Source organism: Micromys minutus (genome assembly GCF_963924665.1).
Source record: "Micromys minutus genome assembly, chromosome: 2".
NCBI classification, from domain to species: Eukaryota; Metazoa; Chordata; class Mammalia; order Rodentia; family Muridae; genus Micromys; species Micromys minutus.
The window spans coordinates 74869939-75013606 of record NC_137971.1 but is presented as its reverse complement, the minus strand read 5'-3'; the positions used below and the strand labels follow the sequence as shown (position 1 = coordinate 75013606).

General features: G+C 46.8%; 5 protein-coding genes across 7 annotated transcripts in view; 2 read left to right on the top strand and 3 right to left on the bottom strand.

The window, feature by feature from the left end:
- Positions 1 to 4289: 4289 nt before the first annotated feature.
- On the top strand, positions 4290 to 26280 carry SCNN1B (sodium channel epithelial 1 subunit beta; the record flags this gene model as incomplete). 2 transcript variants are annotated; one of them, XM_080912705.1, is made up of 12 exons in its annotated part: positions 4290 to 4600; positions 6800 to 7067; positions 9089 to 9279; positions 18915 to 19018; positions 20592 to 20755; positions 21065 to 21172; positions 22737 to 22854; positions 23778 to 23853; positions 23979 to 24036; positions 24805 to 24866; positions 25722 to 25797; positions 25900 to 26280. In XM_080912705.1, the coding sequence occupies 12 exons, from the start codon at positions 4290 to 4292 to the stop codon at positions 26278 to 26280; spliced, it is 1917 nt and encodes a 638-aa protein (XP_080768831.1). The 2 variants fall into 2 exon arrangements, with proteins under 2 accessions (XP_080768831.1, XP_080768832.1); XM_080912706.1 differs by lacking the exon at positions 21065 to 21172.
- Positions 26281 to 31544: 5264 nt separating this feature from the next.
- On the bottom strand, positions 31545 to 89343 carry COG7 (component of oligomeric golgi complex 7). 2 transcript variants are annotated; one of them, XM_080913292.1, is made up of 18 exons: positions 89092 to 89343; positions 85490 to 85638; positions 85142 to 85258; positions 79660 to 79828; positions 73901 to 73983; positions 72858 to 72980; positions 64781 to 64979; positions 60118 to 60245; positions 58588 to 58742; positions 53056 to 53172; positions 50836 to 50901; positions 47188 to 47374; positions 45848 to 45988; positions 39673 to 39756; positions 38659 to 38773; positions 38058 to 38093; positions 34169 to 34312; positions 31545 to 32098 (listed from the first exon to the last, which is right to left on the bottom strand). In XM_080913292.1, the coding sequence occupies exons 1-18, from the start codon at positions 89258 to 89260 to the stop codon at positions 31932 to 31934; spliced, it is 2349 nt and encodes a 782-aa protein (XP_080769418.1). In that variant the 5' UTR covers positions 89261 to 89343; the 3' UTR covers positions 31545 to 31931. The 2 variants fall into 2 exon arrangements, with proteins under 2 accessions (XP_080769418.1, XP_080769419.1); XM_080913293.1 differs by lacking the exon at positions 38058 to 38093.
- Positions 89344 to 91859: 2516 nt separating this feature from the next.
- LOC308416437 (eukaryotic translation initiation factor 5A-1-like) lies at positions 91860 to 92778 on the top strand. Its single transcript, XM_080911433.1, has one exon. The coding sequence runs from the start codon at positions 91884 to 91886 to the stop codon at positions 92346 to 92348; it is 465 nt and encodes a 154-aa protein (XP_080767559.1). The 5' UTR covers positions 91860 to 91883; the 3' UTR covers positions 92349 to 92778.
- A 3466-nt stretch (positions 92779 to 96244) lies between these two features.
- GGA2 (golgi associated, gamma adaptin ear containing, ARF binding protein 2) lies at positions 96245 to 125799 on the bottom strand. Its single transcript, XM_080912009.1, has 17 exons — positions 125622 to 125799; positions 116784 to 116868; positions 115709 to 115784; positions 113707 to 113805; positions 112591 to 112714; positions 109108 to 109208; positions 107945 to 108025; positions 107370 to 107507; positions 106168 to 106249; positions 105163 to 105288; positions 104493 to 104582; positions 104214 to 104242; positions 103801 to 103934; positions 101898 to 102055; positions 98717 to 98886; positions 97690 to 97800; positions 96245 to 97327 (listed from the first exon to the last, which is right to left on the bottom strand). Exons 1-17 carry the CDS (start codon positions 125719 to 125721, stop codon positions 97217 to 97219), a joined length of 1815 nt encoding a protein of 604 aa, XP_080768135.1. The 5' UTR covers positions 125722 to 125799; the 3' UTR covers positions 96245 to 97216.
- Positions 125800 to 137329: 11530 nt separating this feature from the next.
- EARS2 (glutamyl-tRNA synthetase 2, mitochondrial) overlaps positions 137330 to 143668 on the bottom strand; it is a gene marked incomplete at its 5' end in the record, with an annotated part of 29742 nt that continues 23403 nt past the window's right edge. The window contains 2 exons of the mRNA XM_080912854.1: positions 137330 to 139448; positions 140173 to 140308. Of these exons, the coding sequence (XP_080768980.1) occupies positions 139365 to 139448; positions 140173 to 140308 (220 nt within the window). The 3' untranslated portion in view covers positions 137330 to 139364. The remainder of the gene's footprint in view (positions 139449 to 140172; positions 140309 to 143668) is intronic.

Here is a 143668-nt window from a genome sequence, read left to right as displayed (position 1 = left end):
AAGTCACTCCTCCTGGTCCCTCCTCTTCACTCTATCCCTTGTCACTGCCCTTCCCAGCCACTGTGCTTTGTCACCATGCACAGCTGTACACTACATGCATGCAGTGCTCACCGGGAGCCAGGAGAGGGCATCATATTCCTGGGAACTGGGGTTACGGGTGCTTATGAGCCACCACATGGGTGCTGGAAACCAAAACCAGGTCTCCTGCAAAGCAGCAAGTGCTCTTAACTGCAGAGGCGGCTCTGCAACCCAGTTTACATTCTTCTTACGGATGAATAATGTTCCTTCACCCTTTTTTGGGGGGGGGTTGAAATTTTTTATTTACTTGTTTATATTGGTTTTGTTTTGAGGTACAGTCTTACTGAGTTGGCCTTGAATTTGCAATCTTTCTGCCTTAGCCTCTCAAATCCAGGGACTACAAGTATTTGCCACCATCACCGGCTACGACGTTTTCTTCATCTGTGGTTGGTTATCTGAGCTGACTCAGTGTTCTAGCTTACGTTCTGATTCATAAGGGTCTCTATAGATCTGTCATTCGAGTTCTCTGGCAGACATGGATGTTACAAGTGTCTTCTCCGTTCCCTTGTTCCTTCATTTTCTCAACAGGTGCCATTTTCAGGGGAGGGGCTATAGAGCTGAGGATGCCAAACACTAGGCAGGTGACCTGGTATTAAGCTGCATTTTCAAGCATTGATTGGTTGGTTGATGGAGATAGGGTCTTATTAAGTTTCCCAGGCTAGCCCTGAGCTGTGTAGCCCAGACCTGCCCTCAAGCTTGAGAACTTCCCCCTTCGGCCTCCTGGACAGCTGCGATTACAGATGTGACCCAGCACACCTGCCTCAGCAATGTCTTTTCAAAAGCAAAGACTGGGGGTGGAGAGTGCTCAGTTGGTAGGACACTTGCTGAACAAGAACCAGAGTTCAACCCCAAGAACCCACAAAAAAACCAGGTGCAGGGGTTCACACTTGTAATCCCAGCACCAGGAAGGCAGAGACTGGAGGTGCCTGGAACCAGAAAAGCCAGCCAGCCTTGCCTACTCAGAGAGAGCTCTAGGTCAGGGGGAGAGCCTGTCTCAAAGAAACAGGGTGGGTAGTGTCAGAGGAACGACACACACACACACACACACACACACTCGCACACATGCATACATGCATGCAATAAATAAATAAATAAATAAATAAATGTGACTTAAAATAAAAACAAATTCGGTGGCAGTGTGCTATCTGCATGCCTGACAATAATAATAATAGTAATAATGATGGTGACGATGATGATGGTGGTGGATGAGAATTCACAGCTCAATGACAAAACACTTGCCTAGCACGTCCTGACTTTGATCCCCAGATCCACTAATAGTATATTAACTAAACATAAGTTAAAAGTCAGGTATAGTGACATACACTGGAATCCCAGGACTACAGGTGGCTGAAGCAGAGGGATCAGGAGTTCAAGGCTATCCTCAGGTACATAGGGTACTCAAGGCCAGCAGGAACAACAAGGTTCTGTTTCAGAACTCACACACACACACACCCAAACCCGGTGAAAACACAATGTTGCTAATTCTAATTGAATACTATCTGACCTTACTGCTAAGCCCAAGGTCCTGCTGTGCCAGGAGATAACCCAGGATCAGAGCCCTTTGTTTCTTTCTGCCACAGCTCACTGGGAACTGTGTTGGTTTCTGTGAGGCCCTGAGGTTCTGGAGTGTTCCAGACAGACCTACCTCTGGGCACTCACCAGTCATGAGAGGAAGTGATGTCTGAAGCCGCTGCAAATGGTGGGAAACACTCAGGTTTTGACGCTCTTACAGTTGCTACTGTAATGGTTAGAAGAGGACTGGCCGGCTGAGGAACACTGGGGCTGGGGGGATGTTTGAACATTCACCTGATAACCGCGATGACTTGGGAGGCCATGGAATTTGATTCCCACAGAAAATGAAGGCCATTGAGATGACAGGGTCCCTCGTGCTCTGGTCCCATCCTGTTACGGAAGAGAGTGCCACTGTATGCAGACTGGGTGTGAACACACTTGGACGGTGCAGATGGGGACATCTGGCTGTTCCATGGAAAGCCTGGTGCAATGCTGGGCGTTGTTAAAGATTCCAAAGCTTCTGCCTTTCCCCTCCCCCACGGAGCTTGACCTGTGAATAACTATGACCCAGGGTAAAGAGAGAGGAACTCCCTCTGGTAGCCTGTTAACCTTTGTAAATGACAAACTCCGAATTTGGGTCAGCATGGGGTCAGCAGGTCCCTCACATCCAACCACAGCATCCCAGCAGGAAGCAGTCCTCACAACAAAGTGAATGCCATGCCGTTCAGATTCGGAATGCTCTGAGGAAGAGAGAGCCTCTGCTGCTGACCTTGGAGGTGGACTAAGCAGGGACAGGAGGAACCAAGGGCTGGGGAGACTTGTGCCAGGCGTAGTACCGTAAGTGCTCACATGCTCCTGTGTCTCTCTGGGAGACAGATCTAGGAAGGTCTGAGAGTCTCCCCTGACCCACAGCTACCAGCCGATGCTCTAAGCCTACCCAACCCCATCCCAACCTGACCTGCGGAGCTGCTGGAGCATTCTTTCCAAATCCAAGACTTAATGCTCGCACCTCCACTCTGTGTGTACAGTCAGCATTGGGTTTGTCCCTCCGGACCCAGTGATTAGCAAAATGAACAAGCTTCCTTGCCCTGATGGGAATTCCCAACCTACAGGCAAGTCACATACATAAACTAGGAGTGACAAACAGTCTCAGACTTTTGGTTTTTGAGAAGGGGTCTCATGTAGCCAAACTGGCTTTGCACTCACTATGTAGCTAGGAATGACCTTGATCCTTCTGCTGGGGTTGTAAGTGCGCATCACACACCAAATCTGTGTGCTGCTGAGTCTCAAACCCAGGGCTTTGTGCAAACTGGGCAAGCAACATTCCAGCCTAATTCTTTTCTTTTATTATTTATATCTTTTGTAGTGTTGGGGATGAGAGCTCAGGATCTCAATTCATATTCATTCATGCCCATATTTTCTTCTCTTTTCTTCTCTTCCTCTTCTCCTCCTCCTCCTCCTCCTTTTCTCCTTCTCCTCCTTCTTTTTTCCCTCTTCTTCTCCTTTTCTCATTCTCTGTCCCAACCCCCACTTTCTGGCTATGGACCCCCAAGCCTCCCACATGCTAGACAAGTGCTCCACCACAGCCCTAGACCCCAAACTCTTGCTTTTTAATGAGACAGGTCTCACTCTGTATCCCAAGGTGGCCTGGAATTCATGGCAAACTGCCTGCCTCAGCTTCCCAAATGATGAGATTACAGGCAGGCACCACCTTGTCTACTCAGAGACCTCATTTTTAGCTGCTGCCCTCTCGTGCCTCTAGGATCTCAGGGTACAGAGCCCCAGCCTCTGAACTGGTCCCATTCAGAAGGTCAGCTTTTCTGCTCTGGGGTAATTTGTCAGTGCTAGTCCACTGTGGGGTGTCAGAATGCCTCCAGCACCTGCCTCACTTAGGGAGGTCAAGCTCTGGAGTTTGCACATTTTTTAATAGTCTAGGCAATTCCATAAATTAGCTGTGACAGGGCTTGAGGTGGAAGTCAGTGACAGAGTATTTGTCTAGCATGCACGGGGCTCCAAATTCTGCTCCTCTAAGGGAGAGGATGGTGTGGGGGCTGGAGAGACAGCTCAGCAGGTAAGGAAGGCACTTGCTCCTGAACCTGATGACCTCAGTTCAATCTCAGACTCACATGGTGGAAGAAGAGAATGCAGTCCTGAAAGTTGTTCATACACGTGCATACACTGACACACGATAGATAGATAGATAGATAGATTGATTGATTGATTGATTGATAGATAAGAGACATAAGAGACATAGACAACAGATAAAAATTTTAAGTGATTATTTTAACGTTTTAATGAAATGGGAGATTTAAATATGTTAACATTTTATACAAGAAAAACCTGGGCTGAGAAATCTAGTAATTGGCCCATTATGCTGGGCAGTCCCTGGGGTCAAAAACTTTAGTATGGTGGTGATTGGCTATAATCCCAGAGGAGAGGAGAGGAAAGGGGAGGGGAGGGGAGGGGAGGGGAGAGAGCTTGTTTGATTTGCTTGTCATTGAGTCCAGAGACACTAGCTCAGTCACGCTATAGTCACCCATTAAGTGCTTTTCTGTTGGATGGACAGGCAGGTGGAAAGCAGACTACAGTGGGCAAAGGATGGAGGGAGAGAGGGCTGATCTCTGAGACCAGTCTCCAGGCCTATGACCTCCTCCACAGGGTCCTGTCTGATGGCGTCCCCTGTCCCAGCAGGTGCCACCATGCCAGTGAAGAAATACCTGCTGAAGTGCCTGCACCGGCTGCAGAAGGGCCCAGGCTACACCTACAAGGAGCTGCTGGTGTGGTACTGCAACAACACCAACACACACGGCCCCAAGCGCATCATCTGCGAGGGGCCCAAGAAGAAGGCCATGTGGTTCCTGCTCACGCTGCTCTTCGCCTGCCTGGTGTGCTGGCAGTGGGGCGTCTTCATCCAGACCTACCTGAGCTGGGAGGTCAGCGTCTCTCTCTCCATGGGCTTCAAGACCATGAACTTCCCAGCGGTCACGGTCTGCAATTCCAGCCCCTTCCAGTAGGTGGTCCCCGAACAAAGCTGGCTCTTCTCTCCCCTCTTCCGCCTCCCCTCCCCCCGCAACACAATCCTTCTGTTCCGGTCCTTTTTTCTTCCCTTCGTTTCTTTACCTTCTTGCTTTCGTTATTTTCAGCATGTAAGGATTTCAAAGTCCTAAGCTTCCTGGACTTAAAGAAAGCAACAATATGGCTACCTCTGTATAGTTTTGGACCGGAGGAGAGATCGACCTCGGTGCTGTGACTCGGCACTGTTCATCTTCTTTTTTAAAATATTGTATTTAATATCTACATATTCTATTCCTGTATATAAGGCATTTGGATAAAATCTATCCCTCATTGCCTCCCCTCCAGCCCATCCCTCCTTACCCCCCCCCCACCTCTTTTCCCTCCCAACTTCTCTGGAGCTCTAATGGGCCACTAGCACCGCACTAGCTTGCTAGCTCTCCCTCTCCCCCTCCCCCTCTTCCCCTCTCCTTCCCACTCTCCCCCTTTCCCCCTTTCCCTCTCCCCCTTTCCCCCTTTCCTTCTCCCCCTTTCCCCCTTTCCCTCTCTCCCTTTCCCCCTCTCCCTCTCTCCTCTCCCCCTCTCCCTCTCCCCCCTCCCTCCCCTTTTCCCCTCTCCCTCCCACTCTCCCCCTCTCCCCCTCTCCCCTTCTCCCTTTCCTCCTCTCCCTCTCTCTCACACACACACACATGCTTTGGGGAACAGGTGTAATTCTCACATGTACAGCCCTTCCAAAGACAAGCATTCCTATAGCAACCCCAGTTCACTGGTGAGAAAATACAGGTTCAGGAGGTGAACACACCTGTTCAGCCATACGGGGTGAGAAACCTAGAATTTGTCCCTACAATTCTAACTGGTCTAACTTCAGAAGGGCCTCTTTGTAACTGTCCTTCTATGCTACCTTTTCCTCATACAGTGGGAAGGCTTCCCGGTGCAAAGACAAAGAGACCCTATCTAATCCGGGTTGAGGACAGGCCAGTGGCCAGTCAGTAAAACTGTCTCCAGTCATGAGTGGAAGTTAGCCAGGAGGGACGGAGGTGCCACTCAAGTTGTGAACATAGTGTGTGTAAAAGGCCTGGGGTAAAACAGCCTGACAAATTCAGGTGCTGAGTGACAGAGATGCTCTTGTCCAAAGGAAAGTCCTAGAAGGCAGTTCATACCTTGTGGTCACCTTCATGATCACCAAAAGTCCCTTTGGCTTTTGTATTTGTGTATGAGTTTATTCATGTGTGTGGTACATGTGTGTGCTGCATTGTGTGTGGTACATGTGTGTGGTACATGTGTGTGCTGCATTGTATGTGGTACATCTGTGTACTGCATTGTGTGCTGCATGTGTGTGGTACATGTGTGTGGTAATTGTGTGTGGTACATGTGGCTATTGCATGTGTGTGCTGCATGTATGTGACACAGGAAGCCCTTTCACAAAGGCTGGCCTCTCTGATCCTGACACATGTATCCCTGGCATGGTTAGTTCTCTCTCAGTCTTTTTACAGGGACTGGTCACACTTCCAACATGGAGCCCCTGGAGAAGAGAGAAAACAGAGAAGCCACACTCCCAGTCCCACCCCCTCTCCATCCTGAAATTGGTCCTGTCCTCAGGGCACAGACCTGCTCCTCCTCTCTCTTCCCTCTACTGAGAGGGGGCTTCTGGGAGGGTTTTCAAGTATGACTTCTCCACCAAACCTGAATTCCAATTTCAGCCCTGCCCTTTATCCCCTGGGCTCATCCAAGAAATCCAAGTGCCCTCCAAGAGTCAGTTGCTTTGTCGGCATGTGGGGGTGATGTCAGAATTGTGACAAGGGACAAAACAAAACGCCTGCCCCTCACATCCGACTCCTGACACGTGATCAACAGCTATTTCCTCACTACAATGGGTTTTCATGGCTGTCTTGGCCGCCATCACCTGGTATGCGGCAGACGCCGAATGGATGGTCTGACTGGACAATGGAGAGGCACGTGGACACGATGGGAGGGAGGCGGCATCTCAGTAGCACACAGGGTGTCACCCATGCTGGTGAGCACTCCTTCGCTAGGACACATCTCTGGCTCTTTAGGAAAGAACAAGGTAGGGTGTCACTAAGTTGCCCATGGGCTTGAACTTACTGGGACGCAGGTGCACATCACCAGGCCCTGCTTTGGTGGCAAGTTCTTTATCTGTTGGCTCCTTGCCCACCTGACCCAACCTCTCTCCACTTAGGTATTCCAAGGTCAAGCACTTGCTGAAGGACTTGGACGAGCTGATGGAAGCCGTCCTAGACAAGATTCTGGCTCCAGAGTCCAACCACACCAACACCACCAGTACCCTGAACTTTACCATCTGGAACCACACGCCCCTGGTCCTTATTGATGAGCGGAACCCTGACCACCCAGTGGTCCTCGACTTGTTTGGGGACAGCCACAACAGCAGCAACCCAGCCCCAGGAAGCACCTGTAATGCCCAGGGGTGCAAAGTGGCCATGAGGCTGGTAAGTTCCCCCAAGCACCTGCCAGGACATGCCGTGCAGAGAGCTGGATGGCAGTCTATTTTCATCGATAACCTAAGATTTGCTGAGGGACCCAGTGTCTGTTTTATACATCTGCGAAGGTAGTGCGGGGTGTGGGTGTGTTTGCATGTATACCTGTTGGAGGTGGGTCAGAGGACAATCTCGGATGTCATTTCTCTTTAGGCAAAGCTGGTTGACCAACAAGCCCAAGGGATCTGCCTGTTTCCACCTCCCCAGCTTTGAGATGACAGTTTGTCCTGGAATTTTAATTATTTTTAGATTTATTTTATGTGTACTCGTGTTGCCAGTTGTGTGTGTATGCACCCCGGGTGTGCTTGGTGCCTTACGGAGGTCTGAAGAGGGCATTGGGTCCCCTGAAACTGGAGATATGGATAGTTGTGAGCTGCCATGTGGGGCTGAGAATCAAACTTGGATCCTCTGGAAGAGCAAGTGCCCTTAACCGCTGAGCCATCTCTCAACCCTCGCCTGGATTTTTTTTTTTTTTTTTTTTTTTTATGTGAGTTCTGAGGATCCAGCTCAGTTTCTCAGATTGTGTTATAAGCATTTAACCAACTGGACTACTCCATGAGCCTGGGAAGCACTTTTTAAAATGTGGGACTAGCTGGTGTGTTAGCCAAGACTCTTGGATAAGAGTGACCCAGCTTAAACTAGTTTATGCAAAGCAGAGAGCCACTGACGCACAAAGTGGAGACGTCCAGAAGTCATCTGGGATCAGGCACAGGTGGATCCAGGTGCTCGGGTGCCTTTGTGAGGACTAAGGTCCCTCTGCCTCAGCTCAGGACATGCTCTCTCCTGATGACATTTTAGCATTCTCTCCCCCACAGTCCCTCTCTCTCTCACGAGATCACAGCGAGCTACACACAGGACAGCCTCCAATGATTGGCCAGTCCTGGACCATGTGTTCTAGAGCTGGCAGCGATGTCATGTTCACAAGGACCTTAGTGGGGATGGGGCGGGGGAGGCACAGAGTCAGAGCCCATCTGGTCTGAGGTCCCCCAGAGCTCTGTCCTTACCATGGATACTTTCCAGGCTAGGCGTCATCCTGGAGACCCCGAGGATGTAGTTCAGGGGCTGGCCCTAGAGGCCTACACTATCCACAGCTACCCTGGTTACTCTGAGGGTCAGCTTCAGACGGGGCACGAATGGGATGTGCAGCCTCCCCAAGGGGTAAGTGTCTGCCTGGCATTGGCACGTGGTCACAGCCTCCAAAACCTGCCTCATTCCCACTCAAACCAGCAGATTGCCTGCTGCCTAGAAGCAATGTCACACTTAGGGTGAGGTCATGGGTTACCTATCTGAAAATTCAGCCCAAGCCTGTCTATTCACTACCTCTTGGGGTAAGCTCTGTGTCCGTGTGTGTCCCTGTGTGTGCCCACGTGGCCCTGTATGCCTGAGTGTATGTCTGTGTGCACGTGTCTGTGTGTTCCTGTATGTGTGTGTCTGTGTATGTACTCATAAGCATTTGAATGTGTCTACGTGTATGTACCCATGTGTGTTTGTGACTGTGCCTGTATGTGTTTGTGCATCTGAATGTGTGAGCTTGTGTGTCCATGTGTTTGTACCCATGTGTGTTTGGATATATGTATATATGTGTGTGTTTACCCATGTGTGTCTGAGTGTGAATTTTTTTTCTGTGTCTTTCTATGCCTTATAATGTATATATGTGTCTATATATGTGGCTCTGTATGTTTGTGTATCTGTGTATCTCTGTATGTGTAATGTGTTTGTGTATGTGTCAGAAAGGAGCTATGTATCTGTACATGTGTCCTGTGTTTACACTGAAGAGTTCTAATGGGGGCTATGTATGACTAGCCTTGAGTTGTTTGAGGTGCTGTCCCTGAGCATGCATGAGCTAGGATTCTAACACATTTCCCACCACCAGGGTGAAGCCATGGGGCAGATAAAACAGTGCTGCCATTCCTTCCTGGGTTCCTCGGGGCAGTGGCCTCCGTGTCTTCAGGAACCTCTCTTCCATTTCACAGTGCAGTGTCAATGGGACCGTGTGTACCTTCCGGAACTTCACCAGTGCCACCCAGGCCGTGACTGAGTGGTACATCCTGCAGGCGACCAACATCTTCTCACAAGTGCGTCCCCAGGACCTGGTGGGGATGGGCTATGCCCCCGATCGCATAATCCTAGCCTGCCTGTTTGGAACTGAGCCCTGCAGTCATCGGTGAGAACAACTCCTGTCCTCTGCCCTGACAGACAGAACGAATTAGCAGCCTGAGCCAGCAGGGCTCAGACCCACCCGGATCTAGAGCAGCTATCTAGAGCATACAGGCTGACCCGGATCTAGAGCAGCTATCTAGAGCATACAGGCTGATCTACGCCTTAGTGTCTTGTTGCAGCTTGCTGGAGGCATGTCTGAGACAGCTCAGGACACTTGAGGGAATCACTTTTGGAGAAGTCAGCACGAAAGACAGATGAGGAAGGAAGATAAGGACCTGCAAGGAACTGATGACTGTAGGTGAAGCCTGGGCAGACCTGATTCATGGAAAGACGTGCAGGAATCAAATCAGAGGGGCCAGGCCTTTTATAAAGTCTCCATCAGTCAGACTCGGCTGTTGGCCTCCCCAAGAACAGTAGCAGCCTTGGGCCATTAGCTTGCAGCTCCCAACAGCTGGGAGATAGGTGGTGGTGGTGGTGGTGGTGGTGGTGTGTGTGTGTGTGTGTGTGTGTGTGTGTGAGAGAGAGAGAGAGAGAGAGAGAGAGAGAGAGAGAGAGAGAGAGAGAGAGAGAGAGCGTGCACCTGGTGGGATATCTGGGTAGGCACTTGGCATTGCAGGGCTTTTGTTTTCTAAAACAGGACAAGCATTTACCCACCTTTCCCAATTGCTGTGATGGGCACATGTTAGCTCCACCCTTGCATGTAGAGCAAGGCTTATGGGCTCAAAGACTCCCTCTTCCCTACAATGCGTCTTCATGTTGAGAGTACAAAGCAAGTGGGACAGCGACCCAGAAAGTCTGGGCTACCTTCCCGCTTGTCCGCCGAGTCCTGCCTCTGTCACCTGGTCATGGCGACCTGTGCATCTCTTGGTCTGAGCTCCCTCACTTCAGTTCTCAGCTCTGCTGCTGAGCAAGGACTCCCTCCTAAGGACATAGGACATGCTTCCAGATTCATCTTGCAGGGACTGTAACCTTCCAAAGGGCTCAGTGAAGAATAGGCTGAGAGCTGCACTCTGTCCCCCCCTACACAGGTTTTGCAGGTGGTGTCAAGGAGTTGTCAGTCAAACCAAAGGTGATGGTTCAAGCCTGTAGTCTGAGCACTCAGGAGACAGAGAAAGGAGGACCAAGAATTCAGTTCCTGTCCTTTTATCAAGTCATTTGCAGTTGTCAGTCAGACAACACTTGCCATGGTAACGTCCTAGTGCCTATCTGAACATACCAGCACCACGGTCATCAGAAGGGAAGGCAACTAATATTGCCAATCACCGAATAGTGCTTCAGAACAGCCAACCTAAGCTTGTTTCTCTTAAGCTTGCCCTTGGGAACAGTATAAGACAACACCTTCATTTTCTTAGTCCGGCCTCTAGGTCTCAACAAGCTGAAGGCTGGACCCCTTTGGACTGTTGTCGTCAGACCAAGTGCAACACCTTCCATGGCGTATCCTGAACCTTGGCCTCAGCACTCACTTTAGTGTCTGAGGACTTAGCTTCCAGTGTCCAAGGACACACATCTGAACAAGGAGCTGGGATACTGCATACACCTGTACAAGGAGGAGGGTGACCATATACAGCAGAACAAGGAGACAGGTTATTACATACAGACAGACAGGAAGGCCTGGGTTATGGCATCAGATGGATCAAGGGGAGAGGTTTAGCTAATCTTGGTAGGATCAGTTTCTATAGAGGGGCTGTCTTCAGGCTTGCTCTTCAAGGGGAGAAAGCTATAGTGGACATTTTCTGCACATGACATCAATATTTGTACTTGGACCTAAGGAAGTCTTTCCCTCCCTCTGAGCTCACACAAGGAGGTTTTGTCACTCCCTTGGGTCTGAGGCACTGGAGTTCTGGGAAGGACCTGAGTTTGAATCCCTGGAACCCATGTAAAAAGCTAGGTCTGGTTGCATAAGTCTGTCACTCTAGCACTAGGGTCTTGCTGGCTCATAGCCTAACTCCAGGTTTACTGAGACCATTTCAAGGGAATATAGCAGAGAGCGAGAGGATACCCAACATCCTCCTCTGGCATCCTTCTGTGAGCAAGAATTAACACATGTGCACACACATGGGCACACATACACACATATAAACTACACACATACCCCACACATATACATGCAAACACATACCCCGTGCATATAAACCACACACACATACCACAACACACATACATACATGCACACACATACACACCAATACATAAACATACACCACATGTATAAACCACACACGCCATATATACATACACATGCACATAAAACACCACACACATACACACACACATACACTGCCATAAACCGCACATAGATATCTTTGACCCCCTGGCAGTGGTCCCTTTTCTTAGCATTCTGCCTCACAGTTGTAATCTGTCAAAACTAAGACAATGAGTGTGATATAGGCCAGGGCCATGGCACCTGCCTAGCTTGTAAAAGTGCTGGGCCAGAACCTAGCACAACAAAAGCAAATTGCAAAGAATGCAAACTAACGTGTCTCTAGGAAGGAAACAACGCTTTGTTCTGACTGCATCCGCCTTCCCACATGACATATTTCTGTCGAGGACTCCATCCAGGAGCACAGGTGGCATTGGACATGGATTATCCTTGGCAGGACAATTTCTCAAGCTTCTTTGTTGGGGGTGACCTTGAGTGCTTCAGAGCACTGGTTGGATGTCTTGTGGGAAGCCCTTGATGTGGGTGGACCTGTTTGATCTTAGCAGGGGTGATGGATTCAGGCATGCCTGCTGAGAGACCAGCTGACACCTTTAAGGAATCAGAGTTGGTGGCACATGGTGGCCAGGTCATAGCACTCATAACACCATCTTCCTTGCTTGGGTATTGCCTTCCCTTATGCTGGAAGTGAGCCTCGTGATGTGATGAGCTCACATGATGTGGGCAAGTGGGCAAGTAGACTCATGGGTGTTAGGAACATAAACTCAGGCCCTCATGCTTTGGCAGCTAGCACTCACCTACTGAGCCATTTTCCTTCCCCCTTCTCTTCTAAACATGTTGTACAGTCTGGTGTGGAACCCCTAAGCTCAAGTCTCTGGAGTATCTGTCACCACAGTGAGCAAGGGTGTTCCCGGATATCTCCCAGTCATTTCTGAAGGCTTGCTGGCCTCTACTTGCATTCAAGGCTCATGTCCCAGAAAAACGTTTATAAAGGGGACCCTCGTTCTGGAACTAGAGAGTATCAGAGATAGGCACGGCCTCACTGGGGAACAGGCATTACCAACAAATGAATAGTTGGCACAGATGACAACCTTCAGCCAGCAGGAGGGGACTGGCTACACCCTGGCAGCCTCCTGTTCCCTTCTGGGCTGCATCTACCCAAGACAGTCACTTGGGAACACTATGTCCTCGTGGCCTGGGGTGAGGTCTCTCCCTTCAGAGCAGGGCCTGGCTGCGGCCTGTTTGCTCTGCTCTCTGCCTGTGGTCTTAGCTATGACCCACACAGTAGACAAACACTGTGGTGCCTGCTCAAGCCTTTGCCAGTGCTGTGCCCCCAGCAGGATAAACCTTTTCCTTTCCCACCTACTAGACTCCACCACCTCTTCCTCATCCTTCATTAGTCTCCTCTCAGGCCTCACCTTGGCCCAGACACCTCCCCTGACCCACCCTAAACACCACCCTCCAGTCTATATCTCCAGTGTCCTTATCACATTATTTATTCAACAAATATTTACCAACTGTCTGTGTGCTGCTGAATTGTGTGCCAGGCCCTAGAAACAGAGGTGTGGACATTGCTAGCCAAGGGGCTTTTCACACCACAGTATGCTAGGCATCTTGCCCTCAGCTCAGACCTGGAAGGTAGCAGCTGCTACTATTGTCCTTGGGATGTCCTAACAGATGGGGAAAGTGATGCCCAGGGACACTAGGGACATCTTCAAGCTTCCCTGGGCTAGGAAAGGACAGAACCAGGAGTCAGGTAAGGGCAGACAGACTTCCCTGGGCCAGTGTTCTTGACCTCTGGCTGTTACAGAGCAAGGTCATGGTTCTCCTTGGGCTCAGGGTCCACAGAAGGAGCAGCAGATGGGTAAGAAGAAAAAGTGGGGTGATTTCCCAGTCTTGTGTTGAATTGAAGGTAATAAAGAAGTGGAAATCTGAGGGGGGAAGTCCATCCCTAACTCCTCACTATAGTCAGCTGAGCTCCATCATTTTGCTTGGGGCAGGGGTGGAGACTGAGGAGGTCTTGGAGGAAATGAAACTGAAGGAAAAGAAGAAACCAGCTATTTGATAGGCTGGTTAGAAAAGGTTCTAGACACAAGGATCAGCGGTCTGTGTTTGCAAACATCTGGAGCAGTGCTCAAGGGTAGTGAATGAGGGGGCGGAGCCCAGGTAAAGGAGCCTGTGAGCATCATGGACCTTCTGGAGGGTATGAGAAGGGTGTGCCTTGCCTAGCTCACGGATGGGGACAATGGCCCTGACACATCACAGCAGGATGGAAAGAACAACGGTGGGGACAGGGTTTCTGTGAGGACCCTGGTATAAGATGACTATTGAAGAGCAAAGGTAAAGACAGGGCTTCTGCAGGGACTCTAGTGTGAGATGGCTGTCGGGGGAACAAGGAAAGCAGAGTCCTGAGGAGCTTAGACCAGAGACTGAGCCTTAGGATAGAATAGGACAGGCTAGGGCTATTGAGATGATTCAACGGGTAAATGCTTGCCCCAAGCCTGATAATCTGAGTTCAAGTTCTAAGACCCACAAGGTGGAAGATAAAGACTTCTATAAGTTGTTCTGTGGCCTCTCCACGTATGCCTCTCCCCAGAAACAACAGCAACAACAATCATCATCATCATCATCATCAGTGTAATTTCTTTTTAAAGTGCATGGGTTAGAGCCACGTAGAGAGCAGAGGCGACACCAAGCTTGCCTGTGCTGTGGTGTAAGCTGCACTTAGCAGCCCTATGATGTTCTCCAGGCTGCTCCACCTCAGTGCCCACCTCTAGAAATGTTTGTAAAGCCAAGAAAATCCCATTATTACTCATCCTCCTTACTGTTTAGGACAACCAAAAACCCAGAGGTTCAGCAGCACAGCCCCATCCAATGTTATCCGGGAAAGTCAGGGGCACTTCCGTGTCCACTAGGGGCCGGGTCAGTCTACTTACATTCTAGGCTGAGGCAGAGGCTGAGGGGACTTTCTCATGAGAGAACAGGAGAATACACTTGGTTATCCCAGGATCAAGTGAGACAATGTCCTCAGGAACAGCATAGGCCTGGATCTGGAAACTGCTCAGTAAACATCATAGAATAGAAGGATTAAGAGTGGAACATCAGTTGAAATTTAAATGTCTCACATTTGGTGAACTGTTTATAATAAATATAAAAGAACAGTGTAGATACATAGGCAATTGCTGGTTTTGCTTGTGCGGGGGTGGTTCTTTTTGTTTTGAAAAATCACTTTACATTTTATTTATTTACTTACTTATGGCACGAGCCACATGAAGGTCAGGGAGCAACTCATGGAAGCCAGTTCTCTCTCCTCAGTGTGGGTCCTGGGGATTGAACTCAGGAGGTCAGGCTTGCGAGCAAGCACACTTCCTGGATAAGCCATCTCCAAATCCCTTGAAACTTTCAGTGCTACTTTTGAGGGACATGAGAAGGTCCACACTGTAAGGAAAAGATGACGGGGCACCAATGAAAGGAAAAGTCACTGAAAGATAAAGTCACGGGGCACCAATGTTGTGAAAAGATAACATCCCGGGTTTCGGCACCAATGTTAGGGGAAGGATGAAGAGAGTGGGGGGCATATGGCCCATGGAGGTGCAGCAAGGCCCGGGGGCAAGGGAGATGCCTCTGGGGCCTCCATGTTGGGAATCCCTTCCCCCTGAGGGACCAGCCACATGACGGTATAGTACAAAATAGAGTTTATTCAGGTCATGGGAGAGTTAAGAGGGTGGTAAGGGAGAGAGAGAGAGAGAGAGAGAGAGAGAGAGAGAGAGAGAGGGAGGGAGGGAGGGAGGGAGAGAGAGGGGGGGGGAGGGAGAGGGAGAGGGAGAGGGAGAGGGAGAGGGAGAGAGAGAGAGAGAGAGAGAGAGAGAGAGAGAGAGAGAGAGGGAGGGAAGTAGAGGAGTAGAGGCCAGCCATGAGCACGTGGAGGGAGAGGGGGGAAGGGAAGGGAAGAAGAGGGGTAGGAGTGGGAGAGCAAGGCTGCAAGAGCACAAGAGCAAGAGAGATAGGAGGGGTCAAGCAGCTCCTTTTATAGTGTCAGGTCACTGGGGCGGAGCATACCTGGCTACTGCTGGTTAATTGAGGGGTGGGGTATACCTAGCTGTTGCTAGGTAACTGAGGGGTGGGGTTTACAGAATCTCAACATTCCCCATTTTTGTTTAATTAAAAAAGAAAAATTAGAGGTGATGGTGGACCAGGAATAGGGTCATTATGATCTCTTGACTGCTTCACTCTTGTTTGGGGCGATGTTTCTAGAGAGTCCAGAAAAGTGAGGGTAGGGATGTTTGTCCAGTCTTAGAGTTGGCTGTTCCCTTGTTGTCCAGGGTCTGTGGAACCATCTGAGGATAGGTCAGAAGGAACAGGTCCAGTGGAAGCGTCTGTGTCTCCGAGAGAAGGCTGAAGCATCTGTAGGTTGCTTCTCTGGAGCTGTTCTAGATGTAATGAGCGCCTGGACTTTACAAGATGCTGGAACACACATATGTATGCATTATAGGTAGAGATTAAGTACATTTGGTTTGGAAGAAAGAAAAAAATTTTCAGGAGCAGTCCTAGTGCTGCCATTCCTCCCCTTTTCTTATCATAAAGAGGAGAAAAAAGGGAGGGGAAGGCTGATGGTAAAGGGTAATAGGGGCAGTGAGAGTCTCATTGGCTACTTCCTGCTGTCTTGGGGTGTCTTTAGGGTGCAGCTGGCTTTCACCATCGGGGTCCACTTGGAAAATGTTCACATAAGGCTCCTCTATGGACAGTGGCTGGTAATCCTGTAACAGGAACTAATTGATAGTTTGGTTTGAAAGTTTCTGTGTCTATCATTGAAATAGAGGATTGATAAGATTTGGAGCAAATTACTACAGAATGTGTCCCGATGTCTTAGAACAGTTTGCCATGTCATGAAGAGGGATAAAGGAAAAGTGTGGAGTCATGGCAACGTCAGAGTCAGGGCAGCTGAATGTTGATAGTACTTACTGGGGACCCTGGTTGATTTTTTACAGTAGAGCTTACCAACAACTTCTGTCTCCCACCTGGGAACTCATGGATCTTGTATGTGGAAAAAGAGCTGTAGGTGTCTCAAGCATCACTTTAAAAGGGTCCTGGTAGGGTCTAGTAATTGGATGACAACAGAAGAGTGTTTAGCAACAGACTTGGGGGTTTACCTCAGAAGCTGGTAAAGGAAACATGTTTGTGTTAGTGAGTTGACTGGATAGAAGAAGCAGAGGGGCTGCTGGCGAACATGGGTTCAGGCGAATGGGGGGGAGCAAAGGAAATAGAGGCTCCCAACTTAGCTAGAAGATCTCTTTTCCAATAAGGGGACAGGACATGTTGGCACTACCAAAAGGAATGCCTAAGAGGTACACCCCTAAAAATGTAACTAAGTGATGGGATCTGGTGAGGAAGGTAAGATGTCCAATAGGAAAATGGGAAGGAGAAGTGGGTCCCCAAAACTCCGTCAGGACCAAGTAAGTGGCCCCAGTGTCCAAGAGGAAGGAGATGGGCTGCTCACATACCATGATAGCTACCCGTGGCTTCCTGTTCGTGATGGCAGTGGTCAGGTCAAGGGAGCCTGGGCTCTTCAGTTGTCCATAGCCAAGCCTAGAAGGCTTGAGGGCTATTTGGGCGTGATGTCCCTCTGTCTTGCGTGACACAGGGCAATCGACAGCCCAGTGTTCCTCTGGATCATACTTAGGACATGGCCCCTTTGGCTTGTGAGGGCTGGAGCAAGCTTTCTCCCAATGACCTATTGACCACATCTGTAGCAGGGGCCCGGTGGTGTAGCAGTGGCTAGGGATGATCAGGAAGCCTTTGCCGGCATATGGTATTTGTTTGTGAGCCTTTTTACCTTTCCCATGGTACACTTTAAAGGCCAGCACCAAGACTTCTGCCTGTGGAGTTAGGGTTCCCCTCTCTAGCTTTTAAAGTTAGTCTCTTATGTTGGAGTAGCTCTGGGAAAAGAAATAGGTCACTATAAGTTGTTTACCTTCTGGGTTTTCAGGGTCTAAGTTAGTGTCTATCTGTTTGATGTATCTCGTCTGCATGCATTTTTTCTGCTCCCAAACTCACCAGCTTTCCTCAGGAAGTAAATTATTAGTGAGAATCATATGTAAAGCATGGAACATCAGACTATAAGATTGCGGCGCAGAAGAGGACAAGATAGGGAGGTAAGGGGCATCAGCAGCGGTGCTTGAGGCCGGGTGGCATGTCCACATCCACATGTGAGCCTGGCTGTGGAGGGGAGAGTTTTGAAAAGCTTATAATAGCATGAGAGAGGATGGCTCATTGGCTGGGTCGAGAGCTGTGGTATCATCTGCCTTATGCTAAAAGGCGGTGGGTGGGGTTACAAGAAGAACACAGAGAAGGATTAGAGCAGAGATAGATAAATGCCTACACACAGGGAACCTCTTTCCATTTACTAGATCATTGGCAGTATGAGTGAAAGTCTCATAAAATTAATGAGTCTAGGGTGCCATTTTGAGTCATTATCTAGTGGATACTGAGTCCAAACATTGTTGCAGAGGTGTATCAATTTAGATGTCTTTAGCTGAGGTGTCAGTGTTAGAGATTTGAAATTTTCCAGGAGACATCCCAGTGGGGAGTCTGGTGACACATTTTGAGACATTGAGTTGTCCATTGGGAAGGTACAGGGAGGGGCTACTGAGCTATCTCAAACCAGCGTCCCATTGGATAAAACTCGGTAGGAAAGTTTTGCCTATGCACAGGGGTCTCAAGTTGTCACTTGGACTCCTGGTGGCTTCGCCAGATCCCAGATCTGGCAGAGAGTGCCCTTGCCAGGCCTGGTCTTCAGCTGAGTGAACCGGCTGCTAGAACCCTGGGGTAAGGGATAAACTGAAGGGCATGCCCGAAGGGACCTTCTCAATGGTCAATGTCTGTCTCAAAACTGTGGCTATAGAGAATTAACCCTCTTTGCCCACAAAGGCTGGCCAGGCCTCGTTTGGGAAATCGGGGATTCTCTCTGCCAACTGGATTGATAATCTCTACCAATTTGCCAATGTTTGTGCAGGAGCCTTAGCCATGATCTGGTATCAAGAAAAGTGAAAGCATGTGTCATATGGTTTATCTATCCCAGCGGCCTACAAGGTGGGAGCTATAGTCATGAAAAGAAGGAAAAATTTTTAGATGTACATTTGAAACCCACATTTGAAATCTAGAGGAATCCCACCCTTTAGAATAGGTAAGTGAGCTGTAGGCAGATGTACTTATCTGGGTGGAAGTCTTATTTGATCCATTGGAGGTAGATCTGATTGGGTTTCCTGTAGCTTTTAAGTTTATAAAAGAGATAACAACATGAGTTAACAATATAAACATTTTAAAGATGAACTTAGCTCTGACATAGCCTCTCTCTTCCGCCCCCTCTCTGAAGTGTATAAAAGGCAGAAATTGCCCACTCCCTCTTCAGAAGAGCAGGACAGTGTGCTGGAGGCGCCTTCTTTACAGAAGATCCCACCCTCCTGCCTTCCCTGTTTCCTTAGGAACTTCACACCTATCTTCTACCCCGATTATGGCAATTGCTACATCTTCAACTGGGGCATGACAGAGAAGGCCCTTCCTTCTGCCAACCCTGGGACTGAATTTGGTGAGTTTAAGTCTCTTGACAAAGAGATCTATGAGGTGTGACCCTCTGACATCAGGTATGAGACTGAGGGTTAGCCTAGAGACTCAGTACCAAGACTCTGGGCCACTGCTGAACCTCCACTGTAAACCTGGAGAGACCTTTATGGGTCCTCAGCTATGTGCTAAGAGAAGCCTAGTGGGTCTCTCAGCCAAGAACCCTGGAGTGGAGGCTGGCTTCTTCCACAGGAGGTGGACTAAAAGGTAGGAGGTGGGACTAGCCTCCCTCCTGCTTCCTCTCTGAAGTGGATGACCAGCAGCAGCTGCTTGTCCCTTATTCACCAGGGCAGGACAGACGCCCATTCCACTGTGCTGCTCTCTAGAGGAAGGTTGTTGAGAAGCTGGCTGCTGGGGTATATACTCCTGTAATCCCAACACTTGGGTAGATGAAGTAAGATGATCACAAGTTCAAGACCAGCCTAAGCTGCAAAGTGAAACCTTGGAGAGACAGACATACACCCAAACATCCACATGAGGGAGTCTCACAGTCTCAGCTGTGACACTCCTAGCCATCAAAAGGCAGGATGGTCTTCCTTGATTATCTGGACCACTGGCCAAGAGGGGCCCACTGAGCTGACCACCTTCATCCAGCCCTTGCTAGTGAAAACTGTCAACAAACTGCTGGGCCATTCACTTGAGAGACACAGTGGGCCTGGTTAGAACTCCAGCAAACCCATTTCCTCCCAGTGTGACCTGAGAGAGGTCTCTTACCTCCTTGTGTATCAGCTTGCTTACCTGTAAAATAAGGATGATGATAGTACCTCATGGGTTTTTGTGAGCATCCAATACGACATTTTATAATAAAGCACTTTATAGTCAGATATACTGCCAATAGCCTGTGATCTCAGCGATCCAGAGGCGGAGGCAGGAAGATCACCTATTTGAGGCAAGCCTGGGCTACCTAGCCAGATCCCATCTTAAATAAATAAGTACCTCTCTAGCACATAGTATGTAACAAGTGCCCAGTGCGTGATGACTCAGATTGTTTCAGACAGAGATGTCAACCCACGATCCTAAGTTCAGGGTTAAGTATAAGGGAGCAAGTCTTTGTTTCTAAACCAGGAAGCCCGGTGGGGAAAAGAAGTCTGAACATAAGACTGAGGTGAGGCAGACACTGGAATGTTCCAGAGTTAGGAGAGGACACATAGAAGGCTCTGAGGCTTTGAACAACCAGGAGCTGCTGGAGAAAATGATACTGGCTGCAGCCTTAAGAAAGAGTGGAGTATTCCAGAAGGACGGAGAGGGCGAAAAGAGCATTCCAGAGCAAGGGGGAAAGTGTCTTCAGAAGCACAGCAGGAAGGAGCAACACCACTGGCTGGGGAGGATGAAGTCATACGTCATGTGGGCTGGGAAGGGAAGGGCAGTGTGAGTGGGCAGGTCCTGCTGTGCAGATGAGAGACTACAGGTGGGGCACACAAGCCCAGGAGGAAGTTCTTGAGAACGCCGTGGCTGAATAAGGCTTGAACACTTGGGTGATGACCTCCCTTCCACCCGCAGTAGATACAAGCTCAATAACCCTTGCTGTCCTTCCTCAACAGGTCTCAAGTTGATCCTGGACATCGGTCAGGAGGACTATGTCCCCTTCCTTGCGTCCACAGCTGGGGCTAGGCTAATGCTCCATGAGCAGAGGACTTACCCCTTCATTAGAGAAGAGGGCATCTATGCCATGGCGGGAACTGAGACATCTATTGGGGTGCTGGTGGTAAAGACAGGGCCCCCAGGGTAGCTTGGGGGTGGGGGGGCTGAGGGGAGAAGCCCCCCTGTCCAGGCTGCCCTCCCATGTCCTGGAATAGTATTCGTGACACCATCCCACCCTTGCTCTGTGCAAACCTCAGTACCTGGCAAGATGCTGGGTGCTGACCTCTCTGGTGCCTTCCAGAACTTGCAACTCCCCAGCCCTTTGCAGCATCCAATTGGTCCCATGGGGATATATATATATATATATATATATATATGCACACACACACAGAAGGGGCTACCAGGGGTCTCCATGAGCCACCTCTCTCCACAGGACAAGCTGCAGCGCAAGGGGGAGCCCTACAGTCCCTGCACCATGAACGGCTCCGACGTTGCCATTCAGAACCTCTACAGTGACTACAACACGACCTATTCCATCCAGGTGGGAAGGCTGTGCAGGGCCTGGTGACCATGGGACCCTGCTCCCTTTACCTATGAGAACCAGACTGGCTCTGCCAAATCTTGTCTTTCTTATCTACTTATTTGAGACAAGGTTTCCCTTTGGAGCCCAGGCTGACCTGAAATTCGAAATACTCTTTCCTCTGTCTTTTCAGTAGGGGGATTACAGGCATGCGGCACCAGGTAAACATGGCTGCATTTTTATAACTAGTGCGTGGGACCATGGTGCTGCAAAGGCAAGGGCTCTGGGTTCTCACTCTTCCATCCTGTTGGCAAGTGTCCCTGAGGAGGGGAAACACCCAGGATGGAACTCTCATTGTGTGTGAGATTCAGAGTTGATGGTTTGCATGCTTTTCCTCATTTGATCTCTTGAGTCCCTCCTCTGTGATAGTCAGTTGGCCATGTAATTTACATGTGCTATATCTTCAAGGTGCCCCTGAGATGCGCATGGCTCTTGTGTAGGAGGAAGGAAAACTAGGTTTCACAGACCCCGTGAACTGAATGTGCTTCAGGCACAAGGTAGGGGATGACACCTGTGTTCCAGATGGCAGACTGAGGTCTGTGTGAACCACTCACCCAAGCCTTTCTAACTCATAGCTCCTCTGGCCCCCACTCTGTCTCCTCCTGACCACACCTCTGAACGGGCTAGTCAGTAGTGACCTCAGTGGTCCCTTGGGAAGAAGAGGTCAGATGTATTGGCCTGGAGGAGATGGGGACAGGAGAGGAGGAAAGGAGCAGGCAGAGGCAAGAGGAGCAGGCATGGGCTGGAGCAGGAGGCCATCGTAGTCAACACTTGGGACATGTGCAGGAGGGAAGGAGTAATAACTGCTTACCAAGTGCCTGACGCTGTCCTGAGTCCTCCGACCTTGGAAGGCAGGTGTGACTAGTATTCTGTTTCTCCATGAGTAAACTGAGGCTCACAAGTTAATCATTTGCTTCAGGACAGATTGCTGGTCCATGAGTGGGCTGGAACCAGATCAGAATGACCTGAACCTCACAGACATTGGGGCTTTGAAGGTGTCCTCACTACATATCAGTTCTCAGGGCAGGGGACTCTTGTGTCCCGGCTACCCCAGTTCCCCTCAGCTCTGATCCATTAAAGGTCACCCCTCTGCCTCCTTTGGGCATCTCACCCCTACCCCCTGCCGTAAGAAAGCAGATCTGAGCCAGCTTGCTTGTGATCTCTGCAGGTTTCTGTGCACTGACCTCAGAAGGGTGCTGACATGTCACTGGCTGAGCTGTTATCTCACTTATTAGAGGCAGGCCACCCCTGCCCATGCCATCTACAGGACCCAGCATTGGATGAAGAGACTGGGGTTGCTGGGATCTGGCCTGAGTCCCTGTTCAGAGCCCACGAAGCTGCCGCGGGGTCCCTTGTGTGAGAACAACTGTGGTTGGCCAGCAGAGCCTGTAGCTGCAGCTGTCTGCAGGCCACGCCTCCTAGTCCCCAGCTCTCTGTCCTGGCTGTAACTTCTCTGGGCTCCTTCTCCCTGGTCCTGGAGTGGGACCATCCCACCATATGTGAGACCATTGTTCTGCATCCGCAGGCCTGTCTTCATTCCTGCTTCCAAGACCACATGATTCATAACTGCAGCTGTGGCCACTACCTGTACCCTCTGCCTGCTGGAGAAAAATACTGCAACAACAGAGACTTCCCAGACTGGGGTGAGTACAGCACAGGAAGACCGACAACAGTGAGGGGAAAGCCCCAAGCCAAGGGGGCCTCTCCTCAGTCCACAAGTCCTCCCCCAGGCTCTCTTCACAAAGGACCTTCTTTCTCCTCATCTTGATTCTGTGAAGTACATGCTTGAGACAGGTGGGTATGGGCATGACCTATGTGTGCCATGTACACCCCTGTACACAGAATGGGGATGCTGGATGGTGTGCAGTGTGTATCTTCAGATACACATAGGAAAGGTATGGCTGTGTCTCCATGTGCCCCAGCAGTACCTGTGTGTGCTCATAAGGCGCCTTGCTTCCAGTGTGTACATGTGTGCACATACACAAAACCATGAATCCATCCTCAGCATGTGTATCCACGCATGATGGGAACTGGGCTGGAAGGGAACACTGAAGAAGCTGCCATTGTGATGGTGGCTTCATCACAGGACAAATTCGAAATGGGTTTCCACGGAGATGGAGCCTGAGACTGAGGGTCCCGGGGGTAGAAGTCAGTCCAGAAATACACTTAGTAGCCATAGGTCCTACCACCAATATAATATACAAATGAAGAAAACATGTATTTATTTGCTTTGTTGGTTGGTTGGTTGGTTGGTTGGTTGGTTGGTTGGTTGATTGGTTGATTAGTTGGTTGGTTTTAGTCACTTATACTTCTATACATGAAGCCATCTTCTGGGCTAGGATGAGGAGGGACAAAGGAGAAGACTCTAATCTACTGAGCTGTATCTAGGATGTTTAGGGACAGCACCCAACTGGACTGTAGCAAGACGGCCAGGGGAGGGTGGGGTATGGAGCAATGTTAGATTGAGTCTCCCTTGGGTGATCTAGGAGGAAAGCTCCCTGGGGGAGGAAGGACCCCCGGGAGCAGCCCTTCTGGCTCTTGATCACCCCCTCTCTCTCCCATGAAGCCTATTGCTACCTAAACCTACAGATGAGTGTGACCCAGAGAGAGACCTGCCTCAGCATGTGCAAGGAGTCCTGCAAGTGAGTGTGTCCCAGTGGGGTTTCAGGGTGCTGTCGAGGAGGGCACAGGGTGATGGGGGTCTGTGGGTGCTGGCAAGGAGGACACTGAGCTATGGGGACAGCAACAGGGCTGGCTTCTCTTCCAGTGACACCCAGTATAAGATGACCATCTCCATGGCTGACTGGCCATCTGAGGCGTCTGAGGTGAGATGTTGGAAGGTCTATCTACTGTCCTCCTAGCTTTGGGTTGAGAAATAGTCTGGAACTTTAAAGAGGGTCTTCTCTCTCGCTGCTCTATCTTTCTTTACCCATCTACTTCATCGATCCCTCCCCCCTTCCCACCCAACCAATACTATCCCAGACACCATTCCAGGGACAGGCTTAGTCTTCCCTTTATCAATCCACAGCCCGGTCAGTGAGGGACAACATATACATAGAAATAAGATCATTTCAAGGTCTAGGAAGTGAGGGACAGAAACAATGGGAGCAAACTGCAAGGGAAAGCATTTCAGAAAGCACATCAGGGAAGGCCAGAGGCAGAGCTGGCCCAGGCAGGGCAGGGAGGATTCTGGGAAGAAGGAACAGCAAGTCCTCTGGCTAGAGAAGGGAATGAGCCTGAGACATTACCTGACTGGGACAAGAGAGCTGAGCCCTCCTCCCTCTGAGCACAGCCAGGTTTTCTGTGAGTGCCCTGTGCTTTCAACTCAAGGCTCCGGCTTCTGGAAGGTAGAGGCTACTTACCGCCCTGGCCCAGCACAGCAGGGGTTATGTCACATGCATGCATGCGTGCGTGTGTGTTTGTGTGTGTGTGTGGTATATGTGGTGTTTTGTGTGTGTGTGTGTGTGTGTGTGTGGTATATGTGGTGTTTTGTGTGTGTGTGTGTGTGTGTGTGTGTGTGTGTGTGTATCCACACACACACACGCACACACTTGCACATGTCCTGGTCTCTCAGCTGCCTTCTTGGGTTCTAGGATTGGATCTTACATGTTCTGTCTCAAGAGCGGGACCAGAGCTCCAATATCACCCTGAGCAGGTGAGGCTGCAGAGTGGCCAGGGCTATCAAAGGCAGAAAAGGGAGGAACCAGTGCCCTGGGCAGGGTTTGCACAGGGAGCAATTGCCCAAATTGCTTTTGCTGTTCAAACCCAGTGCAAGACTAGAGGAGGAAGGGGGAAGGGGTACGAGGGAAAGAAAGACACTGGAGGGCTCAGTGTCTTACAGATGGGCCCCCTTTCCATGTGTTACATCCCTCTGTCACCCCAGTCTTCCAGTCTTAAAAAAAACTATTTTGTGTGTATCATGTATGTATGTAGGTACACCATGCCACGGTGTGCGTGTGAAAGTCAGACGACAATTTTGTGGTGTCAGCTCTCTCCTTCCATCTTTATGTGGGGCCCTGAGATTGACCCAGGCTACCAGGCTCACATGCCAATACTTTACATGCTGAGCTGTCTTCCCCAACTCCCAGCCTTCCGTTTTACCCCATCCACCCATCTTCCCTCCATCCAGTCAACACAAACACTCTGAGTGCAGAAAAGGCAAGGGCTATACCACCAGAACCTCAAGCTGAGATGCAAAATGGTTACCCCAGGCCCAGAGAGTGGCTGCAGAGTGACTTCTGGGACTATCTCAGGCCAGAAAGCCCTTTAGGAAAATGAAGAGACCCACAGGACAGCCGCTGAACACAGAAGCCCTTTATGGCTCTGAGGCCCAGAGCAAGTGGGAAGGGCAATAATTCCAGGCCTGGGTTGAATCTCCCCACTCCTGGGAGCAACTCAGACGGAGGTGGGCAAGGTGCCATGCAGTGCCCTACCCATGGGGCACATGCACACACCCAACCTTGGAGGGGTAACAGCCCGTGGTCCCAGCCTACCTTGCTGCCTCCTGCAGGAAGGGTGTGGTCAAGCTCAATATCTACTTCCAAGAGTTCAACTACCGTACCATCGAGGAATCGCCAGCCAACAATGTAAGTGTGGGTGTGCCTGTCCTGTGGATCCCTGAGACCCTAGCTGGGGATTATGACCCCAGTACTGGGCAGGACTGGGCCCTCATCTCCCTGTTTCTACAGATTGTGTGGCTGCTCTCTAACCTGGGGGGCCAGTTTGGCTTCTGGATGGGGGGCTCAGTGCTGTGCCTCATCGAGTTTGGGGAGATCATTATCGACTTCATTTGGATCACCATCATCAAGCTGGTGGCCTCCTGCAAAGGCCTGCGCAGGCGGCGGCCACTGGCACCCTACACTGGCCCGCCGCCCACTGTGGCTGAGCTGGTGGAGGCCCACACCAACTTCGGCTTTCAGCCTGACACAACCAGCTGCAGGTCCAATGCTGAGGTCTACCCTGACCAACAGACTCTGCCCATTCCGGGCACTCCACCCCCCAACTATGACTCCCTGAGGCTGCAGCCGCTGGATACCATGGAGTCAGACAGTGAGGTGGAGGCCATCTAGATCCGTATCCCCACTAGTGAACTCAAGAGAAGTTACATTGCCAGTGCCTCATTTTATTAGGCCTTGTCCAAAGAGCCAGGGGCACAGGTGCCCAAGCCAGAGCCCATGTCCCTCTGGTCAGCCCCAGCCTGAGGGGCGCATAGATGCTGGTGCCATAATACTGAACTTGTATCCTCTTCTGGTTCTTGCCCACCCTACCCAGTCTCTGCTCTCTGTTGACCTAGCCGGCAGGTTCCAGCGACCCCTTGAGTCCCTCTCCTGGTGATAGGCCACTTCCCTGTCTGTTACCACCTCAGTCTCCCAGAATCAGTGACCCTGTCCTAGTTGGCACTGGCTGAGCTCTGTTAAGAGTTGGGGGTGCGCAGATCATAGGGAGGGAGCATCAGGTAAGAAGGCTTGACAGGGGACCACATGCTTTGTTTAGAAAATAAAGAGAGAAAACACTGGATGGAGGTTTGTTCTTTATCCCACTAGGTAGCCAGGGTGCCCTAGAGCACGTCTAGGGCGTAAGATGGGCGAGCGTGCTGCCTTGGGAGCCAAGTGTGTTCAGGCAGGCCAGAAATCCTACACTAGCTTGGGAATCGTGCACTTCCTCCCATGTTGTTCTCAAAGTGTTGGCTCAAGGTCCTAAACTGACTTCAGCAAAACCAGGCATAGGGATGGAGGGCATACGCCTGTAATCCCAGGCAGGAAGATTCAAGTTCAAGGCCAGCTTATAGCTCACAGTGAGACTGTCACAGGAAACCAAACCACACAAACAAATAAATGTCCTCAAGGACCCCCAAATAATTAACTTTAAGTTTCTGGGGGCCTCTTAAAGCCTGCTCCAGTGCTGACATGCATTGGTCCCTGACTGGGTCATGTGCCTATCTCTGAGCCAACCAGCATGGTCAGTGATAAACTGGATAAGCTGCTCAGATTGGCAGACCCAATGCTATCTGCCCAGACCTGAAGCCACCACAGCACCCAGCAAACCAGAGTCTGATGGAGTGTGGACTAGTGCCTAGGGCTGCCAGACAAAATTCAGGTCCCTTACTTAAACCAATTTCAGGAAGACAGCAAATTGGTTTTGTAGTATAATTTCACCCACGCAATAGTTGGGATATACACAAGCCATTTGTTTCTCTCCCATTCAAACTTAAGTGAAAGGTTATAGGTCCAGAGAACCATGGACCCAGCTCAGAGCAGGAGTGGGGTTGTTGAGTCATACTCAGCCCTGGAAATCTTGTCTCAAGAGCGGTAGGCATGGGACCACTGCATCCCGACTGAGGCCTGCACCTCCACCTTTGCACTCCCTTCCCTCTTAAAGGTCAGGTCCAGCACCACCTGTAATTTTTCCAGAGGCAAACAAGGTAGCTCCATCACCAGCCAATGCCAACGATGTACCTACCCTCTCCCCAGAGATCCCTATCCACTTCCCTAAAGGTTTAAGTAGTCTTGATCCCCCAATTAAAAGAGCTGTCTCACTGAAGCCTTGCCTCCCGAGAGTCTGTTCTGAGGTCTCATCACCTCCGGCTGTTCCCACTTCCATTTCCCTCTCAAGCCATAGGTTGAAGTCTTGGGCATCATGCTGTTACTAGTCGGGGAGTAGAGTGGAAATGACAAATGGCCCAGACCCTTTGTTATCCAACTACCAAAGCAAATGAACAAAAAGATCCAGAATATACTCTGCTGTGGAGGTGTATCAACTGGGCAGTAAATAGGATTAGTTATCGGAGTAGACATTACCAGCTTTATTAATTTACGTGTGTGTGTGTGTGTGTGTGTGTGTGTGTGTGTGTGTGTGTGCTATAGTCACAGTGAGGACTCTAGTGGAAGTCAGAGGATAATTTGCAGCATTAAGTTCTCTCCTTCCACCATGTGGTTTGCAGCAGGCATCTTTGCCTCCTGAGTCACCTCGGGAACAGGAACTACATTAGTGACTTCATCAGGGAAAGTCTCACCATGTGATGTTTCTGCCATGTTACGACATATGAATACTGACACTTTGTTGGGATTTACCAACCTCCAGAACCTTGAGCTAAATAAATTATTAGGATTTGGGGGGTGTGTTTTATGTGTATGTTTTGACTGTATGTATGTCTGTGTACCATGTATATGTAGTACCCTCAGAGGCTAAAGAGGGCATCAGTTAGTTCCTTCTGGAACTAGAGGCGTGGACAGCTGTGAGACACAGTAAGTGATTTGGAGGAGTGTCCAGTGTTTGAACTGCTGAGCCATCTCTGCAGGCCTTGTTTGTTTTTTGAGATAGGTTCTCATATGGCCCAGGCTGTGAGTGGGGCTGAAAAACAGCAACTAGCTGTCCTGGGAGAACCCAGGGAGGGAGGGAACCCACTGCTCACAGACACTTTGGAGCCATCTGAAGGTGTGCGACAGGAACCAATGAACCACGTTGGAACTGGTTTGCTGTCCTCACTCTCAGGCTACAGTGAGGCTCAGGTTCCAAGACGATGGCTTCAATGGTCTCATCATTAAGGTAGCTCAGACCTGGCAAGCCCAGCCACCCATGGTCTAGAAGAGTATTGTGCCATTCCTACCAGGGACCCAATGAGCCTTTTTAGCACTAGGGGCAGGTTAGTCACACTCAAGTCACCCAAGACAATCCATGATTTCTGCTTCATCTCCAAAAGGGAAGCTAGGTTAGCATGCTGGAGACTGAACAAACAATGAACATGAACTTGCCACATGTCATTGTCCCCACTGTCCCTCAATGGCTCTTCAGGTGGTCTAAGTGAGAGTTGGGAACCATCATGGGACCCTAGAATCTGGCATAAAGATGCAGAGACTCTCCCAAGGTCACACATCTGAGAGAGAGGTAGAAAAGTCTTGATTCCGGCCCCGGGCTGTTCTTCAAAAGTCTGATCCATCTCATGGACCTCAGTCACCACAAGTGACTGCAGTACTGTGACTTTCCAGCTCCCTCTCAGGTTTGACCCTGCCAAGGACAGTCTGTGATCAACCCATGAGAAACCAAAGTATTTCTCTTAGGGCAAGGTCACACCTGACACTGTTGTCCATGCCGGCCAAACTAGTTCCCAAGGTATCAGGACAGCCCCAGTGAGATGCTCGCCCTGGTGGCCTCATGGGTGTGACATACCACTCTAAAGGGCGGCACTGGTGAAAGCAGGCTGACCTGCTGGGATTAAGTGTCCCTACATTGTGAGCATGTGTCACCTAGGTTATGCACCTCCCACACGATGTACAGAGAAGGCAGCCTGGCTCTGGGTTAGGACTGTAGATACTATGATCACCAGACTTACTCTAAACTCCAACATGCCACAAGGCAGTTAGTTGATAGGCCTGGAAAGTCCCCAAACCTCTCTTGATCAGAGAGAATGGCCTGTACCTGCCATAGCTGTGGCGGGCTTCTATGAGACCCCAGCAAGCAGTAAAGCTGCACACTTGGGGTCTTGGGTGAGCTTAATTTTGATAAGCAGCCCTCTCAGAGGCACTGCTGCTGTTCCTACCTTCCTTGCCAAGAAACAGCCAGCAGAAGCCAGACATGGTTGTGTATACCCTAACCTAACACTTGGGAGTCTGAGGCTGGAGGATGATGAGAATGAGGCCAGCACTGGCTACAGAATGAAGGGAAGTCAGACTAGATGACTTCAGGGCTAGTCTGGCTAGTTACAAAGCAAGTTTGGATCAGCCTGGGCAACTTTTTAAGACATACCTCAAACTAAAATAAAAAGAGCTAGGACACAGCTCAGGGAGAATGCTTGCTATCATTCATGAGGCTGTGGTTAGATCCCCAGTGGTACATATAATAACAAACCAGCTTAGTTCAGGGTAGCCATTGGCTCGGCCAAGAGTATAAACCCTGGTTGTTTCCCTATCAGATTTGTCCTTTTGAGAACCCCTGAAGACAGTTTTGGTTGTCACCTTGTAGTGAGAATCTTGGATTTTTTTAAAAACACAGTTATATTATGTGAATATGTCTTTATTTTAATTCCAGGTGTGGGATAAGAGGCTGCTTCACAGCAGGTGATTATGATTTAGCTCTTGCACTAGCAGGAACATGGTTTTTGCCAGCTGCAAAGAGTTTAATTCTGGGGACTCTGAAGAGGGCTTGGTCTGCCTGCTGCTGCATTTGCTGTGGCAGGATTGCTGTTTGGTGATATTCGGACTATGAAGATTGACGCAACTAATGATCAGGATGTAGTCTAAGGAGGTCTACACTCCTTTTCCATTTAATCTTTCTTTCCAACCTAGTGCTGGGGGGTTAGAAGGGATTAAGGTGGAAGGGAGGTGGAGAAAAAGGAACCCAGTAAAATAGTGCAAAAAAAAAAAATTAGTACCAACATCCCTAGAGCTGTGCTTCTGGCAGCTAGTGAACAGAAGCCAGGCTCATGTAAAAAACAGTTTTTAGACCCAACAAAGTTATTAGACTCAAAATGTTGAAAGGACCAAGCTGAGAAATACTGAAGCAGGTCCTGTTGCCCCCCCCCCCAACACACACACACACTTTCCCAGCATCCCTTGCAGCTGGGAACATACCTTGTGACCAAGAAGTGGCTAATATGGCCTAGAAGTCAGCTGGGGTTGGTGGAGCACTGCCAATTGCCTGGTAGAACAGAGAGCCAAGTCTCTCCAACCTGTCCCATGGTTTCCTCCTGAGCATAGATATGACAGTCATACTGTCAAAGTCGCCTGCCCTGAGCACTGGCAAAGGTCCTTCTTCTGTCCAGGCCCTAAGTCAGCTCCTGGAGTCCCCACCCTCTAACTTCTCATGACTGAAAAATTAATTCCTCTCGGCCCAATGTTATCTTTTGTTACACATAAGGCAAACATAGCCTTGACAAGTACAGAGGCAACAGACCAAAAGGATAAAAAAGGAGATGAGATTTACAGCACCCTGTACACTAAAATAAAACAAAAAGGGCAACGTGAAGCCAGAGTTCTCACCACAGCTGTAAGATCCTGCATGATCTGGCTCCATTCCTAACTCAAATGGCTGCTGCCCTCTCCAGCCACACTGGCTGAATTTGGCCTCTGCACTTGCTCTGTTTCTTCCTGGTGGGACTTCCCTCTTGCTCCTTGCTGTAGACCTTCACCCCAGCCTCTGGTGCTCACCTCTGCCCCTCTGATAGCCTCTTCCTGTGCCTCAGCCTTCTGGTCTACCTGCTCACTATTCCTTCCTCCTGGCCTCCTTCATGACCCTACCCACCTCAGTGTTCTCAGGCCCTGCTCAGTGTGTGAGCACTCAGACATCTCCAGAGAAGAAGGACACACCCTTTTATTTCATGATGTTTATTAAGCCCACTTTTAAGATAAGGATATTTTTTAAAAATCATCTAAAAAATTATCTCTGATAAATAATACATTGCTTCTCATTTATTGTCTTTTTCTTGTAGAGACTGGGTAACACTCTAGTCCAGGATGACCTCAAATTCACAGTAATCCTCCTGCCCCTGTCTCCCAAGAGATTATATACATGTACCACACTATGCCTGGCTTATAACCTTTGTTTTTCAGTTCTCTCTCTCAATCACACACACACACACACACACACACACATACACACACACACACACACACACACACACACACACACACACACACACTGTCCCACCACTGGCAGATACTGAAAATGAATCTATTCTGAAAGACACCATTCCTGACTCTGTCCTGGAAACTCTTCTCGGAAGTGGTCAATAATTCACACCACGCATGGCGGCCACAGTGGCTGCAAGGCGGCGTGGCAGGCCTTTGCTGACCTGCCTATACTCCTCGGGCTTGGCCTTCAAGAGCGTTGCAATGTTCTGGAGGGTGCGTGATGGCTGCAGGCCCAGTGCGTCCATCACGTTGATCAGATAGTCTGTGGGTGAAGAGGAGACAGGCTCAGCTGTATAGTGCCTGGGGACCCCAAGGACTTCTCTAATGTTGGGTGGTCCCTTGCTCCTGCTACAGGCAGGCCTTCACTGGGGACTGTGGAGCCCTTCTCCAACAGGTTGAAACTGGACTGTCCATATGACCCAAGCTGTGGAATTGTAATTTAATGAAGAACCATTCAGCATTGGCTGCTTCCACTCGCCTATCCCTCGACCACCAGTGTAAAGGTAGCTGCCCTCCGACACATCCCATTCTCCAGTATGTTCCCCAGCATGTGGGGAAGCAAAGGGCCTGGGAACCACTAAGACTTCCCCTGGGAACCTCACCCTGAACACAAGGTCTCCTCTCCTCGGCTCACCCCTGACAACTGGTTCATGCAGGTTTAATAGCCCAAGCCTAAATCAAGTGGAACATGATGGTGAAGAGAGACCTAGCTGAGCATGGTGGTATAAACCTTTAGCACTCAAAAGGCAGAGGTAGGTGGAGCTCTGTGAGTTCAAGGACAGCCTACCCACAAAGTATTTTAGGTCAGTCAGGGCTACACAGTGAGACCCTGCCTCAAGAGAGAGAGAGAAACAGACAGACCTCTAGGGGTCAATCATTCTAAAACGCAGCAGTAGGTTCTAATCATCTGACAGCTTGGGCAGCACTGACAGAAGAGAGCACCCAGCTGCAGCCAGGAGTACCACCCTTTACCAACCCCGCCCGTGCAGACAGTACCCGCCAGGCAGGAGGGATGAAGGTGAGGAGGCAAAAAGGCCTCAAAAATGTCTGTTGGGTTGGAGGGGTCACTGCATGGGCAAGTCATGTCTCCTCCTTCTGCCCAGAAGGCTTGGAGGGAGCAGCACCAGCCAGGACCCCCTTGTCCTCCTGACCTGAATTCATCTCTTCTTTGTCTAGTCCTGAGCTCCAGGTCAAGGCAGCCTTTCCTTGGGCCCAGCTTAGTGGTAAAACCAGTCAGCCATGACACTGTTTGGTCAGGAGTATGTTCTTATGTGAATGCTTGATTTGAATGTGTCCCCTTCCTTGCCACAGCTTGTTCAACATCCTTCCCAGCCCTTAACCTCACTTCTTTATGCTCAGTAGGTGAGGAAACACTCTTAATCCCTACTGTGTGCCACTCCCTAGCACTACAGCTGGCACACAGTAGGTGCTCAAGCAATGTAGAGTAAGCAGGGAAGGAAGAAGAATGATGTGGGCTGCTGAACTCTAAGGGCAATCCCAGCATCTCATGCACCCCACCACCACCCCATTTCCCAGTGCCTCCTCCACGGTCTTGCCTGTACCAGTCAGGCATACCAAAGGATATCTGAATTTCCTTATCCATCTCTGAATGTCTGTGCCTAGAAAAATCATTGAAAGGTGATGGTGCCTCTGGCAAGAGCCAAAGGCAGGCTGAAAGAGGAGGGCGAGGAATTCAAGGCAGATGGATTGTAGGTTGGCCCCAGTACTAACCACTCTGGAACCCCAAGGGCTGAACCTTGCTTCTAATTCTTCATCAGAAAAACAAACAGAAGTAGGACCTGGCTCAGCCCCAGTCACCCAGGTCACAGCTGGGATGAGTCTCTGGGGAGCTGATAGTTAAGGTTCCTCCACCCTCTATCCAGACCACTTAAAACCCTAGGAGGAGGGAGTGGGGAAGCCATGCCCTCTGACCTGGGGCAGGATGGGGACCATAGAGGAGCCTAGCATGTGGCCTTGCCACACAACCTCACCTACCTACAGGATTGTGTAACACAATGGGTACATGCTTGCTTCAGTGCCTAACATGCCTGGTATGTGGTAAGCACTCCATAAACGTTAGTTAGGTTGGTAATTACTATGTCAGTGAGCAGAAGACCAGGCAGGGCCAGGCTGCCTTGTTCATCCCAATACATCTCACAGAAGCCCGTTTCTCCACCTTCACGGTCTCCCATCATCCCTCCACACAGCCTCACCCCGCCAACTCCAACCAAGAATGAAAATTAGGAGGAGCTTTGGGGTAACACTCCTGGAAATCGATCAACGGGGAAGTCAAACTTGCTTCTCTCCTCCTGCCTGGCCCACGTGCACTTACCAATGTCTGTAGCCAGCTGCTTGGTGGAATGCAGGGTCACCTCTGGGATCTGGAGGATCACATCACAATAGGTCTGCATGGTGGCTCTGGCAATGGAGCCCAGCCAGTTGTCAGCCATGTTGTCCAACTCAGGAAGTTCATCCCCTGAAGGGGAAAGAAGGTTGTAAAGAAATATAAACTCTGCCCAGGCAAAGTCACCTCTCAGGGAGTCCTGACTCCCAGTAAGTGCTACATACCTTAATGTACTAGGGGACTAATGGGCTCAGTGGGAAAGAGGCATGGGAAACTGGACAAGGCACCTATGGGTCCTCTGGGACTGCCCAGAGACAAGGAGAGATCAGAAAAGGAGTCGTTCCGGTGCAGCTACCCAAATCCCCATGAGTCTGGGAATCAAATCAAGCCAGGACTTCTGCAGGCTGAGGGGACCCTAGAGAGGTGAGAGACTCAACATGAAGATAGAAGGGCACACTAAGGGGGCCAAGAGGTGACACATAAGACAGGTGCCATGCTAGAAATAAGACTGGGGCTCAAAACACCACCCCTACAGGGCCAAGGCCCCCAGCCTCCCTGTGACCACCTAGTATCTGTAGAGGATAGCAGGAGCCCTGCCTTCACAGAGCTGCTGTGGGAGCCACAGTTACACACAGAACACAAACGCATGCAAACAGGGTGTAAGAGTTACATCAAGTTGGACACCAAGGCTGGCGTCGCAGGAGCAAGCTGTGCCACAGAGCCGCACCGCCTGAGGAGGAGGGGCGGTTTCTTGGGAATCGGACAAGTCCGGATCTACCAAGTCCCTGCTGGGTCTGGACAGTTCAGGCTGCCCTAGGCACACTCCAGCCAGGAAGGAAGAGGCTCTCAAGCACAGCAAAGCCAGCTTTCCAGGAAAGGTCGTCCAGAGATTTATGCCACAGCAGAATCTAGTCAGTCAGCTCAGACTTCCCAGAGACAACGGGCCACTTGCCAAATGCTCAGGAGGGAAGAGTGTTCTGTTTTTAAAGTTAGTGTTCAGGAGAGGGCTGGAAAGATGGCTCAGAAGATAAAAGCACTTGCTGCTCTCACTGAGAATCTATACACATGTGGTGGACAGGCAAAAACACCCATATATACAAAATAAAAATTAATAAAATGTGTTCGGGAGGACTGTGGACTTAGCTCAGTCAGTAGAGGGCCGTGCGTGTACCAGGCCCTGCGTTGGATCTCCACCATCACAGAAACCAGACATGGCCCACAGGCCTGTAATGTAGCACTTGAGAAGTAACGGCAGGGGGATCAAGAGCTCAAGACTATCAACAGCTATGTAGTGTGAGGCCAGCCTGTGCTACACAGTACCCAGCCTCAGAGAAACAAACAAGTAGATATCCATGATTGAGACCCATCATTTTCAAAAAGATGACTTTCAATAGCAACAACAACAATAAAAAAACTTTCAAGCAAAACATGGTGTCACATTTGGAATGAGAATGCCAGGCCAGCCAAGGCTATACAGCAAGACCTTGTCTCAAAAAAACTAAACAAGGGGCTGGAGAGATGGCTCAGTGGTTAAGAGCACTGACTGCTCTTCCAGAGGTCCTGAGTTCAATTCCCAACGACCACATGGTGGCTCACAACCATCTGTAATGGGATCCGATGCCCTCTTCTGGTGTTTCTAAAGAGAACAAAGGTGTACTCACACACATAAAATAAAAATAAATAAATCTTTTCTAAAAACCAACTAAGCGAATAAAAATGGCAAAGCACAGATGGAATTGTACTTAGGAAAAGGTTGTGCATGGCTGCAGGAGAGACAGCGCGGTCCCTAGCAGGCTGACGGCCATTATCTGTGGGTGGGAAATTGCTTTCACTGCTTGTTGGTTGATTTTGAGAAAGGGTTAACTATGTAGCCCACACTGGCCCCCGTGTGTGATGGAGACAGAGAGATACCTAAGATACTTCATCCTACATGAAGTTCCATTTCCTTATGTGCAAAGCACTTATAAAGGTGCTTGTTTTCTATACACTTTTAGTTTTATTGTTCATTATGTAAGTGCAGATGAAGGCATGCCATGATGTCAGTTTCCTTCTTCTTGTGGGATTCAGACACTGAGCTGAGCCTGAGAGCAAGCATTGCTGTCTGCTGTGTCACCGTGGTAACCCTTGCTGTCTGCTGTGTCACCGTGGTAACCCTTGCAAAGGCTTTTAAGCCTCCGATGTATTTATTATTTAGGAAGAGCGCTTTTATTGTAGGTGAGGTGGTCCTACACCTACAATCCCAGCACTCAGTAGATGTAGGCATGAGGCTCTAGAACAGCATGGGATACACATCAAAAGCATTTCCCAAAACCCTAACAAAAACAAAAAGGACATAGTTGATTACCCAAGGCAAAAAGTTCCTAATGGGTGTTCACTGTGGGGATTGTGTTCTGTTTGGAAGCTGGTCCACTGTTAATGATTTGGTTTTTGAGACAGGGTCTATGTCTTGGAACTTGATATGCAACCCAGACGATCTTGAACTTGTGATCCTCCTGCTTCTTGGATCCGGAGAAAACAGGCATACACCATCAGACTAATACCATCTTGTTCTTTAAACCTGCAATGTTAAAACTCTAGAAATGAAAGTCAGGCACAGTAGCACATGACTTTAATGCCAGCACTCAGGAGGCAGAGGCAGGCAGATGAGTTTGAGTCTAGACTGGTCTACAGACTGAGTTCCAGGACAGCCAGGGCTATGTAGAAAGACCTTGTCTCAAAAACAAACAAATCTAGAAATGACCAGAATGTATATGAATATTCATATATAATTCTCTCCTGTTTTCTGGGTGTTTAACTTTTCAGGGGTGTGGCAAGGTGAATCAGTGTTCAACAAGTCTAAAGACCAAAGTCCAACCCATGGATCCCAGGAGAAAGGGGAGAACTGACCATTACAAACTGTCCTCTGAGTTCCACTTGAGCATACATACAAATGCACTCACATATACTACTTACTCCCCTCAATAAAATTTGAATAATATTTTGGCTGGAAATGCAGTTTGGTAATAAAAAGCTTGCTAGCACGCTCAAGTCTCTAGATTCAATCACAGCACCACAAAAAACAAAAAAAACAAATCATCAACAACAAAACCACCAGAAAAGAAAAAAGAAAAAGGAAGGAAGGGAGGGTAGGGAGAGAATTACAACAAACATGGCTGCACACAGTGGTACCCAGCGTGTCTTTAATCCTGGCACTGGGGAGCTGGAGGTAGAAGAATCAAGAGCTCAAGGCCGTCCTTGGTTACTCAGTAAGTGTACGGCCAGCCTGGGCTACACGAACCCTGCCTCAAGACAACAAACAGACAAAACCAAAACATCTGGCTTAATGTTGACACTGTCATATTTGTAAGTACTGTTGACGTGTACGTTGGCAAAGCCATCCTAGCTGCCCACCCTTAGTGAATGATTAGCAAACATCTGTGAAGTGAGCAAGTGATGTGTGGACATCCCTCGATGCTCTTCCTGATGCAATGCGGCAGGCAGTACTTTCTCCCCAAGGAACCTGAAGCAGCTTTTGGTCCTTATCAGCCACACACACGACACAGCATGAGATGAGACACCTGAAGTTTGACTTAACCTTCCAATGTGATTTTATCTTCACTGTGCTACTCCGTAGGAGCAGCTGGATCTTTTACATACCACACTCACAAGAACAAATTCAGTTTTAGAAGTTAAGATGACTTTTGATCAGCAAGTTTGTGTCCCCTGCTCAATGTTGTCAGGCCCAAATGTAAGTAAAAGGAAGCGGCTAACTGACAGCATGCTTGTCTTATCAGTTTAGAGATGGAGGGACATGTGGAAGCAGCAGTGAGCTGCAGGCAGAGGCGTCAGCACAGGGCACACTCAGAGAAGCTGCTGCTGCTGTAAAGTGGCAGCTTACCTGCTAGCTCCCAGAGAGCAGGAGGGGTACACATCCCTGTGAATACATTGTAACCACTAGTTGCCAAGACCCCAGGGTGTTCTTGCCTCTGCCTTCCCCCCCAAACCCCCCCCCCCCCCGTGGGTACTGTGGGCTCCCTGCAGGACTCTCTGCTGATTCCCAGTGTACTCTGTGCAGAGCAAAGTAAGACAGCTCTTTTCCTAATCCTGGCCGGACCAAATCCCTGCCAAGGCTCCTTAGAGAGGGCATTTAGTCTTTCTTAGGTCCCATTATATTTTACATATAGATGTAGTTTTTGTTTGATTCTGTTCTTTTGACTATTTTTGGGGAGGAAGATCTTATTCTTTTAGTCCAGGTGGTCTGCGACTTACTATGTAGCACAGGATGGCCTCATGCTCACAGTGGTCCACTTGCCTCAGTTTCCCACTTGCTGAGATTATAGGCTTGAGCCACCTTTTCTATTGTGTATTTGACAACTACAGCACTGGAGTTTAGAGGGATTCATAGCTGAAGTGTTGATAATGGATCGTTTAAACCTTATACGTAGGCACACACGGCTCCCTCCCTGGACAGCAATGCTATGGCCTCCTGGTCCTCTTACCTTGCTCAGGGGGGAACGGCAGCTTCCCAGCATGCAAGGCCAACTCTAATGCAGAGTCCTCTTGAGTCACAAATGGCTCAAGATTCAGGGGCAGGGACATGATGTACTGCCCAATCTGAAACAAAACACAGCACTTTCAGCCCGACACTGACAAAGTAAGGTGATTGTTCAACAAGCTCATTTAAGAGAAACAAAACTGCTAAACCTGGGATTGCACCAGCGTGAGGTGACAGTCCTTATGGCGATGCTTCAGAAACAAGCACTAGGAGGCTGGGCAGGACTCACCCAGGAAGCACTGCTGCTCAAGCCCGAGGGACCCAAAGTTCTTCCCCCAGCACCCATGTGAAAAGCCAGGTATAGTAGTGCATGCCTATAATCCCAGGGCTGAGGAAACAGATGGAGCCTGGACCTGTTAACCAGTCAGACTAGCTCAATCAGGGAGCACCAGGTCCCAGTGAGAGACCGTCTCAAGAACAAGGTGGCTACAGATTCATCCTTTTCTGCATTGGCTGCAATGTCCTGAAATGTGTCTAGCCCCACCTACTTCAGTGAGACTGTGGGTACCAAAAACTGAAAGCACTGTGTAAGTTCAGTTCTCACTGCTGCTCACAACAAGAGCCCAGGAAGGTGCTGACGTTGGAAGTACGCTCAGGTCCTATCTCTTGGGCAGAACCTTCTTGGCTGGTGCAGATTCACAAAAGGGAAAGTGGTAAGACATTCAGGGCAAGCGCACAGCTAATACGGCATCTGTCACAAGCGGACGAGAGAGACAATGCCACTGTGCCCATTTCAGGCACTTCACACCGGAAGAGCGGGGCCGGCGCGGCAGGCGCGGCAGTGTCCTAGCATCTGAAGTAGCCAGCGGCTCTGCTGCAGTTGCCAGGATCTGAATGAGGACCATCCCAAACCAGGGGCCACACAGCACAAACCAGTTGATGGTTGCAGAAGGGAGTCAGGGGACAAGGTGAGCTGTAGCACAGAGACCACCTTGGAGCACACCCGAGGAGCTCTTACGTTGCTGATATACTCAAGAGGTGTGAGGCTGAAGGCAGGCAGATCGTCTGTCAGGGTTTCACCAATGCCAGCTGTGTTCCAGCTCTGGAAGGAGACAGAAGAAACAATCAGCAACTTGCTCCTGGCAGCCCCAGGAGGTAAACTGTGATACCACACGGAGAGCCATGTGGCCCTTCCTGGCAGAGTCATCCATGGGCAGAACTGATCAGGAGGCCTAATGCCATTCAGCAGGCCAGGGACATCTCTGACTGTCCTGGAAGCTCACTATAAAGTACAAACCTCTATCTTCCAGCCTACAGAGGAGCATTTTCCATCTTAGCATGACCAGACAGACACCAATCATTTCTGCTTATCTCACCAGGAACACAGAGTTAGACAGCCCTCAGTCTGTGCTTGTATGATGGGATCGCCATGCGAAATCCACCGTGGCTTTACTAACCTTGGCCTTTGTAACTCTAAAGTGGTTGGGAGCCTCTGTGCTGGTTCTCAAAGAATGCATGAAGACTGTTCCTCTGAGAGAGAGGCTCTGCACAGAGCAGCCTAGCCGCACTCACCACAGCCACCCGGCCTTGGGACTAACCCAGGACTTGGATGAAACCTGAACAGTGTCCTGCCTGTCAGGTGACCCTCTGTAAGGTGCCGGCCTCAGCACTCATGCGGCTCTTGCTACCTGAAGTGGGAACATCTCTGACACTGCTGCAGGCACTTCCTGGCAACCTGTAAGCAGGTCCCATCAGCACACTGTGCCCACCACCTCATCTTAGTACACCTTTCAGAGAAACCCAAGTTCTTGATTCCTCCCTGGAGAACAGGGCCCTTTCTGGCTGGCCTCCAGGAGTAACCCTTGAGGTCACAGTGTGACTGCTCTTAGAAGCCACCTGGTGCCAAACCGAACCTGGTTGCTTGATCCTTTAAGTAGCATTCCCAGAATGGAATGACAAAGCTACCCCAGGGCTCTCGGCCCAGGCTAAGCTTCAGCAAGCCTCTCCTCTAACTGCTGGCTCCACCTACCTTCTCTTTCTTTGAAGGGTATTGGTTCTTTTCTTCCCTGCCTTATCCTTTCTCATCTTCTAGATTCCTTGTCCTTGCTTGAGATCCTTTTTATTCAAATATCTCATCCCAATTAACCATCCACTTTGGTTTGTTTGTTTGAGATGGTAGTGCCTCACAAATCCCAGGCTGGCCTTAAATTCACCTGGTTGCCAAGGATGACCCTGAACAGGTCCTGATCCTCCTGTTCCACCCCCAAGTACTTGGCTTGTAAATACACAATCATGTGGTGTTGGAGACTGAACATAATGCTTCATAAAGCTTCACTCTACCAATGTCCCTACATCCATTGCTCCAAACTCACATTAAAGGGACACTCCACCCACCCACACTTACTGTAGCGGATCAAGTGAGAATGGCCCCCATACACTCATATATTTGCATATTTAATCCCGAGTTGGTGAACTGCTTGAGAAGAATTAGAAGGCAGGGCTTTATTGAGGGAAGTGTGTCACTGGGGATAAAATTCAGTAGTTCTTTGCCCATTACCTGCAGATCAGGATGTAAAGCTCTCAGCTACTGCTCCAGAACCATGCCTGCCTGACTCCATTCTCCCTACCGTGATGATACTGAACTAAATACTTTCTGTTGTAAGAGTTGCCCTGGTCACTGTGTCTTCACAGCAGTAGAATGCTGACGTCAACACTTACCTTGTACCCGTGATGCTCACACTAGTCTTTGCCCTTGTTCTCAGAAGCTACTGAGGCAGTTGGATGGCTGGACACCCTGCCCCTCCCTACCTCATCCCCTCAACCTGCTCTCTGCGCTCCCTTGTGATGCACAGAGACAGGCTGGCACAGATGGGACTCTGTGAGATGCAAGAGGTTAGGGAAGGGATGAGCCACAGGATGGAGGCAAGTGTGGAGCTGCAGAAGTACAGATGGAAAGGGAATGAACAGCTTTGTATACTAGTCTAGGAACGAGTACCGTAGTCAACAAGTAACTTTCTAGGGGAAGGTAGGTCAGTCGGGAAGAAGACTGAAAGGAAAGGAAAGAGTGAAAGAGAAACGAGAGAGGAGAAATGGAAGACAGTCTCACTGTGCAGAGTGCTGGCTCCTGATCCAAATAGTGTCATCTATAAGACAACTGAGACTCCAAACACAATGAATGATATTGAGAAATTATTCTGGGAGGCCAGAGAGATGGCTCAACAAGTAATAAGTAACATGCTTTCCACACAAACCAAACCTGAGTTTGAGTCCTGGAACTCACATAAAGGTGGAAAGAAAGAACTGACTCCACAAAGCTGTTCTCTGGCCTCTACATACATACAGACTGTAACACACACGTGCCTGCACTTGCACATGTCTCTCTCTCACAATAATAATTTATTATTATTAATAAAAGGCTATTAATAATAATAATAATTATTATTATTAACCTTTTATTAATAATGAAATCCTTTTAATAATGATGGTGATAATAGCATCCTTCCTAGAGCCCTTATTTTAGAAAAAGCATGGTACTTCAGAGCTGGTTATCATGGAAATGGAATGAGCTTCCCATCCTCCTCTCTCTACATATATAAGAATTCCTATAATAAGAAGCCTTTTAAAGCAGACTCTCAAACCCAGACGTGGTGGCACACACCTTGAATGCCAGCATTTAGGAAGCAGGTCTCTATGAGACCAAGGCTAGGCTGGGCTACATAATAAGATCTTGTCTATACACACACACACACACACACACACACACACACACACACACACACACACACACACGCCCTGGGGAGCATAGGCAGGCTGAGAGGTGATATCAGAGCAATGCTCTGTGAAACTGTATGCAGCCACCTCTCTGAAGGAGACTGGGAGTGAGCGAAGGGATGAAGGATTCCAGAGATGGTGGGAACCTGAAGCAGGAGGCTGTGGTCATGAAGAAGAAGATCCAGAAGTGACAGTGTGGAGCAGGGCAGTGGTGAAAAACGAGACACAGCAAAGACCATCATCGCCACCCGCCCTCAAGAGGCCGTGCTGTGAGTTGGAGGCCTGAGGAAGGCTTCTGAGAGGAAGCAGAAAGAGCCTCAAGAGAAGAGAGTCAGACACGGAAGGGAAAGGTTGAGGTGGCTGGCCTGAGCTGGGAAGGACTGAGACCGCAAGCGGGAAAGGCTCCCTTGAGGAGGGCCCGGCGGAAATGGTGTAGATTATTTCTTAATTGTTCGAGATTTATTTATACTGCCCTTCAAAAGGGCTTTTCTACTCATCTGTCAGCAGGTAGCACAGTGAAGCGTCAATAATGTATTCTGAATTGAATATGGTGTTGGTTAATAGTCTTAAGATACAAAGGGGCAATACAATTTACCAGCAAGCGTTCAACACAAACACCAGTGACCCAGGTTTTATTTTCAAATCCTCCAGGCCCAAGTGCTTGCCTTTGTATTGTGTGCTGGACATTGGCTCCCACACAAGTCCTTCTAACCTCCAGGCTGCCCTGGTCTATCCCAGTGTCCCGGCATGAACAAAGGGCAGGGATCCCAGCAACTGGGCTATGAACCACAACAAGGAACTCTGGGATGCAGGAACGGAGGCAAAAGGACAAGAGGGGACCACTTCAGAGCAGAGGTAGGATCAACAGCTGGTGAAGTGTGGCCAGCATCACAAATGGTAACAAATTAAAGCAGCAAGAACACACACACACACACACACACACACACACATACACACACACACACACACACACACACACAAGCCAGCAGGGCGCTCAGTGAGCCATGTGCTTGCCCAGAGCCTGGGTCCCTTAGTTAGTTAAATTCAGAGGACACTTAGCCTGCAGGGTCTCAACTCATGTTGCTTCTTTGGGACAAAGTCTCACTATATAGCCCAAGGCTGACATGAAGCTCACTCTGAAGTCCAGGCTGGCCTCGAACTCAGAGCTCTGCCTCTCAATGCCTTCTGAGTGGGATCAAAGGTGTGTAACACTCTTGTAAAGCCAACACATGTAACACAAGTCCAGGTGTCCTTGGATCTACGGCTTTAGACACTTACTAACCTGAGACACACTTGAGTAGGCAGGTTATTGGGATTGCTGGCACTGGATGTTTACACTCACATTTTAGATTGTGATATTTTAAAGGAATTTACTATACTTTTAACTCTGCATTTTCTAGTACTAAGTGTGTTTCTGAAAATAAATATGTACATACTTTTGACTTTAAAGATACAATCCAGCCCTTTCTCTTAGAAAATGAGAACACAGCTAAGTGAAGAGAAGGTACATACCTACAATCCCACTCTAGGAGCTAGACAGAGATTAGCTTAGAAGACACTGTCTCAGGTAACAGTTAGGGCTCTGCAGAGATGGAGATGGCTCAGCAGTCAAGAGCACTGGCTGTTCTTACACAGGACCCCGCCTCAGTTCCCAGCACCCACACAGTGGCTCATGACCATCTATAACTGCAGTTCCATGGGATCCAATGCCTTTACTGGCCTCTTTGGACACTTCACACACATAGTACATGTATACACACACACACACACACACACACATACACACACACATTTGTACACATAAAATAAAAATAAATTTCAAATATTTATGTAAATATAAATACATATTTCTATTAATATATATGTATATATATACCTGCCCCATATGATATATATCAGATGTATATATTATACTTACATATTTATAAAGTATATATCAGAATATAGATTCACAGAAGGAAAGAAAAGTATAAGTTATTAAACTCTGTGGGCAGTAGTGGCACATGCTTTTAATCTTAGCACTTGGAGACAGAGGCAAGGCAGATCTTTGTGAATTAGAGTCCAGCCTGGTCTACGGAGCAAGTTTCAGAACAACCAGGGCTACACAGAGACACCCTGTCTCCAGAAACCAAAACCAAGCCAAAACCAAACAATCAAACCACCCCCATCCACTATGGCCATGCTGTGCTAAAATCTGCCACACACTATCCACAGGATGGACACTACTGTATCCACATGGCTCACAGAAGACAGAGGACGCAGGCACTGAGCATGTCCCCACATCCTCTCCAGCGCAGCTCTCTGCAGCCCTCCGTGCTGGAAGTACAAACTCCAGCTAAAGTAGACCTCACAGCATCTCAGAGAGAAAAAACAGAGTCCCAGGGTGGAACCAACTCCCAAATCATGCAGTTCATACAAGAGGTTGGTGCTGAGACACACTCAGGCTATACAGGGCCTCTTGACATACTCTGTAGAGAGCAGCAGAAAACCAGGGCCGGGTAATTATACCACAAGAGTGCTTGCCCTTAAAGGATCTGTGCCTTATAAGAAGCACGGAGCTGGGTCTTTCCCAAACAATATTCTTCTACAAAAGCAGAGCCTAAACAGACGTGGGGAGCTGGGAAGACATCTGACAGGTTAGCAACCCAAAGGGGGAGCAAAGGGATCTGAACCAAGGACAGACAGGGAAGTGGAGCAGACGCAACTGCTCTCGGCAGGTCCTTCAAAATGACTGGAACAAGCAGAGAAGGGAGGATGCCATGAGGCAGGGACAGTGAGGTAGCTATGAGACAGGCAGATGGGAAGATATCAGGACACAGAGTGGCGGCACCAAGCTGGATGTGTGGCCTACAGTCGCAGCATGCAGCACAACAGAGCCCATGTGCAAGCAAGAGTCAGAGCCCCCTCCAAATCTCATACAGGATCAAGGCACATACGGCATGCTCCTGCTCAAGGGCCACAACTGCCAGGGTGTCAGAGCAGCACGCAGCCTCTCTGACTCCTTGAAACGGAGGGAAGGCCTGCCAGTGGGAAAGGTAACAAACAACTCTGAGTCTTCAGAAAGCAGGTGCAACTGTATGCACCTCTGATCACAGCACTTGGACACCACGGTAGGGGAAGGGGGAGATTTGGGCCAGCCTGGGCTACCTAGTAAGACGCTGTCTCAAATAATGAGAACCACCATTGCTACCAATCGGCATTGTCTTATGAAATGGTGCTCCATATAGCCCTGAGTAACTACAAGTAAGTCGAGAAACTCATGTCACGCCAGAGACTGAAATGGACAAGTGACTCTGCTGTCGTCAATGGCAGGACCATTTGTTTGCTCCTGTGTCTCACGGCAGGCAGGGACAAGATCCTGGCGTGGTGCTGAGAATTTCAGGGACTTAGGAGAACAGACATGGCAGTTGGTGGGAACTCACATCCATCCTGGAAACGAGCAGCAGCTGCTGTTTGATACGCAGGAAGACCGAGTCGAAAGCCAGCTGGTGGGCCTGCTGATTCAGGCGAGTCAGGGCCGTGCGTGACGCAGACAGCAGGTTATGGTTACTGGACCCCTTCTCCTGAGACAGGGAAAAGCAAAGGCAGGTAAGCCCCCAAACAAGGTCATCATCTAGTTACAGGTATTGAAAGATCACTAAGCGGAGCACGGTGTGCAGCTTCTACAGGAGTAGTCCCCAAACCCGACCTGGGAAAGGCTGGCAGACAGATTCACAAACACTGAACCCGTGAGGGCCGACTTTCCAGGTGACTCTGCCCTCACATAAATGTGAGTTTATGAATTTGCAGTTTGAGGAAACCTAGCTTGTGACCATCCCTTGGAGACTGAGGAAGAGAGGAAAAAAGCCATGGCCTCACATATAAACAAGGAGTGATAGACAGAGCTCTGAGTCCCAGAGGGGTAGGGTCAGTTGCCCTTGGCTGGAAGCCAGAGTTATGTATGACCTGTGTGAGTCCCGGGAATCCACACAGCCTGGGAAAATACAGGGATGGAAAATGTAACCTTAGTTCTCGTGATTATAAATGGGCCGATTACAACAGACATAAATCAGATTAGCAATAAAGATAAACAGAGTTGGTTTAACTTAACCTCAGAAGCATGGATGAATGAGCTTACAGAATTGCTTTAAGAAGTGTGTTTGTCCAGTGCAAATGCAGCTAGTGGTGGGCCAAGGTGCAAAGAGGGGAGACTTTGGGGAAACATCCCGAGGGCCCCCAGATGCACTGCACCTATCAGGAGAGCTGTAGATCCTATCTAGTGACATGAATATATCTCCAGTGGGAAATATCATTTTCCAGTGGGAAAACCTTCTGAACCAGATGCCCCCCATCCTCTTATAACCTGTGGGCCATGCCTAGGAGCTAGGTGACTCACTCCATTACTGAGAAGTCCTCTTGGCCCTGGACCCAGGGAGCCTAAAACTCAAAGGCAAGGTCAGCTTCAAAAACTAGCCAGGAGGGGACACCCCCCCCCGCCGCCATAATGTCATAGACAAGTTTCTCTGAACTGAGAAACAGGAAGCTTGCTGGACAGTTCTCACGCCTGATTTTCATCCATAAAAAGTCCTACAGCCTTTTCCATCCACCTAAGTCCTACAGCTTTATCTCAGCGAGTTCCAACCCAGCTCCGTAAAATCTCACATGCTGGAGACAGAGGGATGACGGCAGGGCTGCAAATGGAGCCAGAAAACCTGGCACCAGGGGAGAGTGGGTGACAAGGGAAAGCTTTCATTGTAAGAATGCCGCTGGTCTGGTCTCATACCTTGAGGGTATAAAGTATTTCCAGTAAACTGGCATATTCAGCAGGGTTATCTTTCTGGAGGTAATTATATTCCTGCCATGGGTTCTTGGCAGGGCTCTTCTTGTCTGTCAAGATGCTGTCCTGAAAACCTGCCAGGCTCCGAGGGCTGTAGGAGTCAGACAGATACTTCCCTGCTGTGGACAGGATCCTGAAAGGAAAGCGGTGAGCATCATGCCCTGAGCCAGCTGCACTGAGCTCCTTCAGAGCACTCCAATGGCTCTTCTTAAATGTAGGATACCCTCATTAGGTAAACACAATTCAGGTCTGCTTTGGAAAGAAAAAGAAGACATCCTTTCTCATTTAGGGATGATCTAGGTCTCAGGTACACAAAAGAAACCAGGGTGAACACTAAAAGTCAACTTTAACTGTGCCACCAAAAGACTGTTGCTATGGCAGATAGCACAAGCCTTTACACACACACTGCGCTACAATGTTGCTAGTCACTGCCACACCACCAAGTTTACTTTTGTGGCTTGGATGCTACAGGGAGATCTATTGAGAGAAACTGGCACTCTTCAGAGTCTTCAAGAAAGAAAGTGCCTCCGGGAGCTTCTCTTCCTTAGGAGTTAATTCTCTGGATACCTTCTTCTCCCTCCACCCCTCTTGTCCTTCGACCCCCATGCTTGACTGTGTACAGAACTGTGGGAAAAGAGAAGGCCTGGGACAACCCCAATGCAGCTAACTCCCCCAACCTCCCTTTCGAATGTTTCTTATGAAAGCAATTGCTTTAGACAAGCCAAGTTTTAGATTGCACCCATTTATTGTAAAAAAAAGAAACAAAAAACAAAAAACAAAAAAACAAAAAAAAAGTAGGCCCCTGAGCTAAGCAGGGTGCCATATACCTGAAATCCCAGCAGTCGGGAGGCTAAGGCAGGAGGATTACAAGTTTAAAGCAAGCCTGGACCTATGTCAAGAAAATGAAACTGAACTAGGGATGGCGATGTGCACCTTTAACCCCAGCACCGCAGGACAAACCTTGGTGGGTACCTGAGTTACAGGCCAGCCAGGGATATTCAGTGAGACCCTGTCTCAAAAATAAAAGGGAAAGGAAAGAAACAACCGTGAAGCAGTCCCCACGGCTTGCTGAGCAGCACTGTGGATAGAGGCTTCTCAGAAACCCCTGCATGCTCAAGCTGCCCCCACTTCCGCCAGAGGCTCAAGACAGCATTCCTGTTGCTTAAGCCCACCAGACATTTGGCTGGCTCGTTTGTCTGCAAACCTGTGGCCCACCCAGACCACCTCCCTTAGACTTCACCGTCAGATCTAGATGGAAACACTCTGTCTTCTCTTCCCCAACCCTTCCTCACTCCACCTCATCCACGTAGCTAACCAAAAGATAAATCTGAGTTTTCTTTTCCAGTAGTAACTTCCAGAATAAAACTAAAACACGAAGAAGCCTGGTAGTCAGAGCCAAGCCCTCTTCCCCTCACACTGTCTCTGCACACGGGTGCGCACACACACACACACACACACACACACACACACACACACACCAGGCTCCCCTCTCCCCAGGGCACTTGGCCCTTCGCTGACAGAAGCCTCTTGTCTCTGCTGTGCACCTATCACGGGTTCTCTCATGTCTCCTGCGGATGTGAGGACAGAACAAAGTGGCATCATCACCCACCCCAGCACCCAGCACAGTGCCTGGCAATCGATAGGGTTTAACAGCCGTGTGTGAAGGATCAGCGGCTGCACGTGGGGAACCCAGCCTCCCGTGTCAGCTTGCCATCCACACTAAGGAAAACAAGGCACCATAGATACACTTTCTGCAGCAAAGACTAATCTAAAGTGCCTGGATAAGCACAATTCCAATGCCAGAGGACTAATGGCACCTGGTCTTAGCCTCACCTCCATGATGTCCTGAGCCTCGGTGAGATGAACACGTGACTTCCCAGCACTGTAACGGCCTCTGCGGCTCAGCTGGGGATACCAAAGAGCTAAACAGTCCTGACTCTCAAGCTCCGAGATTAATGGGAAGGGCTAACACATACCACTGTACCCGAAGCATGCAGCAGGTGTGTGCACTGAGGAGGGAATGGTATACTTTCATCTAGCTCCTCAATTCGTTTCCCTTCAAGACAAGCCATTTCTCTCCTGAGTCATGGAAGCCGGTACATTTACAAGGAATTCCTGAAACCCAACTATCTATTTGAACTATTCTACAAGAACCGTAAAGAACGCGAGGAAGGTAAGGTGAAGTCATAGCATCTCACCCAAGTCACTGAGGACAAGAGGTGACACCCAGCTCTGATTTACACAGCCGGAACTCTTGCAGAAAGATCTTAAGAGTGACAGCCGATGTCAGTCTTAACCAGAGTGGCGGCTCTGCCTTGCCCTGTGCCTGTCCCAGGGGAGTGGATCTGCTAGAGTCTGGGTTCTAAGGCGAGACAGATGGGGAGATAAGATAAGCTTTACAGTTCGGCTGCCACACACCAAGCAGTGTCCCAGATGGGAACACAGATGGTGACGCTCCCCAGGCTCAGTACTTCCAGAATGACATCACCTCTTTCAGAGGCTGTGTGGTCTCTCGATGAAGCAGAGCCAGCCTTTTAGTTTCTCTGCAGCTACAAGCTCACCCATAGCCATGTGCTCCTCACTGGCCTTCCTACCCAGAGCCTTCCTGACCCTTTGGAAGGCAAGGGGTTAAGGAAATTCCTATGTCCAGAAGAGGAGAGATGTCTAACAACTATACCTAGAACAATGCCTGTGTAAGGACACTGTGACAGAGGGAAGCATATGACATCAAGGTTAAAATCAACACCCCTCTCAGCTGGGCAGGGTAGTGTATCATTTTAATCCCAACCCCAGCACTTGGGAGGTAAAGGCAAGTGGATCTCTGTTATTCAAGGCTAGCCTGGTCTATACAGTGAGTTCTAGGCCAGCCTGGGCCTATAACATAGCAAGGAGCTGTCTAAAGCGTGTGTGTGCGTGCACACACACACACACACACACACACACACACACACACACACACACACACACACACAAAGTTTAACAACAACCTCCCCATACAGCAGACTTCTTTATTCCTACAGGATGAATGAACAAGGAAACTGGGAAGTGTGGTAGGGAAATGTCTGAATGGTGCAACCCTGGATCACATAAAAAAGCAGGGGCAGTGTTAGAAGAAAGGCAGGAAGGAGAGAATGAGTTTTTCTTAGAGCAAACCCCAAAATTCTCCTTTGATTTGCAGCCCTTGGCAGCTCAGAATTTCACCCCAGGACCTGGACTGCAAGGCTGCCTGGGTTAATCTCTATCCTCCGGGTCTTAGTCACCACTTGTAACATGCTTTCTATAGGGAAATTTATTTTGAGCCCAATAACTGACCATAAGTAGAAGCCTAACCCATATATAATTGGGAAACAGCGTGTACTATTTCCTCATCTAGACCGACGCCTCTATATCTAACCAGATTTATGTGACTCCTGCCAAGTAGGATAAGCCTTGCCCTTTTAGGTATTCAATAAATGTTTAATGATGACAGTAATGCCACCTTGCATCTAGGCACAGACAGTCCTCAAGCCCTGTGGCTTTCAGAGTCTGCCCATACACTGGATCAAAAATACCTTCCAGCCAAGAACCCCAGGGAACAAGGACACCCCCTCATACCTGTTTGCCAGCTGCTGCTCAAAGTCCCCACACTGGCGCAAGAGCTCTCCACAGGTGGCAATGACCCTAAACAGAACACAAAGCACTTCAAGCTCAAGCACTGCCTGGCATGCCAGCATCTGCAGGACAAACAGTGTCATTCATAAAAATTCTAACTATTGCTCCTTCTGGTAGCACTGGGTTCTGGCACTGAAATGTAAGGAATATCAGAGTGTGGGTTGCTCCTGCCAATGTCTCCGCGTTGCTAACACTTCTGCCATGAACCACAATTCTACCCAGCGCTCTCTCAAGCAGTTTTACAGTTCCCAAATGCCAAGTTTTAACTAAGAAAATGGGCTAGAAGCACCCAGTGCTTAAAATCTGAAATAAAACCACATCACTCAATAGCTACTAGACAGCTACTATTTGCACAGAAAACTGTCTTCCTGTCACACATGAGAGGCAGATGAGGACCAACCCATCTGTCTCTGAGATAAGCCTGGGTGACTGGTACATCTGTATTTCATAACCTTTGCATTTTGAAGTAATATTATGCCAGCTCTCAGACTTTAGTTACTGGTCCTTCAACAGCAAACACATTATGCTGGGACAAATCCAAAGATTCAAAACATCTCAAGCCTAGTTAACTTTTAACTCTCTCTGAAAGTGCCTGTCATCACCAGGGTATCTGGGCATTCCATCATGAGAAAGGTTTATGAGAAAGTAAAACATTCCACTTGCCTAAGGTACACCAGAGCAGCCTTGTGCAGAGGAGTTCCCAGTATACCAAGGCATCTTGGGAGAGGGGATGCAGCCAGCATCACAGTCCATAAATAACATGATACCCAGAACAGAGGCCACGAGATGGCAACCCAAGATGACCCTGGGTGGGCCTGGATTCCCCCTGACAACCTTCAGTGGCTGGCTGAGCTCTGCCAGCATGTACCGTGATGTGGCCATGTGACACGCCCCGGCACTGGGGCCAGGGGTCAGGCAAGACATGTAAGTAGATGAAGGGCGTCGGCTGAAGGGCAGCTTGCCTCTGGAATGCAGATGCATAAAAAGCAGTTTTGTAAAGAGAAGTTTCTCTGCCAGTCAAGGACTTCAGCTGCCAGCCCTACTATCTCTGTGACAGTGCAGACTGGCTTGTGCCACAGCTTTGAATTTTATAGACAATTCAAAGATCTGAATTATGCCCAATTGGCTTTACATGGCATTAACTAATCCAAAATTCTTTTAGATGCTGGGATGGTAAGTAATGTCCATGGGTCAAAGACTTTTTACCTGAACATGCCTGGGCCAAACTTTCCCAAGACCCTACTGATTACACTCCTCAGACACTGGGATGTCTGCCTCGTGGCCCAAAAGTCACATGAGCTCCTCAGAGTATAGCTGTGACAACATGAGAGAGTCAGCTCAATGCCTGCCACTCGACTCCCGCATAATTCTCTCCAAAGACATTCTTATATGATGAGAATGTGGTTCTTAGACCCAAAACAGGACAGACCAGCTCAGCTGTACTCTCCAAATACAGCTTTGGAAAAGAAACCACAGTCTGGGGAAAGGGGATCTTATACCAAATGTAAAAGAGTTTGTTATTAAAGAAGAAAAGGGATTTGCAAAGATTTTTTAAAATATTTATTTAATATTTCACAGTGGCTGGAGAGATGCTCAGTGATTAAGAGCCCTTGCTGCTCTTGAAGAGGATAAAAGTTCAGTTCCCAGCGCCCATGTGAGGTCTAACAACCTTCTTAACTCGGATGCCCTCTTCTGGCCTCCTCCGATACTGCACGCACATGGTGCACAGACACATACATACATGCAAACATATACAAAAAAATAAAAATAAACAAATCTTTAAAAATTTAATAAAAATGTTTTACAAGTTATAGGAAATTTTTGGTATTTTTTTGTTGGCAGATGGTTGGGTTTTTTGGTTTTTGGCTGCTTACATTTAGGCACTATCTTAAAAAAAGGCACTGAGCCACTTTTGATCCAGAACTCAGGAGGAGTGGTAAGACAATTGCTGTGATCAGGGCCAGCCTGGTCTACATAGCAAGTTCCAGGACAGGCAGGGCTTCACAAGGAGACCCTGCCTGAAAACAGACAGACAGACAGACAGGAAGGCTGGCTGGCCGGCTGGCGTAGGCACAGAGAAAAATTAACCACATATACTTTACAGACCATTTTACGGCCAAGCTGCTTGCTGCAACGGTGCATACTGCACTGCAAGGTCCTCACCTGACAGAGTTCTGAAAGGCGGTCCAATCTTCCTGGAACAGGGAGTTGGGAGGAATATCATCCAGCTTGCACTTCTTCCGAATCGACTGGAGGGCGTTGGTGAAGTGAGACACGTACCTAGGGAAGAGGAGGAAACCGGCAGCTCTGAGCACAGCTGGAATTCCACGGCTGCGGACAAACCATGGACCTCGCACATGCGGGTCAAGAATCCTGTGATGAAGTAAGAACACTTGGGGACCTCTGACTACAGAGAAATCTCCGGGCCATTTAATAAGGACAAGGCAGCTTCGGGGGATGCTCAGAATGAGGAGGGAGGGGATGGCCACCAAATGAATCCACTGACCAACCAGGTGAGTGCTCATCCGAGCACATGTAGGTCTTTAGAGGCAGGTTCTACAAATACTGTGGAGCACACAGCCCCACCCTGATGCAGTTACTGACATCCAGGGTATCTTTGCAAGCAAAGCTTCCCATCTAGACCAGTCAGGAAGTCTGACGTCGAGCAGCAGGAAAGGCCTCAGAGGCAGAGTCAGACTCAAAGCAGCCGCCTTCAGAGGCTGTGCTGAGGACAGACATACTCGTGCTGCTCCTCTCACCCACTCCCGCACTGTCGCTCCATGCACAGAGCTGTGTTGCTGTTCTAACCATCAGCTTTGTAGAACAGTGCCTGCACTCTGTAGCTCATTACTAAGTCTCCAGTAACCAGTAAGGGTCTGGGCAGAAGACCCTAGAAACAGTTCCCATATGAGTGACACAGGTGCACTACAACTCTGGGCTTTAGACCTCAGTTTTCTCATCTCTAAAATGGATATAATGATGCCTTCTGTATCATTTTACAAATAAATAAGACAGCATACAATCTCTGAAAAGCATGAAATGAAAGCTCCTGGTGAGGCATGTTTTTAAGGGAGTAAATTTTCTCCTATGTCCATAGGAGAATTAGGAAGAAGACAGATAGGGGCTGTGTCCTCTGGAAGTCAAGAATGCTTATAACATCTGTGCATCAAAAAAAAAAAAAAAAAGTCTAACCTCCCTCCCTCCCTAAACCAACAGCTCTAAGAGAACAGAGCAGAATGTGATTTCTGTGGCCCAGAAAGGAAGCTGTGCAGCAAAGAGAAAGGCCATACATTCATTCTGAAGTAGAAGAACTCAGACACCCCACAGCTGCAGACACCGCACAGCCGCAGATACTACACAGCTGCAGACACCACACAGCTGCAGATACTACACAGCTGCAGACACCGCACAGCTGCAGATATCCCACAGTTGCACACACCACACAGCTGCAGATACTACACAGATGCAGATACCCCACCCCACAGCTGCAGACACTCAACCAAGACCTCCCAGGCTTTAGCTGAGAAAGCTGGGAAACCACAATTCCACAGGGAGCAGAGGCCTCAAGAGCAAACTGGCAGTAAGTTATGAGACATAACTGCTTCAATTGTGAGAAATTAAACAACTGTCAGAGGCCAGCTGCTATGACAAGTGTGCCAAGGACAGGCTACTGACAGGAAGTTTCCACGACAGAGCTCCTGGGATATTGAACAGGTAGGAAATCTCACTGTCCTTTAGTCCAGAATTCAAAACACAAGTATCACTTTTATCACTATATACATATATAATATTATATTACACTCTTCAACTCACTGTCACAATACACTGCTTCAGGTGTCCATCAGGAGAGAGTTACTCACTGCCGGGATGTTGACTACAATCGTTTCCTTCATAGGTACAGCCATCAGGTTACTCAAAGCAAAGACACCAAAACTCAGAGGGGAGCACTGACCAGTACACAATCCTGTCCCCTAGGTGCCAGGAGCAGGCTGAGCCTAGGTTGAGCCATTCCAGCTCAGCATGCCTGCCGCAGCTGTGAAGCCACTTTCCTACAGCCATTTATGAGCCATCTGTGTTGCCCCACCGTCCCTACTCTGCCCCAAGCCCTCCTCTCCCCTGACAGCGGGAGCTCGTCCACTTGAACCCTGACAAAATTAGCTTCAACTCCATTATAAACTCAGTGATACTGGTAATATCCAAATTCTAGAGACAATGAGCTCATTGCCCCATATTCTTTTCTATTGAATACAGTAACATTTAATACAAATATGAATGGTTTTGCAATTGTAAAAACAACAGAAGAAAAATAAATCAGGTCAGCGCTCAGAGGAATAAAAGCTACAGAGAGAAAGAACCCTGAAAGTATCAGAAAACCTAAACCAAGTGTTCCAACATGCTATTTTTGTGGAAAGGACTAAAAGCAGACAAAATGGATACATATTTTTACATTTTATATTAGGGAGAACTATGTCTAAAAGCATAATGGACTTTAGATCTTAAAAAAAAAAAAAAAAGATGGAGGGGGGGACCTGGAAACCTGGCTCAGTGGTTGAGAGCACAGGCTGCTCTTGCAGAGGACCTGAGTTCGGTCTCCAGCACCTACATGGCAGCTCACAATCATATGCAACTCCAGTTCCTGAGCATCCAATGCTGCTTTCTGACCTCCATGGACAAGCAGACATGCAATCGAGGCCAGCCTGGTCTACACAGTGAGCTCCAGGACAGCCAAAGCTATACAGATAAATCCTGTGTCAAAAAAACCAAAATAAATAAATAAAACCAGACATGCAGGCAAAACATTCATATACACAAAATAAATAAACCTAAAAAGATAAAAATAACTAAGTAAACACTATTCTCGGTATTAATGCTTCTCTTTCCAGAAGCACACCTGGGTTCATGTGGACAAACCTCTGGCCCTTATGGCCTCGACAGGGTTGCCCAGGGCGGGGCTGATGGCCACAGCCAAGAACACTGGGCTCATAAGGGCGAGCCTGGTATTTCTGGAATGACAAGAGCTCCTTAATATCCTAAGCAAACCAGCATTTGGTTCAGTAGAGGAGTCTGGAAAAGCAGGGCAACTTCATGGAGAAACAAAGTGCCACAGGGAGGTCCTTGGAGAACATCACAATCCATATGGCAGCTGGGTAAGACCGTGACTATCTTTCTCCCACACCCCCAGGTAGTGTGCACAGCACCGTCCAACACTGTGAAAGCCTCCAGTAGGGAGTTTCCCAGTTAGAACCAGCTTGGTTTCTCCATGTCCTATGATTCAAATATGTGATGTTCTGCGCAGTATAGTCTTACTGTCTATTTTAAAGGGTAGCAAGAGCAATGGTAATAATTTGTATTGTTTGGAGGAGTCTATGGGACTCCACTGACCAACAACTCAGTAAGATGAATCCCACACTAAACACTGTTGGGTTTGTTTTGTTTTGTTTTTATTTGATAGGGAATGGTGTCCAGAGCAAGCCCACTAGTTACATGAATGTTATGGGAGCAATCAGGCACTTTCTATGTGGATTTAAGACCTGACCCACAGATGGAACTCATGTACTGCCTTGTACCGTTAGCAAAGGCAACAACCTATGGTTGGCTATGGGCACAGGTTCTAGGAAAAACCTAATACTGTCACTCAGCTAAATGGACAGAATAATAAACTGTCCTCTAAACTATCGTCTTTATACACATGGTTAGTGCACCTCTCAGTCCTCACCGCAGAAGCTTCCTTTACTGTAGATGGAGATCAGCGCAGAGACTCATAGTGTGTAAAGAGTAAGAGACTGTGAGGTGCTCAACTCTGAATGAAGCAGCTAGATCACACTCCACCCAAGACCCAGGGGTCATCAGGGAAGAGATCAAGGAAAGACTGTAAGAGCCAGATGTAAACAGTCCTAAAGCTGTTCGTATTTTAATGCTAATTCCACTTCCCCAAGAAGTGCTGCCTAGTCACAGGCACTCAAGACTTCATCAGAACCTTCCCATTTTAATTAGCAAAACAAAGGCGAGAACCAGAGATTGGGCAGGGTAAGAGAGGAGGAGAAAGAGGGTCAGAGGTCAGAGGACAGGAGAGGACAGAGAGAAGCTCAAAATGGAGGTCAAGAAGGATGAACTAGATCCAGGTGGGCTTAATTGGCATTAAGTAGCTATGAACATTTAAGGATTTTATACGTCTAATATCTCATATAGAAGGGAAGTTTGTATCTGTCTATTTGATGTAATCTTATTGTGTAGAGGGTTTGTGGATTGAGAGTTTGATATATCAACTTGAATGAAAAGCCATCGGTCATTAGAGTTGTGTTTGTGTTGGGATTTGGGGTAAAGAAACACCCCAGGACAGAGGCAGTAAACAGGCAGAGTAAATCGCCAAGGGAAGGGAGTCGTGCAGAGTGAGACTATGGTGGCAGCTCAGACCAGACGACAGAGTCTGAGCATGGCTCCGTACTAGATGTGGGCCCAAGGAGTGAGACCGTGGGGCCAATAAAGAGATAAACTATTTTATATTTTAATATTTACTGCAACAGCCAGAGGTAGTGGGCGTCTGCAGAGAAACAGTATGTGCTAGACATGAAAGCACCATTGCACAAGTACACTCACTGTGACTGCACGCATGACACCTGCACAAGACCAAGACTGCCAAAACCAAGCACAGGCAGGAAGGGATGAAGCTCTGCCTCTAGCTGAGGAGCTGTTGGCAACTGAGCGCCTGGGAGAAGGAAGACCAGTTTCTTCAGAGGCTACCCATGCACCCACCACGAATGGCCCAACACACGTGTATGCCGACTGTACCTAGCAGACCCTGGGTATAAAAAGAGAGAGCACAAGGTAGGTGGGAAAGTGGTGGGGTAGAGAGGGAAGGAATTACGGGGCAGAAATGGAGATGGGGGGCAGGTGTTGTCCCCATGGACTCTCATGTTGTCCCCATGCCTCAGGTGCACTGCTCAGAGGATCCAGCCCCATACTTTTTTTTTCTGACAAAGTGTGACTAGACTTTCCCTTTTTTCTCTTTTTCTTTCTTTCAAAAACACGTTTTTGGTTTTATTTTTGGGGTATTGGGTATTTAACCAAAGTCCTCATGTATAAAAATCACATTTTGCCTCCGATGACACCCCAACCTCTTAAGTAATCTCTCCTAGGTTTTCCCAGGCAACAGGAACCTGTTCTGATTTTCTCTTTAAATCTGACTGTTGGGGCATTTCAGACAGATGGAGGATGTTTTTTGTAAGTTGCTTTCACCTAAAGGCTATTCGTATCACTTTTTAATTTTACTTTAAATTTTTAATTAATTTGTGTATGTGTGTGTATTTATGTTTTTGTTTTTTAAGACAGGGTCTCTCCACATAGCCCTGACTGACTTTGAACTATGGAGATCTGACTGGCCGCAAACTCACAGATATCTGCCTGCCTCTGCCTCTGTGCTGGGGTTAAAGGCACGTGACACCACACCTGGCTCACCCGACATTCTTAATTATGTATTTAGTCATAGCCCAATGGATGGACATGTTGACAACTTCTAATGCCCCACCTATACAAATGATGTTCCATTGGGCGTCCTTAAGAATATCCCCTTGGGTTCATGTACAGATGTTTCCCAAGGGTTCACAGAGAAACACAGAACACACTCTTAATTAGTACGGACAGGACCCTCCAATGTGCCTGGCACTGCCTCCCCACCCCCAGCTCCCTCAGTCTTACTTGGCAAAGAGAGATTTCAGGGCTGTCAGCAGTCCACAGGTCCCCAGGCCATTGGTGAATTTGGCACATCTGTCAACAGCTGCAGATGCCAAGCCAAAGAGCTTGTGCACAGAGTGGCTCAGCTCCTGAACGCAGTCAATCACTTCCCCATGTTCCTGAGCAGTAGATATAGATAAGCAAAAGCTTCATAAGACTGGAAAATAACGGCAGAGACAGCACTAGCACAGAGGACCTGCCAGCATGAACATGGGAGGAGCAACAAAGTCACTCATCTGTGGCTAAATTACCTAAGAAACCACATATACTCCAACGGTGATGGCTCTTCAAGAGCATGGGCCAGACACAGATAGACAAGACAGACAGAAGCACGAGTGTGTGTGCTTACACACACATGCACACAGAGAGAGAGAGAGGGAGAGAGAGACAGAGAGAGACAGAGAGAGAGAGAGAGAGAGAGAGAGAGAGAGAGAGAGAGAGAGAGAGAGAGAGAGAGAAAACACTGCATAGAAATTAACTTCTGGCATAAAAATATAGCCAAAGTTTAGCGCATTGTGGAGGTTTGAATAGGTGCCCCCTCTAGCTCCCCACCTCATAGACTCATGTGTATGAATGCTTAGCCCATAGGGAATGACACTATAAGTAGGTGTGGCCTTATTAGAATGAGTGTGGCCTTATTGGAGGAAGTGTGTTACTGTGGGAGTGGGCTTTGAGGTTTCATATGCTCAAATGAAATCCAGTGTGTCAGACAGTTGTTTCTGTTGCCCTCTGGATCAAGATGTAGAACTTGGCTCCTTCTCCATGACCATGCCTGTCTGCATGCTGCCATGCTTCCCACCATGATGATAATAAATTAAACCTCTGAAACTGTAAGTCAGGTTCAATTAAGTGTTTTCTGTTATAAGAGTTGCCATGGTCATGGTGTCTCTTCACAGCAGTAAAACCCTAACTAAGACACTCATCCTCATATTCTTCATTTCTTTAAACTGGTACTTCTGATAGTCTTATATCTAGGGATAAATTGCCCTGGATTAGACACTCCAAAGGAGTGTACCAAGGGGACACTTCCTGCAGAGCAGGGACAGAACCAAGAGCAGACTTTCTAGGTAGGTCATCTAGAGATGGCAGACTTCAACTACTGTTCATAGTGGCTCGCCTCATGCTGGACACCTCAGACAACCTGAGAACAAGCACTATCTGACACAGAGATGTCCTTGACCAACCTACAGCAAAATCACTAAGTAGATGAGACAAAGATTTACGATCTAAGTCTCTCTGGCTTGTTTTGCTTTGCTTTATCTTCTGATTGTTGACTTGAAACAAAAAAGGAAACACACTGGTAGCTTCATTTTATCTTTGGATTGCGTGAGTACCTAAGGCATTACAAGCCAGCCCGCCTTCTTCCTCCTTCCTTCTTCCCTTTTATAGACACTTGGTCTCACCCCAATCCTCCACTATGCACAGTCAAGAGCCTAGCACACAGACTGCTTGATACATGGCTAGTAGCCGAACTGCAGTGTCATCAGACATTACCAGAGGCACAGCGCTGATCTGTATGAGAAGGTTGTTCTCCTCCATATCACCGTACTTTAGCTGGTAGGGTTTATATGGACCATATACAGCATCCACCAGTTCAACAACTTTCACCAGGTTGTGGTCCTCTGTAAGAAAAGAAATTAAAATACTAGTAATAATCTAAATTGGCTGCTGGAAACAATAGGAAAAGGTATTCTGCCGGAACATTCCCTGATATGCCTACATCACATTAATCTACTGTTCTCACAAAACTGAACTCTGGGCTTTGGGTGTTGTCACAACTAGTGTTACAGATACCATGCCCCAGAGCTTCTGTACACATCACAGTAGGAGCCCAGATTCAGGTGACAGCTCTTGGGCTGGAGTATGATGCATGTCCATGTCAGGGCCTACCATGGAGGCATTCCAGGTCATCTTCTGCTACACAGTGACTTTGAGGCCAGCCTAGGTTACACGAGACTGTCTCAAAAAACCAAACCCGGGGATGGAAAGATGGTCTGGCAGCCAAGAATATGTTCTGCTCTTTCAAAGGACCTGATTTTGGTCCCAGTACCCTAGCACCAACCAAATGAGGTGGCTCACAGTCACCTTTAACTCCAAGTTCAGAGATCTGGTGCCTCTGGCCTCCATGGGCACCTGGACTCTCGTGCACATAAGGACGCACATAACTGCTGTGGCACCTGCTATGATGTGGCAGGGCTCTCGTGTACCGGTACAGTGTATGATGCCGACATGTTTGATAGAAAGCAAACAATAAGAGGAAAAGACAGCATTCTAGGGTGTGGGGAATTCTACAAGAAAAACCCTCTTTTTCAAAGATATCAGTGTCACAAGAAGACAAAGATGAATGGGCCTTTAGATTAGGGACATAGAGAGGTCCAAGTGCAGTGTACACTAAACTGACTCTCAGAGAAAGGCAGAAAAGGAAGCAACTAGAAAGACCTCTGCAGAGCTGGCAAACCTGAAGACAAACTATATACTAGGTATTAAACATTTGGGTATGATAATGGCAGCAAAACATTCTACTGCAGACGTATCTGGACGCTAGGCACAATAATGCCTATCTGTGTCTGCAGTACCCGAGCAGGATCAAGAGTTCATGGCCACCCTCTGCTACACAGTGAGTTAAAGAACAGCCTGAACTATAGGAGACCTTGTCTCAAAAAGCCAAAACCAATACAAATCTATACAAATTCACAGTTAAACACACAATGCTATTCCTAATGGAAAGGAAGATGACTGTTTTTTTGTATTGTCAAGATTTGGTGTAATAAAATATATATGGTGTAATGATTGTGCAATCAGCCCAAGGCTGGAGGTGGCTGGGTGGTGATCACCACTGCTCTTTCAGAGGACCTAGGTTTGGTTCCCAGTACCTACACAGCAGCTTACAACCATCTGTACATCTAGTTCAGACCCAGCACCCCCTCTGTTCACTATAAGCACCAGGCGCATACATGATACATATAACATTCAGGCAAAACACTCATATACACCAAAAAATAAAAGCAAGAAAAAAATTCGGGAACTTAAATTGTTTTTTAAGCTTGCTTTCTATTGAATAGTATTTCATTTGTTTTAAATTGTATCTTGTATATGCATTAACTATTAAATAATAAAAAAGTTAAAGATAAAAGTTAAAACTGTGCCAGTAGCATATCTGATAGATAACTGGGGAAGTCCACTAGATAAGAATCTTTTAGAAACATACACTAAATTTCCAACAGTGCCATTAGAGGAAACTTTCATTTGCATTATAGATTCTTTGCCAGGAATTTTTCACATATTTTATTGCTTTTTATAAATGTACTCAATAATATATTGCTCTAAATGAATTGCTCTAAAAAATTAATGAGAAATAGATTAAGTCTCCAAACACATGAATATATAAAGAATAAGTAATCAAAAGGAAAAATGGAACTTTTACAATATAATTTTCAAACATTAACAACCAAAGTAAAAAATTTAAAGTAAGACATCTTTAATTATCTAAGAGCCGTGAGATTATGGAAGAAAGGTCACAGTGCTGGGGAGGGCAGGGCTAGGGCGAGGGTGGGGGTGGGGGGTGTACCACTCACCTTAATGGACAGCATAAGACACAGGTGTGACAAGCACCTTTAAATTGTTCCTGGAAGAGCAACTGCAACCCTAAACTTCTCCTAGAACCTCAAGGATGGGTCAGAAACTCCCGAGACAGTTTGTAAAGGCTTTACTTAAAGAGTAGCTAAAAAAAGCAAGCCACAGAGTTGAGAATGTTGGTATGTGTCTTTAATCCTAGCACTCAGGAGGCAGAGACAGGAGGATCTCTGTGAGTTCAAGGCCAGCCTGGTCTACATAGTGAGTTCTAAGACAGCCAGTGGCATGTAGAGACCCTGTCTCAAAACAAACAAATATGTAAAAAGTGTGTCATTTTCATGAAGCAGTCATTAAAAGCCATGTTTTATGATAAGACTAATCTAAGAAAATATCCATTCTATTATCCTTCTTGAAATGTGTGTGAAAACCAGAGGACAGACAATGGTGGGTGTTATCCTCAGGAATGTCATCCACCTCCTTTGAGGCAAGGTTTGTCACTGGCCTGGAGCTCACCAACTAGGCTAAACAAGCTGCCAAGGGAGCCCAGGGAGCCCAGGACCTGCCTCTGTCTTCTGAGTTACAAGCATGGGACGGCATGCCTAGCTTTTCACGATTGTTGGTGCCAAGCTCAGGTCCTCTCAGGTCCTCAAGGGGCTTTGTTAACTGAACACCCCCCCACACACACAGACATACAATATTATTTTGAAATAAAAAAATGTAGAATTATATACAACCAATATTTTAAAATATTGTACCGGGCATGGTGGCTCATGACTTTAATCTTAGCACTTGAGAAACAGAGTCAAGTGGATCCTTGTGAGTTTAAGGCCAGCCTGGTCTACATAGTGAGTTCCAAACAGGCCAATCAGAGCTAGATATTGAAACCCAGCCTCAATAAATAGAAAAACCATTTATATACTATGGGCATTATAGTATGGGATATATGCATATAATATAGACATAGTACATACAATGCTTCATGCAGTAATATAGTAGTTATACATTATATAGTATATATTAAATATTTATAAGTATGTTAAATATATTGTATATGTAGTATATACATATTTATATTAATGCTTGCAGATGCTATATATGTATGTGTGTATGTATGTATTTGTTTGTTTGTCTGTTGAGGCAAGTCAGAGGTTTTTTGAGATAGGATTTCACTTTATTGTTCAGGATGGCTTTGAATTTACTATGCAGCCCACTGGCCTCAAACTCTCAATCCTCCTGCCTTAGCTTTCCAAGGAGCAGGAATACAGGTAAGTTCCAGCACGCACAGCTTCAGCTTCCAGGAACTGCTGGAAGGAAAAGAACAGAACCACTATTCTCTCTTAATGATAAAGTTACGGATCACTGTCATGCTTTTCTTCTCTTTACCAGGACTGTGTTGCTTTGTATGGTTTTTCAAGACAGGGTTTCTCAGTGTATCTCTCTGTGTCCTGGAACTCACTGTGTAAACCAAGCTAACTTCAGACACAGAGATCCTCCTGCCTCTGGAGTGCTGAGGTTAAAGGCATCATCACTACATCTGGCTCAGTTATCATTTTGAGATGTAGCCCAGGCTGGATTTGAACACAACATATTCCTGAGTGCTGAAACGGACACACCACCACATCCATCCTTGCAAAAGCACTTTTTGATTTAAGACAATACAAACAACAGTTTGAAGCCCTTAGCGCCTCGACAGGAATTGCTAGAAATCTAAGCTTCCTCGCTGACTTCAGAGGGTGGTTCCCATGTCTTTAAGAAAGCTCCTTGCCCTGCCCTAACCAGCCTGCTCCAGCAGTGTGCCCACTCTGTAGCCACCTGGACCAGGGCATCACAGTCCTCGGGAAACCACCCACATGACTGTGCGTCTCCCACAAGTGAGGTCTGACCAGTGAGTGTGCCACAACACCCGTGAATCATCAGGAACTCCGACAATAAACACGCCCCCTGGAATGTACAGGCAATTAAACACAATGTAATTAAAGAGAATAACTATTAAATAAACGAGGTCCGTGACACACAGCAGCCACATGGCAGAATGAGGCCTTCTTGAAGCAATTTCCTGGTTTGACAGCGCCATGTGTCAGGAGGTCTACGTTGCTTCGAAGTTTATGACACTTTTTACAGAGGTGGAAACAGCTGGAAAGCTTAGCAGCCCACACGGTGCGTACCCAAGTAGGCTAGGCTGTGCTCTGCCCAACCGGCTGCCGGAATGCCAGCCTGCCCCAGTCACTCCAGGCCTGTTGTGGCTCCTGTGCAGCTGCTGCTGCCCTGCAAAGTCCCCCTCTCTGGCCTATGTGTTCTCCTAAACTTACTGCTTGGGCTGAACTGTCTGAGCTTTTGACTGAATCCGGTTGCCAGCTCACTGCCACTCACGCCTCCCGGCTCCACAGTGAGCCCCTTTTACACTCTCGGGTACACGGGTGTCTGCCACTGCCTCGCAGTATGTGAGGCTCCTGGTCAGCACTGACTGAACCCCGCTTCCAGGCTGTCGATGTTTTCATAGGAAAGCTTTCCCGTGAGTGGAGAAACATTGGCCCCCTTACCTTCCACGTTACTAGAAACGATAAACAAATCCACGAATGCTTACGGAGATGGGGGAGCAGCGCCATTTCCAGCCCCTTAGCAAAGTGGGCGGTGGTGTCATAAAACTCCAGTAGTCTGGTGAGCTCCAGTTCGGGTCCCGCTCTCTCCACACCGGCACTGAGGCACACAGGCAAGGAGGGCACCAAGGCCCCCAGGGTCTGAATCAGCAGTACCGTCACCACCTCATGGGGGTTCCTGAAAACCTGCAGTGGGGGAAGAGAGAGGGGTGAGCATTAGCACACCGAGGCACACAGGTAGGAACCTTTCAAATCTCTGTCTCCTGATGGTGGCAAGATAGGCCCTAGGGCCCAAGTTCCCCTCACTGGGAAAACTGGACAGGAACAGGATGGAAGGTGGCAGAAGCTCAACTCTGAATGGACAGGCACTTCCTCGCTGACCCATGTGCCTACTCACTCAAGCTTAGAGCTGGTCATCAGCGGGGACTCAGGTGACACTGGAGAGACTGGAAGGAGGGCCACCCACAGCCCAGAGCCTGGCCTCACGTCACTTTTCTTCTCTGCACAGACCCAGGACCCACACACCTTCTCTTCGGGACAGTTTAGATGGCCCAGTTCTCTGGTGGTCTCTTCCCACTCTCTGTTCCTTAGGTCTCCTGAGAAAACCTGAGTAACGGACCACATCCACCTAGGAAATACTCTCACCCTCCTGTGTTGATGCTGCTATAACCCAAACAGGTACAAACGTGAGATGAGATGAAAAGAACTGGTCTTAGAAATGGAAAACCACACAGCTAATCAAATTCAAGCTTTATTTAGCGTTACCTTAATGGAAAGGTAACTAAAGCAGAACATAACAAAGCCTACAAGACGCAGCAAAGACAGATGGAGGAGAACCCACAACTATAAATGCAAAAAATAAAGCTCTCCCACCAGTGACCTCACTGCATGTGTTAAAGAACTACAGGGGCTGGAGAGATGGCTCAGTGGTTAGAGCACTGACTACTCTTCCAGAGGTCCTGAGTTCAATTCCCAGCAACCACATGGTGGCTCACAACCATCTGTAACAGGATCCGATGCCCTCTTCTGGCGTGTCTGAAGACAGCTACAGTACACTACTCATATACATAAAATTATTAAATAAATAATTCTTTAAAAACAAAAACTACAGAATGGGGCTGCAGCTCAGTGGCCAGTTTTCGCCCATCAATCATGCATGGCTCCAACCCCCAGCACTGCACAGAACTAGGTGTGCTGGCTCCTGCCTGGACACCCGGCACTCAAGAGAGAGAGGAAAGCAAATGAGAAGCTAGAGCCATCCTTAGCTACACAGAAGCGAGGCCAGGCTGGGCTGTCTGACTCCGCCTATAGAACCAGAACTAGAGACAGAGGAAACTACACTTAAAGGAAGAAGATTACTGAGGTTTGAAAGCAGAGATAAACCAAAAAACAAAGACTCAACACCAAAAGCTAGGTTTTTGTAAAATGCTCTAAAATTGATAGCCTGTACCTAAACTAAGGAAACAGGACAAAGTATTCAAGTTACTAGAATCAGACATGCAAGTAGGAACAGTAGCACTGAGTCCCTAAGGGAAAACCATGAACAGCTACACACCAGCAGCCTGAACACGAGGACACAGTACTAGAGCCTCAAGCCACCAAAATCGCACACCAAAGGAGAATGAAGGCCCAAAATTGACTGGTAGTCAAAAATGCCCTGACAGATGGTCTGGTGCTCCAGGCCTGCAATCCCAGTTCAAGTGTACAAGGAAGACTAGGAATTCAGGGAGAGCCTACAATACACACCACCTCATCTTCTAAAAAAAAGGAAAAAAGAAAAAGAAATCAGTACTGGTGAGCTCTACAAAACAAACAAAGAATTTATAACAATCTTCCCAAGACACTGAAGAAGCAGCTCACAGTCTGAACTGTGTCTCCCTGAAATTCCATGCAAAAGTCCAAACCACCAAATGCCTTAAATATGACTCTGTTTGGAGACAGCACCTTGAAGAAGTAATGAAAGCACCACGGAAGCACACGGAGACCGAGTCTACCTGGCTGTATAATAAGAAGACATCAACACAATGGGCACACTTGGGAGGGAGACTCACATCTACAGGTCAGAAGAGAACACTCCAGCCCTGAGCACAGCTTGATCCTGAACTTCTAACATACTGACAATATTGCTGCTGTTTGAACTACCCAGTCCGAGGATAGAGAGATGGCCTAACAGTTAAGGCATTGGTTGCTCTTCCAGAGGACCCAAGTTCAATTCCCAGTTCACAGCCCTCTGTAACTCCAGTCCCAGAAGATACAACGCCCTCTTCTGGTCTCTTCAGGTACTACATGCACATGGGGCACATGCATACACACACTCAGACAAAACACTCAAACACAGAAAATAAGAATCAAATCTGAAAAAAAAAAAGAAAATCAAACTATCCAGCCTAAGGATATGCATGCTTTTGCTATGGCATCAAGCAGCAGACTAACACAGAACACTTCCTAGCTCTTTCTGTGCAGCCAGCATCACAACAATGGCACTGGCTGGAGACAAGAGAAGAAGGCCAAGACCATTCAACAGGGAAAGTGTCATCCTGAAAATGAACGGTGCTCACAAACTGAGGATCTTCTTATGAGAAGAAAGGCGGGATGGAGGGAAGGAGAAAAAGAAAAAAATGTACAGGTCAGCTCAGAATAAACCCAAGACCACTAGCAAATGTACAGGTCAGCTCAGAATAAACCCAAGACCACTAGCAAATGTACAGGTCAGCTCAGAATAAACCCAAGACCACTAGCAAATGTACAGGTCAACTCAGAATAAACCAAAGACCACTAAAAATGGTCCAAAATGTGCTCGTGTTTTTTCCTAAACTCTCCAAGAATTTACAGCACTTCAGTGGGCTTCTCTTGACTTCCTGGATCCTATTCTGTCCTCTGCTCAGAGTCACCCTGCTGGAGTCAGAGATGGAGGGAGAACCATAGAAACACAGCAATTCCCATGGCCACATGGCCACCCCACTCCGCCCCGTGTGCGCTGAGCGTGTCTCGCAACTGTGTTTGCTGATCACTTTCTCTTGGAATTTAAAAGCACCCCAGGGCAGTGGGTGAAGGTACTCATCTTGAAAGCCTGGCACCCTAGTTTAATCCCCAAGACTTACACAACGGTGGAAGAGAACTGACTCCACGAGCCATCATCCTCTGACTTCCACACAAACATAAACAAACACTTCAAAGCATTACACACTGAAATTCATGTTTCCAAGTGACCTCTCACCCACGGCCCTTACCTGCCTTGTTTTTTCGGGTAGTTTCCCGATAACCCAGGATTTCTCCTTCTCGGCTCTCATTTCTCCCAGTTACTCCTTAGAACAGATCTTAACAACTGCTTACTCTTTTTGGACATTTATCTCTCGAGTCTGGTCTGGAACTCACGATACATGAGTCTCCTGCTCAGCCTCCCAAGTGCTAGGATTATAGGCATAAGCCGCCATGCCCAGCTCTTCCTGGCTGATATCACCTCTATCCTGAACCAGACCATGGTGGTTACCTTTCTCTAATCCCTCACCATCAACTCACTGCCCAAATCACTACTAAAGTCAATAATGTTCGGTGTTACAATTTAAAATCTTACCTAGTGGCATTATCTTCCATTGTGAAGTGTCTGTTCAAGTCTTGGGCCATTGTTAAAAAAAAAAAAAAAAAAAAAAAAAAAAAGGTTTACCTGCCTTTCTTTTTTTAACTATGCCGTTTTTAGAGTTTTCTATCTGTTCCAAATGCAAGCTCTTTATCAGCTGTTTACAGACACCTTCCTCCCATCTGTGGCTTCAGCAGAGCTCTGTACTGATGAAATATGATCTGTCCGTGCATGCCGTCTGTGACACACTTATGCTTCCACGACTGAGAAACCAGCCTCGGTGCTAAAATCATGTTTGTGCTTGCGTTGTTTTGTAGGGGAAGCCGGAGAATCCCTTTTGTGTAGATACTCCAAGGCAAGAGAGAACTGAGCAGAACGGACTCAGGGAGCTCTCTACTTACAAATGCCACTTGAGGTCCATCGAGGAAGTATCTACAGACTAACAAACAGAAGTCACTGGAAAAGAGCTATGTCTTCTGCCTCCTGCCCTGGGTTCCAGTCACTTCTTTAAGAGGAAAGAGCACAGTAGGGGATAAGTCCTAAGAGACCCAACTTAGGAACCAGGGCTGTAGGGTTTAGCCTGACGAATTCACGGTAAGACCTGTGACCTGCCCCTCACTATACATAAACGCTCATTTGGATGGACCAAAGAGCCCAGGGTAAAAGCTAATGACCTTCTAATGACTATTAAGAATGTCTTTGAAACTTGGGAGCTGGTGACAGAGCTTTAAGGTATGAAACAAAAAGCAGTGATAAGCTTGGCTTCATCAGAGTCAGAACTCCCTGGCTGGAGAGACGGCCCAGCAGTTAAGAGCACATGCTGCTGTTCCAGGGGTCCCGAGCTCAGTTCCCAGCACCCACGTTAACTGCCTCTAACTCCAGCTCCAAGAGATCTGACACCCTTTGACCTCCTCGGGCACCCACCCACATGTGGCACAGGCAGACACACACACACACACACACACACACACACAAATAAGAATAAAATTAATATTAATAAGTTGGACTTCTGCACCTGCAAGATGGCTGTGGAGAAGGGCGCCTACCGCAAAGTCTGACAACCTAAGCTCAATACCTGAGTCCCACCTGGAAGAAGAGAGAACTGACTTCCACAAGGTACGCAATGTAAATAAAAAATAAATACGTGACCATCTGCTCAGAGCTGGGAATACAGCACACTTAGGCATACGCATACCCTGGGTTCACTTTCCAGCATCCTACAAGCAGACAAACAAAAACCCTCCTTTCAAACTACAGACCGGAAGAGAGTGTCCACAAAACATTTGAGAAAGAACTTCTAACCAAAATAACAAACTTCCTAAACTAAACAGTGTAAAAACAAATAACTCAACTTTTTTTAAACAAGCAAGAGACGTCTTGGGTAATCATGTCACAAAGGAACGCACGCAAAGAGCCAATAAGCACACACGAGTGGGTGTTCAGTATCTTTAGTCACCAAGGAAATGCAAATTAAAATCACAATGAGATGCCACTACACACCCACCAAAAAGCTAGAATCAAACAGAATGATGACATCTAACATCAGCAGGGATGCCCAGCAAGCAGAGTCCTGGCACACTGGTGTGACTGCACACTGGTGTGACTGAGTGCATGAACACCCTGGAAAAGGTCTGAAAATATCGTCTACAACAAGTATTCCTGCCCTCTCAACCCACAAGTGTACTCTCGGGTATTTACACGCCAGTACAAAGATCCCTTGTGAAGTTCAGAGTGGCTTTAACAGCCTCGGACAGGGTCAGACCAAGTGTCTATCAAAAAAAAAGGGAGCGGGCCACATTTAATCCCAGCATGGGGGAGGCAGAAGCAGGAGAATCCCTGTGAACCTGAGGCCAGTCTGGTCTCAAAAAGAGGACAGGGGATAGAGAGGGAGAGAAAGAGTTTGTGAACATGAACATATATATTCACATCTGTCACAGTATTCAGCAATTAAAAAAAAAAAAACCACGATACAACAATGCATGAATCAAAAAAGCCTCATCAAAAGACCAGTCCAAAAACCAATTCCACTGTATAGAACACCAGAGTAGATTAAATTATGTAATCAACATTATCAAGTAACGATTTTAAAGTAAACGATGTTTGCAAATTACCTTTAAATAAACCAAAAACTAAGTTGTCTCAATGAGCAGGTGGGAGTCACCGAGAGAGGGAGAGGCGTGTGATAAAGCACACATGGTAAGGTGTCCACTGCAAAGCCTCCAGGTGGGGTGTTCTCTGCACTAATCTTTCAGCTCTTTATAGGTGAAGGTTTCTTTCATAGTGAGTGATGATGAGGCCCTGGGTTCAAGCCCCAGGGCAGGAACAAGATTAAAAGTTTCACTTAGAATACTGGAGAGGGGTGAGGATACAGCTCAGTTTATAGAGTGCTTACACAAAGCCTAGGCAACGTCCTCAGGAACACACAAAACAGGCAAGACAGGATATCCAACATAGGGAACCAAGGCAGGAGGATTAGAAATACATTAGACTCTGTCTCCTGTCCCCCAAAACAATTAAAACAACAGCAACAACAAAAACAGGTGAACTGCTATGAATAAAAGGCCAAAGTGAATTTCATTATCTTGTTTTAGACAGGGTCTTTGTTGGGGTAATCTTTTTATGCGCTGTGGAAAAGCTGTCTTTGTACCATTCAAATGTGAGCATTGAGTACTACCAGACTTCGGTACTGTTATTTTTATTGATCATTACCAGCCTTAGGATTTTGTAAACATACACCTCCACCACATTTTGACTGGTTAATAAAGAGCTGATGGCCAACAGGTGAGGAGCTGTGGGAAGAGTTTAGAGACATCAGATTCACCAGCACAACATGGAAGTGGAAAAGGTGTGGGAAGTGGCCGACTGAGTGAGAGGGAACAGGCCACAGGGCAAACGTGGAACAGAATAGTCAGGTTAATTTCAGTTAAACAAACTAGCTGGGAGGCAATCAGCTAAGGCCTAAGTTATATATAATAAGTCTCTGTGTCATTTTTCGGGAGGTGGCAGGTCTGAGTCCGGCAACAGGTCTCACTATGTAGACCAGGCTGACTTCAAACATACAGAAATCCACGGGCCTCTGCCTCTACTACCATGCCTGTCTACACAGTGAATTTCAAGCCAACCTAGACTATAGAGTAAGACCTTGTCTCAAAACAGTAACAAAATAAACTGTAAAATCATCAATTTTTAAAAAGAAAGGGAAATCTGGGTCTAGTACAGGCCTGTAATTATAACTACTTAGGAAGAACAAGGCAGAAAGACTAAAAGTTCAAGGCCAGTCTGAGAAACCAAGAAAACCTGGCTCCACAGAAAATAAAGATGACCCAGAGTACAGCTCAATGAAAATGTTCTGGCCTCGCACGCATGTGTAAAACTGCAGATCTGATCCCCAACACCCACTAAAATAAAAGGAAATGATGGGAGGAAATAGGGGGCTAGGGATATATTTCACCCTGTCGTTTCCGGCCTTACTTTGCACTAGCCCGAGCTTCAGCAGACATCTGACTGTCACACCCATCTCAGCCAAAGGTACAAATAAACATGCCTTCCAAAATCCAAAATCGAGGCTAAGAACCCAGGGTCTTCTTAGATGGCACAGGACAACTTCATGTATAGACCCGAGTTTTTTTTAATCCTTGCAATAAGGAACGTGTACAAGAGGCAAGGATGAATGAATGTGGACGGACGGGCCCACTGGAAACTGGTAACTAAACCCGGGAACGTAGAGCCTGAATCCGAATCAGGTTAGTTCAAACAGTAATAACAAGGACGGGGACCTGGAGGCTGAGGAAGGAGGATCACATGCGTCTGAGGCAGGGCTTGGCTACCTAGCAAGATCTAATGCTTTAGCCAGTGTGAATGGCATAACCCCGCGCAAGGGGTTCTCCCCAGCTACAGTAGAGTTCACTCCAGCCGGTGGCAGGTGATTACCTAAGGAGTCATGACTATCTGTGAAAATAAGCCACCAGCCCTGACCCACCAGCACTCCCAAGTAAGATGGGCTTTTCCCCTCCCTGAAGAGCTGTGTGCCTCTGACATCATACAGGGAAGGGTGGCTCATACCCTATGGCTACAAACGCCTGTGGACTGAGAGAGGAAGTGATGGGAGGTTCCCACTCAAAACCTAGGCCTCACTCCACCCAGCTCAGAGGGCACCTCTAAAGTGAGACTTTTCTTCCAGCTCTGAGTGAGAACAAGAGAACTTGACCTGAACTCTCAGATGAAAACAGTCTGCCCTCTCCACCACCTGACTGGGGGCCTCTGGCTTTCAGCGGCACCAGGGGCCCCCAGCCGAACACTGGGGACACCGTCTCCTTAGATTCTATTTAAGATAAGAGGAGAGTGATAAGAAGAGTTTCCTTGGAGACCTACAAGGTTCGCTGACGTGGGCTTATAAGTCTGTGATTTAACCCCTTGGGTGACAACCACACTTAATCCAGAGTAGTCCCCATTCCCATGCTACTATGAGCTTTGTTCTCCAGCTGTACCTGTGTGGCCCACTGGGTTTGCTCGTGCCACGCCCCAAGCAAGGCATCGTAGAGGCCGGTGAGCTGCCGGTCCAGTGGTAGGTCAGTCTGACACAGCTCTTGCCAGGCTGCTAAAAGTTGAACCTGCGGAGGCACAGCAAAGGGGTATCTTACTAGGTACTCCAAAAGACGCTGGAAAACTGCCCCATGCCACCACAGAACGTCTTTCTGCCTACTGTCCAGAGCACATAAGTACCCCGATGAGACGCGGCCACTTGAGAAGGGGCAGAAAACAAACAGGCAAGACTTAGGCTCTTGCTCTGGTCAACATCTAACGCCTGAATCTGTCAGCCTCCAAGCAAAGCAGTCTCCTCTGACCCCACCCAAAGCGTGCCGCTGAGCTTCCGCAGAGCCCCCTGCACTCCCCTGAAGAACTTTTACAGTGGCCATAAGTGTGTGCTGATGCTTCATGCCCTGCACCGTATGATTTAAACACACGCAAGGGCCAGCAAGATGGCTCACTGCAGAACGAGTTCTCTGGAGCCCTGGCGACCCTGGAACCCACATAAAGGAGGAAGGAAAGCAGATTCTATGACACTGTCCTCTTACCCACACGTGCAGCATTGCCTGCTTGTGCCTGCACATATGCACCACACATAATAATCATAATAATAATCATAATAATCTAAAACAAACAAAAATGTGAATATTGTGCTTGAAGGAATTAAGGTTAGCCCAGCAAGCTGTAAGCTGGTAGTCTACTCCTTGAAAATATGAAATTCGTATAGCTTGCTGAGGGCAAAATGAAGCCTAAGACATGACTCTCCTTTAGAACTCGGAAAGAAAAACAAATTAAAACAATGTTTTTAAGTCTGTGAATGAATCCAGGCTGAAAACCCACCACCTTGTTCCAAGTGACAGCTAAAGGCATCTACTGAGTGGATCAAGAGCGCCCCCTACTGGCACTCAGTCAAAGAAAAATGACTAAAGAACAGAGTCAGAGTCTAACTTCACCTTTGCCCAGTGGCAGGGCCCTTCACACTCAGTCACTCGCAGCAGCTCACCTTGTGACACTTGTAGTAGTATGCAAGGAGCTGTGGCATCCTGTCGATCTCAGTGAACACCTTCACGAATACTTTAGATTGATCTAAAGAACACAAAATGTTCATATACTGTTACCAGCTTTCCCAGGGCCGCCAAGGCAAGCAACTCACCGATAAGTTCAGACATATGTCAGCCAGATCCAGAAATCTCTACTGAGATAACTGCTTTAATTCAAACAAGAGGATCATAAGCAAAAGAAATAAGGGCAGATTATAGCTACCAGACACTGCGTGCCTAAGCTTCTTAAAATAATGCACCATTAATACAGCTAAGATTAGCTAGGCATGGTGGGTGGCACATGCCTGGAATCCTAACACCCAGGAGGCTAAGACAGGAGGATGACAGCCTAGACTACATAACAGGATCCTGTCTCAAAAAGCAACATATCCGGAGACTAGAGGGATGGTTTGGAAGAGCACCAGCTGCTCTTGCAGAGGACCTCAGTTCAATTCCCAGCACCTACAGGGCAACTTGCAACCATTAGTATATAACTCTAGATCTAGAGGATCCAAAGCACAAACGTGCACCAGAGCAAGCAAACACCCATACACATAAAATAATAAATGTATTTTATTTTTGAAAAGCAACAGAAGGTCTGGGCAGGGGTGGCACATGCCTTTCATCCCAGCACTAGGCAGGTGGATCTCTGAGTTTGAGGTCAACTGGGTCCAGGGATACACAGAGAAAGCCTATCTAAAAACAAAGGCAACAGGAGAGTGTGCTGTGCACTGTGCGTGTGGCTGCTGGTGGACACCAGATGAGGGCAGGATGCACACCAAAGCTGGAGGCTCTGAGCCTCCGTCTCCTCCTTCCTACTGCTCTCCTGTACATCTCCTTCCCTTCCCTGGTCTGCTCCAAACATGAACCGTCACTGACAGTATATAAAATAAGTCATTTCATCCATCAGGCTCATTTTGGAGGTGAGGAAAGGCACTTCCGGCTTTAGTCAATGGCCCGACGGGAAACCGAGATGAGCTACCTGTGGTGCTGACTTTCCGTTGTTCTGATCCACAAAAACAGCCACTTAATCTGCCGCTGTGAGTGTTTGCATGGACGGAAGACAGAGAGCAAGCGAGCCGCCTGTCAGACGCCCGAGAACACAGTGTTGGCTGCTGCGGGCCTTGCTGCTTGTCATGATCTAGCGTGGCCTCCTGAGTCCTCACCAGTCACCTGCACTACTAGCTCCCCTCCACAGAGCCCACCACACTGCACTACTGCACCAGGCTCCTATGTAGCCACTCAATCTCTTCCCCACACGCCGAGAAGCTACACAAGGGCCGTGACATCCCCTGCCCCGTGTCACCGTTTCTTGCTAGATTAGCAAAACAGTTGCTGGAAGTGCACAGATCACTTAAGTAGCATGGCCAGGGGGGAGGGGAGCGGCAGGAGGACTGAGAATTCAAGGCCACTCAGGGCTGCACAGTGATGTAGCGAGGCTCTACCTCAAACAAACCAAAGGACAAACCAAAGAAGGGACGAATCAGGTCAGCTGGCCCCAAGAATGCTTAAACAGGAGAGACTGATTAAAGGTGCACAGCGAGAAGTGAAAACCAAGACGGGACTTCTGAAACGATAATAGGAAAGTACTCTGGGCCATAATAAGACAGCACATCAGATATCCTTGATGAAAATGGTAAATTCTTCCATGCAAACTACCAAAACTGAGTGAACCTCAAAGACATTCTAAGCTGGGCACATTGGATTGCTCCAAGTGTGAGACCAACCTGGTCTGCACAGCACGTTTCTGGCCAGACAGTGCTACATAGCAAAACCCTGTCTGGGAAAAAAAAAAAAAGCCAAAAAGAGAGGACAGAAGGAAGGGACTTGACCCTAAGCACAACAGAAAACTGTGTACACTTGAAATCACTCAGGAGGTAGAAACAGGAGAATCAGAAGTTCACAGTCAAGGCTGAAGAGATATCTCAGTGGTTAAGAGCACCGGCTACTCTTCCAGAGGACCCAGGTTCAATTTTCAGCACCCACACGGAAGCTCAAATCTGTGAATCCAGTTCCAGGGAATCTAACACCCTCACGCAGACATACATGCAAGCAAACAACACATGCACATAAAGAAAGAAAAAAAAAATGTTCAAGGTCGGGCCAGGAAGCTGGCTCATGGAGCAAAAGCACGTTTGATCCTCTGTTTTCACCTGAACCCAGGAGACAGAGACGAGAGTGTGGCTCCAGCCAGCTAGCCTAGAGCACGCAGAACAAAACAGGGAGACTGCCCAGCAAAGTAGAACAGACAGACTGTCAGAAGCTGTCCTCTAACTTCTACACACACAAAGTGCATGCCCACACACAGAAGTGCACACAGTCAAATTCAGCAGCCCATTAAAAGGATCATACCCTCGAAAAATTAATGTAACATAACGCAATTCAATGTCTACATTAACAAAACAAGGAGAGGCAAATGACCATCTCAACTGAAAAAGAAAAATATCAAATAAAACTCAACAACTTTTAAAAAAATACTTATTTTATTCTAATTTATGTGTGTCCGTCCACATGTATGTGGGTGCCTGTGTCTCAGGTCCCCTGGAGCTGAAGCTGCAGATGATTGTGAGCTGCCTAATAAGGGTCACCAGCTTTCTAAAATGAGAATAATTTTGGAACAAAATTTTAAAGGAAGGACTTTTTTTGAGTATTTGTGCCAGCTGTGGGGTTTGGGTTTTTTTGTTTGTTTGTTTGTTTGTTTGTTTGTTTTGTTTTGTGCTTTCCTATAATCAAGAGTTTCTGGGAAAGGGGATAACATTTGTAGTGTAAATAAAATATATCCAATTAAAAAAAGGAGTTTCTATTCCTCTTTTGTTTCAAATATATGTCACTTTATGATTCAATATAAACAGAATCCAAGTTCCAGGTCACTTCTCTTTGCCAGGAAAGGAGACATATGATTAAATATATTAATAATCTGTAGGCATGGGTTGCTAAAAAAAAATTCTCACTGAGAAATAAATACTCTAGAGCTGAGGGCTTTGCTTAGGACTGAACTCCAGCCCTTTGCAAAGCAACAATTCCTCTTAACCTCCAACTACAAACCCAACACTCTTTCAGGATAAAAACACTCGGTCATCTAGGAATAGAAGGAAACTGCCTCGTCATATCAAAGCCACCACTGACAAAAAGTTCAGCTGTAAAGATAAAGAACAGGGGCTGTAGACAAGGCTTGGCAGCTGAATGGATCTGTTGCCCCTGCGGAGGACTGACTGGGGTTTGGTTCCAGCACCCTGTGGTGGCCCACACCCATCCACAGTTACAGTTCAAGGGATGCAATGCCTTCTGACCTCTTTGGCACTGGCAATGTGCATGGTGCATGTACAAGCTGCAGGCAAACAAATACAAACACTCATCCATATAAAATAAGTAAACCTAAAAATACTTTGTGAAAGGCAAGGACCGAAACAAGTCTACTTTCCTTAGTTGTATCCAATGATACTGGAAGTCCTAATGAGGGCGGGTAAGGCAAGAAAAATGAAAAGAGTGAAATAGTCTGTGCAGACATGCTTCTGCATGTAAAAACCCCAGATTCCACAAGCACAACCCCTACCAAACCTAGTAAATTAAGCAAACATGTTTGTTTGGGTTTGTTCTTTCTGGTAGTGCTAGGCTAAGGTCAAGGCATTGTATACACTAGGTGAGAAGTCTATTGCTGAGTTACAACCCATGTGGAGCCCCAACTTTGACGTGGCTTCAGTAACAGACTAAGGGAGGCCCAACTTTCTTGGGCCCTGACCATGAAGCAGGAGGAGAGCATCTCAGGAGGGAGAGTGATGTCACTAGAGATGGGAGGTTAAGAGTACTTGGCTACCCAAGAAGCTTCGGTCCCAGCTTAATTACTAAAAGCACTCTCCCAGGGACAGGACGGAGCCCACTGGTAGAGGGCCTACCTGGCCTAAACAAGGACCTGGGTTCACTCCCCATCAATTTGGTGGTCACGTGGAGAGCAACCTCCCTCTCTTCAGCCTTCAAACAGAAAGCAAGCTTGCTGTTTGCAACCACATTGAAGAACTTAGGAAACACCATGCCAGAGTTGAGAGAGAGAGAGAGAGAGAGAGAGAGAGAGAGAGCAAGTCTGATCACATTTATACATGGAATCTCAACAGCTGAGCTTAAAGAAACAAAGGAAAGTGGGGGCTGCTGGGAAGGGGATGGGAAACAGAAGACCTCAGTTATGATAGCTAATAATAATGCATTATAGACTTGAGTAGATCATTAGTGTTCTTACCACAGAAACAAAAGGGACAACTGTGCATGATGGGCCTGATCCCTTGATCACAGTAATTATAGTGTGTATCAAACTAGCATGCCATACACTTTAAATACACACTTATTCTCTGTCTCTGTCTCTCTCTCTCTCTCTTTGGTGTTTCAAGATAATTTCTCTGTATAGCCTTGGCTGTCCTGGAACTCACTATATAGCCCAGGCTAGCCTCCAACTCACAGAGATCCAACTGCCTCTGCCTCCCAAGAGCTGGGATTAAAGGTGTGCACTGCCACTGCTGAGCTTACAAACTCTTTTTAAAAGCTAGAAAAGTTTTATTTAGCTCTCAATAATGTCCTTATTCAATTAAAATATATATATATGGTCAAACTGAATACATTGACATTTTATGATACTTATACATATGACAAGGGCTCATATGTGCAAATGTCTGTACATTCATGTTTATAGTTGTGTAGCTTATTAATATAACTCCCAAAAAAAACGCTAAAGGCTGATGTCAGCTTTACCTAAAGCAAACTGAAGAAACGGAACTCTCAATCCAGCCTCAGTGCGTCACAGAAACATGCCATCATTAATAGAACCAATGCTGCATCTAGGAAGCTAAGGGGAGATGTTTGCTGAACAGGAGAGAGAATGCAAAATATCACTGCGGATGGCTTCAAAGACAGAGAAAAGCAGGCTGAGGCCAGGCCCTCAAGTGTGCGGATGAAATGGCTTCGGAGGGCTTTGACGAGATAAGGTCAAGAGAACACGGAACTCACTTAACACGCACGCAGCAGCAGTGAACACAGGCCACAAACAGCTATGCAGATCAGCAAGCACTGCATGGTACCACACACATTTAGTCTCTGGGCTTGGGGGCCGAGGCAGCTGAATCACTATTAGCTAGAGACCAGCCTGGTCTATACATCAAGTTCCAGCCTAGCCACCGCTATAAAGCAGGATGCTGGTTCAAGGGGGAAGGGGGTGAGACAGCTTCACTGCTGCCCCTCCTTGATTGGATGATATTTTTGTGGATGAAGAGAAAAGTATGCTGAACTTTGAAAGGAGTCAGAGCGGGGCTGGGAGTGCAGTTTAGAAGTAAGGTGAATGCACAGAGCTCTGAGACCTGGTGCTGCAGGTCAGTGGCAGAGCTGCTGAATCAACAACAACAAAGCAAACAGTGGGGAGCAGCGGACTGTGATAAAGCAAGCGTAAGGTTAGCATGAAGCTTAGTGGCATTTGCCAGGCCTGGGTTCCATCCTCAGCATGGGGAGGTGGCGTGAGGAAAATGACAATGGTGAGACCTAGAGGCCATCTTCATGGTACCTGTTCCAACTATTCCGTGTATCAGGAAACTTTGTATAAAATGTTAACATATGGGAGCATCATCAGGTTATATTTATCTACAATCTACATAATTTAATCAGCAAGACGCTATTCTAAAGATTCATGAGTCAGGCCTTATATTTACACAGAGAGGTACTCACAGTTGAAACTTGCCACACTCACCCACAGACTGAGAGGTGAACGCTGCGACGATCTGGGGGCTGGCCAGGGCCTCCAGTCTGTTCTTCAGGGCCTCCAGGTGCACACATTTCTCTGAGTAGTCTGGAGTATCCACGAGCATCATCAAGCTGTTCTGCATACCAGTCAGCTTTGCAGAGATCACAGCTATGTCCTATAAAGAGACAAAACAGAAGATGCTTCTTTTAAAAGACCCTCCAGACCTCAAGTGGAAGTAGAGAAAACACACCAGAGGGCAACTCTTGGGCTAGCGAGACAGTTTGCAAACAAGCACAATGGTCTGACTCAGCCCTGCAGGACTCCACATGAGGGAAAGGAAGAAATGTCCCCTGACCGCCACAAGTGCTTGTGTGCGTGCACACAATTTAAAAAATAGGCTTCAGTTAAAAAAGTAATTCATAAAAATAAAAAAGTTACATACAAATTATACTTAACATTATTAGTACCAAAACAAACAAAAATTAATTGGGAAAGTACCAAAAATAGCTATTTTTGGTAAGGATACAAAATAATAAAATCTGTCTGGTATCATAACGCATAGTGTCTGGGGCTAAGGAAGTGACTCTGTGGTTAGGAGGGCTTGTTGCTCAGTAGAGGACCCGAGTTCAGATCCCACCACCCACAGTAGGAAGCTCACAACAACCTTGAGCTCCCGGTTTCTGACATAGTCTTCTGACCTCCACAACAACAAACACATCCATGCACACAAACACACATAGATACATAAGTAACAATGAAACAGTTTTAAATGTATATTATAAGGCAACTTAACAATGAAGTCAAGAGTCTTAAAAGTATTCACAGAATGGAAGTGAAGGTCAGCAGGTATAGCAGCTGCCATCAAAGCCGCCACCCAGAGTTTGACCTCTGGAACCTACCTTGGAAAAAGAGAACGGACTTCTGAAAGTAACCTGCAGCCCTCCATTTATGGATGCTACAGCATGTGCACAGGGGCACTCATTCACATATCATACATGTGTTCATGCATGTGCACATACACACAATAGTAAACAAAAGAAAATCACAGGGCTTTGACTCTGTGGTAGTGTTTTTCTAGCACATTCTAAGGCCACCATTAACACAAATAAGAAATCACATCCTTTAAACTGGTATTTTCTTCTCTACAAATCTGTCTTAAAGAAAGAGGCAGTGGTGCACACCTTTAAATCAGCACTAAAGAGGCAGAGGCAGGCGGAGCTCTGTGAGTCAGAGGCCAGCCTGCTCTACATAATAGTTACAAGCCAACTCGGGCTAAACACTGAGACCCTGTCTCAAAAACAAAAATAAACTAATGTAAAAATAGGAGGAACTCTGGTGTCTGGTGGTACATGTCCATTGTCCATAATGTAAGCAAGTAGAGGCAGAAGGATCAGTTCAAGGTCAGCCTGGGCTACATGAAACCTAGTCTGAAAGACAAAAAAAAAAAAAAAAAAAAAAAAAAAACTCAAAAAAAAATTTTAATATATTTATTTTATGTATGTGAGTACACTGTTGCTGTCCTCAGACGCACCAGAAGAGGGCATCAGATCTCATTACAGATGGTTGTGAGCCACCATGTGGTTGCTGGGAACTGAACTCAGGACCTCTGGAAGAGCAGCCAGTGCTCTTAACCACTGAGCTATCTCCCCAGCCCTCAAAAATGTTTATCATTAGTAATTAGGGAATTAGTAATTAGGGAAATGCAAATCAAAAGAACTCTGAGATTTCGTCTCACACCAGTCAGAACCACAAAGATCAACAAGACAAAGGACAACACATGCTGGAGGATGTGGGGGAAGTCTCCTTCACTGCTGGTGGGACTGCAGATGCTGCAGCCACCATGGAAATCAGTGTGCAGAATTCAAAGAGCTAAAACCAAGTCAACCATACAATCCATCATACCACTTGGCATAATGCCCCAAAGACTTCATATCCTACTCCACAGATACCTGCAAGCCATGTTTACTGCTGCTGCATTCCCAACAGCCAAAAAATGGACACAACCTAGATGCCCTTCAGTTTATGAATGGATGATGAAAATGTAGGCCGTAGAGAAAACTGAAATTGTGAGCTTTGCAGGTGAATGGATGGCACTAGAAAAGATGGTGTTGATGGGGCAACCCAGCCTCAGAAAGACACACCTTGCACCATCTCTCCTATTGGAAGTTCCTAGTGCTAAAGCCTCAGATGTGGGTACAGGTCCTGGAGTGGCACAGCCACACCCACTGGAAACAGCGAAAGTCATGGAGGCAGCACAGCTGTCTGACGGTCCTAGCAAAGGAGAGCCGAACGCTACGATCGCTCATTTCTGTCTCTCGAGCTGAGGTTCTGGTCTCTGCGTGCTGCATTCTTGGGAACTTTCTGCATTATGATTCATTTTTAGGTCTTTTCCTGAAAAAATTATGCCTGAGTCTTTTTAGAAAAGTCTTAAACTGACTCCCCTTCTGATTTTAGGGAAACCATTTTATCTGGGCCTATTTGGAAGTGATCCTTATGCCCTGGAGATCGTGACCAGCACGAATAAGCACTAAGATGCAGGAAATTTCTTTATGAGGCCACGATTCTAAGAATCTTCTTAGGGTATCCGCCCCTAAGCAAACTCAAACAGTATAATTGGTACAGGGGAAACAGAGATGACTGACAGATTCTGACTGGCCAGGAGAATCAGTAACACATTCTAAGCTTCTTTTTACAATACATGTAGAGCTCTCTGAATGTAGTTTAAAGATGGGAGGGCCACATAAGATACACCCCCAGAGGAGTAGAGCCCAGTGAATAAGAGAGTCTAAAATAACTTCTCCTGCTCTCTAGTGTAGGTGTTGAAAGGAAATGGTAAAGGAGTTAGCTATTAGAAGTTGCTAGAGATAGCTCAGTGGTTAGAACACAGACTGCTCTTCCAGAGGTCCTGAGTTCAATTCCCAGCAACCACATGGTAGCTCACAACCATCTGTAATGGAATACGATTCCCCCTTCTGGTGTGTCTGAAGACAGCTTCGGTGTACTCATATACATCAAATAAATCTTAAAAAAAAAAAAAAAAAAAAAAAAAAAGCCTGGTTCAGATATGTTCTGCTTTTCTGTAGGCCAGCCTAAAATCAGGTTGTCATACAATAAATGTGTTGGCTTTGGCAGAAACATTCTTTAGAGTCTATGAATTGAAGTTATAGGGCTAACAATAAAAATAAAATCTGTTCTGTACTTTCTAATCACGCTAAGTTGTAACCCCAGACATTTAATGAAAAATCAAACTCATATCCAGAGACAAAAACGACATAATGTGTCCTGTGAAATCTGTATAAATAAAGAGGCGACCTGATTGCCACTCAGTCAGAGCTACAAGAGTCCCCTAACCACGTCTGACATGGTCCTCCCCTGCTGACTCCTTATCTCCTCTTGGGCCACCATCAGGTCAGCCACCGGGGATCCCCAACACTGGAGTAACTGCAGGAAGCAGGAAAGTACAAAGGGAGCGCTGGGAGTGGGTGGGGAGGAGCAATAGAGAGGGAGATAGCAGAGTTCAAGTGAGCTGAAGGGGAAATCGGAAAACTGGGGCGCGTGTCTCTAGTTATGGAGGGGGAAGAAGATAGATAAAAGAGGAGAAAAAAAGCAGTCAAGATGTCTGAAAAGTTGTGTGTGTGTGTGTGTGTGTGTGTGTGTGTGTGTGTGTGTATGTAAAAAGAATGATTAAATGAAATCTTTTCATCTAGGCTAACAAGGCTCTCTCCAGAGCCATACTCCACCTAACAAAACCCCCAATACTAGGCAGAAAAAGCCCTCTTTTGAGTTGTTGGGCAGGGTTGTTGTCCAAGAGACAACATGATAGGTTACTGCTATTGCCCTTGGCTGCCCTCAGGTGGTGGAAGGTAAGCCCCTGTTACTGCAGACACCATACACTTCAGACACAGGGCCCAGAGCAAAAGGGACTTGTGTGCACAGATAAGCGCTGGAGAAACCAGGAAAGCTAAACACACAGCTGATCTCCCCAAAGGGAGAACATGCCTAGCCATTTCTCCCAGAATGCTGGGGGATATGTAGTTTACAACCTGGTAATCCTCTGCTACCTGTTGGGCCAGGCTCTGCCTGTGTTCCCCAGGATATTATGTTTGTTTATAATCGACTTCCCCCTAAAACTTGAAGCTGTACTTCTAGCCATGAAACGTATCCTTTTGAGAGATGTCATGTGTAATTTGCAGCAACCTAAGTGACTTCTGTGTTATCCAAGGGCCAGGTATTATGTCTGGCCCAGTCATTCTTCCTAGACCCTAGTCTTGAGCACTGTTTCTACGTCAAATCAATCCCATCTGACAGACGAGGCCACATGGCCTTTGTAAAGAGTTTCAGTGTAAACACATCTTAACCTGTGCTGTTCTGCCATGGCTGAGTTCATTGTTATCTGAATTGAATACCTTTTCCAAAGTTGTGCTGTTTTAAATATGGCTAAAGTAAAATGATCTGGGTCAGACTCTAGAAGTTTTGGTCCAGCACTAGTTGCCAAAATCAGGCTGATCTGAGTTTCATTCCTACCTGATCCATTTTGCCATACCTGCTGTAGACCTGCAGGGACCTTCCCTCAAGTATGGCCCTCATGGTGGTACTGACAAAACTATACATGTGCCTGTTTTACAGAGAGAAACCAAATTGATCAAGAGCTATAGTCTAAACATCTGTCCTAACGCCCACCAGTAACTGTAGCCCTTACCCCTCATCAAGGAGCCTTCTCTTTGCAACAGACAGAGACTGTTATGGAAAACCACAACCAACCAAAATATGAAGTTGTAGAGGCCGGCCTCAACTGACACCTGTACAACATAACTCCACCACCAGTGCTCTCCTTCAGCCTCTGGGGGAGCTAGACAAACACACAGTGCACAGGCATACATACAGGCAGCAAACAAATAAAAAACGTGCACATGAAATAAATAAATAACTTCTTTAACACAACAACCAAGGGGGAAAAAAAAAGGAAAGAGAGAGAGAGAGAGGCTCAATACTTGGAAGACTGCAGGGCCTGCCACAGCTACCGGGGAGTTTCAGAGAGAGAGACTGGAGTGAGAGGGGGTAAGTGGGACTCATGCCATGCATGTGCTGTTTGTGGACAAGGTGGAGGGACATCTGCAGGAACAGCTGGTACGTGTCCTCAGAAGAGAGGTTAGGGGTATGGGGAGTTGGGGTTGTAGTTTTGCTTTCTGAGAGTTCTCAACACCACATCACTTCACTGCATGCTTGCAAGTGGCTTTCAAAGCTATTACTGTTTTCCGCTTTGGCAGCCCCCGAGAAGTGCAGTGACTTGCCAAAGTCACACTCATCTTCTCTGTCTACACATCTGTCCTGGGCTTCAGTCAAGCAAAAGAGGCACACTTAAGAGGGTGCATGTGCTCAGGGCTGGCCTCCCCCATGACAGACAGATGCTTCTGCCTGCTGCTACTGACGCCAAACCCCAAGTTCCTCCCCAAATGCCTGGCACGGCGTGCCCTGTGAAGGGACGTACTTGCGTTTTGAAGGTCTCCTCGATATCAGCACTCAGTGTACTCCACTTGTCAGCCTCCTGAAGAGATTCTGCAGCCAGCTGCATCCTGGACTTCACCTGGTCAATCTCTACCAGGACCTGAAAGAGAGGCCACGTGCAGCTTTAGGCAAGAGTCCCTCTCCTCTACCCTCACTGACCTGAAACACTGTTTGGTGAGTGTTCTTTACCCTTCACCCCAACAACTGGCTGAGAAGATGTTAGGTGCAAAGGCGGCCTGAGTTCCGGGGAGAGTTCTGAGTTCTAAATCCCCCATGAGCCAGATCACCTACGGAACAGAAAGACCCACATCAAGGACAGACGCCAAAGTACCTGCATGGACTGGGAAGTGTCCTGCTCAAACCTTTTAATGTCCTCTTTAACCAGAATCATCTGTTGTTTCAGAAAAGACGCCTCCTGCTTCAGGGCCTCCACGTCGCGGAGCACTTTGGGCATGTTCTGAAGGGCCTGGAGACTTGTTTCTGCAGCAAAAATTCAAGAATGGCAATGTGTACACACAGTGGAGACTGGAGCTGGTACAGTGGGAGATCATCACACATGTGGGAACAGAAAGAGAACTTTCCCTATAACATTACCAATCACGCTGTGGGGAACGTGTGGCAAAGCTGCGATCAGCTAGGTGACCTCAGACAGACCATGTCCCACGGAGAATGATGAGGACACAGAGGGTGCATCAGAAAACAGCAACCCACATCAACTTGACCCAAGACCAACAAAAAGAATGAAGGACACAGGTGTAGTGGTATCGTGTGCCTGTAATCCCAAACCTTAAGAGGCTGAGGCAGGAGGCTTGCTGGGAAAAGTGTCAGTATCTTAGTCTATATAGGAAGTTCCAGGCCTGCCTATACTGCCTGTATTACAAAGAAAGACCTTGTCTCAAAAAAAAAAAAAAAAAAAAAAAAAAACAGCTCCAAGGGATCTGAAGCCCAATCCTGGCCTCTGTTTACACCTGATCATACATGCACACACACACACACAAATGTGTGCACACACAAATAAAAGAAAATAAATGTAAAACTCAAGAGCCATGGCTGTAGCTCCGAGGCAGTGCTCCGAGGCAGTGCCCAGTGCTCAGCAGCTGTAGCTCCAAGGCAGTGCATCTGTCAAGCAGTGTGCGGGTTTAGATCCCATCTGCTTGCCATGGTCTTTTCTTGTTTTCATAGTTTTATTTTGTTGAACTTTTTTGGGGGTGCTTTTCCTCCAATTCCAAGCTTCTTTGGAATATACCCAGATTTCCTAATTATAAAAAGCTTCTTGGCTCTCTTGCTCTTGTGCTCTTGCAGCCTTACTCTCCCACACCTACTCCTCCTCTTCCCTTCCCTTCCCCCTTCTCCCTCCACGCGCTCATGGCCGGCCTCTCTCTCTCTCTCTCTCTCTCTCTCTCTCTCTCTCTCTGCCTCTACTACCCTCTTAACTCTCCCATGACCTGAATAAACTCTATTCTGTACTATACCATTAAAAAAAAAAAAAGCTTCTTGGACTGGAGAGATGGCTCAGTAATTAAGAGCACTGATTGCTCTTCCAGAGGTCCTAAGTTCAATTCCCAGAAACCTACATGGATGCTCTCAACCATCTGTAATGGGATCTAATGCCCTCTTCTGGTGTGTCTGAAAACAGTGACAGTGTACTGGTATACATTAAATAAATAAATCTTTTTTTAAAAGTTTCTCTGAGGGTTGGGATTACAGGCACACGCTACCACTCCCATGGCTACCACAACCTTGTCCTTCATTCTTTCTTGTACCCTGTAGGTCCTGAATCAGGTTGATGGTGATGACTACATTCTGAAACACAGTGTCACTCATTATCCTACAGGGGATATGGCCCTGGCTGAGGTCTCCTCACTGGCTCCTGTTTTACCAGACATTCCCTGCTTCTTTAAATCATCCTGGGTTCAATGTAGGAAAAGGTGTATTTGTCAAATGGCCTTGAAATATAGTTTTAATTTTTCAATGAACTAGGTTGTGGACATCTTTAACAGGTGTTCATCCAAACTAAGTTCCTGCTACAGGGTCTCTATGAACCATCAGTGATGCTGCAATTGAACTTTTCAACTATCGGCAGAGCACTGGAGATCAAAGACTAGAACCTCTAGCCAGAGTTGTCTGGTATACTCTGAGTCTGGTAAGATTCTTCAAAGTCTAACCAAGGGCAGGGTACTCAGACATGCCTGAGCTACCGACGAAAGCAACCTGCCTCATGTTTTCCCTTAACACATGTGTAAACTTTTGGAAGTTCCTAAGGGGAACACCATTCTCCCTGGGTGATGTGGCAGCCATAGTGATAAACGTGAAACAGAACCACACACAAAGCCCAGGTGCTTTACAAGTTTGGAGGCCCATGAGGATGTATGTGTACAAAATGGCCCTGGCTGCTGAACTTGGAGGCCACTGCAACAGACTAGAAGTATGAACACCACAGTCTCCGGTTAGCCCTGTGTTCTTAGACTGAGCATGTTTTAGCATTAGCTAGTCTCTTCTCTGTGTGGGACAGGGCCCAAGGCTGCATCCCTAGCACCTCTAAACACAAGGATGTGGGTCCCAGGAGCCACTGAGGACCACTAGCCTACTCTTTCACTGCTCCCACACACATGCAGACTGAAGGAAAATATACCCTGGAAACCAAGCTGCAGCACCATAACCCAGGCTATGTGGCACTGTGTCCTCAGCACAGTGAAGCAGCAATCATGCCTAGACAATCTGTCTGTCTCTGTCTGTCTCCCCCCGCCCCATTCAGTCTTCATTCAGGATGGCCCATCTTCCTTAACTTATAAAGATATATCATAATGGATTTGTGTCATTCCCATATACTGCTAATACTAGGACAGGTTAACTAATGCTCTCAAAAGTGGTCCTTTCTGCCAGGCATGATGGGACAAGTCTATAATCCCAAAACTTCAAAGGCATGACGATCAAGAGTTCAAGGTCACCCTCCATCATACAGCAAATTCAAGGCCAGAATGGGCTACATGAGATTCTAGCTACCCCACAACCTCCAAAAGGACTCCTTTCAAGGTTTATTTTTTAATTACATACACCCATGTGTGACTGTGTGTCAGTATGTGCATGTGAATGTTCATGCCCAAAGAGACCACTGAATCCCATGAAACTGGAGTTATAGGTAGTTGTGAGCCACCTGATGTGAGTGCTGGGAATTAAACTCAGGTCCTCTACAAGAGTAGTATGTGTCCTTAACCGCTGAGCCATCTCTCCAAACCCAAAGAGGGTTTGGGGGAGGGGGCGCGAGGGTTTGGGGGAGGGGGCGCTAGGTTAATGGGTGAGGGACACATATCTGTAATGCCAGAATTAGGGAACCGAGAAGAATTACTATGAGTTTGTGATGAACCTAGGCGACAGAGACTGTAAATAAGGAAGGAAGGAAGGAGGGAGGGAGGGAGGGAGAGAGGGAGGGAGGGATAAGGAAGGAGGGAAGGAGGGAAGGAGGGAGGGAGGGAGGGAGGGAGGGAGGGAGGGAGGGATAAGGAAGGAGGGAAGGAGGGAAGGAGGGAGGGAGGGAGGGATAAGGAAGGAAGGAAGGAAGGAAGGAAGGAAGGAAGGAAGGAAAAGAGCGAAAACCAGCGAGAGTGATCCTATAGCCTAGGCAGGTAATAGTCTAGGCTGGACTCGAACTCACTTTGCAACCGAAGCAGGATTTGAATTCCTGATCCTCCAGCACCACCTTACGGTGCTGAAATTTCAGGCAGCCGCCACCACGCCCAAATTTCTCCCCCCAAACCCCCTTCTTTTTATAGGTTTTAAAGGAACTGTTAAAGCCTCGTCAGAGGTGAACACCAAAGCCCAGAATTACTCAGACTACTGCAGGGCTCGCTTTCCCACCAAAGGAGAGGGTCGGCCCCTGGGCCCGGTCCTACAGCCGGGTGCCGGGGCGGTCGGGTGGGCGTCTGCGTGGCTCACCCTCCACGGCGTGGTTCACCTCCTGGATGAACAGCTGCAGCTTCATCACCAGGGTTGCTGCGTGGCCGTCCGCCTTCCCCGCCGCCCCGTCTTTAGGGCCGGCTCTGAAGGCCGCATTAATCCAGTCCTTCACGTCGAAGTCGTCGGCCAGGAACTTGGAGAAGTCCATGGCGCGCGACCTCCTGGTTGGCGCCGAGCGACACCACCTTCGGGTCTCCGGTCGAAACCCACCGCGCCTGCAACTTGCCGCCCCGTCAGCGCGCTCGCTCCGAGGCCGAATGTCCCTCCTCGCGCGCCGTACTTCTTCCGGAAGCCAGTGCCCATTACCATAGCGACTGTTCCTGTTAGGACTGCCGGTTTCTCACAGTTCCAACAGGTATGACAGTTCCTTTTCTGCTAATATTTACCCAGCAGTAAACTAAGTAAGCTTGTGTTTCTTCTAACCTAGAATAACTTGACGTCTGAGAAGGGAGCAGCTGAGAATATAAACTCTGTATGTATGACTAGTGTTGCTACTTTGACGTCCTCACTAAATGCATACAGCAGTTTATTTTATATGGATGAGTGTTCTGCCTGTATGTTGTTGCCTGTCTGGTGCCGGCAGAGGCCAGATGAGAATGAAAGATCTCTTGGAAGTGGGATGTTTCATGTGGTTATGAATGCTGGGGTCCTCTGGAAGAGCAGCCAGTACTATTAACCGCTGGACCATCTCTCCTCTTAAATTTGGTAATGGTATCTAAATTCAGTAATCTTCAAAAATATAACTCTTCCCTTAATTCTTTCATTTATTTTCTATCATTTTCTTAATTAGTTTCTCCTCTGTCCTTCCTTTCCCTGACTTTTGTTTGCTCTTATAGTAAAGGTTTTTTTTTTGTTTTGTTTTGTTTTGTTTTTTGTTTTTAAAGACAGGGTCAGCTCTTCTATACTGGAACTCAAGCGCAAACCTCGAGATTGAACCTCCCACGTGCTAGGATTTCTGGCTTTAAGCCACCACACCACGTTCTAGCGTTGATTTCTAATTTTATTCCCTGTATTTGGGAAACATGCTTATTGTGATTTAAACTGTTCTAAGCATACAGAGATTTGCTATGTCCTTAATACTGGTCTGTCATGGAGAAGGGTCTGTGTGCATCTGAAAATATGTACAGCACACAAAAGGAGGCCATGATGTTGTGGGAAGTGGATACAGCTTAAGAGAATAAGCAGAAGAAGCCAGAAGACAAAGTCTATGTTCTCTTTCACTTTTGGGTCCAGATTTTATAAACGCCTAAAATAATATCTGACATGAGAGCAAAGGAGAGACACCAGAGGGGAAAAAGAATGGAAAGTGGGGGAAGAGGGAGAATATGCATAAGGGAACATGGGTAAAATGCATAGTACAGTTAAATAGATTGCCTTTATGAAACCGAGCATTATGTATATGAACATTCGATATAAAGAAAAGGAAGCAGAGAAGGAAGAAAAACACATGTCGAACTGAGTGTGGTGATACATGCCTGAAATCCCAGCAGTAGGGACACAGAAAGAGGAAGATTCCTTGAGTTTGAAGCCATTCAGGCCTATATAGCAAGACCCTGGCTCATAAAAACCAACTCAAACCAAACCAAATAGCAAAAGATATCTGCAGTCATTGGGTAAGAGTTCCGTGTATTTTCGTAAAGACTAGTAGCGCTGTTTGAAACATATATTCTTGATCATCTTCTGAGTTGTCCCACCAGTCACTGAAAGACCTTAAATTTCTAACTCGTTATTGTTAACCAGGTACAGTAGGTGACACACACCTTTAATCCCAATGCTCTGGAGGCAGAGGCAGGCCAAGGGGAATTCAGGGCTAGCTTAGACCCCAATGTGAGTTCCAGAACAGCCTGTGGCTATGTGTGCAGAGAGACCCCGTCTCAAAAAACAAGCAAACAAAACGAAATCTGTATCGCTGTGCTGCCCACTTTTCTGCTCAGCTGCCTTATTTTTGCTTCGGGTGCTTCAGGGTTCTGATATTAGATATATGTGCGCTTGTAACTTTTATCTTCTGTATTAACCTCATATCATCATCAAATACATGTTTATTTCTGGAACAAAGCCTATTCTCTGATTTACCTGGCTAATTTTTTGAGTATATTTTCCGTGTCTACTGGTGTCACTGAAACACAGGCTATTTTTTTTTGTTTGTTTTTTTAAAATTTATTTTTTGAAGATTTAATTATATGTATGTACTTGCATATCTCTGTGTGGGTTTGGTTACTGATGAATGGATGTACCCAGAGTCCAGAATATATTGGATCCCCTAGAACTGAAGTTACAGGCAGCTGTGGGTCACCCAATATGGAAGCTGGGAACCAAACCTGGGTCCTTGCAAGAGCAGTAAAAGAACAGTATAGCAGCTCAAAACTGCTTTTATACTTTTTCCTTTCTGTAGAATTCCACATCGTCTGGGCATGCCTATGAGGAATCATCTCTTAGACCAGGCTGGCCTCAAAACCCAATTATCAGCCTTCCTCTACATCCAGAGTGCTGGGATTAAAAGCATGTGCTACCAAACCCAGGTGAAGGATTATCTTAATTATGTTAATTAAAGAAGGAAGACCCAGCTTCATTGTAGGAAGGACACTTCCATGGGTGGGAAGGTCTAGATCCTTATAAAATGGAGAAAGCCGAGGGCGGGGGACAGCGAGCCGCGAGGCCGTCACGCCGGGGCGAGGGCCTGGGGCCAGATCGGCCCAGACAGGGCAAAGGCTCCTGTGCTGTTGAGGACCGGCGCTGTGCGGCCACGTGAGTTGGAATCGAAACCTCTTAAAATGGCAGATGATTTGGACTTCGAGACAGGAGATGCAGGGGCCTCAGCCACCTTCCCAATGCAGTGCTCAGCATTACATAAGAATGGTTTTGTGGTGCTCAAAGGCCGGCCATGTAAGATCGTCGAGATGTCTACTTCGAAGACTGGCAAGCATGGCCATACCAAGGTCCATCTGGTTGGTATTGATATTTTTACTGGGAAGAAATATGAAGATATATGCCCGTCGACTCATAATATGGATGTCCCCAACATCAAAAGGAATGACTTCCAGCTGATTGGAATCCAGGATGGGTACCTATCCCTGCTCCAGTACAGTGGGGAGGTACAAAAGGACCTTCGTCTGCCTGAGGGAGACCTTGGCAAGGAGACTGAGCAGAAGTATGACTGTGGAGAAGAGATCCTGATCACAGTGCTGTCTGCCATGACAGAGGAGGCAGCTGTTGCAACCAAGGCCATGGCAAAATAACTGACTTCCAGGGTGGCAGTGGTGGCAGCAGCGATCCATGAGCCTACAGAGGCCCCTCCCCCAGACATGTTCTGCTCTGACTGGGCCCTTGGCTGGACTCCAATTTATTTGACGTTTTATTTTGGTTTTCCTCACCCCTTCAAGCTGTCGGGGAGACCCTGCCCTTCACCTAGCTCCCTTGGCCAGGAATGAGGGAGCCATGGCCTTGGTGAAGCTACCTGCCTCTTCTCCCACAGCCCTGATGGGAAGGGAGTTGGGTACTGCTTGTGGTTTAGGCTCCCCTCTCCCTTTTTTCTTTTTAATTCAATTTGGAATCAGAAAGCGTGGATTCTGGCAAATGGTCTGGTGCCCTTTATCCCACTCATCCTGATCGGGTCCCCTGTTCTCCATTGTCCTTCACCCCCAAGCACCACTGTACAGACTGGGAACCAGCCCCCTTCCCTTTCTGTGTCTCTTCCCAAACCCCTTTAGGGGTGGTAAGAAGAGGGGGGGGGACGATCCCTCCTCAGGCATCTGGGAAGGCCTTGCCCCCAAGGGCTTTATACCCTTTCCTGTGGGCTTTCTCCCTGACACATTTGTTAAAAAATCAAACCTGAATAAAACTACAAGTTTAATATGAAAAATAAAATGAAGTAAAATGGAGAAAGCCAAGTTGATAATTAGCTGTTTCTTGAATATTAATATTTGGTTGCCTGCTTCAAGCTCTTCCTGCTTTGGTTACACTGAACTATGAGCTAAAATAAACCATTTCTCTCTTAAATGACCACAGGGTAGTGTGTTTTATCACAGCAACAGAAAGGGGAACTAAAAAGGGGAACACATCCCAAGTTTAAACCATTCTCAAGTCTGACCCAGTATTTCCTTTATACTGTGCTCATATGAATGAAGCCAGGACCACCATTTATCAGCAGAGAAGGTGCATCCCTGTCTGAGGTTGTGTCAGGCTTCTGAGTTACTAGGCTCATTCCCAGTGTGCCTCCCACAGCAAAGATGCCCTCTGCAGCAGGGAGAGGGAACCAGCCTCTTCAAGCACCAGCCTCCAGACATAAAGACCCCTCAGATCCCACCAGCCCTTTCCCTCACTACCCAGGGACCTTTTCAAATGTGTCCACGTTGCCAGCAGCTCTTTAGAAACATGTTAGTCTGTTTCCTAGTCCTGACCCTAAGCCTACACTTATAAAGAATATTTAATTTTAATATTGTGTATGTATGTTTATGCGTTGTGAACATCAGTGCAGGTACCTCTAGAGGCCAGATGAGGGCGGCAGAGATACACGTTGTTGTTAGCCTTCAGACATGGGTCCTCTGTAAGAGCAGTGCATACTCTTAACCTTATTGGCCCCAAGCCAACAATTTTTGAGACATGCCAAAACTGATCTGGATAAACCAGGCATAATGGTGTAGATTCTTAATTCAAGCATTTGGAAGCTAGAGCCTTAAAAAAAACAAGGGTTCAATATCATCCTGTGCCAAGCATCCTAGGTTACAAGAAACTGTTTTTAAGTGGTGGGGGACACTTGAGTGTTGCTTCCTGGCTTGAACACAGTTCAGTCGGCCAAAACTAGCTTTATATGGAAGTCTCACACCCGCTGAGTGCAACACAGTGGTTCACATTTTTTATTTTAATTTCCCCTGCACTAATGAAACAAAGATGAATTACTATGAATTTAAAGTCAGCCTGGTCTATAATCTCCAAACCAGCCAAGATACTGTGAGACTCTGTGTGGAAGTCACAACTTGTAAAAATGGGCCATCCTTTGCTCTTGGTGGTCACAGCTATACCTATTCTCTCCCAGCTATCTGGTGTCACATCACTCTACTTAAGCATTCCAGTGTGGATCTGAAAAGTGAGGGAACTTCTATTCCATGGGTGTGCACTTGTGCCTGAGAAGGCCAGAGACCAACTTCCTGTGCCCAGATGCCATTCACCTTACTTTTTCAGACAGGGTCCCACATGGCCTGGTACGTACCAACTACATTAGGTGGACTGGTTAGCAAGCACTGGGGACTGTGCTCTCTCGTGCTTGCCACCACACTCAGCTCCACTATACAGGTCCTAGGAATCAAACTCAGGACCTTACTTTTGCACAGCTAGCACTTTGAAGAGTCATCTCCCCAGCACAGAATTTTCACCTTTTAAATTTTAATTTTGAATCATGTTTAATACCTGTCAAAACAGTGACATTAAACATAAGAAATAAAGCTTTATTTGGTTTGGAAATTTCAGCAGATGAAAAATAAAGTTGAGAAGAAACCCACCTGTAAGTAACGTAAAGACCCAACTATGGCCAGTTATGTGTGTATACAAATATCTGGGGAACTGTTTGATTTAAAGCTAGAGCCAGGGCAGCTTGGTTAGCTTTATGTAAACTTAACACAGCTAAAGTCATCTGAGAGGTGAAAACCTTAATAAAGAAATCCCTCGATAAGATCAGTGTGTATGCAAGTCTATAGGGCATTTTCTTAAATAGTGATTAGTGGGGACAGGGGTCTAGCCCACTATGGGGTACCATCCCCAGAATGGTGGTCCTGGCTTCTATAAGAAGGTAGGCTGAGCAAGCCACGAGGAGCAAGCCTCCATGACCTCCATGCAACAGTTTCTGCCTCCAGGTTCCTGCCCTTTGAGTTCCTTTCCTACCTTCCTTAGATGATCAACAGTGATGTGGAAGTGTGAGCCAACAACCCCTTTCCTCCCCACGGTGTCTTGGCCATGGTGTTTTATCACAGCAGTGCTAACCTTAACAAAGCCATAAATTTGACCAGAACTACAAAGAAAAATGGCCTGCATTTTCATTTAGCAAGTTTGACAACAGTTTTCTCCCATAGTATAGGGAAGATTGTTTGCTAATGTTGTCCACTATCCAATCTCTCCTTTCATGGTAACTAGACCCCAATTCTATGCTGTGCAGCACTGCATACAAAAATCCATACTTTCCCAGTGTGCTTTGCAGGTAGGTGTGGCCAAATAATCATACAGGACAAGATGTGAAGGCAGACATCTTAGGAAATTTCCAGGAAGCCTTGGCATTTCCCCTTTCCCTCCTGTGACTGACAGTGCATACTGGAAACTGTGAGAAGCATGTTCCTGGGGATTTAAAGACAAAAAACAAACTTTGGATGCCTTGCTCTAGCCTGCTTCCATGTGGATCTGGTTCGTCATCCCCTTTTATAGGGCCATCGTGTCTCTGACTCTGTCCTGTCTCTAAAACTTTTTTTCCCATTGCCCAGTCACAGGCTCTAGTCAGCAATCCACATGTAGACTGTGTATTTTAGCTACCAGATCATGTTTCTTTGAACGTGGTATCTGAGTTCTAGGTCAGGTTGGACTGTAGCTTGAGACTATAACTCATACACAACAAAAGACCAGGGCTGGAGGATGCAACTATGTTGGATGAGTGCTTGCCTAGCATGCACACCCCTGGCTTCCATCTTGTCAGAACTTGGTACACATGAGTTGGAGGCATAGACTCAAAAGTTCAAGGTCATTCTCTTTCAGGACACACGAAGTTTGAGATCAGCTTGGGCTACATGAGACTCCATTTTTAAAAAACAAAGTCATGGTGGCACAGGCCTTGTGACAAACAAACAGCCAGAAGCTGTCCTAAAATCTACTGAAATTATCAAATGTTCCGGGCTATTAATATATACCTAAAGAAAATTACTTCCTCACCACCCATTTCAGGCCTCAGGGTGCCTTCTCCCACAGATCCAGCCAAGCAGAACTTGCTGAAGCACGTGCCAAAGTACCCAGCACATCTCAAAGTATAGGTCAACCATTAGCTTGACTTCCCCTTTCTGAAGCACTTGAGGCAAACACCCACCCTCTTCTCCAGCTCCCTCGGCTTGTCAGGACAGTTCTTTATCATGTCCTCACTCGTTGGCAGAAGACTTTTCCTTCCAGCCTGTCACCTCTAAACACATACCCTATGGACTCAACACCAGGCAGATTTGGACACAGTATTTATTAAGTGATGTTCTGTACTTAGTCACCGCATGGCTCTCTACCTGCATCGCAGCTCCCCACCTTGGATTGTGAGGGCCATAAGGCTGGTCCCCCAGCTCTGATTTACAACAACAAACACAGGGTCACAATGAAAGAGCTCTGAGATGTTTGTGAACAGAAAAGGTGAAGATGACATTGTGGGTCCTGAGTAAGGGCCCAGACAGGCTGCCCAACCCACAGAACCCAAGGCCTGAGCAAGGCCTCAGAGGGTCCATCTAAGGGAGAATCTAAGGCACTGTAGTGAAGGACATGATTGGCCCACCAAGTGTGGTCTCCTGGTCTCATGGCAAACCTGCCTGAACCAGTACAACAAACATTCCATTTAGAAGGTCTTACTGAACATCTGCAAGCAGCATTTGCTAATGAAAAATGAAGACAAGGCCATTCTTGGAAGAGTGTGCCCCAGAAGACACTCTGTCACAAGACCAACCAGGTCCCTTTCTAAGGTCCCTGAGAATAGCAGCCTGGGAGCAACTAAGACTTTCAAAGGCTGACAAGGCACAGAGTGGATGAATGAAAAGATTAACAATACATGGAAAAAACTTTGGCTTATAGAACTCCAACTCGAGGCAGGGGCAACAGTGTCAGCCAACATGCAGAAGCAGCTATGAGTGCAGCAGAGATAGTCTCAGAGGTTGTCAGCACCCCCACACCGCCCACATCCCAAGCCCAGCTCTCCCTCCTCCCCCAACACCCCAGTAACACACTCACACGCGTACACACACATGATCAACAGACAGATTGGCAATCAAGGCCTAACATGAGGAGAGAACTCTTGGCACTCTGCACAACATTACAATGAGTCCCAACCAGACAGTAAAAGTAGTGCTGGCCTAAGCTTGACTGAAGAGTCTTGGTTGAGAAGTCAGGCAGTGCTCAAGACGGCCAGATCTGGAAAGTCTTTCACCTCTCCTACTTCACTGAACGGCTGCCCACCTTGGTTGAAAGTCAGCTTATACCGCAACCGGATAGGTTCCTGGGGCAGAAGAGAGGCTAAGATGTTAGATCAATCAATCAATCAATCAGTAGGAACAGAGTCTAATACAAAAGAGCCATGTATGTATCCTGAAAGCCATGTCCACCTCTGCCGTCCCAAAGGGTAATTTAGAGAGCTACAGGAAGACAGAACACCTCCTCCAGGAGTCTAGGTATAAATAAGCTCGAATGTCTCTTCTTTGGTTCCCAGCTATGACACCACTACAGATCTTCAAACAAGTCCCAAAGCAAAGCAAGGGCTGTTCCACCCCAAAATCAACTTGGAGCTCCCCAGACTTGACAGCAAAGCCTCAATGCACTGTTGAGGGTCTACTTCATGCTACCAAAGACCCTGGAACATACTTTGTGCGGGTTGTCAAGCAACAGCATCTGAGATATCACAGCTGGAGGCATCAAAGGACTGAATGCGGGGAGCTTGGAACTGGACGCTGGCTGCAGCTTCACTCGCATTGACTATGTGGAGAAAATTCAACATGTTAATCCAAAAAGCTACCACTTCAGTAAGGACACTCAGGCTAACAGCAGCATAGTCTCCCTCAAGAAAATTACCCCAGGATACTCATATGGTCCCATATACACGTTTCTTATGACTGGATATAGGACCCACAGAAGGCTTTCCCTCTGCCCACAGGAATATATTTGAACTGTAGTCCACAGATGGCCTCTGAGAGGCAACATAAAACGCCAGAGAAAATTTTGGGCTGAGCTCTCAGTCTGCCTCTTACTAGTTCTATGCCCTTGGACACAACACTTAGCTCAAGCCTTAGCGTAACAAGAGGGTAAAGCAGTGACAGGCTACACTTGAGACAACACACATCCATTTCTGTCTTTGCTTGCTTGCTTTTAAGCCTAAGTAAGAAAAAGAAGGCCATGCAACCCTGGATACTAGAGGCTATGTTCATGCTTTAGAAGGCCCAGGACAGTCAATGGTAAGGTGTGGTAACACACACCTATACTCCCAACACTCGAGAGGCAGAGGCAGGCAGGAGAGTAAGTCTGAGGCCAAGATTCGCTAAAATTAAGTTTCAGGCCAGCCTGATCTACACAGTGTGACCCTGTATCAAAAACAAAACACAGTGGGGCATGTGGTATATATACCTTTAGTCATAGTAACCAGGAGGAAGAGGCAAGCAGATCTTTGTGAATTGGAGGACAGCCTGGTCTACATAATGAGTTCCAGGCCAGCCAGGGCTAAATATGAGATACGGTCTCAAACAAAAAACAGAAATCTTGGCTGTGGGGCTTTTGTTTGTTTATGGAATTAACTTAAAAACTTACCTGGGTAGATCCTTATGTGAAGTAAAATATACAGGAATATCCCAGTAAGTAAGCCATTGAAATCCAGTTTTATGTTTAGCCAGTGACTTACTTTTGGGGCAGCCACCTGAAACATGACATCCCAGACAGGCTGGGTGGCAGTGCTCATCATGGTCAGCAGCAACACCTGTACATCGGGGTGGCCAGGGGCCCCAGTCTGGGAGAAGTGCATCAGAATCCGGAAGCCGTTCCGGTCATACACGATGATGGGCGGCAGACTGCCTGGTAGACAGGGAGCCAACAGGGTCAGCACTCACACTTGATACCATGGCTGCTGCCTCCCCTCTCTCCACATGACATCTGCACCCTGAACCCCAAATCCACACTGCACTCCTATAATCCAAAGCAATTCCTTACCACCACCCACCCATCCTCCTCACACTACGAGGCTTAGTAAAGGGTCATTGAATGTGATCATGACTAAAGTTATGTAGGAGCACTATAAACAGCACGAATATCACATAAAATGAAATTACAAAACCACCAACACATATAAAGCCAGCCATGGTGGACCATAGCACTCAGGAGGGAGAAGCAGGCAGATCTCTGAGTTCTAGGCCAGCCTGGTCTACATAGTTTCAGGACAGCCAGGCTATATAGTGAGACCCTGTCTCAAACACACATACACACACACACACACACACACACACACACACACCACTTGCATGGGAAACAAGCATTACAAACACTGTTTTGTTCTGATCTCTTTCATAGGACCGCATACACACAGCCACATTGTAGTCTGAATGAGAATGGACCCATAGTCTCATATGTTTGAATGCTTAGTCCTAACTTGGTAAATCCGTTTGGAAAGGATTAGAGGTGTGACCTTGTTGGAGAAGGTGTCAGAGGTGGGCTTTGAGGTTTCAAAACCTCATGCCAGGCCCAGCCTGTGCTCTCTCTGCCTACTTGCAAATCAAATGGGAACTCTCAGCTGCTGCTCTAGCACCATGCCTGCCCGCTTGCCTTCCAACACGCTTCCTGCCATGATGATCGCACTGTGAGCAAGCTCCCAGCTAAACATTTTCTTCTGTAAGCTGCCTTGGCCATGGTGTCTCCTCACAGAAGCAGAACAGTGAGCAGGACACACTCCTCCCTGTACTTTATAGTGTGATGAAGATGCCAGATATGTATGAAGGCCCAGAAAGATGGTTCTGCTGGTCAAGGAGATGGATCTGATTCCCCATAAAATGATTCTGACAGTAACTTGAGAAGAAAACCCATGAGCCCTGTGCCTCTTGCATGCTAGAACATGACACAAAGGCACAAGCCTGTGATCTCAGTACTTCACAGGCAGAAGCAATGGCAAGAGGATCAGAAACTAAAGCCATCCTCAGCTGCATAGTGACTTCAGAGCTGACTTAACACAGGAAAAATTAATGCTCCAGGCTCATAATGTGATTACAAATATGTTATCAGACAGTAAGTAATCTAAAGAATGTGGTACTGTTTTATTAAACTATACTTACTGAACTGGACAGACGGCTCAGACTGGTTGTACAATTATGAGGCTCAAAATTTAAACCCCATCACCCACATAAGCGACATGTGCTGGCCCGTTATCCCCTATTCTGATATGGGCAGAGTCAGGAGGATTGCTGTAGTCTATTGAGAAAGCATGAGCCCCAAGTTCAGGGAGAGACCTTCCTCAGAGTGACAGAAGACTCTCAGCACCCTCTTCTGGTCTCCCTGAATGCATGCAGGTGACACACACCGAGCACACAGATGTATATACACAGACACATATACATACACAAATCTTTTTTAAAAGATACAGGCTAGAGATAGCTTAGTAGCTAAGAGCACTAGTTTCTCTTCCAAGAACCTGTTTGAGTCCCAGCACCCACATACTGGTTCCCCAGGTCTCTACAGTTCCAGAGGGTGTGACACTCTTCTGCCCTCTGTGGGCACCAGGCATAAAAACACACAGGCTGGGACCATTAACACCATTAATCCTAACACTGTACGGATTCTTTAGGGAGGCAAAGGTAGGTTAGTTGTATGAGTTCAAGGACAGCCTGCTCTATACAGTAATTTCCAGGTCAGCCAGAAATATATAGACAGAACCTGTCTCAAAACAGAAAATAAAAGGACTAGAGATGAATCTCAGTAGGTTCCAGCCTAGCATACAAAATGTGTGGGTCGGGTACCTAATACCACATAGACTGGGTGTAGTGGAATACACCTGTAATCCACAGAAGCAGGAAAATCTGAAAGTCAAGATCACTTTTAGTTCTGTAGTTAGTTCCAGGCCAGCATAGAATACATACGACTATCTCCAAATCAAAAGGAAGGAATAGGAGGAGGGATGGAGACTGGGAGGAAGGGATACAGTTCAGTGGTAGAGCGCTTACCTAGACTGTGCAAGGTCTCAGGGTTGATACCCAGAACCACAACATAAAAGACTTCAGCAGAATGTCTGCCTCTGGCCAGCTGGTAAAGCCACATGACCCTTCTGCTTTAATTTTTTTTATTCTACATTCAGTATGCTATTGTAGCTTTTATCTCTAACACTTATGAACAGTTACAAAGCAAACCAAATGATTCTCGAAAGTTCATTACCTACCTTCCAAATGTTAACACCTTACAGAACTGTGGCATAATCATCACAACCAAAAAATAACACCAGACACGAAATATTGTTTCAATCAAAACTAAAACAAAATGAGCAGAGTGCCTGCTATTACCAAGTACATTTAAACAACGCTGCCCAGCCTCCAGGGCCCCTGCACCCCAGCTCCCCACACCTTGCCCCCATACATGACTCTAGGGTGTAGAAAAGCAGAACCCTGGCGCCCCAGGTTGTTTTCTGCAGTACCATGCAGACCACAGCAAATCGCCTTAGTTGGCAGAGCACTCTGGTCTCCTTTCCTGTGGCTGAGGCAAGATCCACAGTGAAGCAGCAGCATTAGCCAAATTCTTCAGTTCCCACTGACCTTTTCTCGGTCACCTCCAGTCACATACACCCTCCACTCCTTGAATCCCAGATGAAGGAACATCATGTCCCTAAGTAGATTTCCACCTTCTCATTAAACTCTACCTACCAATACCCCTCACAGATCACAGTCCTAATACAAAGAAGACTAAGGAAAAGATCAGCTCAATAAACCAAACTACTCTTTTCCCCTCTCCCCCAGCCTTAACACCAACTCCCTCAATTTAATGGCCACACCTATCAGTGCAGAGTAGTTTGTTGTCATCAGAGGTCTAACAAAGGAGTACAAACTACTTACTGGGCTTCACAGACTCCAAAGGGACAAACACGTGAGCCAGAGGTGTATTCTGTGAGGCTGGGGAAGAAGCCAATGGCCCAGCTTCCCAGGACCAACCTGGAGAGGCCTTGGTACCTGGTGGCACCTCCTTGGGGATGCTTTTTTGTGGAACGTAATTCCTATAAAGAAGTAAAAATGACCAATGACTAACAAAAACTAGAAGACTTCAGGAATCTGTCACGGCTTTTGTATTTCATTTTTCTGAATAACAAAACATGCATGCAAACATGCTCACCCCCACAAGAGGAAAATGATTAATGATAGCCATACAAACCCTAATGTAACTGTTAGAATGAGGTGCACATATACATAAACTCACATAAAAATGTCTCAAAGATGTAACGGGACACGAAACCAGTTCTGTGAGGACAGAGAGAAGGCTCAGGATAAGGCAGCTGGGGGCACACCTGACAACCTGCGTTTGGCCCTACACTGTACACAGAACTGACTCCCAAGTTGTCCTCTAACCTCCACATGCATGATGTGGGTGCCTGTGGACACACATGTACTCATACATGCATACACTAAGTAAATAAATGTAATTTTAAAAAATGTAAGGGGCTGGAAAGATAGCCCAGTGGTTCAAAGTGCTTGCCTGCTGTTCTTACAGAGGACATGAGTGAACTTGTAATTCCAGCAGGGGATTTGATGCCCTCTTCTGGAACTGGAATATAGATACACTTTTTCTTTTTTTTTTTTTTAAAGAAAGTGTGACTGGGCATGGTGGTACACACCTTTAATCCACAGGGAATCAGAGATAGGTGGATCTCTCTAAATTCAAGAACAGCCAGGGCTGCATGGTGAGACTGGAGGACAGGAGAGGGGGTGTGCTGGAGAGATGAATTAATAATTAAGAGTACATACGAGGGCCCAAGTTTGGTTCTCAGTACCAACATCAGTCAGAACTAAACCCCTTGTAAATCTAGCTAGCTTTAAGGGATCCAACACCCTCTTCCGGCCTCCAAGGATACTTGAGTGCATGTGGTATGCATATACACAGAAACACACATATACATAAAAATAAATCTTTAAAAAGGAGAAAGGAAAAATCATGTTGGAACACAGCTTCATAAAAATAAGCTACACTGACGCGTCATCACGTGTAACAGAGCAAAGGCAAACACGTGAAGGCCTGTTCCTGTCTCCCAGCACTCAACAGGCCAGAGGACAGACTTCAGGATAGTCTGCTACAGTGAGACTGCCATCTGGGGGTAAAGGGGAGAAAGAAAGAATAGAGAAAGAACTGGAATCAAGGGTCAAAAGAAATCCTCTTTGAAAAGAAGAAAGAACTTGCTACTCAGCTACCCAGTTTTTAGAGAATGGTATTTAGGACATACACCTTTTTTTCTCTAGTTTTACATAATTTCAAACACAGCAGTCAGGAAAGAGAAATAAACACTATAATTATGTCAGCCAGCCTTGGGAAAGCATATGGGACACGGCTGTGATCACTGCACTTAGAGGTAGGGGCCAGAAGTTCAAGGTCATCCTAGACAGAAGACTGTCTCACTAAACAAAACAGGCCAGTAAGATGGGTCAGGGCAGGCAAAGATACTTGCTACAAAATCTGGCCGGCTGGGTTCGATCTCTGGAACCCACATAAAGGCAAGACAGAAGCACCTCACAAAATTATCCTCTGACCTCTGCATGCTTACCATGACCTGTGTATACCCACACACACACACCACACACACATCATCTGTCACCGACTTCTGTTAAACTTTAACTTCTTTCTGGATCTAAGTTAGGATAGGGTCAGATAAGACAGCCAAGGGGAAGCAGCACCAAGCATACAAAGAGCATGCCCTTCAGCAGGAGGGGGCGAGGAAGCTGCAGAAAGAAGCCATTGGCCCAGAACACTCACAGTGGTCCTGGAGATGGCTGTGGCGAGAAGAGATCCAGCAAGTTCCGGTCTGCAGAAAGACTCTGGACTCCACTCCCCAGGAGTGTGATGGCGCCCGGCTGCTTCTTGTCCTTACAGCAACTTGGAATGACAACCTGCCAAACCAAAATCACGTCTTTTGTGGTAGGAGAAGGGGCAGAACAGAAGACCCCTGCACCTTCAGGAAACCAATACAATGAAAAGGTTAGGGTAGAAGAGAGAGAGATACCCTTCCAGAAGATGAGGACTAAACCAAGTAGTACAAAACCCCACAAGATGAGCTGAGAATCCCACAGAATGGTGGAGCTGTGATCACGCTCCAGGCAAGCAGCACTGCCACCATGGTAGGACTGAGTGACCCTTCCCATAACTCCCCACTCGAAGAGCTTTCCTACCTGGTTCCTCGTGGGAACATCGTGGATCCCTATGAGAAAGAAGCAGAGTGAGAAACATCGTCATTACAGCACAGACAGGCGATGGGGCTGGATGGCATGCCCACCCATTCTGGGGTTTCTACAAAGCCTAGACTAGGGATCCGCCCAAAGAGATTTATCTGTACTACCTGGAATGCCAGAGTACCCCTCACCAGAGCAGGCCTGTGCTGCCTGAGGGAAACAAACCCACCCATCCCTCTACTTGGTGCCTTTCTGTGCTTAAATAATATCCTCTCTTACCTAAGGCTGCCAGGTCCTGTTGAAGCAAAGATGGCGCCTCCAGGTCAATGAGGGGGCAGTTCTTCCCACAGGGTTCTGGATTCGGGAATACTATTAAAGAGATGGGGTTAACAGATCCAAAAATGAAAACAATGTTCCTATTTAATCCCTACTGGTATCTTCCTCCCAGAAGTCACCATGTCCCTCACCAACAACCTCTGCCTGAGCTGGGTGCTAGGAAACAGCCGGCAATAGGCCCATCAAAGGACTCACAGCCCCGACCTAGACACTGAGGTCTTCTTTTTGCCCTGGCCCCTCTCAACACCCAGAGCAGTAAGAGGCTTAGGCTACTTCTTCAGCTTAGACACCTTCTCAGGTTTCTGATCAAATTCGATTACGGTACTCAGAGATTCTCAGGCCGAGCTCCAAGACTTAGAAGGTACAGGTCAGAGACGGGGGCAGTGTTGAGATATAATCTTGGACCTTGTGAATGCTGGACAAACATCTACTACTGAACCAACTTCCTTGTCTCAGGCTCCTAGGAGCACTTGAGAGGGATTAAAACCTGGCCTGACACAGCCTTTTGCTTGCATGTGGGTGGGGATCTAACCTGCCATGGGTGTATGGTGGCTCCCAAGTCTCACTCTTGTGACTTGCACCCTGCCCCAAACAGAAGGCTTCTAGCACGCACCTCTGGGAGCAGGGATGGCTCCCACTGCGGCAGGCACCGCATTCCCGGCATTGACTCGGCCCTCCACCACCTGTTTGTACAGCAGAACCCCCTGGGTGAGAAGGTCATTTGCTTGAAGAATCTCCGCTGAGGAAAAAAAGCAGATTTAGAATTCCTCATTGTAGCAGCCAACCATCTATCCTATTCTTTTCTTAGTCATTCCACATGGCTCTAGCAGGCTTGGCACACTCAGGACCCCAGACCCTGGTCATGTGACTAGCTTCCTTCCAGACTCCATCACTTAGCTTTAGCTCTATGTCCCACTGTCCACACAGTTAACTGGCAGCAGTTAACACCCCAACACTGTTCTTTCAGTGAGGAATTTTGGGAGATATTTTTAGTTGAGAAAGGTTGATATGAATGTCACTATTACAACAATTCCTTGATACCTGATTCAGTTATTAAAAGCTTCCCAGATCTAGTGAATGGGTAGAACCAGCTTTGTAGCCTGTATACTTCACCTGTCTGCAAATATAGATCTAGTATTTCTAATAAAAATTTGGCATCCTAACTGAAGCATACTTAATAATAAATAACCACATCTGGCTATAACATAGCCTTGGTCTCTCAATTATACCTGATTTATCTATCAGTTGCAGTATCAGTAACAGAAAAGACATCACCACAAAAGAACACAACCCGAAAAACATATTCAGAGAATCTTACAAGTCAGTAACCTGTTTTTCATGGAAAAAAAAAGAAAAAGAAAAAGAAAAGAAGGCAAGAAGGAAGGAGGGAGAGAAAAGGCAGAGCACTGTTTGCTGGCCTTCCATGGGACGGTAACACAATGTCTCCTACAGACGTCTCCAGACTTCTGATCCTCACATTTTTTACTCAAACCCAGAGTCCCCGGGAGACGTAAGCCATCATCCCATACCAAACTCTATGTCCTGTCTGTGGCCCCCAGCAGCCCACATCTGTTTTACACTCAGGATACAGCTACACCCAGAGAAACGGAGCTGTTACCTAGCGCGTCGTCGTCATCGGTGGTGTCGCTTGCAAGCCGGAACAGAGTGGGCCGCAGCTTCTCACATCTTTCATACACAACCTGGGAAGACAGAGCCTGGTTCACATCCTCACATCCAGGCCCCACTCAAGTCCTCACAGGTCTCCCTGACTGCCTCAGAGTGTAGGTTCTTCCTTAGGCTGTGTCAGATCCATGACTACAGTTGAGGTAACGTGACAGAATCAGGAAGGCTGAGAACCAGTGCCCTAAAGCCAGGTGAAGTGGCTCACTCAGGAGGCAGGGGTAGTGCATATGACACCTGATCTACATACTAAGTTCCAGACCAGCCAGCCTGTCTCAAAACGATTTGGGCAGACACAGTAGATGCATGCAACAGCCAGGATGGTAGTTGCTCATGAGACTGTAAAATGGTACAGCTACTTTAAAACCCATGTCAGGCAGCTCACAACCTATCAGAAACTGAAGCTCCAGAGGGTCCCAACACCCTCTCCTGGCCTCTGTGGACACCCACCAGACATATATTTTTAAAAAGAAATAATAAACCTTGCTCAGTGTAAGCAAAGTGTTTTCTGTAGTGGAGATGGCGATGTTCTAAATTAGACAGTGGTGATAATTACCATTACAATGTTAATCATCAAAGGGTAGTATCAAAAAGAAACACTGATCTGAGCAGAAATAAGAACCAAAGGAAGTGGATTTCTACTGCCATAAGGACTGTGAAGTAGTACAAACACTTAGGAAAACACTCAGCAGCTTCATAACAAGTTCATTGTTCATTTACTTAGCAACCCCACATCTAGACATCTCAAGAAAAATGTCGGTGTAGGGTCATTCAAAAATTCTGAACACCATTTACATAGCAGATTCGTTTATAGTCATCACGGTCTGAAACCACCCAAATATTCACCAGTCAATGATGTGTATACATACTGTGGAGCATCCATTCAAAAGACTACCCATCGCTGCATACGCTAAACTAAAAACTAATTCAAACATAACTAAGAGGGTGGAGAGTGCATTCTACTTATAGAATAAAAGATAAATAACGTATCACTGGCTGGTGGGACTGGGAGGGAGCAAGGGATGACAAAGGAACAGAAACCTGACTCTCCAGACCACGATGGCAGCCACAAGAACACATAGGTGTAATATTACATTGTGCTTATAACAATAGGTGCCTTAGATCACTGCTAGAGATTACCTGCAGGGCCTGCTGGTCAGGCAGGGCGTGGCCTGGCCTTCGGTACATGCTCAGCATCTCCCGCAGCACCCTCACGTGGCTGCGGACTTCCTCTACTGCACTGACTCGCCTGGACACCTTTTCGGACTTTTCTTGTTCCTTTGAGGGAAACCAAATGGACAGAAATAAGAGGAGTCGCCTAGGTAACTCCTATCTAAACATCAGAAAGGGAGACAGTGCATGCTGGGAGTTCAGGAAGTCATGAAGACTTAAGTGAGTAGGGGTGCTTGCCCTGAATTCCTACAGATGACAACATCATCTGGGGACCTGGGGACTTGTCAACTGTACATTCAGTCTCAATCCTTCTGGAACAGACTCCCAAATCTAACTCTACCAACACCAAGTATTTTGTCCCAGGGATAAAAGAAGCTGGGAAGCTCAGCAAGGAGTCTGGAATCTAATCACTATCCTGCTGGGCCCACTGAGGATGAGGAGAACACGTCTTCCCCAAGCTAGCTGTTCTTCCCACCCCTACACACATCCACTATCAGCCATGCTAATGCCAGATCTATAGCGCCAACTGCAGAAATGCCTACCTCCTTGACCAAATTCTTGATCAGCCGGTTTGCAGCCTGAAGATCCTCAGGGTGGTTGCTCTTGAGAAGTCTTGTCAGAAGCTAAGGAGTGAACAAGAGTGGGTAAAGCTGCAATTCTCCCCAGCCAAGTGGAAGCACAGCGATTAGCAGGACCCATGGCCCCACACTGGGGCTATTATGCATTATCTTACCAAGCCATCTAGAGACACTGGTGCTCGGACCATCAAAAAAGACAGCTTGGCTTCTCATGGGATGGAAAATGGGAGGACTATATCCCCTAAAGGAATCTGGGGGCGTAATTTCTAATCATCATGGTCTGAAACCATGTAAATAAATACTTATTAATAAGTGACAAGCATACATACTATAATGCATCTGTACAACAAACTACCCATCCCTTAGTATGTTAAAACTAGAAAATTAATTAAAACAAAGTTTAGTGGGTAGACTGCCATTCTACTCATAGAACAGAGGCAAATAGTAATGAGCTGGCTGGTGGGAATGGGGGTGACAGAGGAGAAGAGAGACATTTTCAAATGCCACAACCGAAGAGGGTACTATTTGCACACAGTGAGCAGAAGCCAAAGATGTTGAGAGATCCTTTGGAGTACAAAGTGACTCCACAGCAGAGAATTTTCTAACTCAAAAGGCCAAGAGTGGGGCTAGGAGTGTACTTAGTCATAGGGCACTTGTCTACCACACAGTTCTAGGTTCCATGCCCAGCAATGCAAAAAATATATAAATAAATGTTAGGAGTACTGAGGGAGACCTGGTCACCAGCTCAAAGATGGGACAGACTTTCCCCAAAGTCTTATTTCCCACTTAGCTCCGTACTGAGCAATATGCCTGCCACACAGAGTCCCTCCCCAGGTGTGGGAAGACCACCATTCCTGGAAGTTTCTAGGGAAAGGACAAAGGGCTGGGCTGGGCTTATAGGAACTAATAAAAAAGGCTCCACACCAACACGCACCCCTTTCCTATCTGCTACTCCCTTCCCAATTCCACACGTACACTGACTGACCCAGATCCATCGGCCCAGACTCCCCCACCCCAGCAGGAATACAGATAAAGGATGGTGCACGGCATGGCATTTACAATGTGGCCCATCCACAGGAACATCAGACTTCTCCACAGAAGCTACTGAGTCAGGAGGAGGTCCTTACCTTTGACTTTTCCTCATCAGCATCAAAGATGCTCTTTGGCCAGGGAGATGGTGGGGGCAAGATCTTATCCATTGGTAGTTTAGGATCTTGCTTTATGATTCCTAAAATTCATGAGTTAAGATGCTGACATCAAAAGAATCCAGGACAAGATCTACAAGTCTCTGATTCCTAACAACTCTATTAAGCAGTAAGTCAGGCATTAGCAGAACTGAGGGTCTCAGAGGATGGTCCTTGCCCATCATTAGCTCTGATTACACCTCCCATTTCCCCGGGTGACACTTTTTTTTAAAAAACACATTTATCATGGGAAAGGCACATGCATTCAGCGGCACATGGTGGAGATCAGAAGACAGTTTGTGGGAGTCAGTTCTCTTTCTACCATGTGGGTCCCAGGGACTGAACTCAGATCATCAGTCTTGGCGACAAACGGCCTTGCCCACTGACCCATCTCATCAGCCCCAACATTTTAATGTTGAGGAAAACAACCAAACCAAACCACCCCTGCTGTCCTCCTTACAAGGTGAAATGCTGTGAGAGAGAGGTGGAGGTAGCCCAGCTTTGCTGACGCCTACTCAAGGGAGGTTACTGTCTCTGGATAAACAACACTATTTTATATACCCGCTGTCCTTTCATTCTTTTAATCTGTCACATTAATTTTGGTCAAAGGAATAGAATCAGTCATACTTAGAGCTCTAGTGGAGATATGACATTTGAAACTGTTCAAAAAACTAAGATCACAAAAGCATGTTACTGTTCTCCCCTTTAAAAGTGAATCTGGGGAATGGAGGAATGGCTCAGTGGTTAAAAGCCCTTATTACTCTTCCAGAAGACCTGAACTCAATTCCCAGCACCCCCATAGCAGCCCATACCTTGGATCGAAAAGAACCAATACCTTCACACAGACATATATGAAGGCAAAACACGAATGCACATAAAATTAAAATTAAAAAATTATTTTTTTAATTAATCCAAATTGGGAGTGGGAGGCTGGAGAAATGACTCAGTGGTTAAGAGCACTGGCTGCTCTTCTAGTGGACTGGGGTTCAATTCCGGGCACCCATGACAGCTCACAACTGTCTGTAACCCTAGTTCCTGGGGATCCATCATACTAGGCATGTATGTGGTGTACATATATGTGCATGTCAGCAAAATACCTACACACATAAAATAAATAAACTTTTTAAAAAAGTGAATCCAAATGGATAACTGTCAATCACCAGGACAGGAAACTGTCTCAACTTCAAGAAGCATGACACACATGAAGGCATGTTAAAGCATTGCAAAGAAGAACACAGTTCTTTTAATGAACTATTTACCCTGGAAGAACCACCCTCCATGCAGATCCTCACTGCTAAGCTTGCCTACTTTTCTGAGTTCTAACTTGGTCTTTCAGTCTTATTTTTAGCATGTGTAATGTTTGTGCATGCTCACATGTATATGGGCATGTTTGCATGCATGTGGATGGAAACCTAAAACTGATATCAGTTCACCCATTACATCAAGCCCATCTACTCTGCTTACCCAAGAGGCAAGCCCTTATTCTCTTATGGAGTCTATAACTGAATCTGAGCTATGCTGACAGGCCGCACGCCTTAGCAATTCTCTTTATCTCCTCCACAGGGCTGCACATGTGTCAAGCGTTTTACTTGGGCTTTGGAGATTCAAACTCATATCTTCATGCTAGCACACAAGCACTATTACTCACTAAGTCACCTTTCAGACATCACTATAAGCCCCTCCCCCTATCTCCACTGCTGTGGGGCGTGTCTGCTGCTTCCTTGGTTTGAACCTCGGAATATATGGCTTTCTGCCTTCCTTCTTTCCATGTTCCTCCTTCCCTGCAACGGCTGGGATTCATAGCTTGCCCACAGCTCTGATGGTCTTTTTTCTCTCCAACGCCAATAAGACTGTCTTCATGTTTCTTTTTGAATCTATATTTATCTACAAGAGAAAGAACTTGCAAAAGGGACCCTGATTCCTCAGTAACAAGTTCACTAAACATCAACAGCCTTCAGGAAATCACCTGAGATGTAACTTACTGGTAGAGAGCTTACCTAGCTTATGCAAGTACCACCTAAAATACTTCTACAGATGGAAACAAACAAACCTCACAAAATAGCACATAGATAGGCTCTGACTAAGGCTTTAAATCACCTCAGGAATTCAGTAACTGCCACAAAATCAGGCCACAAGCTAACTGTCCGACGCCCTGTACTCTATGATGTAATGGAGCTCCATGACTCCCCAGGGCTCAGAGATGACTGCAAGACCTCTGATACAGCTCCCCAAAGGCTGAGTGATTGCAGCGTGGGGGGGGGGGGACATCAAATGCAGAACCCAGTTCCTTCCTGCAAAGAGACTGACATGAAAGAAATCCAAGAACCAGGCCGAACATAGAGAGAGATGCCTATAACACCGTCACTGCAAATAATCCCAAGACATGAGCAACTCGCAATTTAACGACTCTTCTTAAGCCACACGTTGAGAACACAGGCCAACAACCACTTAGGCTAAAATCTAAGGAACGACTGGTGATTACAAGGAACAACCGGAAGCAGACCAGTAAAGATAGCTCAGGTCCGGACATCATCCCAGCCCTGGGAAGCTGAGGTAGGAGAATCATGAACTGAAGACCAGCCTGAGCTATGCATGTACGATCTTGCCATCTCTCCAGCCCATGCACTATCTTTTTGAAACTCACTTTTTAATTTACCTATTGGGAGGAGGGCACACAAGCAAGATGAGAAAACAGCTTGGGAGATGGTTTTCTCCTCAACCACGTGTGTTCCAGAGATGGTGTGATGATTTACATATGTTTGGCCCAGGGAGTGACACCATTAGGAGATGTGGCCTTTTTGGAGTAGGTGTGTCACTGTAAACATGGCCTTTAAGACCCTCATCCTAGCTGCCTAGAAGTCAGTATTCTGCTAGCAGCCTTCAGGTGAAGATGTAGAACTCTTAGCTCTGCCTGCACTGTGCCTGCCTGGACACTGCCTGAACCTCTGACCCTATAAGCCAGCCCCAATTAAATGTTGTCCTTATAAGAGTTGCCTTGGGGGCTGGAGAGATGACTCAGCAGTTAAGAGGTCCTGAGTTCAATTCCCTGCAACCATATGGTGGCTCACAACCAACTGTAATGGGATCCGATGCCCTCTTCTAGTGTGTCTGAAGATACCTACAGTGTACAGTGTACTCATATACATGAAATAAATAAAATAAATCTTAAAAAAAAAAAAAAGGAGTTGCCTTGGTCATGGTGTCTGCTCAAACCCTAACTACTAAGACAGAAGTCAAGTTCCTTTACCTACTGAGCCATCTTGCCAACCAGCCTGAGAGATAAAGGGGATCTTAGGTAACATAGTGTTGGCCTCTTATGCACAAAGTGCTGGATTCAATCCTTAGCACTGCATTAAAAAAGCTCCAGCCTAGGCACATGAAACCCCGTACCCCAAAACAACATAACACTGAACACTGTGTTCAAACCTTGCTTCTTCAGCATCTGATAAGCATCTCGGATCTTGATGTCTTCCGGAAACCAGACTGTCCAGCTAAAGAGGATTTCAATAACTCTTCCTTTAACCTTCTCGGTAGCCCAGGCCCCTAGGTACTAAAGTGAACAGAAAGAAGAATTAGAGAGCAGGAAGGGACTTAGGCTAGTCAATACCCACCCTCACCTCCCACCCAAGAGAGGTTACTGAAGTTCATTCAGAGTGAGCTGCTTAAGGTAGACTGAGAATGAGACACACCCAGAGGGCAAGTTCCCTGGCACCAGATCTCAAAGCCTCCAGATTCAAGGTGATCCAGTTGGCACCACTATCATAAAAGTTCGTCATGGGGCAGAGCAGAGCACAGTAGCTCATTCATATAGCCCAGCAGTTCTCAACCTTCCTAACGCTGTGAGCCTTTAATACAGTCCTCAGCTTGCAGTGATCCCCAACCACAACAGTGGTTTGTTGCTATCTCATACTTGTAATTTTGCTGCTGTTATGAATATAAATATCTGATATGCAGATGGTATGAGGAGTGACCCCTGTCTGTAAAAGAGTTGTTTGACCACCCAAAGGGTCAAACAACCCACAATTTGAAAGAACCACTATTAAAGTCCCATAAGCTAAGATACCAAGACAGGAGAACTGCCCCAAGTTTGAAGCCAGCCTGAGTCAGATCAGCTCAACTATAAACTATATAGTGTGCACACTAGGTGCCAGTGGCATCTGAGTGACATAGCTTAAGGCAAATGGCAGGAACAAAGGTGCTGCAGACAAGGCAAGAGACAGCCTGAAACTTAAGTCACACCCGGCTACCACTCTGTTATCTCTATTAGGAAGCCTGGAACTCATGCTACAGTCTCTCACCTCCTGTAGGTCACACAGCCCACCAGCAGATGATCCCACTTTCAAGGAAAAACCAAGCTGCTAACTGGATAGGACGGGGTCTGCTATGAACCTGACTGCCGGCAAGAAGACAGCTTTTCGACAAAGGGTCCCTGCTCCCAACAGATAGGTAGGTTCTGCCAACCTGCCTCTCACCTGCAGGTGATGAAGTTTGAAGGTGGGGTACAGGTGCAGCATAGTGGGCAGGCCACGTCCAGGCACTCACCTTTGGGGACAATACTTTAATCAGCTCATTCAGGAAGCGGAACTTGGCCACTTCATTGTGGAACTTCTCCCCACAGTGGTTCATGCATATCTCCAGCACCTGCAGAAAAGGTCCCCGTGAGGAAAAGCAAGTACTCTGGGCTTGCCTTGAAGCTCAACAGGCTGGCCTGGAGGCGTACAGGCCTCAGCTGCTGATGTGTAGAATCATAGCTAACTTTCCCTCAAGTCCCCTGGCCTTTAGGAGGAAAGAAAAAAGATGCCTGGCTGGGCTCTGGCTTGAAGCCTTTGGCTCTAGCCCCAGCAGCATACTAAGTGGGTGTGCACACCTGTACTCCCAACACTTGCTAAGTAGGCAGCAGCATGAGTTGTTGAAATCTATCCTTAGATACATTGCTGAGTTCAAAGCTAGCCTGGCTGCCTTCCAGAGGACCTGAGTTCAATTCTCAGCACCCACACTGTACTATACAACCATCTGAAACTCCAGTTCTAGATCTGACACCCTCATCTGGCCTCCCTAGGCACCGGTACACACATGTGATGCACATGCATACATCCATGCATGCAGAAAAACATCGATATGCATAAAATAAATACTAGAATAAAACCAATGTCCAGATGTTGTAGTGTACGCCTTTATTCTCAGCAGACCCAGATGGACCTCTGAGTTCAAGGACAGCCTGGTCCACTAGTGAGTTCCAGCCCAGAAGGGGCTGCACCACAACATTGTTGTTGTCTTAAAACAACAGCATCATCCTCAGTTGAGGAGTGCCATGTCTGGGTCCAGCAGAAGCTCAGTGGGATATTTAGACGACTCTCTGGGCAAATGAAACTGACCTGAGTGCCTCCCCCTCCCTCCCCAGCAGTAGAAGCCTGGTGCACAGTGCCTAAGAACTGCTGGCTCCACCACCCCTGGCATCTAAAGGCAAACCGGAACTGCATTCCTGAGCCTAGACTAGTTTTCCCTTTTTCCTTCTTTCCCTTTTTTGGAGACAGAGTCTCTCTATTTTGTCGCCATAACTTGATATGTAGACCAGGCTAACCTCAAACATAAAGATCTGCCTACCTCCCAAGAACTAAGAAAAAGGTATAAACCGCCATGCCCATACCACTGTGATTTTTTTTTTTAACCAATTAAATGAGTCTCTCTTTTTGAGACAGACCTCATTTCAAAGCCCTGGCTGACCTAGAACTCTTTATCTAGCTCAGGCTAGTCTCAAATGTCCAGCAATCCCTTTGCCTCTGCCTCTAGAATGCTGGAATTACACAGGCCTGCATCACCACAATTTTCCCCCAGGTTGATCTCTAACTAAGCTCCTCCTGACTTAACGTCCCAAGTGCTGGAATTACACAGCCAGCCCCCAACTTTCTTTTAAAGATAGGAAGTGGCTTTATTACCAATTTCCAAAACAGGAAATACTACATTAAAAGAAGGGGAAAGGGGGGGGGTCCTAAACTCAGTGGTTAAGACCTGCTCCTCTTGCTGAAGACCCAGGTTCAATTCCCAGGACCCACGTGGTGGTTTACAACTTCAGGTCCAGGGAACCTGCATCTCCTTGGGCCTCTATGGGCACCAGGCATGCATGCAGTGCACATATTTACGTGCAGGCAAACGTTCATACACATAAAAGCAAACCTTTTTAAAGTGTTTACACATTCAAATAATCCATCTAGACTTCTGAGTTCTTTTGGGAATGGAAAAGTTCCAAAAACACTGGATCAAAGTCAGGCTTAGCAACCATGACCCAGGCCTGCCAGCAGCTGCCCTACACAGACAGCATGCACTTGCTCCTCAGCCACATCTTTTATTTGTTCTCTCTGTTGGTCGCCAGCCCTGAGCAAATGGGAGTGAATTCCTCCTTCCCTTCTCCCACTGCGGGCTCAGTGCTGTCTCAGTAACTATCTGGGATTCCCCGAGCCTATTGTCTTGAAAGGAGAACCTGTCTGGTGACCTCAGTGTTCTTCCTAGAGTTGAATATGTGAGCCGAGTAACCAGCCAAACTCACCGTCAGGGCGTACAGGGCTTCCCTCTCCTGTGGAGACTGGATCTTGTGGGCCAGTAGCCAGGGCGCATGTGTCGGGCTGAAGAAAAATCAAAACAGACCTGGATTCTGAGTGGGGCGAACAACCTAAGCAGTCTAGTGGCACACACTCATCCCATGCTTCCCCTCTTTCAGAAAGGTGTCCCAAAGCAGAAGAGGTCACCTGGTAGAGCGCAGGCACAAACCCATGAGACACTGAGGCCCTACCACACTAGCTGTCTATAGTACTTGGAGCCAGCTTCTGCCCCAGCCATGGCATACTCTCCCCTGAGCTACTCCAAGGACCCACAGTCAGGCAGTCAGAGCTCAGAGCAGCATAGACCCCATCCATCCCATGACAAGCACTCAGTGAACATTAGAGCAGGAAGTGTGAAAGCTGGACAAACATCTGACTATGTGCCACCATGTAGGTCAACATCAGGTGAATGACTAGTTGTCATATCCTTTGAAGGGCTGTAGAAATACATTCAACAAAACCTTGCTCTAGGGTGGAGACATGACTCAGTGGTAGAGCACATGCTTATACATAAGTCCAGTGCCCATCACTGCAAACATAGAACAAAATAAAAACCTACATGAAACAGTGTATTTAAGTCATAACAAATATGGGGCTAGGAGATGGAGCCGCAGTTGAAAGCTCTTGATGTGAATGCAGGAGACCTTGGTTCAGTTCCTACATGGCAGTTCAGAACCATCCTCAGAACTCTAGTCCAGGGATCTGGCCTCTTCTACTCTTTGTAGGCATCAGGCATGCATGCAGTGCACTTACATACATGCACACAAAACGTACAAACATTTAAATAAATCTGTGAGTTCAAGGCCAGCATGGTTTACATATGGAGCTCTAAGAAAGACACTGTCTTTAAAAAAAAAAAGCAAAAGCTACAAAACAAGTTGGTTTTAAATATAATAACAATCATAATAAACACCATACCACAGGAATAAAGAAAAGAGTGAAATGAGTCCCGGCTACAGTCCCCAGAGACAAGGGTCCGAGTTCTGCCCCTGCTCTCAAAGTCATGTCTGTAAAGGAACTTACCCACTGGGATCCGTGTTCACTTGCTCACAGAACTTCTGGATAGCTGACCAATCCTGCTCCACCATGCTCGGGTCTGTGGCTTTGTCTGTCAAGGACAATAAAGTTAAAGAAAGCATAACAGAAGAAATGTGTGCCTTCTGCACACGCTGTGCTGGCATAACACTAGAGGTCACAGCGGTGGGCAGGCAGCTGAAAGGGGGTACCTTTCACCAGTGTGTGTTGTTCACAGTCAAGTACCACACACCAGAAATGTTATGCCTTTACTGTAGATACACTCGGTGCATAAATGAAAAAATTAATCGGCAAGTGTACAGACATTTCTAGAACCAAAGTTGGTCTGTGTGTGCCTTCTTGCCAGTGTCAGAAACACCCACCCTCCACAATAGCAGGACAACAGTCGGCTGCAGGAAGACTTTGGTTTTGGTTCCAGCATTTCCTATAACGTTCTTGGCTCTGGCCTGTCCACCCTTTGTCCTGGCCCCAAAGACAGCCCATTCTCAGGGCTGAAATATGATGTTATTATTCCTCTCACCTTGAAGTCTTTTCCTCCTCTCAGAGGCCAATGAGACAGCTCAGTGGGTAAAGGTGCTCAGTGGGTAAAGGTGCTCAGTGGGTAAAGGTGCTCAGTGGGTAAAGGTGCTCAGTGGGTAAAGGTGCTCAGTGGGTAAAGGTGCTCAGTGGGTAAAGGTGCTCAGTGGGTAAAGGTGCTCAGTGGGTAAAGGTGCTCAGTGGGTAAAGGTGCTCAGTGGGTAAAGGTGCTCAGTGGGTAAAGGTGCTCAGTGGGTAAAGGTGCTCAGTGGGTAAAGGTGCTCAGTGGGTAAAGGTGCTCAGTGGGTAAAGGTGCTTGCCACCAAGCTCAATGACTTGAGCTGAGAGTCATGGTGGAAGGAAAGAACTGACTCCAAAAACGTCTCCTCTGAGTGTCACTGTGCATTGTGGTTTGAGGCAAACACACATGCACGCACAAATGCATGCATGCACGCACGCACGCACATATACCACTTAAAATATAATTTACAAAGATGTTAAAGACAATTTCTCTCCATCCCACTCCAGTAACAAGGCTCCTTCTTCTGACTCCAAGGGGCTCTATCCTCAACCTAAAGTCAACTTCGTGCTTCCTACTGTGGTTACACTCACATCATGTGGAGCTCACGTGAGACTCAAAGGGCATTATCTGTGGACTTCATCCCAAACAGAAAGAGAACGTGACTTCTGTCAGCTCCCACAGCAACATCCACACACACAAGACCCTGTCTGGCAGCACCCTATCTGCCAATCATATCACAGTTCAAACACCACCCTTCCCAAGACTTGAGAGCTGGGGTGGAGCTCAGGTGGACAGCACATGCCTAGGATAAAAGCTCTGGTTCTGACCCTGGGACCACACAAAATAGATGATACCTTACTCCTCGAAACTTTCTCCCTCTCTTTTCTGACAGGGTCTCACTGTTTTTTGCCTAGACGGGATCCCAACTCCCAGGCCTCAACTTCAACAGCAGGAGCAGGCTGCCATTTTAGCATGATTCCCCTTTGAACCACTGCTTCACGGTGGTGATCTCTAAGCCTTCCCTAAATAAACACAGCCATCAATTAATGTCCTCGAACTCTCCGAATCCGATCCAATTATAAAGGAATATAGTATTTTCCTAGTGGGACTGTCATGTGATTTAGGGAAGATGTGTCTAACATGCCAGCACAGAGTAGTAAGTAATCAATAATTATTTAATTCTAAATAATTTTCCCATAAAAACCATGCACGTGCCTTATTGTGCCTAAAGTGATTAAAACCCTTGAAGACAGATCCCACATCATCCCTATAGTGCTTAGCAGAGGTTATGAAATAGAAATATTTCCCGGACTAACTATTAAGTGACTTCCCACTAAGATTGCCCCAATCAAATTTATTTACACTTCAAAATTTGTAAGTTGATGGCTGGTGAGATGGCTCAGCTAGTAAAGACACCTGCCACCAAGCCTGACAACCTGAGTTTGATCTCCAGGGCCCAGATGGTAGAGGAAGAACTGAGTCCAGCACACACTCACACATACGTATACAAAAGAAGCACAATGTAATAGGTGCTGGAGAGATAGCTCAGTGTTTAGGAGTGTGTACTACTCTTGCAGAGGATGTGAGCTCAATTCCCAGCACCCATATTGGGTGGCTCACAAGTACTCCAGCTCTAGGGAATCCAACACCATCTTCTGGCTTTCTGTGGTACCGACAGTGGCTTACCCACACAGAGGCTAAAATAAAAAAATAAAAATAAAGTGTAATAATGTTCTAAATTCTAAGTCTGGGGGCTGAAGGGATGACTTGGTGGTTAAAAGCCTGTAGTGAATTCAGAGGACCCTGAGTTCAGTTCCCAGCACCCATGCTGGGCCACTCCTAACTACCCTAACTCCAGATCCAGGGGTCTTGGTACCCTCTTTTGGCCTCCACAAGCACCAATACTAACTTGTACAAACACATACCCAAAAATTAAGAAGAAAAATAAACCAGGGCTGGAGAGATGGCTGAGTGGTTAAGAGCACTAGCTGCTCTTCCAGAGGTTTTGAGTTCAATTCCCAGCAATCACATGGTGGCTCACAACCATCTGTAATTGGATCTGATGCCCTCTTCTGGTGTGTCTGAAAATAGCAACAGTATATTCACATACATAAAATAAACAAATCTTTAAAAAAGAGAGAGAGAATAAACCAAGTTGCCTAGTTGCTCTAAGTCAGGGCCATCAGTAACTATTTCAATAAATTATTTAACACGGTGATTCTCAGTCTCAGTGCCTTAATCACCATAGGGTGGTTCACCATTTAAGTTTCAGCTCCAGAACACAAAGTCAAAGGTGACACCTCAAAGGAATTTAAACCTGGGAGGAAAAAAAGGACTAGCAGAGGCCAGTGTGCAGAATCCAGCCTTCTCCTTCCTCCTGTCTGCGGGGTACCTGCAGAGGAAGGGGGCCCACTGTGGCAGAGTAAGTTAGAAAGCTTCCAAACCCTTAACAAAGGAAGCAGCAAAGGCTCCACAAGACCTAAGAAGTTTTGTCTTTATCTGCTACATTTTGGTTGATGATTCATTCAAGGTGTTATGGCCCCTAAGTTATGGCTGTCACCTCTATTGTTTCTTTCTCTAGCTGCTAGCTAAGCAGGACACCATGCCAAAGTCCTCGGAAGGACAGCAGTGTTATCATTTTACCCTTAACGGCTGAGGAGACTATTTCAGGCACAGAACAAGAAAACTGTACAAACAAAAGTTAGGCACCAGATCAGCCTAGCCCCAAGTCCTGGTGGGAAGGTTTGGATCCTTGGCATAGGCGGGACAGGGTCTCGGGAGAAGTTTGACACCCCCAAGGCAGGAATGAGGTAATTCTCACCTTTGCCTGTCCAGGCACCAGAACATCTCTGCACAGATAAGCACTTAAAGACAGTGAGTCATCTGCTGTGCGGGGCTGGCCTAGCTGGCCGGCCCACGGCTGCAGCCAGAGGATGGCAAATTCAGTTCTGATATACCCTGGCCTCTGAACACATAATCCCTGACTGTCCAAGCTATTTTGGAGGTCTCAGGCAGTCACAGAGAAAATGACCCCCAGGAGACCCAGCAACTGGGTCTGACTGGCGAGAACAGCTGCCGAGGCAAATCTGAATTAGGTAGGAGCTGGGGAGGGGAGCAAAAGGGAACAGCCAGCAAGACCCTCAAAGGACCCCTTCTTCATGTTGTGACTGTCGCAGTCCTTAGGGCCGTCAGTATGGACATCCAGGCTCCTTACTGAGGCTAACTTTAGAAGGAACAAGGAGAATCCAAGAAATAACATTGTCACGTATTTGCTTTAAAAAGGTGTTCCTAAGATTTACTGCACACTTGTTCCTGTCCTGCTCTGGGTCAAGGGTATTAAGGCAGCAACAGAAGAGTCCAGCTGTGGGTGAAATGGCTTCCAGAGTGACCAGTTGAAAAGCCAAATTATCTCAAATGACCTGAACCAATTGCCAGGGTCATCGTGACAGTGCTTGGTCCTAGAGTCAGTGTGATTGCAAGGGGAGTCTGGAAGTTGGACCGCTGCCCCCTCAAGGAGCCCAATTCAATTCTCTGGTGACTTCACAAGGAATCTCTCCCTAGGGCAACAACCGCGGGCCCTACAGCCCATCAATTATCCATTACTACCTACAGGGGACACTTGCCAGGACCTGTCTGAATGCTGTCAACTGGCCTTCAGGCTAGGAGAGCAGCTCAGCTCTAGATTTCGAAATCCAAGGAGAGCAATCCAGAGCTCCAGGGGTGGAATTCATTAGAGAGGGGCAGGAAGGAAGACAGGTCAGCACCTGGGAGCAAGCCCAGGTGGAAGCAAGACTGAGAGCCACGTAACACTTCATTCTTTACAGACCAGAGTTCGAATCCAGAGTCAGAGACCAAGGTGACCACGTGCCCTGAAAAAGAACACAATACTGGCAATATTTGAGCACACCCCTCCCCCACCTCCACAGGGAGTCAGCTAACTGGATTACACTACACTCATATTAGCTCTCAAAGTTCTTCATTAGCAAGACGGGGGCAATGCTATATGCAGTCACATGGAGCAGTGATAAATACACTAGCTGGTATGGTGTTAATTTGAATCCCAGCTCTCAGGAGGCAGAGGCAGGAGGATTGCCATGAGTTCAAGACCACACTGAGTTAAATACTTGGCCACCCCAGGCTGCATAGCAAAACCATATAACAAACAAACCCTGGCCAGGAGAGATGGTTGGGTGTACTACCCTCACCACCAGTTCCCCAGAACCTACAAGGCAGAGGGACCTGTGTGAACACACACACACACACACACACACACACACACACAATAAAAAGAGTACTTTTCTTGAGACAGGGTTTCTCTGTGTAGCCCTGGCTATCCTGGAATCCACTCTGTAGGCTGGCCTCAAACTCAGAGATCTACCTGTCTCTGCCTCCCGAGTGCTGGGACAAAAGGCATGCGCCAAGAAGCTTTCTTGGAGTGGGGAGTGGGGGGTATGGCAGCTGTCCTTTGTAATGTTTCGGTAACAGCTTCCTCATGCTTCTTTGGGAAACTATCCCTTCTCAAACCAAAGTCCAAAGTTCATCGAGGTTTCACCACTGCCCTCTTCTACCCACTGCTCTGGTAATCTTCCTCTGTCCTCCTCTAGCTCATCCAGATCCCACGATCTCAGCCCAGTCCACTGGATCCACAGACAAAACAGGAACTTTTGGAAATCATGGCGAATTAAGACATTTCTGTGAGAAATGTAGCAAGGAGCACAGTCCTGAGCAAATCCGAGAAACAAAACCTCAGTGGCAGCATGGAACAGTATGGGGTTAGGCGCATACCTACTCTGAGCCTTTCTTTCTTTCCATAATTCCGTTTATCTGGCACTTACTATACACTATAATAAGGCACTATTTTAAGAATTTTATAAAATTGTGAAGCTGAGTGTGGTGGTGGCACAGGCCTTTAATCCCCAACTTGGGAAGCAAGAGGCAGGCTGATCTCTTAGTTCGAAGCCAGCCTGGTCTACAGAAGGAGTTCCGAAACAGCCGGGGCTGCACAGAGAAACCCCGTCTAACAAACAACAACTAAACAACCTATGCTTGGCCATGCCACAAACTCCTTCAACTCTTATGTGTACACACACACATGCACACACACACAACATGCCTGTGCAGATACTTGTGGAAGGTCTCTGGTTTGCCGAGACTGCCTAGCTGGAGCAAGCCCCTGAAATCTGCCCGTCTCAGCCCTCTGCTGCTGGGATTACAGATGTGTCTCACCACCATGCCTGCCTTTTTATGTGGTTGCTGGGTATCTAAATTCAGGCAGTCACTCCTGTGCAATAAGCACTAACCAAGTCCCCAGCCCCTGTGATACAGTTCTGAAGAGCAATGAACACTCCCAACATCCCAACTGAGTGGGGACAAAGCAGAGGGGGCTTCTGATCCAGCCCTCCCCCATCCCGAGAAGCTGGATATGTCTGGAGGCACCTTGAGGTGTCAGTACTGACAAGGTCAAGTGTGTAACTAGCTTCTAATGGGTAGAGGCTAAGATGAACTTAAATGTCCAGTAACGCACAGCACAGCACAGCCTACCACACCCAGTTCCAGAGGCTGAAGCTCAGAGCTCCACCACTGTGCACGCCAGCTGTGCACCTGGGCTTCAGGGTTTGATTCTCTTCCAGCGCTCCTGAACAGAAGTTTCTGAACACCTTCCCCAAGCCCACTGCAGTGAGAAGAACCTACAAGTTTGCATGTGCAACCACCTTTATCTCCTTCCCCAGATAAGCACCAAAGCAAGCTGCTCTTCCCCTCAGCAGGCCACACCCTGACCCAACACTTCCCATTCAGACTCCCAGGGACTCTAACTCCTTAAAGCAGTGAGTAAACACAGGCCTTAGAATCCCATGGTGAGTTTCCCATAGGAACCACATAGAGGGCTCACGTGCCCTCTCCATTTTCCTCAAATCCCCCCTGAATGCCTCCCTCCTGTTTCCTGCAGAGCACAGAGGAACAGACCGGTTTTACTCTCCCCCTACAGATTATCCCACTGTCCTTTTCAATACACCTCTTTGGAAGCAGTTCCCACCTTGGAAAAACTCAAAGAATGCTACAATCAAAGGTTAGTTCTAAGGCCGTAGGGGCACACACTTTTACTCCCCTGCACTAGGGAGGCAGAAGCAGGCAGATCTCTGTGAATTCGAGGTCAGCCTGGTCTAGGGTAAATTCCAGGACAGCTAGGGCTACACCGAGAAACCCAAGTCCTTGTATGGCCTCAGTTGCAGACAGCCTCCACTAGCAGCTGCAGGCTCTTACCCTACACAGCACAGTCTTCCCCCAACTCCAATCTAAGCCTACCGTTCGCCACCATTTCACAAGCCTCTGTTTCCAGCATTCCCCTCAAAGCTCTCCCAATAACCTTTTACCAGATTCAAAGTTCCCCTCCCGCCAGTCTCCATTTTGAAGGAACTATTGGCCACACCCCTCTCTGTGGTTCTACCCAGAACAGCTTTCTCAGTCGGCTTCTGGAACCTTCAGGCTACTAGTCCCATCTGCCTGGGAAATACCTTCTTGTTCCAGCTCCAAAGCTGTTATACACGCCCACAGCAGCCTGGCTCTCAAAACCACCCTCCATCTTCTACCCTGCCTGAAGCCCACTGAAGGCCCACACAGCCTCTTCCTCTGCCTTGCAAGAACGTCAAACTTCCAACTTCACGACACGATTGCTCCTCCGCACTGCTGGGGCATCCACCACAACCACTTTTGATCCCTAAAACCAAGGATCCTTCGTACATTCGTCTCCAGAGTCCAAGGAAGGCTGTGTGGGTGATGGCTCGTCCTTTCCGGGTTTTGTTTTGTTGTTGTTGTTGTTTGGCTTTTGTCTGTATGGTTGGTTTGGTTTGGTTTTTTCCCTAGACAGGGTCTCACTATGTAGTTCTAGCTGTCCTGGAACTCACTATGTAGGCCAGGTTGGCCTCGAACTCTCAGATATCCACCAGCTTCTCCCTCACAAGTGCTGGAACTAAACTAGTATGCACTGCTACAGCCTGGCTCCAGGTCTTTTTTAATCTAAGTAATGCACATGTTTACACTAAACCCTGCTGATGGGTTCAGCTAACCCTTTCTACTCCAGATCCCCACTGCCTTCATTCCTACTGCACCACCATCACCCCACCCCACCCCAGCTATCTAAAGACCTCGTATCTATCTACTCCAACTCTGAAGCCTCACCCTCCACCAACTCACCATGTAGACTGCATGTGGTACTTTCTTTTCAATAAAGGCTAAGCTGTCTCCAATAGCTTCTCCTACAATGACTCAGAAGCTAAAGATGCCTGTGACCAAGCCTAGTGGCCTGAGTTCGAGCCCTGGAACCCACAGAAAAGCCTAAGGAGAGAAATGACACCCCATCCCTTCCCTACTTGTTCTTTGATCTCAGGAGTAGCGCGTGCCACCCCCCAAATACACTAAATATAATAAAAACTTTTAAATAATACAGTCTCTTCTGCGAGCTCTTACTTCCATTAGCAAATTGGCCTGAGGGTCTCTTTTCCGATTCTCTGCTCTTTAAGCTTTGCACTCCGGGCCAAGAGGCCTACTCCTCCCAGAAGGTTCTACATTCTCATCCTGAGTTTTTACAGTTTCCTGTTTGGAATATGGCCTCCTCCATTGTCCACACAACACTGTATACCAGCTATGACAAACCCCAGGTAAACAAAACAGCCCCTACTACGTTCAACAAGCACCCCTCCTCCAGCTTCTGTTAATGGGGTGCCGTTTGGGCAGCCAGTAGCCAATGAACATGTCTTTGTGAGCAATGTCCCAGTGTTACCATCTCAGTGCACCCAGAACGCAGTGGAGGCCACACAAGGGGTGGATTCTTTATTCTCTCTGAACCTCAATTCCTCAGATAAAGAGAGAACCTTTAGAACCGCACCCCCAGGGATCATCGTTAAGCTAGGACAAGGAACAATTAAGTCTGGCCAGGGTAAACATGCACCGAGGCATAAAGGCTGGTTTTTCGGTAGCAGCCACATGAGCTCTTAGACTCAATGATCTGCAAAAGAAGCTACGCAGCCCGCACGGGTCTTGGGTTAGTTAACGCAGGTACTCTCGGTCTGCGACCAGACTAACAATGGCTGAAACGCTTTCTGCACAGTGCTTGGCACAAGAGATCGATAAGCATTCGCGCTCCAGCTGTTAAGTGGTGCCGCTGGCCTACTGAGCCGTGGGATAGTCTGAGGTCTCCCGAATCCCCGGGACGCGCCTAGAGGCCCCCTCCCGCCGCGGAGGACAACTAGGGCGGCGGGAAGCAGGATCACGTGTGGCGCGATGCTACTCACTGAGCCACAGCTCCAGTGTCGCCGCTGCCCCCGGGGCGCCCTCCGCCGACTCGGTCCCTGCCGGGGATCCGGTCCCCGCCGCCACTGCCGTCGCTGCCATTCGCTCAGCCCAGCGCCGCGGCCGCAGTCACCCCTGCCCAAAAGCTGCAGCCACAGCCGCCGCCTAACCTTCTCTCCAGCTGCCGACGCGGCAGGCACAGAGAGGCACGTGACGGGGCGGGGCCTACTCGGTACGCCCATTTCTGGGTCCCGCCCCGCCCCCATGCGCCGCCTCCAACTGCTGAGATCTTTTCTTTTTTGGGGGGGGAGGGGGCAAGACCACTTGAAAGGTCAAAAGCCGAGCTAGCAAGGTATTGATTCCTCTTCTTCAGAAGCTGGGTTCCCAGATAAGATACTGGACGACTGGCTAAATCTGAATTTCAGATAAAGAATCGTCCTTTCAGCATTTTCAGGGTCCTCCTAGAGTATCTTCCATTCTGGTTTCTTCCACACCTTTTTATTACACCATCACTCATAAGACACTTGTTTTATGAAAGGATACTTTTCTCAAAAGACAGGTCGTGATTCTCATATCCTAAGAAGTGAACACGTTAAATATATGTAGACATACTTTTTTTCAGACTATTTTGAGTTACGGTCTCATGTAACCAGCTGGATCACTACATAGCTAAGGAGGACCCAGAACTTTTGATCATCCTGTACTGTGGTACAGACTTGATTACAAGCATGTGCTACCACTACAGCTTTGTTATGGTTTCTGTTTTTTTTTTTTTTTTTGCTTTTGTGAAAGGGTGGGTCTCCCACACTCATTAAGCTCAAGATGGTTTTGGATGATTTAAGATATCCTAAAAACCAGTAGTAAAATCCTTTTGCCTCAACCTTCCAAAAGCTGGAACTACAGGAATGAGCTACCACGCCAGCCTAAGATGAAATATTTTATTTAACTCTCGAATTTAAATGAAGGAATCAAGAAGATTGTGTATTAATAGGTCCACAAGAAAAGCCAAAGGGAAAGATCTATGTAAAATAAAGAACTGTGGAAACAAACATGCAAATGGTCATAAAACTGGCTCCAGCCAGTGGAGAAAGGTCTGCCCAGTGGACCTTTATATGCATGTCTAGAGACCAAAATAAGTTTGCCACTGCTGTTAAAGATCTACTACTAACCGGTTTGCTTTGGCGGAAGGAGGCCTCAGCCTGGAAGGCAGAAGGCAGTCAAGACAATGCACAAGGTCCTTGTGAAGCACCAATTCTTTCCCACTGTCCCTGTCATTCCCCACCCTCAACACCACACCCCCAATACACACACACACAAGGATTTTAGTTTGCATAGATCTGGGTCACTCGTACATCCAATAGTACTTGGCATACCAATGCCAATATAAGTGTCTGTTGAACGGACACATAAATAGTGGGAACAGTAAGCGATAACTCTAGGATGTTAGGCATATCATAATCCCAAATGTACATTTATTTTTATGTGTGTGGATGTTTTGCCTGCATATATATCTATGCACCACAAGCAAGCCTGGTGCCTGAAGAGGCCGGAGAGTGTGTCAGATTCCCTGCAATTGGAATTATAGACAGTTGTGAGCTGCCATGCCGGTGCTAGGAATTGAACCTGGGTCCTTCAGAAGAGCAATACACCTCTGAGTCATCTCTACAGTCCTATTTTTAATTTCAACATTATGTGTTTGTGTGATATGTGTGGGTTGGTACAGGCACACACACATGCTACCTGTGGAGCCTGAGATATAGCTCCAAATATTTATGTTTAAGTGGATACTTGCTGTCCTGGCCATGACGGTACATACTTGTAAACGGAGCACTTAGGAGGCTGAAGCAAGATTGTGAGTCAGAATTCACAGTGAGACCCTGCATCAAATAAGTAACAAAGTAGCTGTTCACAGCAGTTCTTACCTATAACCACAGCACTAGGAAGGATGAGGCAGGAGGATCCTGAGTTTGAGGCCAACCTTGGCCTATATCAGTGAGACCCCATTATCAAGAAAAACAAAGACACTTGGTGTGTTGTGGCTCAGTTTCAAACTAACTCTATCCACATACCTGACACACTGGTATCCTTAACAATCTTTAACACTGGCTACACACGTGCACATATAACAGGAGACTACTCTCTCTCTCTCTCTGAGTACAGCTTCTATGCTAATCTAGTCATTCTTCTTAGACAGCTCAAGCCGCTGCAATAAAACACCACACACTGGTGTCTTTAATGATGGACATTTATTTCTCTCCTTTGACTGGAAGTTTGATACTTGGATGCCAGAAGGCTGGGCTTCTGGCGTCAGAGTGTCTGGAGACAGCCCCTTCCGTGCTGCAGATGCTCTGGATTCTTCCTGTGCCTCGTCCTCACTTGTGGAGAAGAGACAGAAAGCAGGCCTCTAGTCTGGTTTGTTCAGTTTCCGGGTTTTGAGATAGGATCTTACCACCCCCGGCAATCTTCCATCCCTCCCAAGTGCAGGAATGACAGGCTTGAGTCATTACAGCAACAGCAGAACCCTCCAGTTATAAAAACGTCAATCACAGGACACTTTGCCCTTCAAAACCCCACGGAAACCTTGGTCACCTTGCCCTTCAGAACCTCATGTAAGGGTGGTCACCTTACCAGGACCAGGCCTCTAAGATCACAATGGGGGTTAAGGCTTCAGCTCAGGCAAAGGGTAGGTAGGGGGTCTATGTGACTACATGACCCAGGTAAGAGAAGTTTTATTAAATGAAAATTGTGTTGTCATCAGCAGATCCATCTATGTTACCTGACTTGGATCTTTTGGGAATCCTTTCACATCTCTGCAAACCGTTGATAATTGAAAACAATGAGGATTTGTTCTTATCTACAGAGTTGCAAATGAATACTGTCCAGACAACACACAAGCCCCTTCCTGTGGAAAAACCAGTTCTATGGCCATTTGCATATTTATTTCAATATTTTCAGTCTAGAGACTGTTCTTGAGATTCTCTTCTGAAGTAGTTTTAAAATCTCACCGGTTTCTTCACCATTTTTTAAAGACAGGATTCCTGTAGCCTAGAATAGACTCCAAGTTGACCTGTAATGGAGGACAGGATTCTAGGGATACACTACCATGCCTGGTTTATGCAATGCAGGGGAGGGAACCCAGGGCTTTGGGCACGGTGGTCATACACTGTGAAAGCTGAACCCCAGCCCCCTTCATTACATTGTAAAAAATTCCCTCATTATTCTTAACAGATCATCTCTTCTCTTGAAAATTCTAGGACTGTGTGCATACACTGATCACAGAACTTCTAAACAGAGGCAGGAGAATCTCTGTGAGTACAAGACCAGCCTGGTCTACATGAGTTCCAGAATAACCAGGGGTACTGGGAAGACCAGTCTCGGGGGGGGAAAAAAAAGAAGAAAGAAAGGAAGAAGAGGAAGGAGGAGGAGAAGGAGGAGAAGAAGGAGGAGGAAAGGAAGGAAGGAAGAATAAAAGAAAATAAATTCTAGTTGGGCAGTGGTGAGGCACTCAGGAAACGGAAGGTGGTAGATCTCTGAGTTCAAGGTCAGCCTGGACTACAGAGAGAGTTTCAGGATAGTCCTGGCTACACAGAGAAACCTTGCCTTAAAAAAACAAAAGAAAGAAAGTTCTAGGTCTGGGAATTTAGCAGTGGTGGAGTGTTTGCCTCGCATGCATAAGAACCTAGCTTCAAGCTCCAGCACACAAAACAAGGGTGGTGGTGGCAAGATTCTCAGGAAAGAGCTCTTTAGTGTCTGAGGCTAGCACAGTTTGAGCAGCAAAATAAAAGGCAGGCTTAATGTTGTGTGGCTTTAGTCCTAGTACTTGAGAGGCAGAAGCAGGCAGATCTCTAAATTCAAGGCCAGTGGTCTCCATAGAGAGTACCAGGCAAGCCAAGGCTACTGAGAAAGACCTTGTCTCAAACAGGAAAAAAAAAGTTGCATTGGTTTATAACCTTTAGAATAAGATAAATATGTGCAAGTCCACAGTGATCTAAATGGTTGAATGCATGGAGGGAGGTGACTTGTTTCACCTGAAGAGACTTGCATCTAATTCCTGGAATTTCTGCAACTATACCCCTCAAAAAGGCAAATAGCTCTCATTTGTCTTCTGAAGAGTACTGGTTCTTCTTTCTACCACCCTTCTCTGCTCCTATTCTACCCTTCCAACCCCCAACACTAGACAGGAGAGAAAGAAGGCTACTTCCTGATGATTAGTGATGTCCTGTTCCTTGGGGTTAAGTTTGATCTTTGCTAGCAGGATATCTAATTTCTTCTTGTCTCCTTTTGGTGGACTACTCAACAAACCTCAACGAAACTCAACAAACCTTAACAAACCACAACCAACCAGCAGCTCCCCTTTCCGGCCACTAGCTTTTATATATCCTCTGAAAGTCCCCAGAATTCCAAACATCACACGCTGGCAAAAACTATTAGCAGATGGCAAAATCACCATGCCCTTGCTAAAGCACAAGGCAAATCATAGACAGCTGCTGTGGACAATCAGAAGCAGCCCCATATTTCATACCTGGGATTAAAATGAAAACTCGTTCTTATATATATTTCTGCTTTTAAAATATGAACCAAATTTTCATACCAGAATTTTACATACCAGAGCTCTGTAATAAGGATAAGGTAACTAACTGTATTAGTGGTTTGTTTACATCAGACTCCTAAATAAAGAACAAGCACCTGAAATATTGTAAAGAAGTCAATTAAAATTATCACCCAGGGCTGGAGAGATGGCTTAGCAGTTAAGAGCACTGACTGCTTTTCCAGAGGTCCTGAGTTCAAATCCCAGCAACCTCATAGTGGCTCACAACCATCTGTAATGAGATCTGATGTACTTTTATATAATAAATAGATAAATCTTTAAAAAAAATAATAAAACCATGACCCAAGGAGTGAAATCTGAACAGAAAGTGTCTTGCTTCCACATATGATAAACTTTGTATGTTTGTTTTGTTGCTGTTGTTTTTAAAGAATTATTTAATTCATGAGTAAACTGTAGCTGTCTTCAGACAGACCAGAAGAGGGCATTGGATCCCATTACAGATGGTTGTGAGCCACCATATGGTTGCTGGGAATTGAACTCAACATCTCTAGAAGAGCAGTAAGTGTTTTTAGCTGCTGGGCCAACTCTCCAGACCTGTATGTTTTAAAGGTTAACACTACTAGCTAAACAGAGTATATTACGTAAAGCAAAATTTGGGAGACTGGAATGTGGTTAAGAGCACTGATTCTCTTCCAGAGGTCCTGAGTTCAATTCCCAACAACCACATGGTGGCTCACAACCACCTGTAATGGGACCTGATGCCCTCTTGGGGTGTGTCAGAAGCCAGGTAAAGTGTACTACATACATAAAATAAATAAATATTTTTAAAAAATATTTTTTGGTTAGAAACAATTTAATAAGGTAAATTTCTTTTTTGGGGACTGTTACCTTAAATGACCATATCTAATATTTAAGAACATAACGATACATATTTTTATTAATATCAAATTGTTGTATCTATATTCTAAGAGACAATTTAATTTTAAGTTGTATTTCCCAAAAAGAGATTTTTATTTTCAATTTAAAATGTGTGCTCCCGGGCTGGGGAGATGGCTCAGTGGTTAAGAGCACTGACTGCTCTTCCAGAGGTCCCAAGTTCAATTCTCAGCAACCACATGGTGGCTCACAACCATCTGTAATGGGGATATGATGCCCTCTTCTGGTGTGTCTGAAGACAGCAACAGTGTACTCACATGAAATAAATAAATATTTAAAAAAAATAAAAATAAAAATAAAAAAATAAAATGTGTGCTCCCAGAGTTGGCTCTGCCTACCATGCTATGGTGTGGTTGAGGGAGAGATGCCTCCCCCCATCCTCCATTTCCCATATATGGCACACTGGGGAGCTGGCTAGGAGGTTAAGAGAGCAGGAGGGCTAGTCCAGGTCCTCAGAGGTCAGGCCCTACACCTGGACAGCACAATAGAACTGGCATGGGTGTCAGCCCTGAGGGTATGAGAGCAGGAGCTCACCCTGCCTCTTGCTAGCTTCACCCCAGGGCAGTGCTTGAGAGCTTGCCCCAGTGCTGCGGATGTGGAAGAGCTGGTGGGCTGACTAGCTACCGCCTAGGGCCAAGTCCAGGACTTTGAGTTGGTTCACCGCAACAGTTACCCCATCTATAAACTGCTGGAGCTTGTGAGGGGGCCAGTCCTACAGATCCAAAGCTTCAGGATCTCCATGACACCAGGCAACAACAGAATAACCAAGAGGAATCCTGATGAGGATCCAATATTGATGCTGTAGCAGGAGCCAGAGCCTCCAACCAGACCAATGACTCATTATAATGAACTTTTGCAAGTAAAGAAGTGTGGACAAAAAGGCACAGATACAAGTGACACATTGTGACACACTGTGAGACACTGAGACACACTGCAGCTTCCATAACAATTGGGTTTTTTTTTTCTTTTTTTGAGGGGGATTTCCAAGGGTAGGGGGCAGGTACAAGGAGACAGGGAGCTGAGTGGAATTGGGGTGCACAATGTGAACTTTACAAAGAATCAGTAAAACATTAAAAATAAAAAAAATTCCCAGAGACAGTTTCTGCCTTGTCAAGAACAAATGATTCACTTTACAAAGATTTCTAAATTTAACCCTGGTAACAGCAACTTTTACTCCTGCCCATGGATTAAATCTCTAGGTCACTGCATACTGACAGTAACCATATTTCCTAGTGTCATTCCACTTAAAAATAGATTCAGTGGTAAAACGATATAACCACACTATTTTTTTTTTTTTTTTTTTTTTTTTTGAGACTGGGTTTCTCTGTGTAGCCCCAGCTTGTCCTGAAACTCACTCTTTAGAACAGGCTGGCCTCAAGCTCAGAGATCCTTCTGCCTCTGCCCAATCTTTTTCTCTGCCTGATGCTGGGACTAAAGTTGTGTACGCTACTGCCTGCAGCTTTTGGAATTTCTTAGAAAACCGTCTATAAGCATCTCTTCCAAAGCCTGTGTACTCCCTGTAGGCTTCAAGGTAAGAGTGTACCAATTAGCCCCGGAGCTCTCTATCAGACAAAGACGGGATTAGTATTCTCAAAGCACCACAGATGAGCTCAGGTTGGTGAAACCTCCACCTAAGTCATCTGGTCCTTGAGAAATCTGAGGGCTTATGGGTTAAGGAATATCACTTAATACAAACATTTGTTGACTGTACAGATTTAAAAAAAAAAACTGTTAAAATCAGCACTTAGGTATTCTGACTAACTCCAGCAGTCCAGAAGCCGAGGCAGGAAAATCATCCAAGAGCAGCCTTGGCTGCAAAGACAGACCCTGTCTCAAAATAAGCATAGGACAAATTGATGAAGGGACTACAGATACTCTGAGTCATCTTTTAATTTCTCTTTTGTTCTGTTTTGTGAGTCTTGCTAAGTAACTAGACTGGCCTCATTCATGCAACCCTCTTCTCTTGGCCTCCTGGAATTATAGGCTCCCCTCCCTGCCCACTCCTCAGTATAGCCCAGGCTAACTCCAACTTCATTGAGATCCTTCTGAGCTGCTGGAGTGACAGGGTTGTCCCATTACATACAGCTCGGGCTATGTTTCTATCTGATCTTTACTATTATTGCTGTGTGTGTGCATGAACACCTGTTGTCCAGGTTGGTCAGAAGAAGTCATCAGATCCTCTAGAACTGCAGTTACAGAGTTGTGAGCCATCACGTGAGAACATCTCTGTTGAGCCATCTCTCTAGCCCTCACTTTTTCATTTTTAAAAGTTTAACAGCTGGGTATGATGGTGTAACTTTTTTTTTCTTTCTTTCTTTCCTTTTATTTATTTTATATAAGTACACTGTAGCTGTCTTCAGACATACCAGAAGAGGGCATCAGATCTCATTACAGATGGCTGTGAGCCACCCTGTGGTTGCTGGGAATTGAACTCAGAACCTCTGGAAGAGCAGTTAGTGTTCTTAACCACTGAGCCATTTCTCCAGCCCGATGGTGTAACTTTTAATCCAGCACTCAGGAGGCAGAGGCCCTAGATTACATAGCCAGCTAAGATAAAGGGACTCCACAGAGAGACCCTGTCTCAAAACAAACCAAAAAAACAATTGATAACAATTATCAGTCACTGAAGATAACAGTGGATTTGGTGGTAAGCACATACCAATAATTCCAACACTTGCAAGAAAGTCAAAAAGGGAGCATTCAAGGCTCCCTTGGGCTACATAGAAGCTCTGTCTCAGAAATATATAATAAAGGTAACAAACCTATGTGGTGGCACACCCATATTTAAGGTCCTGTCTTATTTCCCCTCAACACCCTTAGGCTTAACTGAACCTGGCACACAATGTTTGTTCCACAAATGAGGACAAGATTAGACCGACGCAGCCAGAGGTGAGGTGTTCTCCAGACAGAAAAGATCTTTGTGGGGGCTGGGGCTATGCTATAGCAGCCAGCATGGGAGAACAAAGGTAGGGGGTGGAGCCGACTTTCCAGATTTAGAATGAATGGCTGGCACCCTAACAATCTGCCCAGATCTGAAGGTAAAGTTGGAAATCCCAAGATCATTATAAAATGCCTAATCTGTTCTGTTGTCTAAATTTAAAAACCTGCCAGTCATGTTCCTATCACGTACCTATTAACAAAAATAGTAACCACAATGAGATGAAGCTCCCAGGCACTGCAAACCATATTCTAACTAAACATGATGACTAACCTTGATAACCACTCTTGACATCTGACCCAGTTAGATGGTATGTCTAGGGCTTCTTTCCGTTTATTTTTATTTTATATGTTTGGGTGTTTTGCCTGCATGTACGTCTGTTCAGAGGCCAGAAGAGGGCACTGGATCCTTTGGAAACAGAGTTACAGATGTTCCTGAGCTGCCATATGAGTGCTGGGAATTGAGCCCGAGTCCTCTGGAAGAACGTGGGAAAAAGAAATCTTGTTTAAGCATGTTAGAACCTGGATTTGTGTATCTGAAAGCTAGTACCCACATATAATTTCCTTGATATAATGAGCCCTAACGTTTGAAGTTATAGCTCAGCTTCCCCTAAAGATTGAACCATCCCTCCTACTCATACTTCACTTTGGTTTTCCACAAACTCCTTCACTTCCAGATATCAGGACTCAAAATCAAAGCATGGGCACTGGGCCAGACAGCTATCTGCAACAGATCTTGCAAGGGAGATTTTTCCTGGATAGGAGGAAGTGATGTTGGTAGACTGTTCAGATCTAACAGAGTTAAGCCAGCTGACGATGGATTCTTTAGGAAAAAAAAAAAAAAAAACTGGTCTGACAGATGAAGGTTTCAAACATTTTATTCATGAGATATAACTTAATTTCCTACTGTGTACTAAGCAATGTACCAAGTACTGTGTTCATAACCAAGAATAACAGACTTCCTGTCAGCTGCAATCTCAAAAATTTAAAATAGTAAATGTAAATTTCACACATGAGTAAGTACTATGAAGAAAACATCTTGTTTTTGTGGTGCTGGGGAACAAATTCAGGACTGTACATTCTAGCCAACAGCCAGTCTGCTACCCAGACACATACCTAGTTCTAAGACAAAGGGTAACTTAGATAAAGGCAGTATGAATGGGATTGCAAATTGGGCTACTGAAACAGGCAGTCTCTAAATCCATGGAACAGAGCCCCTAAAAGAGGAAGTGTTCCTCTCTCATTACAGTGGGTGCCCTGCAGATGGTGCCATTACTTGACTGTCCCACTGACAGAACCAGGGCAGAAGAGCTGACTAGGCTGACAAGATGCTTTCTTGGGAGTTTGGACACAGAACCTCTGGAACAAACTGTATCTGCCTCAGGTCCCAGTGAATTTCAGATAGATTTCCAATCACTCTAAGGCTGAAAGTCCTGGCCTTTGAGCTTCTGAATCCTAGAGTGTTCAATGTATTCCCTGGTGGATTGTTACCTTTATTCAGTCAGCTTTATCTTTGCAACCAAAACTATTGGCTTCTAAGAAGGCTAGCAATGCTGATGGTCTGGGTAACTGAGGATTGCAGCTAACATTTACTAAAACACAAACAATACAGCCAACAGGCAACAATTCCCCACTTCCTCTACCCCAGCCTGAGAACCATTATTCTGCTTTGTCTCCTTCACAAAGTCCTTTTGTGACTTGGCCACAAGGTTCATCTGTGTTATAGCATTTGTCAGAATCAACTTAGTCTTGTTGTTTTGCCAATGGATCTCAAAAAGCTGAAGCTGGTCTCAAATTCATTATGGAGACAAGATGGCTTAACAAGATGGCTTATTGAGGAAGTTTGTTTTTTGGGGGGGGACAGGGAGACAAGGTCTCACCGCATTGTCTTGGGTGGTCTGGAACATGGCTCTATGAGGAAAAGTACTTGTGTTAAAGGTCTGGTAACCCAAATTCAATGCCTGGAACCTCCATCTGACTCCTACAAGTTGACCCCTGACCTCACATGTATACCTGCACAATACACTGATAATTTAAAAATTCAATGACTTTATATGGATCTGAGGATGGAGGATGGCCTGGAACTGCTAATCCTCCGCTGGCATCACAGGTGCAAGACACCCTAACAGGTCTACCAGCATTTCCGTCACTTCGGGAACATTCACATATCCGGAGTCTATATGTCTATATTCTCTATCCCCTTTTGAAAGCTACGATCACTGGCATGTGCTATCACACCAGAAATAACCATTTTTCATGTTCCAAGAGCAGTAGTTTGGATGTCACTTATGAGTTGGGAGGGGGAACTGGAGAGATGGTTCAGTGGTTAAGAGCATTGACTGTTCTTCCAGAGGTCCTGAGTTCGATTCCCAGCAACCACATGGTTGTTCACAACCATCAATAATAGAATCTGATGTCCTCTTTTGGTGTGTCTGAAGACAGCTACAGTGTACTTATAAACAATAAATAAATCTTTAAAAAGACTTAGGTTCGATCCATAGCACCCACGTGGCAGCTCATAGTTACCTGTAACTCCAGTTCCAAAGGATCTGATGCCCTCTCCTGACCTCTATGGAGATGAGGCATACACACAGCAAACAGATAATACCTCTAATAAAAAAAAACGTTGGTCCAGGCATAGTGGTACTACCTTTAATTCCAGTACTTGGGATAAGAAGGCAGGTGAATCTCTCCAAGTTTCAGGACTACTTGGTGAGAACCTGTGTCAAAAAAGTTAGGTTTGGACTCTTAAAATTGTCATAGGCCTGAGTTTAAATATGATTTTGTCTCTTATCATATCTCAAAAGTGTTACTTAACTCTTCACAGTCCAGATTTTTCATTTATAACATAGAAAAACTAGTAATAATACCATCTATCTCCTGGGGTAAGACTTAATGAGATGGAAGCTGGCTTTCTTGTTCTATCCAGGACCACCTGTCCAGAGGTGGGACCGTCTATCGTGGGTGGGGTCCTTCCACACCAACCATTACTCATAAAATTCCCTCTTCCCTGGCTGAAGAGATGGCTCAGTGGTTAAGAGCATTGACGGTTCTTCCAGAGGTTCTGAGTTCAATTCCCAGCAACCACATGCTGACTCAAAACCATCTGTAATGGGATTCAATGCCCTCTTCTGGTGTGTCTGAGACAGCTACAGTGTGTGTGTGTGTGTGTGTGTGTGTGTGTGTGTGTGTGTGTGTGTGTGTGTGTAATATATATATAATATATAAATAAAATACATCTTGAAAAAAAAAAAAAGATTCCCTCTTCCCAAGCTGGGCATAGTGGTACATGCCTTTGATCCTAGTACTCAGGAGACAGAGGAGGGCAGACTTCGAGGCCAACCTGAAATACATACAAAGTACCAGCCAGAACTACATAGACGTTATCTCAAAAAAGATTACTATTTCTCAGATATGTCTACATTTATGTAAAGTTAATAAAAACTAGTAAGCACACCATTTTCTATAAGATGTGGTTTATTATATGATTTTTCTAGAGATTTCTTTTTTCTTTTCCTTTTTCTTTTCTTTCTTTTTTTTTCTTTTTTTTTTTTTTTTTGTTCTTTCTCTACCAAATTTTTAAAAATTCAGCTTGATCTTCTTGCAAATAAAGAACTTTCTCACCTGGGTAAGGAGAGAATAGCAGTTATCTACCTCTATGTAAAAATAATCCCCAAAGCAAGTGGCTTTAAACAAACTTTTGCTGCTTCACAATTCTGGGTCTGAAGTTCCAGAGTGTTCTGAGTGTTGTGGCTCTGGGTGTTTCAGAAAGTGTTTGGTTGGGGCTGAAAGTACAGCTTCCAATATGGTTCACTCACATGGCCAATGGCAGGAGGCTCTGATGTCATGTGGATCCCTCAAGACTTGAAGAAGCTTGAGCTTCTTCATGACCTGGAAGCTGGCTTACCAGAAGTGCAGATTTAAAAGAACCAGAAAGAAGCTTGATCATAGGATCACATGCTGTCCTCCTCAGGAGATTAAGTGTAGCTTCAGATACTGTTTACCCCGAGGAAGCTAAAGCCCTGCTGGGGTCTTGTACCTGGTCACTATCCTACTTCTACTACTCTAAGTCAAGACTTCAAAAAAGAAAACCTGTCTCAGGAATCCAAGTCCAATGATTTACAAGCAATGGTGGACCTAAAAGCAGATATGGTGAAAGGCACCAACAATAACTCTAAGCATCAGGTCTCAGGAACTGGAGAATAAATGACCTTCAACAAAAGGAGGCTACCTAAAGCCCAAGGACAAGGAGTAACCACAAACACAGTGCTCACCCTGCTGGAAGACTAACTTCTCCCTTTACAACCCAGAAGGACAATCTGCTGTCTAGATGACTCTGCTTGTGTCCACTATGGTCCCAGCTCCAACCGTGGCCTGAGATTGGGATCCATGAATCCAGGCTGGAACAGAATTGGTCTAGGCTAAACTGTGCCCCACAGACTATTCCAAATATAGAAACCTAAACTACAGTACCATACAATGTGGGGGCATGTGGATGACAGACCTTTATAGGAGTGTTGTTTACGCTAAGAGGCTATTAGGGTGGGTAGCATCTAGACTAACTGGTGCCCTTGAAAAAGACAAGGATAGTCTGAAAGGAACCAGGGACAAAGGTGAACAGAGGAGGACACTGCAAGAAAGTGGAAGGTGGCTGCAAGAAGAAACTCCCATGGGAAACTGACACTTACCTTGGGCTTCTAGTCTCCAGGACACTAAGCAAATCAATCTTTTTAGTTTAAGCCACCATATTCTGTGGTATATTGTTATGCAACCTAGTGAACTAAGACCTCAGCCCTCTGTACTGTTTTGGAGACCAGCTCCTAATGTGATGTAGAATGAAAATCAATGTAATGGGCTAGAGAGATGCCTTGACGATGAAACACTGGCTGTTCTTCCAGAAGAGCTGAGTTTAATTCCAAGTAACCATATGGTAGTTCACAGCTGTCTGTAACTCTAGTTCCAGGGGATCCAATGCTCCCATTTTGCCTTCGCAGGTTCTAGAAGTATTATATAGGCATATATGGAGGCAAAACACATTAAATACACATTTTAAAAAATCTTTAAAAAAATAGAAAAGAATCAAGACAAGAGTTCAAGTTCATCCTTCCTTCATCCTTCCTTTATCCATCCTTCATACACTCAACAAGATGAAACAGGATGAGCTCCCCAAAGGCCAGCTGATGAGAGTAGTCAGAGAGTCTGTTTCTATTGCTGTCCATCCTGAAAGGGTCCTAATAGGCCCAGGCCTCCTGCTCTCCTTAGAATTCAGTTTCCGTGTGTAGAGGCTCTCAGGGTCACCTCCATGGTCCTATTAATCTTCTCCCTAGCTAGAAAGCACCTTCTGGATTCGTTCCCGTACTTCCTTTGGGCCCAAGGACACCATCATCTCAGCCACAGGGGGTCCTTGCTAAGAAAAGAGAAAAAAAAAAGTCTTTTTTTTGCCTCAAAGGGACGCATGTCTAGTTTCCATCCCTCCATCTCCAGAAGACAACCACAGGCTAGTCCCAACCCAAAGCCTATAACCCAGGAGCAGAGAGAGCCTGTCTTTATTATATTTTCTTTATCTAGGGTCATTTTTGTTTTATTTCTGTAGTGCTGAGGAGCAACCCTAGAGCTCATGAATGCTAGGTTAGATGCTTCAGCATTAAGCTACAACCCACCCTTACTGGTCTTTATTTTTTTAAACATTTATTTATTTATTATATATGAGTATACTGTAGCTGTCTTCAGACACACCAGAAGAGGGCATCAGATCTCATTACAGATGGTTGTGAGCCACCATGTGGTTGCTGGGAATTGAACTCAGGACCTCTGGAAGAGCAGTTGGTGCTCTTAACCACTGAGCCATCTCTCTAGCCCCACCCTTACTATTCTTACATTACGCAGCTGGCTCCCACTGGCCTGTTTTCCTGCCTTTATTATTCTTAGTGATCTCCATGGAGGCAGAGATCATGTGTTGTGTTCACACTAAGTCTACTGTAACCATCACAGTGCCTGTGCATGCAAGGTGATCAGTGGCCAATGAGGGAATGACAATGTTCCGTCAGCTTATTATTTGTTGGAGTGACCTTAGTGCCAGACTGTGGAACATTAGCTAGAAGAGTCAATGAAGTGCTCCTGTCCCATCTCACCAGCTGTCCACTGAGGGCCATCCGGAGGAGCTTCATCACACTGCTGTGCTTGGTGCCTTCCAGACCTTCCGACAGCTTCTTCAGTTCTCTGTTGACCACATCCTGGGTAAGGCTTAAACCAGGTCTTTCTAAAAGCCTAAAAGAGAGCCAGTCTGAGCCAGGCATGATGGTACACCCAGAAGGCAGAGGCAGGAGTACTGAATCTGAGGTTAGCCTGGTCTACAGAGTGAGTGCCAGGGCAGCACAGTGAAACTCTGACTTGGCAGGGCTTAGGGATGGAGCGTATGTGAAATACTGATCCTGGGTGGCAGAGAAAACTTCAGAAGACTGTTAATCACCTATAGCACAGTTTACTGAGGGTAGGGAACGTTACTATATCAATCTATTACAGGCAAACAGTGATGGAACCACATGTATAGGTGGCCCAGGCAAGTAGTAAGAGATAGGTGACTCAAAGGATACCAAAAATCTAGTGAGATGGCTCAGTGGGTAAGAAAGCTTGCCACCAAGTCTGATGAATTGAGCTCAATCCCCAGGTCCCATTGTGAAAGACAACCTTCCAAGTTGTCTCCTGACTTTTACACTCATGTGCCATGGTATGTGCTCTGTCCATGCACACAAAGTAAATACATATCAACAATAAAAATAAGAACTGTAAGATTTACTAAATGCCATGTAGTCCCTATGCTTCACCCAATAACATAGGGACAAGAATAGCACCAGTACTGCATAGGGAGGTGACAGAGAGGTAAAACATGACCTAAACTCACAGTGAAGGCTCAAAAATATGGATACTATGTTTCAATAAAACAAACTTAGCTAGTATTTACTACAGCCAACAGCTCACAGACATCACAGGAGAACCTAAAAAGAAAACTCAGAATACAGAATGCAAGAATGGGTAATTTCTGAGGAATTCCTTGAGCCAGTTTCAAGATTTGTCAAGGAGAGGGTAGCACAGAAGAATAGAAATAAGACATCAGGAGACACCAGCTCCAGGAATAGCTCCACTATCAGCATGCTACACAGACTCTTTCCCCATAAACAGACACACGAAGGGTCACCAGGCATGATGACACATGCCTTTAGTCCCAACAGTCAGGAGGCTAGAGGATCTCTGTGAGTTCCAGGCCAGCCTGATCTACAAAGTGAGTTCCAAGACAACCTGGACTACACTTGAAATTGTGGCTCAACAACAACAACAACAAAACCCAAACAAACAAAATACAAAGGATCTAAACTCCACAGGCCAGCATTCACACTCATATTTCCAAAAGCCAAGCTAAGACCCGTTGCCAAAAAGCACATCTGAGTGGTCTCCAACTAGTGAGAGCTGGACTTGTAAACTCTCCACTGCTGTAGGGGTGCCTTTTGTACATTGTGTAAAGGTTGTCTATATATTCGATTGTTGACTGTCAAACCTGCAGAAAGTGGAGTCCTGGCAGATCTTGGCATTGTTATTCCGATGGTCCATCACAGGCCTCATATTTTGTAAACATTCACCTTTCTTAATTGCTTATTGGCTTTAATAAAGTGCTGCTGGGGGCTGGAGAGATGGCTCAGTGGTTAAGAGCACCGACTGCTCTTCCAGAGGTCCTGAGTTCAATTCCCAGCAACCACATGGTGGCTCACAACCATCTGTAATGGAATCTGATGCCCTCTTCTGGTGTGTCTGAAGACAGCAACAGTGTACTCACATATAAATAAATAATAAATAAATAAATAAATAAATAAAGTGCCGCTGGCCAATAGGTGGGCAGGAAGCGGAAGGCAGAAATTCTGGGCAGAGAGAGTATCTCTGGGAGAAGAAATGAGAAGTTGGGAAAGTGGGAGATTTGCCAGAGGGACATGGAGAGGAACAGATATACCTGGGACGAGAGGGAAGTAAAGAACTAGCCACATGGTGGGACATGGGCTAGAATAGTTTGGATAACTCAGATGAGCTGGCTAAGAATCTGCCCAGCTATACCCCTAAGCTTTAATATACATTGATAAGTCTCTCTGTCAGTATTTAATGGCTGGTGAGTATTAGGAAGTCCTGCTATCCACCCTAGCTCTGACTGAGGTGGTGAGTGGGTACATTCAACTGCAGTTTCCCAGGTCCCTCAAGAGTGTATCCCAGAGGCTGGAGAGATGGCTTAGCAGTTATAATCACTTACTGCTTCTAGAGTACCCAAGTTTGGTTCTCAGCACCTATGTCAGGTGGCTTATAACTGTCTATAACTTCAGTTCCAAGGAGTCAATGGCCTCTTCTGGCCTCTATATGCATGCATGCATGTGCATTCATGCTTGTGCACATACACGCGCGCGCGCGCGCGCACACACACACACACACACACACCAAAACCCCACCACTTTTTAAATGACAGGACAGAGGTGCTATACTAATGCTTCAATAGCAGAACCCCCACTCCTGAGGGGATTTTGTGACAGCTCAGTGAGGGGTAGTAGTGACTATGGAAATAGTCTTATAAGGAATTAGAAGAAACAGCTTCTCAGTGTGCACAGCTTTCCTTAACAACTGCCAGACTTCGGCAGCTGAGCACATGAGGACAAAGCCCAGAAGTCTGCCACTGCCTGCCACAGACTCAGCTGGCACTTGTCTGTAGACTCCCAGCTTCAAATCTGTTGTTTACAGAAGTTTGTGGTATTTTTATTATAGAAGCCCTCCTGGATAAAGCCAATCATTAACTGGGCACAGGATCACTGCTATTTATAAAATCAAGGAGATAAAATACTAAATATATAAAATGCAATATAGGAGGAATATGGATACTCTCCAATGTCACTGTGTTCAGAAAAGGAAGCTGCCAAAGAACAGACAGGCCCTAGGCAGCTGCTAATGGCACCCCAGAACATGTCATAACTGGCTGAGAGCTTGGCTTTGGGACAAAAGGGACTTTTAGTGGTCTGGTGGCTCCTAGACATTTGGGTGTCAGCTTTCCTTACTTAAGTGGGAGTCCCAGCCTCTGAAATCTAACCCAAGACAAAGATGAGAAATTAAAACATGATCTTGGTAAATTGGAATTAATAGCTGGAGAGTAAAGTAGTAAAGCGTACAGCAGTAAAGAGCATACACTCAGCAGTAAAGAGCATACACTGCTCTTTCAGAGGACACTGGGTGGCTCAATTTATTTCTAGCCTTCATGGGTACTGCATTCACATGTATATATTCAGTCATTAAAAAAAAAGCTGGATACGGTAGCACACCTTTAATCCCAGCACTTGGATGGCTAAGCAGGCAGATCTCTGTGGGTTTGAGGCCAGCCTGGTCTATCCAGTGAGTTCAAGACCAGCAACACAGTGAGACCCTATCTCAAACAATAAGCAAACAATAAAAGAATTAAAGACCGTACTATGGACTGTCCCAAATTACTGACAATATTAGCTCTTGGGTTCTGATTGAGGAATGGACTTGCAAATGTGCTTAGTAATATATCCATGCAAGATTATTCAGTGCAATAATTTCTAAAAGCAAAATATGAAAATATGGAAG

What these genes read in the sequence shown, in the direction of transcription:
- GGA2 (XM_080912009.1), bottom strand. Translation starts at nt 125,721, where the DNA reads ATGGCAGCGACGGCAGTGGCGGCGGGGACCGGATCCCCGGCAGGGACC. An exon ending in TTAAAGTATTGTCCCCAAAG is followed by an intron (nt 112,715 to 113,706) that starts GTGAGTGCCTGG and finishes TGTTCACTTTAG; the next exon opens with TACCTAGGGGCCTGGGCTAC. An exon ending in AGCCATCCCTGCTCCCAGAG is followed by an intron (nt 104,583 to 105,162) that starts GTGCGTGCTAGA and finishes TCTCTTTAATAG; the next exon opens with TATTCCCGAATCCAGAACCC.
- COG7 (XM_080913292.1), bottom strand. Translation starts at nt 89,260, where the DNA reads ATGGACTTCTCCAAGTTCCTGGCCGACGACTTCGACGTGAAGGACTGG. An exon ending in AGATCAGCGCTGTGCCTCTG is followed by an intron (nt 58,743 to 60,117) that starts GTAATGTCTGAT and finishes TCTACTGCTCAG; the next exon opens with GAACATGGGGAAGTGATTGA. An exon ending in CTCTTGAGTATATCAGCAAC is followed by an intron (nt 38,774 to 39,672) that starts GTAAGAGCTCCT and finishes GTTTTGTTTCAG; the next exon opens with ATTGGGCAGTACATCATGTC.
- LOC308416437 (XM_080911433.1), top strand. Translation starts at nt 91,884, where the DNA reads ATGGCAGATGATTTGGACTTCGAGACAGGAGATGCAGGGGCCTCAGCC.